Source organism: Simochromis diagramma, unplaced genomic scaffold, assembly GCF_900408965.1.
Source record: "Simochromis diagramma unplaced genomic scaffold, fSimDia1.1 OVJJ01000618.1, whole genome shotgun sequence".
Classification (NCBI taxonomy): domain Eukaryota; kingdom Metazoa; phylum Chordata; class Actinopteri; order Cichliformes; family Cichlidae; genus Simochromis; species Simochromis diagramma.
In genome coordinates, this window is record NW_024387423.1 from 9,971,013 (window position 1) to 10,114,781 (window position 143,769).

The 143,769-nt window shown below is 40.8% G+C and overlaps 5 protein-coding genes across 15 annotated transcripts; 3 read left to right on the forward strand and 2 right to left on the reverse strand.

The window, feature by feature from the left end:
• Window positions 1–5,895: 5,895 nt before the first annotated feature.
• gdf6a (growth differentiation factor 6a) lies at window positions 5,896–11,844 on the reverse strand. The gene is made up of 2 exons (XM_040012654.1): window positions 11,168–11,844; window positions 5,896–7,095 (listed from the first exon to the last, which is right to left on the reverse strand). The coding sequence occupies exons 1-2, from the start codon at window positions 11,526–11,528 to the stop codon at window positions 6,134–6,136; spliced, it is 1,323 nt and encodes a 440-aa protein (XP_039868588.1). The 5' UTR covers window positions 11,529–11,844; the 3' UTR covers window positions 5,896–6,133.
• Window positions 11,845–19,335: 7,491 nt separating this feature from the next.
• sybu (syntabulin (syntaxin-interacting)) lies at window positions 19,336–33,171 on the forward strand. 7 transcript variants are annotated; one of them, XM_040012644.1, is made up of 8 exons: window positions 19,336–19,420; window positions 24,773–24,816; window positions 25,025–25,211; window positions 25,593–25,793; window positions 27,985–28,084; window positions 28,263–28,415; window positions 29,679–29,834; window positions 31,399–33,171. In XM_040012644.1, exons 2-8 carry the CDS (start codon window positions 24,793–24,795, stop codon window positions 32,546–32,548), a joined length of 1,971 nt encoding a protein of 656 aa, XP_039868578.1. In that variant the 5' UTR covers window positions 19,336–19,420; window positions 24,773–24,792; the 3' UTR covers window positions 32,549–33,171. The 7 variants fall into 7 exon arrangements, with proteins under 7 accessions (XP_039868578.1, XP_039868579.1, XP_039868581.1 ...); XM_040012645.1 differs by lacking the exon at window positions 19,336–19,420 and adding an exon at window positions 20,128–20,299; XM_040012647.1 differs by lacking the exon at window positions 19,336–19,420 and adding an exon at window positions 20,128–20,299 and having other exon boundaries at window positions 25,043–25,211.
• Window positions 33,172–35,057: 1,886 nt separating this feature from the next.
• On the reverse strand, window positions 35,058–43,959 carry ebag9 (estrogen receptor binding site associated antigen 9). Its single transcript, XM_040012680.1, has 7 exons — window positions 43,644–43,959; window positions 43,236–43,330; window positions 42,841–42,922; window positions 42,551–42,706; window positions 41,240–41,350; window positions 40,770–40,861; window positions 35,058–36,780 (listed from the first exon to the last, which is right to left on the reverse strand). Exons 2-7 carry the CDS (start codon window positions 43,316–43,318, stop codon window positions 36,663–36,665), a joined length of 642 nt encoding a protein of 213 aa, XP_039868614.1. The 5' UTR covers window positions 43,319–43,330; window positions 43,644–43,959; the 3' UTR covers window positions 35,058–36,662.
• A 493-nt stretch (window positions 43,960–44,452) lies between these two features.
• ttk (ttk protein kinase) lies at window positions 44,453–54,850 on the forward strand. Of its 5 annotated transcripts, none has more exons than XM_040012637.1 (25): window positions 44,453–44,581; window positions 45,163–45,250; window positions 45,333–45,555; window positions 45,639–45,745; window positions 45,837–45,980; window positions 46,134–46,245; window positions 46,328–46,418; window positions 46,524–46,642; window positions 46,826–46,913; window positions 47,112–47,220; window positions 47,324–47,549; window positions 49,304–49,410; window positions 49,968–50,111; window positions 50,232–50,401; window positions 50,634–50,779; window positions 51,039–51,165; window positions 51,462–51,554; window positions 51,668–51,825; window positions 51,961–52,112; window positions 52,232–52,356; window positions 53,290–53,364; window positions 53,461–53,637; window positions 53,819–53,915; window positions 54,000–54,085; window positions 54,168–54,850. In XM_040012637.1, the coding sequence occupies exons 2-25, from the start codon at window positions 45,163–45,165 to the stop codon at window positions 54,234–54,236; spliced, it is 3,033 nt and encodes a 1,010-aa protein (XP_039868571.1). In that variant the 5' UTR covers window positions 44,453–44,581; the 3' UTR covers window positions 54,237–54,850. The 5 variants fall into 5 exon arrangements, with proteins under 5 accessions (XP_039868571.1, XP_039868572.1, XP_039868573.1 ...); XM_040012638.1 differs by having other exon boundaries at window positions 47,327–47,549; XM_040012639.1 differs by having other exon boundaries at window positions 47,115–47,220.
• A 644-nt stretch (window positions 54,851–55,494) lies between these two features.
• bckdhb (branched chain keto acid dehydrogenase E1 subunit beta) lies at window positions 55,495–114,450 on the forward strand. Its single transcript, XM_040012657.1, has 11 exons — window positions 55,495–55,832; window positions 58,145–58,222; window positions 58,416–58,484; window positions 62,867–63,000; window positions 65,570–65,725; window positions 67,453–67,561; window positions 74,193–74,290; window positions 75,623–75,733; window positions 99,881–99,967; window positions 111,952–112,106; window positions 113,980–114,450. Exons 1-10 carry the CDS (start codon window positions 55,655–55,657, stop codon window positions 112,090–112,092), a joined length of 1,161 nt encoding a protein of 386 aa, XP_039868591.1. The 5' UTR covers window positions 55,495–55,654; the 3' UTR covers window positions 112,093–112,106; window positions 113,980–114,450.
• Window positions 114,451–143,769: the final 29,319 nt, after the last annotated feature.

The window sequence follows — 143,769 nt, forward strand, 5'->3', positions numbered from 1 at the left end:
CCCCACAGACCAGGGACTCTTCGAGGAGGTCTTCCCCCAGCAAACCTCCCTCCCGCTCTTCTAACTTGAGCAACAGATTGACGACCAGCCATGAAGTGCACCCTGTCCCGCGAGGCCATCAAACATTTATTCATCTCTTAAGCTCCTCCCAGCAACTTCATTCACAGACCCTGGGCACTGCACTGCGCTGGGTTGGGGCAGAACATGTTAGGTTAACATAAAGACAATGCAGTGAATTTACACATATAAACTCAAGCCCGTGTGTGTGTTTTCATATTAAGAAACGCACTTGTGAGGGTTTTTTTTTTTTTTCTTACCCCTGAATGGAAAACTGTCTTGCACCATAAATCTGTCCCTCACTGGGAAGACAAAATGAAAATGGCCCCCGTCATAAAACATCTGTAATGGCTCCATCTACCACCAACACATAATGGGGCAATTACCAAGAAGGGGGCTGGGACAGCATGAAGCCCTTAGCTCTCTTTGGTAAACCACACAGCGCTTTGGTGTATGTGTTTGTGTCTCACATGCATATGTCTCTGCATATGCTTATGCTTTATCCTGGCTTGAGGCCTCTGCGTGTAGATGTTCGCTTGAGGCCCAGAGAAAACTATGTTGCAATGTTCCATTTTTAACCTGTTCACTGACCCCTGGATGCTTCTCCCCTATGAAGCCTCACTGTCCATTCCCACAGCTAATATAAAAGTGCATTATTGATGCCTGATCTTATGCAAGACCCGGCTCGGGCCTTGCATCTTCCACACCTCGTAATCAAGCGTAATTGAGGTTAACTGTACCACACGGTTGAAACGTTAGACAGGTAAGCCGCAGCCTCTCATGATTAATGTAGTGTGTTAGCGTTCTGGGCTCTGACCTTTTGAGATAGGCCAGGCACCATTTTTAAGTGAAAGCTCTGCCTCTGCCGAGCTGTGGAGTTGTCCATCAAGTCCTCCTGCTGCACCCCCTCCCTCCAAAGTCAGATCCATGTCTTGCTGCCTCATTGCCCCTGACCCATGTTTGTTTGCCTCCATGTCTTGTTTTACAATGCAGAACCAACACCTTTTTCGATACCACCCATTTTCAAATCATTTTTAAACCTATGTAGAGCAGTAAAACAGTTAATCGACACTGAGTCGGTGTCAATCAGGACAGAAAGAATGGCACAGCTGGCACATCAGATTCTTTTCTAAGCCATAAACGATTTTTCCAGCATAATCTGGGGTCACTTTGCTGATTAGTTCTTGTTTTTTTCTTAAAGGTTGCTAGCACAAAACATAAACTTTAGACCTAACACATACTCGAGTGGCCCAAGCATGTAGGCCAGTGAAAGCTATGAGTCAGGCGCCCGCTGGTCAGTGACCTTCCCTCTGCTCTCGAGCCGCTGCACGGATGTAAACTGGCAGCGAGGTTACGTCCTTACCGTGCTCCCAAACATAAGCATTGTCACTGCAAACTGAGTAAATTTACTTTTCACTTGAGCTCATTCAGACACTCACACATGCGCTCTCGTAAAGACAAAAAGATGGACTCTGAGCACACAAGAAGACAAGCTGCCTTTATGCAGAGATCCGCAGGAGAACCTAAAAGGTGCGCTTGTTAATCAAGGATGGCGAAGACCTGGGTCACCATCTGTAACATAGACCAGGGGCAGTGAATGGATGAGGAGGGGTGAAAGGGCACCCTCAGACATTCCTTTAGAAAATAAACAGAACACAAACTGGCTTCTCTGGACAGGTATTCAACGCAGATCCATCAGCCTGAGCTTTTGCTGTTTCTTGAAGGTTCTAAATGTGTTTTAATGTGACGCTACAAAGTAGACTTTCATGCTCGGGAAAACAATGCTCTATTGCTTGAAACATTTAAGTGGCATTCGACTGCAACTGCAATAAGATACACTTCCTTCATCCTCACATTTCAAAAGCCCAGTTGGGAGTGTGTTTAATGCAATTAGCAGGTTATCTGTGGTGAAGCGGAGGTGTCTGCTGTCTTCCTGTTACCGTATGGCCTGGCAGGAGGGAGGGATAGCTTTCTTTTGTACCTTGGAGGAACACAAGGCAGATGCCCTGTTAGAAGAGAGCAGCTCAGTCTCTTTTGTTACATCATAGCTGTTTAGGGTTTGGGGGTGTTTGTCCAGACTTTATTAAATTTCTCTGCTCAGACAATGTCTGCTAACCTGAGCAGTTTGGGTTGTCTTTTTGCAAAAAAAAAAAAAAAGAAAGAAAAGAAAAGAAAAATTAAGAAAGAAGAAGAAGAAGGAAACCTTAAAAATACATTTTTACTTTTTTATGACTCACTGCAAAGACGAAAAAAAAAGTGACCTCTGGCATTAAAGCAGAGGCAAGTGTATTTAATGTTTAGGGGCCAGCCCCCGCCTTTGTGTTTGAGCCAGTGGTTCAATGAAAGGCAGCAGTAGGGGTCACTTCAGGCATCTGCTCCTCTCCTGCACCACTCATCTGCCCATCTGTGTGTGCCGTTGCCCTTCTGTCCACTCAGACGCGCTCACAGATACACAGTAGAGGCTCACACTCGCTGAATAATGTGGGGTAAGTCTGTGAGAGTCAATTTATTCTGCGTCTGTTTGAACCCAGAGAAGCACCACCTTGCACTGCCTTGGAAAGAAATGTCTGGCTTTATTATTGAAGGGACGACACTATCTGGGAAACCGGAAATGGAGGTCAAATAAATAAATGATATGTGAGGAAAGAAAACTGTTAAATAAATTGACTGTGTTCTTACTGGAGTGTATCAGTAGCAGTTTAAAAGTCAGACCTGGGCCAAATCTAAGCATTCTCATCTGTGTTTTCATGTCTCCAGTGAGCAAGTCAAAGCACAGCATCTAAGCCTTCGCAGAGCATTTTCTAATGCTTCTTAATGCCGGTTTAATACATTTCTGTACTCGCTTAGAGGTCCCCTGCTGTCTGGACGATCAGTGTGATTTATGCCTTTCCTGTCGCTGCTGAGGGCATCACTGATAAGAGAGCCGTTAAGTATGAGGAGCATTTATGTCTCCAGAAGAGCCGAGACGTTTTCTAAACTCTTGGAGACGCTCCCGGGCTTTCACTGAGTACAGCACCTTGTAGATCTTCACTTGGGCAGCCTTACAGTTCTCTCAAGAGGAGCCTCAATGCACAGATGTGGGGTGTCAAGACTATTTGTGTTATACATTCTCCACATTTCTGATGAAAAGGACCCCTCTCTTTGCCAGTTTTGGTTTGCTTAGACTAATGTATTAGGACCAAGTTTCAAATAAACACTACTCTGGTTTTGTGCTCTCTCGCTCTCTCTCTGTGTGCTCGGTGCGGATGGAGGGACAATAACGCAGTTGTGATGGAGAACTTTATAGGAACGTTCAACTTAAGAGTGAGGGATTGAAGCGGGGTAAACAAAGCATTCCTTTCCCTTTCATCGCCATTTAACTGTTCCCTTAAAATCCCGTCTCACCTCCAGGCCAGTGCCCACCAGACCGAGGGACTTGTCAAATAAATATAAATCAAACAGCAAAGGTTTACTGCACGAGTTAATACGCAATAGCTTAGAAATTTCATCTTGATTGAGCAACTTTACAGTTTCTCTAATCCACAATCAGCTGCAAAGTCTTCATCTCTGGTGCGGAAAAGAGTCCTGTGGTGGTGCACCGTATCTCTCACAGTTGATGGTTCTCCAGACATGTGGCCTGTTTGGGGTGGGGGGCATTTGGTTATACTCAGGGGAATGCTTGTTGTGTCAGTCATTTGCAGCGGCCGCTAAAGAGTGCACTTAGCATCCTCTGTTTCCGCGTAGCAAACATGTGGGGAGTGACATGATACTGTACAAGAGCCTGGACAACATATATCATTTCAAAGCAATTTCCTAATTGTTTCCAGGCCAAGGTCGATAGCACTCTATGGAAGCTATCCCTTCTTTCAAACGTTTTTATTTTCCTTCTTTTACTTTCTTTTTTTTTCCTGTTTTCATCCACAGATTGGAAAACATTAAAGTATTAAGTAAACTTGACCCAGGCAGGACTAATTCATTGAGAAATAGCTGCATTCAGTGTCATATCAGCGACAGTCAAGTCAGTGGATTCCCCTCGCTGTGGATGGTCACCATGTGGGGCAATTCTGACACATCCAGTCAGTGCACACTTACATTTGTGGTCTGTGATGAGAACGTGTTCACTAAGACCAGATCTGACCTGCCAGGAAACGTGTGTGTGGACCGGATGCACTTTGTACATCTCATTCAGGGAATAAAAGTAAAACTACTCAGAGAGACTCTAATGAAGTAGTATCAGGTGATTCTTTTTTTCTTCAGGTAATGAGAGAAAGGATTTTATTAAGATAAAGGAATATTGCGAGAGTGGGAAAATGAATGAAAATGAAGGGTGGAAAATGCAAGGGATTAAGAATCAGTAATGCAAGCAATTTAGTGTATCAACAGATTAAAAAGACATCTTATTGCCTTCCCATAGCTTCCCCAGAAACTAATCCCCTGCAAAGTTCTTATTGGACTTAAAAACACATCAAATTAATGCAAAAGAATTTTTCTTAAAAGAATAGTTGGCATCAATCATCAGAAGGCCAGACTGGTGGGCTTTCTTTTGAATTTTATTTGTACAGTAATGGTGTGGAATATTAGCCAGTAATATATGTAAATAAATGATCTTATATATCATTGTAAAAGCTCTTTACACTCTAACTGAATGCACCTCCTATATGCAATTTTGAGGTAGACATTAATAATGGTATTTTCCACCCTCTGCAAAATATCAATACACCTTAAATTACTCTTATCCACGTAAGAAATATATGATTATCATGAAAACTCTGTACATCACAAATAATAAAATAATTATAGAATAGAAATTATACCGATTTGAGTGCATTTTTGTACATTTACAAAGAAATGCCGTTTTCTCATTTCTTCATTCGTTGCACTTTGTAGAGTTCTTTTGGGGCGGGGGACTGTACAAGTATTTACAACTCAAACAAACAAAAAGAAAACGAACAGCAGTGCATTCAAAGCTAATGTGCATTTAAATAACGTCTCGTTTGCGAGTCCTTTTTCTTTTTCTTGTCTTTTTTTAATATTTTGTTTTTTCGTCATCAGAGAAGACGAATTCAGCTGACCACATGTCCTTGGCGCAGTCAGTTGTGGAAGTGCATTTTGTAAAGATGCCGACTTTTGAGCTTGAAATTACGCCTCAGTTATGTGTTCTTTCTTTCTTTTTTTTCTTTCATTCACGCATTAAGTCTCATTTTGTGTCCTTTCTGTCCGTAAATGCGCCCTCTCCCAGCGCCTTTCAGATGGTCTCCAGTAAGGAAAAACAAGAAATCTCTTTGAAGGCATTGCCACCACCACCACCACCATCACGACCAACGTCTTATCACCTCTCCTCAGACCAGTCTGTGTTTGTGTTTGGTAGATTAGACATTCACCCCCTTCATTTTTTTTAATTTATTTGTTTGTTTTTTTTACAACGGGCACTTGCTCGGGCCTGTAATGACTCCAGCTGGACAGTTACATTTGAGGCCTGGATGCACATACCCAAAAGAGTCCGGCCAGGCTGCCAGGATCACACGCTACAACAAAGCGCTGCTTAAAGGCAAAGCCCGCTGTCCTCGGCACGCACATGTGCGCAGTCGGACTTAATAGTTCCCCCCATCTCAATCAGAACGCCCATCTCCTCGTGCCATGTGGACCCATCGCACTTTTTGGGAAAAAACAACAAGAAAAATCTATTTTATGATACTTGACGCCTAGTTGGGAAATATTGTGCTTAACACTTTAAGGCAGAGAGTGGAATTTAATGCGACTGAGTCTGAATAAATAAAAGATATGGCCTCGTGTGTGTGTGTGTGTGTGTGTGTGTGTGTGTGTGTGTGTGTGTGTGTGTGTGTGTGTGTGTGCGTGTGTGTGTGTGTGTATGTGTGTGTGTGTGTGTATGTGTGTGCGTGTGTGTGTATGTGTGTGTGCGTGCGTGCGCGTGTGTGTGCGCGCGCATCCCTTTTGAATAAAAACAAGGCGCATCATGCGTCAAAACGCTTTGAGACCCATGAGGGCTTTCTACCTTCAGCCTTGAACCCACTGAGAGTATCTTTAACAATCTTCTGTTGTTGTTGTTTTTTGTTTTGTTTTTTCACAATAATGGCCGCTACCTGCACCCACACTGCTCCACCACCATATCCTCGTACTGTTTGTACACCACGTTATTGCCCGAGTCTATGTACAGGATGCTGATAGGGCTGAGTTTGGTGGGCACGCAGCAGCTGGGCGGGGTGCTGTTGGGGTCCATGGAGTTCATGAGCGTCTGTATGATGGCGTGGTTGGTCGGCTCCAGGTGCGACCTCAGGGGGAAGTCGCACACCCCCTCGCAGTGGTAAGCCTCGTAATCCAGGGGCGCAATGATCCAGTCGTCCCAGCCAAGCTCTTTGAAATTCACGTGCAGAGCCTTTTTGCTGCACCTGGATTTGGATTTCTTCCCGTGCCGCTTCCCGTGCCGGTTGCCCAGCGCCGTCCTCCTCCGCCGCCTGGGCCCTTCTCCTTTGGCCCCAGTCAGCGGAGATACCCCCTCCTCCTTTGCCACCTTCACTTCCTTCTCACTGACCGACCTCCGCGACTTGATCTGCTCCTTCATCTCGTTGAACAGGTTCTCCCTCTTCTTGGAGCGGGTGTAGGCCACCAAGATGGCCTTCTCCTGCTGGGACCGGCCGCTCCTGTCCAGCCCCAGCTGCCTCAGGTCGACCTCGGTGTCCGATTTGCCCAGTGTGACCCTTAGCTGGAGGCAAAGCTGGTTCTCCTGCTGATAGTGACGAGAGCGATGGGGGTGGTGATAATGATGCTGGCGCGCTTTAAACACTTCCCACACGTCCAGCACTTCCCAGCCGGCTTTCGTGGAATCCAGCAGGTCCAGGGACCTGGAGTCCAGCAGCTTGTCTGAGCGACAGGGGTAGAGCTGAATGTCGTAGAGGCCCGTCTTCTGCAGGGAAGTCTGCAAATCCCCGGGCGCTCTCCTAAATATCCTTAATTCCGCCCCGACCAGCTCCTCTTTTTCTGAAAGGGTTGAGACATCAAACAGATACTTTTGTCTTCGCAGAGGAGAGTGCAAAAGATCGTCTGCGGGGATAAAAGGAGAAAATAATTGCAGTCAGATTCACTTAGGGTGTACAGTGTTCAGAGGGAGGACGGGAGGGGTGAGAGGAAGGAGGGGGTCGGGGGGTGGGGGGCTCACATTCTCCCACAGAGGCCTTCTCTCTCTTTCTTGTTGTTCAAATGTCCACCCTGGACCTGACTGAAACAAACTGCAGCTGACAAGTCCCCAGTCTGGAGGGGAATTGAAAAAAGAAAACAACTCATACCATTATATGGAACTTAAAACTATTGTTTTTTCTCGAAATGACGCCTTTTTAAAACTTTTATAAGGCTAAAGGCGGGATGAAGGTTAAGCTCACAGAGTTTATTTGAAAGCTTCCTTATATAAAATTTGCGGTTTCTTAATTTAATTTCCTGCAAAACGTGCGCGTATTTTGAGATGAATTATAAATTCTGTCTTTTTTTTCACTTGATATCACATTTCTCCGAAAATCACGGGAATGACGTGAACACTTTTTATAAATTTTTTTTTTTCGAACAAAACTCCAGAACAACCTGCCAATATTTGCATTCCGTGCCACTTTTAATCAAAGCCAGTCTATTTTCGCAAAAATACCCACGCTTTCGTTCAACATGCTGACAGACCGATCATTAATTTCCACTTCTCTGGCTGAGCAGAAGAAGCCTGAAACTATTCCTTCCCTAAAAGTCTGAGAAGCAGCCAGAGCACCAGCAAAAAATGTATTTAGTTTTCTCTTCTTTTTTTTCTTTTTTGGAGGAGGGGGAGAGAGATTTATTGCTGAGTCTTGTTTGTAAAAAAAAAAAAAAAAAAAACCCAAAAAAAACAAGGGGCTCAATGATGCGAAGGGTCCTCAGCGCTGCCAGACACTAACGGACCAAGCGACATACTGTACACTCAGCTGAACAATACACAATTAATGCATTATTCCCCACTGGAGACCCAGGAGGTCAACAAATATTTCATCAAGGCGAAGCAATGAGACTGGAATTTAACACCGAGACAGGCTGCATGAGAAGGTGTTAGCACGTATTCAATTTCTCATTTAATGGAAACATTTTATTTAATTGTGTGTGTGTGTGTGTGTGTGTGTGTGTGTGTGTGTGTGTGTGTGTGTGTGTGTGTGTGTGTGTGTGTGTGTGTGTTGAAAGGGGGAAAAACTGCATCTATGGCGAATTTTTTCGCCTTCCCCGGTGCTTTTTACTGTTTTCGAATTTTTCCCCAAAGGAGCTTCAACAGTTTCAGTAAAACACAAAAAAGTAATTTTAAAAAAAGACGAAAAAATGAATTTAGATTTAGTATATGAAATGTTAAAGTTTTATTATACAAATATCTCAACATGTTTCAACTGTTTGTGATTTACTGCGCACTTTTTTAGTCAAATCAGTATTTTATCGTGATTCTTTTTATTATTATTATTCATTCATATTATTAAAGTGACTTGGCTAGATCGAAAAGCCCTCGTGGTCTGATTTGTAAAAGTTACTCCGTAGAGATATTTAAATGCGGTTGTCAGTTTCCCCTGTGATCTCAGCCGAGTCAGACAGTAAAAGCAGATTGAAACCTTGTGCTCCTTTCAGTGACTTTGCACGTCTGGTTTGCATTACTTTTTTTTATAAGACCTCAAACAAATCGAATACAAGTTCACCAAATAATTAACAGTTCTCAATTCCCATATTCCTCATTAAAGTACTTTCCCTCTTATATTTAATCTCATCCCTGCCAACGACAACATCCCCCTTAAAACGCAAAAGGGACTGTCAGTGACTGACTGCAGGAATTATTTTGTTATTTTTGTTGACAGTTAAAAAAGAAAGTTACAAAGTTTTCTTCATTTGAGTATTATACACAAAGCCAATTTTTTCCATTATGCGTAACACGCTTGACGGCGGATAATTGGGGGAGAGTGCGGTAGATTTTATTGCGTGGTTAAAGCCTGCATCCTGTGCACTTTTTTGTGACCTTGTTGGTTGTATCTGAGCAAATGCAAAACATGTTTTTGTCATCTATGCCTGTTTAGAGAGAGAGGGGGATAGAGAGAGGGGGGATAGAGAAAGAGAGCGAGAGAGAGAGAGAGGCCAGGCTGCACCATCTGCGCTTTAATGAGTTACCCCAAGTGCCAAAAGTAATTTTCAGAATCGGGTTATTCTTTTCTGATCTTGCCTTTTCTGACCTCCAGGAAACACCGCCTGGTTAATAAGCAAATTTCATCTACCTAAAAAAAAATTAAAAAGTGTGAAAGCAAAAGAAGCTACAGGTCTTTTAAAAAAAAAGCTATCTCTGCACGCATGAGTCATGCGCAAAAGTTACTACTTTCCGCGTCAAAAAGCCTTCCCCCGTGTTTCCTGATGGAGGCGATTCAAATAGGGAAATGTCCCAGCTGAGGTTCATTGTGCAGGTTAATTCAGTGCAACACTTTAGGGATGCTGGGAGGAATCCCAGAAGTAACCGAAGGTACTTGAGCTGAAAGAACGGAAAGAAAAATAATTTTCCGTAATTAAAGTGGCGGTGGCAAAAAAAAAAAAGAATACAAACCACTTCACAGCGACGAAACTTCCCTTTCGATTTTTTCCTCTCTCGTCATTTTTTTGGTGATGTGCCCATTGTGGCCGAGTTGGGTCATTATGGGAGAATAGACAGTGTTTGATATGTTATGACATGAACACTCAATTAGATCACCGAGTTCAAATACTCCAGTCAGCCGTTCGATGCCAAGCAGCTCTCAGAGGGTCCAGCTCGGGGTCACAGCCAGTGACACATCACATCAAAATCACAGGAGAGAGTGAGGCGTTTTTCCTATCAAACCAGCTCACACTGCAAGAAATGGCTGCACGGACGAGCAAAATAAATTTACAATCACCCCAACAAAGTCTCTCTCTTTTTTTGTTTTTTCTGTCTTAAAAAGAACACCAGCGTGAGAGAACCGCTTTTATTTTCATTGGGCATTTTTGGTTGCTTTCTATGAACTTGAAATACATCTATTTAAAAATCAATTTTCTTGACAAGCGAAGAAAAACATTTGATTATTAGTTAAATCATTTCAATTGCGCATCATTGGGGCTGATATGCTTCCACGGAACAGCTCAGGATGGACATTTTTTGCAGCGCGCAGTCTGCGTCCTGGAGCCGAGGCTCGGAGTGTTTCAGACAGGAGGGGACACAAACAAAGATAGCTTTTATTTCTCCCTCAAAGATTAACTCGGCGTATGTCCCCTTGTGTGTGTTGGATGTGTTAGTGTTTATCAGATTGTGTTTGTTCTCGCGGGCCGGTCAAATCACTTGGTTACACACGTTAACTGAGCCAAACACCTGCTTCTCACACCGACCCGCTTCTTCCCCCCGGCCCTCCCAGCCCCTCTTTGTCAGAACAAGTTGGTCAAACTGGGCACCATGAAGGCAACAGATTCCACGCTTTAATATATGTGGGACTGGGGTGCTCGCGTTTGAAACTCGGATAATTATTTAAGGATTCTTGGGTAAAAGAACCGAACACGAAACTCACAGCAAGTGTTTTAAGTTGAGGGGGGGCAAAAGTTCTCTGTGTTCACGTGGAGGTTGGGAGCGGGGATAGCTTTTGCTACAGCCTGCATTGACAGTGATTTACAGCTTTCATCTAGAGAGCGCCTCAATTAGTGTTTTACTGTCGTTTTGCCCAGAGGTTAATTTAAGTGTAATATAATACTCGAAAGAAAAGTTATATGTTTCAGTCAACCGTGGGGAAAACACATCCAAAAATAAATAAATAAATAACCACGAAAATCAGCGCAGTGTTCAGGAGCAATGAATAAACCTGCAACTTTCAAATCTTTGCTTTTGTTCAGCACATTTTTTAAGAATCTCACTGGATACTGTGTGCGTAAAAGTCCGCCTGCACGGTGCTTTAAAGTGTGCGTAAAAGCAGCTTGTTCTTCACTCGTTATGCGTTACTGTCATTTCTTAGCAACATTTTAACAACCTCTACAAGGAGAATATTAAACCCGTCTGAAGGTGGGTGGGGGAGTGGGGGGGGTGGGGGGGACTGTGCCACAAAATTATGCAAGACTGAGCTGATGGAGACAGCAGCTGAAAGAAACCAACCTGTTCCTCTGTCCACAAAACTTGTTATGGTGTTGGCAGATTTAGAAGAGCGGAAAAAGCTGGCGTTTAGTCCGAGTTTCTCTGCAGCAGAGTATGTCCTGTATATGGAGAGCATGTACTCATGCGGAACAATAGCGTCCTTTAGATCTTCTTTGTGGTGTCCCGCGACAGGATGAGAGGACGCGAAGATGTCTTTTAGGAATTTGGAAGAGCTTTGTCCATCCTGGTGAGGGATCCTGGCACCCCTGTTCCTCCTCGGCGCAGAGGGAGAGATGATAGCAGCAGACTGGAAACACGGTATATTCCCAAGGAAAACAAGGAGGAGGCCCAGATATATCGTAATGACTCGAAATGCGTCCATGGCTGGAACATTCACCGGGAGATGTTAATAAACTCAATTTTTTCCCTCCCCCGCGCAGTGAAGTTAAATTCGAGGAGCTGCGTGAGCCAGAGATGGTGTGCGCTTCAGGGTCTGAGAGCAGCTAACTTTTGCGCTCTCCGGCCACACCAGAAGAAGTGCGTTTTTCGCTCTGGACTCCACACAAGAGCGGAGACTGTTGGGCCGAAAAGAAACACGCCCACATGGTGGCTCAGTGCAGGGCTTCCCAAACAATTTTATGTCACAGACGTACTACAAAGCGTGCATGCTAGAGGACAGAGTGAAAGGGGGAAATAACAGTGTGGGAAAGTTTGGAATGTTTTTTGATTTATCAGTGAGTAAAATGCGTGCACGTGAGAAATCTGATTTCTTTTACTGTGAATGGCAAAAACTCGAGTTGTAACATTTTTAACATTTCTGTCTGTAGCTTGGAGTTCTTTTAAGGTAGTGGATTCAAAATGTAATGCAAAGTATTTACACGTCTCTGCTATTAAATAGTGCAGATATTTTCTCTGCAGCACAGTTACTCATTGCATGGTATGGTCTCAAACACAGAGAGTGAAATGTTACAATTAACCCCATAGTCTGGGTTAGTTGTAACATATCCTGGGGTGAAATGTAACGCAATGAAATAAGGGTACTGACAAAATATTAACATGTAATCTTTGTTTATTCAACACCTGAATGCACTTAGATCTAGTTATGTAGCTATGTGTGTGTGACAGAATGCAGAAATCTAGCGTTTGAACATATTCCAACCCCTAAAAAAAGACAAATTATGGAATTTTCAACAACTAAAAATTGCATTAATTGTGGTTGGTCTTCATTGAGTTTGGCCTCATTGGCTCAGTGGGCATTGTAACCTCCAACTCTTGCACCAACCTTTGAACATAACAATGAAGCTGAATTACCTTTTTCATGGCTTACCTTGGTGTGGTTTGCAAAGTGCTTCAGAGAGATGAAGAAGTCTGTTTCTTGCACCCATCCTGATTTATTTCCACTACCAGTACTTCCTACTGGCCCATCTCTGACACAGTGGTCTGCATAACGTATGCGTGGGAACACAAACATCGGAGGAATTGTGTTGCCAATGGCATTAATATACAAAGGTGACCAGTGAACCTCTCTGCTGATGTCATTACCCCCAACTTGTTTAATATAAGTTAAAGTAATAGTGTGGTAAGTTGTAACATTTGCATTATTGTTACAACTAACCCAGACTGTTGCTGTTACAACTGACCCAGACTCCTATAGCCACGAACTAGCTAACATTACAGCCAACGGCTAAAACATTAGCACTAAAGACCTACACAGAATATATCCCCATAGACATACAAATAACATAATTTAAGTTTGATGAGTTTAACTGCAAAGCAGACAATGCTATTAAAAATTGAAATAAACTTACTTTTTGGTATACAAATTACTTTTTTTCTTCTTAAATTGTCCGTGTTTGCCAAAATGTGCTAATTTTTCACATGTGATAGAAGAACTGAATTGGGCATGTACAGGATGAATCACATCATTTGAAACTTAGCCCTGACTGGAGAAATTGAAAGTGTTACAACTGACCGACGTTACAACTATCCCAGGTCTCCCCTATCTAATTTTGTGGATGAGATTATATGAGACATTTCACTGTTTCCTCTTATTAGCCTTGCTTTTTTTCACTGGCAAGTTTGAAAAATTAAGCGTAGGCCTTGTCAAATTTGAGAAACACTGGAAGGGACTAACAGCCCTCCTTATCGGTAAGTCTGACAGCGTGAAAGCTTCCAAGGACGATGACGTTAGATTAGAGTTTAAGCGCAGATACGCTCAAGACACAAACGAAGTGATCGTAAAGTTGCGACATTTTTTAAAGAAATCTTTAAAGATTATTCATATTTTACAAAAAATATACCAAATGTAGGGAAAACTAACTTTCAGGATAAATATCATTTGATGATTTCTTTCTTTTTCCGTTTTTACTTTAATGACTGAGTAGGCGTAGGTTTTCAGAGGCAGAAATAACCAGAGCCGAAAAGGTTCCTGGGTTTAAATGTAACTCAGTGGTGTGAACATTGTAAAGTTAAAACGCTCAGCCTCCGTGTAGAGCCCTTCAAATGATTTCGAGACTCTGCTGACCTCCAATGGCCTCTAGCGTACATTACAAGAGGGAGGGAAGACGTTTCCCACGTCCGTGAAGAGAACAGACACCAACGTGGGAGCAGCTAAGGGTTAAAATGTAATTGATGTTGAAACTTTTATTCGTGATTAGCTTTCACTCAAACCTAGCCACTTGTTTTAAAGCAGAGCAGACTGTGAGACAGAGTTTGGTGATGGAGGGGATTTTTTTTTTCTACTGTGGTCAGTAAGAGTAGATATCCTTACTGTGGTATCTCAGGTGCGCAGTTCTTGTCATGAGCAGCTGCTTTTCAAGATTTTTGTTGGCAATTTGTTATCCTCAAATGAACTTTTAGCAGACAGTGGGAGGACTGCATCATGGTCCAGTTAAAATAAACAAGGATTATTTTGAACTGTGAATCATGCAAAGCTACTCTAGTAGAGTCTGGGAATAAAAATATGTCAGTGGAGATGAGCACAATTGCCCCCCTTTAAAGAGATCATTCCAGATATTTGTGTAAATGTATTTACAACACATAAGGTCAGAAGCATCACAGTTTTGATTCAGATTTTGCATTGAGTTTCCCAGGCCTTATCTTGTCTGTCTCCTTGCATTAATAGCAAACAGAAGAAAATTATCATAATGGCGAAAGACTCCAGTGTTATCCCAAACATCAGAATCAGACAGCTAATGATGATCAGAACAAATAAACGTATCAACAAAGGAAGGAGATGTGTGTTTGGTTAATGATTTCTCTGTTGTAACAATGCTTCTTAGCAATCAGTTCTACACTGTTGGAAAACCTGTTTATTTCCTTAAATGGTGCCACATTTGTAAGTACAATGAATTTGTGGGTTGTGCCCATTAAAAACTTGACAAATCTTCTCTGTCATTGCTAAACAGCTTATTCTGCTGTTGACAACAATCAGGTGATTAGCATCTGATTAGCAACACCTGTGAGTATGGATCCTGCCACAGTATCAGTTGGTGTTTGTTCTGATAAGTGTTGGTTCTGAGCATATTATGTTTGATATGGTCTACACCATGGGGCAACTTCAAGCCAGTGTTTCACAAAACCAAGTTTCAGCATTTTCTGGAGTGAGCCTTGGTACCATCTTGAGACTGAAGGCCGCGTTCCATTTAACAGGGGATGTCAGAGACAGATGGACCAGACGATCTGGAACAGAATGCACACAGTCAATCTCCAGGCTCACAGGCCTGCCAGGAGACCTGCCATGACTGTCCTTCACTGTTAGGTCCATTTGTGGTGGACCTTGTGAAACTTCAGCTTGTGGAGGAATGTTATGTTCAGTGATGAGTCCTAATTCTGTTTACAGCGGTTGGATAATCAGGTAGTATGGAGAAGATCCGGAGAACGCTATGCTGATTGCTGCACTGATAGGGTAACAGCTTTTGGTGGGGCAGCGTGAGGATGTGGAGCAGCATCTCCCTCACTTAAAAAAAAAACAAGGCTTATCATCACTGGAGATGATCTCAATGCCGCGAGATGAGATTCTACAATCAGTGTCAGTCCCATATCTCCACAGTCTGTAAACAAACTCTGTCCTCCAGGATGACAATGCTTACCCCCACAGATTGGGGTTTATGAGAGACTACCTCCAGAATTTTGGAGTGCGCGCCTGCAGTCCTGACCTCAACCTTATTGAACACTTTTGACCAAACACAAATTCCTTTGTTTTGTGCGTAGTTTGTTTAGTCTCGGTTGTCTGGCTTCCATATACATTGATAAACTATGCTAATGGTAGTTACTGTTCTGAAAATACTGAATATTGCCCCCTTAGTCTTGTTGATTTAATGATTTATTGATAGTAACTATTGCAATGGCAGGTCTCTGTAAGGTCACAAGTGTTGTTCGCAGGATCCTATATGCTTCAGTTCAAAATAGATCCTAATAAAAACCTGCCCATATCTGTGCTGCCTTTAAATCATTTTTTTTTATTCTTTTTTTTAAATTTAGAATTTACCACAAACAAAAATATACATTTTTTTTTTTTTGATAAGGAACATAAAGTAAGACACAACCTATAAAAACACAAGTAAACAAACAGGTGTACCATCTAGTTAACACACACACACACATACATATCTAGCTATACAGGGAGTGCAGAATTATTAGGCAAATGAGTATTTTGTCCACATCATCCTCTTCATGCATGTTGTCTCACTCCAAGCTGTATAGGCTCGAAAGCCTACTACCAATTAAGCATATTAGGTGATGTGTAATCTCTGTAATGAGAAGGGGTGTGGTCTAATGACATCAACACCCTATATCAGGTGTGCATAATTATTAGGCAAAGTCCTTTCCTTTGGCAAAATGGGTCAAAAGAAGGACTTGACGGGCACAGAAAAGTCAAAAATAGTGAGATATCTTGCAGAGGGATGCAGCAGTCTCAAAATTGCAAAGCTTCTGAAGCGTGATCATCGAACAATCAAGCGTTTCATTCAAAATAGTCAACAGGGTCGCAAGAAGCGTGTGGAAAAACCAAGGCGCAAAATAACTGCCCATGAACTGAGAAAAGTCAAGCGTGCAGCTGCCAAGATGCCACTTGCCACCAGTTTGGCCATATTTCAGAGCTGCAACATCACTGGAGTGCCCAAAAGCACAAGGTGTGCAATACTCAGAGACATGGCCAAGGTAAGAAAGGCTGAAAGACGACCACCACTGAACAAGACACACAAGCTGAAACGTCAAGACTGGGCCAAGAAATATCTCAAGACTGATTTTTCTAAGGTTTTATGGACTGATGAAATGAGAGTGAGTCTTGATGGCAGATGGATGGGCCCGTGGCTGGATTGGTAAAGGGCAGAGAGCTCCAGTCCGACTCAGACGCCAGCAAGGTGGAGGTGGAGTACTGGTTTGGGCTGGTATCATCAAAGATGAGCTTGTGGGGCCTTTTCGGGTTAAGGATGGAGTCAAGCTCAACTCCCAGTCCTACTGCCAGTTTCTGGAAGACACCTTCTTCAAGCAGTGGTACAGGAAGAAGTCTGCATCCTTCAAGAAAAACATGATTTTCATGCAGGAACAATGCTCCATCACACGCGTCCAAGTACTCCACAGCGTGGCTGGCAAGAAAGGGTGTAAAAGAAGAAAAACTAATGCCATGGCCTCCTTGTTCACCTGATCTGAACCCCATTGAGAACCTGTGGTCCATCATCAAATGTGAGATTTACAAGGAGGGAAAACAGTACACCTCTCTGAACAGTGTCTGGGAGGCTGTGGTTGCTGCTGCACGCAATGTTGATGGTGAACAGATCAAAACACTGACAGAATCCATGGATGGCAGGCTTTTGAGTGTCCTTGCAAAGAAAGGTGGCTATATTGGTCGCTGATTTGTTTTTGTTTTGTTTTTGAATGTCAGAAATGTATATTTGTGAATGTGGAGATGTTATATTGGTTTCACTGGTAAAAATAAATAATTGAAATGGGTATATATTTGTTTTTTGTTAAGTTGCCTAATAATTATGCACAGTAATAGTCACCTGCACACAGAGATATCCCCCTAAAATAGCTAAAACTAAAAACAAACTAAAAACTACTTCCAAAAACATTCAGCTTTGATATTAATGAGTTTTTTTGGTTCATTGAGAACATGGTTGTTGTTCAATAATAAAATTATTCCTCAAAAATACAACTTGCCTAATAATTCTGCACTCCCTGTATTGCAGTTCAAAAATATGACATACAGGATTACAGAGGTTCAAACAAATTCGGGTCGCTTTGACAAAATGTAATGTTTCCATTTGTCCCAAATCTCAACAAATGTGTCATACTGAAATCTGTGAGAGAAGGTAATTTTTTACATTTTAAACAACCCATAGACCGTCTCGTGCCAGTCATTTAGTGATGGAATTTTCACACTTAGCCATTTCTGAGTGATAGTCTTTCGGGCAGCCAGACTCAAAATGCCATATAACAGCTTGGTCACTTTATCCACATTTACTGAGTATAAATATCCAAACAAGAGTTCATCCCAATTAAAGGGAAGTTGCATACTAAGAACAGTCTGTAACTCAGAGTGAATCGTAATTCAAAAAGTGTTGATCAATGGACAAGACCAAAACAAGTGGAAATGTTTTATTCCTTGGGTCCCACAGTTTCTCCAGCAGCTGGAGTAATTAGGATGTTTACTTTGTGCAGGTGTAATAAAAAACCTACAAAGACTCTTCCAGCCAAAACATCTCCATATATTAGAACTAGAGATTCTCCACTGAAAAGCACATTGCTGATACCAAATATCGTTTGCGATTGCCATATTTGTTTCCCTTTCCCATTTTTATTTAATGTAGATTGTATTCAAATTCTTAACCTCTTGTAAACCCTTGTACAGTCTAGAAATCCCTTTGAGACCAGGATCTGCATGGTATGCCTTAACAAATATATTCAGAACAGGAAGAAAGAAAAGATTTGTTCTCTTGGGTATAAAGTTATGTAGATGATGCCGGATTTGAAGAAACCTAAAAAAAAAATCTGTATTGCTTAACTGGTATTGATCTTTTACTGATTGTAAGTCCTTAAGAGTTCCCTTATCATAAAACATACAGTATGCCGTTAAGCCTTGTCCTACCCAGTTTTTATATCTCGCATCTATCTTATTGGGTAAAAAATCGAGATCATAAGAGCACCATCTTAAGATCCTGGTCTCTTCATTCCAATCACTCTTGTTAAGAAATTGTAACCAAAGCTTTAAAGGCAAGTTAATCCATTGGTTTCCTTGATTAATTTGTGTTTTAATAAGTGTCACATCCCCTAAGCTTGCCTGAATTGGAAAATCTCTTGAGGCAACTATTTCTATTTCTTTCCATCTTGCTTGGTAGTCTACATTGCACCAACACACTAGGGTCCTCAGTTGAGCTGAAACATAGTAATCTTTCAAACATGGGAACCCCAGCCCCCCTTTATCTTTAGCCAGCTGGATAGTTTGGTACTTGATTCATGATCTTTTCCCCTGTCATATGAACCTGGAAATTATTTTGTCCCACTCCTGAAATTGTTTATCAGTTATTTCCACTGGGAGTGTTTGGAGATAAATCCTCCTAGGCAAGACGTTCATTTTGACCGTATCAATACGCGACTCGAAATTTAAAATTGGTATTAAGTTCCATCTTTTAATATCCTCATTTATTTTATAGCACAAAGGTTTCAAATTTGCATGATATGTTTTTGAGAGATCTTTAGGGATACTTACTCCAAGATACTTAATTTGCTCCAAATCCCAATTCAAGTTAGCTTTGGACTTAATTTCCTGATTTGACTTATAATTAAAAGTTAAAATCTGAGTCTTCGATATATTAAGTTTATAACCTGATATTGAGCTAAAGGTCTCCAGAAGTGATAACAGCTTGGGAAGGTAACATTTGACCCTTTAAATCATTTTAAATCACATTTATAGCAGGACGGTGAACAAAACGTTAGGACACTGAAACTGCTTCAGCTACATTAACTAGTGCTACTATTACTTTCCCTCCTGTTTCATGTCGAGCTGCTCTTTGTGGAGTAGGCCTGTGAGGGCAAAAATGGTAGTTGATTTTAAACGCGCATAAGCTCAGCTGTTCTGTTTACCATCTTAAAATAAAGCATCACTGCCCACCGAGCTTCAGTGTCTTCTTGTTCCAGCAGAGGTCCTCCGTGATACAAGACAAACTCCTGCTTAGAGGTGGCACGCTGGCATCTTAGTCACTGTGCTGTGTTTCCATTTAGAATCCACTTTAAAACGACTGGAATTAGCTGATGAAAATCCAAATAAATGAGGTAAGACAAAAACATTAACAGTCGAGTTATTTCACCGCGCTCAAAGTTTTATTTTTATGTCTGTCACTCTGATTTCAGCACATTTGCCAGTCAGCGGCGTGACAAAAACACTGTTTTATGTATGTGTGTGTTTGCAGAATCTGTAAACGTTACGGCATGAATGGCATTTAAAGCGCCAGCGTCGTATTTCAATCGGCCTCAGTTTCAGCACCATGGAGAGCCAACAGGCCCTGACAGCAAGTCAGCAGACAGTGTTTACCTTCATGTACATATTCGAGCAAAAAAACAACAACCTTCTGTATGTGTACAGCAGATGACATTTTTATATCTGGTATTTAAACGGTTCTAACTTGTGTCCGTTGGGATGATTTTAAGGAATGCCGCAAATCCGTGCAGGGAATGTAAAATCTTAGATGATATGGTTTCGATCAATGTTAAATCCTGTTAAATCTAGTTTTGCAGTGTCGGGGGGCGTGGTATTATAATATAGCATACTATTGCATCATGTGCATTTCTAAGAATAATGTATAGACTAAGTGTATGTAAAATTGAAACGTGGACAGCGCGCAGTGTACTGCTGTACAAAGTCCATATCGCTACACGGTGGGGGGGCTTCGGTGGTTAAGTAACGCCCCGCTCGTTATGTAACACACTTGGGATGGCGGGCACTTTATTGCGCGCGCACAGTCAGTGGTCTCACTTCTTGCCCAATCGCGTGCGTCGTCAGTCTGCACTCAGCTCTCATCCGCACAACATCCACACAGCAGCGCGCAGGCTGGCACCACCAGCAGAGGAACGACCCTTTGTGCTTCACCCAAACTGACGCGCATCCTTCTGAGAGACATCACCGTTTAACGTCACCGTCCACCATCCAGGCAGGTGTTGTTGTGTTTTTGATCCTCTCATTGAAAACGATGTCGCATCAAACGCGTGTTAGCCTCTAAAAATCTTCCCTTAAAACTATTTTAGGAATGGCAGCAGGTGGGGAGGGGTGGAGCTGTTTACAAGTTCAGGAGCGAGTCGTCTTTAGATTTTTTTTTCCAATCATGATATTTTTGCCTATGCGCATAAATATGACATGTTGGATTAAATCTGTCCACCCCATGCTTGAAGTTGTTTACAGCCAGAGACGTCCTGTAGCTGACTCCGCACATCGTTATCATGGAGACATGTCAGCGCCTAAGGTAAACATTCCCAGAAACTGCGGGGGCGCCACATGAAACAAAACAAAAATCCCACGGCTGGATGCGATAGGATAAAAATGTAAATCGAGCAACTATTAAATGGTTATATGAAAAGAACCGCTTTATTTGTTGGTATGATATTATCTAAATAGGCTTTATAGTACTCAGTTTAAAAAAAAAGAAAAGGAAAAATGGATTTTGAAGGGAGCTGTGGTAAACAAAGGGAGGCATGTAAACACATGGTGCGCTGTCCGAGGGTTTATTAATGATGGTTTAAATGGCTGCCCAAATTCTCTTTTATTTTGGGTGTGTTGACAGCACTGGAAAGACATGCAAACGAAAATGATCGCCACTATATGGAGAATAATTCTGTTGACTGTGGGTTTCTTTTGCATAAACACATCTTCTGTACTGGCTGGAAGCTATTTTACCAAAAGTCACTTTTAGTTTCAGAATGCTTCATGCTGAAAGTGAAAGTCACTTCCAAGCACTGACATCATGCATTTATGATGCAGTCTGTTTAAGGGTTGGTGGGCTTAAAATAAAAGTGGCAGGTATGACATGTGACTCAGCAGAGAGATTGAAATCATTCAATTGAATCTTTCCTTTTTTTATTTCAGCAAAGGGAGGGGGAACAAGAGTCAAACACCAGCTGGTTTTCACAGAAATCAAGCAATTTAATGCCTCAGTAATAAACACAGCAAATGTACCGACTGCATTATGACGTTAATGTCAAAGTGGAATGAGAAGCTTCGCATTAGTTCATGTGTGTCACCACCATTATGAAAAAACACATACTCTGGGATGGATTAAGGGAATTATTATTGACGCCCACTCCATGCTGTTTTAAAACAACACCATCTGGATGAGGGGAGCAGCTCCAGTGGAGGCTTAAAGACTTGTTTACTTGTATCCCACTGACAGTTCTTATAAAACATCCTTTCCCAGTTCATCTTCTTACTAAATCAGCAACCTCCCATGAAGTTTGTTTGGAATACAGTTTTTTAAATTATTATTTATTTATTTTTGGATTGATTATGGTTCATATATGCAGGCAATTTGGCTGTTTGTTGCTTAAAGGGAGTCTTTGCACCTTAGGCAGTTCTTAGCCTCTTACTCAGCAGGTAGCCAATCAACTTTGTCTAGAGACAAGTAAAGGATCGAATGTATGGGTGCGAGTGGAAAGACTTGGCCGCAGTCAAATCATCAAATATGGGTATACCACAGATGGATGGGCAGGAATCAATGTCAACACAATGTAACACAATACTACAAAACCAAGGTGCGTACAGTTCAAATAAAACCACCTCAAGCAAAGCTAAGTAGAAGAAAGGAACCAGCAAATCTCTTTAGTTCATTTAATCAGGAGGCTTCAGTGCATAGGCTTATTCTGACTGAGACGTTTGACACTGTGACTAAGAGCTATATATTTACAATGAAAGTCCTTATAGCTAATCGTAAAGCTAAAACACCCAGCATCATCAGCAGACTGTCAGAATCCACTGAGACCACTCTTTTTCCAGCCAATTGTTATTAAGACACTACATTCAAAACTGAAAACCTCAGCCTCTGAGAGATACTAGAAAGGAAGTCAAAAGATCAATAAACTCATGTCGAGTTATTTTCAGGGAACCATGGATGCCTTTGCTTTGCATAACGTCAGTCCATTCGGTGGCATCACCTCCAAAATTTGTCATCCTGGTAGCGGTGCTTCCTAAAAAGAAAAAAATCATTGGTATTCTCGTGACAGTCTGCCTCATAGTTGTTTAGACACCACATTTCAGTCAGCACCAAAACTGTCAGACAGGCTGACACCACCATCCACATTTCCTCTTGACCACACCCTTTTTGATTGAAAAATCACACATCTCATCTTCTCTGCTCAGCTCTTGTTTCAGTTTATCCACATCCAGGTTTGTCTTTTAGTTGTTTGTTTGTTTTACCTTTAAAACCCATTAATGAGAGCCACAGTTAAAAGAAAATCCATTAAAAATATAAAAATATAAATATTCATTGATCTCATCAAATCAGTGGCACAATGCTCCGTAAACACGCTGGCTAGAGTACACAATGTTCATTCAGTCTGAGGAAAGCATCGAGCAGCTGAATGGTACCTCCCCTTCAACACTTCCAGATATTTCATCAGTGAAGGGCTGAGTAGGATGAGCAGCAGAAGCCTTCACTCTGTGCACATTCATACATAACTGGTTCCTTCTAGCTCGACTCTTTCGCACAGTTTATCCCCTTCAGTTGCTATGACTGTTGCTAGGGCACGGCAGCAGTCGCCCGGCCCTGCTTGGTGCCTATAATCTGATTCTGCCATGCTATTGCACCGGGCTTTTGTGTATTACTACAGCGAAGGATGAAACTGTGGATGCCTGAAAACCAAAAGAATAAAAGTGTAAGATAAAGTGGTGCAGTACAATTCAGAACACGTCAGTCTATTTTTGAAGAAGATGAAAGTGGAGTTTGAGTCCAGAGACTCTGTGTTCTAATTTTGCAGTTCGGTTTGGTCCTTTGTGGGTTGGAAAGGAGGATTTTGCACACTTCTGGGCTACTCATTAATGGATAATAGGTCGTATTGGGTCCTTAGTTTTGCAAAGGCAGGTGATCGAAGTACTTTTCTTTTTAATGTAGGAGGGGGGAAGGTGAGATCAGAGTCAAAGGATGCAACAGCAGCACACAGGCCCTGGGGTCAATGACATAATTCCCAATGCCACCCCCAAAAAAGAATCTGTATGTACTTATGCAACTGACCCCCTTACTCGAGGGTGCTGAGAGGCAATCAACAGGCAAGAGGAACTAAAGTAATTTTATAAAGTTTATTCAAGCGTGAGAGAAGATCTGCATTATTTAGCTATGGAGCATCAATAAAAAATGCTTCTCTCTTGTTTAAATGTGCATGTACAAAAAAAAGTTCAGCGTTAGACCAGAGTTCCCTCTGCTTTGGCTTCTATTTCAAACCCTTTTATAGAAAAAGAAGCCACAGCATCGCTCCAGCATCCATTAGATTTCATTGATTGAAGCACTTTGTGGCATTTGGCAGGCAGCCCTGCACTTTTTGCACAGACAGCTGATAAGAAGAGTTAGCATGACCTCATCTACTGTATTACTGTGCTTTATATCTATCATTTTAATCTGGGATAACTTTGATGAATAATCTGAACATGAAGAGATTGCTCTTTGTATCTGCATCTGCACAAAGACCGAACTGTTCCAAAACCACAAGCAAACTGAGTTAAAGGTCCAGTGTGTAGAATTTAGAGGTATTATCACGTCCAACTACAGATGTAAGTAAGTTTAGAACGAGCCCTTTATAGGCAGCACATCTTCTTATAATAATCCTGCCATGCTGCTGAGCAGAACAAGCAAACCGAATATGGTTTCTAGAAAGGACATTTCACATTTAGACTGAATCAACACGCTTATGAGCTCTCCGTCATGCTTGGAAATGAAAGGATTAATTTTGTTCCATTTTACAATGTGATGCCATTAAATCTCACACAGTGTTCCTTTAATTGATTTAAAATTCATTTCTGCCATATGTTTTTTGGTTGTTTTTTTGTCCAGGGTTAGGGTTAAAACTTAGATTTTCTGAACTTTTGATTAGCATCATTATGTAATAGTTTTCCTGCAAAGGTAAAGACATTTCAGCCCATGCTCTGCATGTCTTTATTGCTCATTGGCAAACTTCAGCATGCTAACACAGTAAACAGAAATGCCAAACCTCTGTACGTTAACATCAGCATGCTTGTACATTGAAGCGCTGCAACTATTAAGAGTCTTACATAGATGTAGACTCATAATTATTTTTACATAATCTCCTTTCATTTGGATTTTCTCTGTAATTCCTTGGCTTCATTTGATTGTTTATAGGCCGACTGATCCTGATATGAAAAGGTAGCCCACTGTTTATTTTTAGCATTTTTTTTATTTATTTCCTGTGTTGGGCCAAGTCTGCCTTCAGGCTTCTAGTGCCATCTGTACCAGACAGCATTTGTCTGTGTGTGTGTGTGGGGGGGGGGTGGATTCAGTGGTGTAACAGGGTTCAGATAGAGGGCTTTTGTTTATTATGAGTTTGACTTCCACATCAAAATTCTTATCTATATATGGTCCACAGGAATGTGACTTAGCTGTTTATCTTTTTTTCTTCTTTCACACTGATCAGAGGAGAAAGCGTGAGGCACGATGGGACCATTCCAAGAATATGAGGTGAGTCTTAACTGAATGCAAAATACTCTTTTTTACCCATAAAAACAAAGATAAAACAAAAATATCTGCAACCTTGCAGTTATTATCATAAGATAATTAATGATAAATATGACCTGAACTAAATCGTTTGGTAATTCAAGAGAAAAAAAAAAGAAAATCATAGTTATCATACATGCACTACATCAGTGCCTCCTGCTCTAATAAACAGGAAAACAAATCACCACAGAAAGGGAGCCCCCGCAGCCGCATCCCACGTCTGGTCCTCCATCCTTTCCGACCAAAAGACAAGGGATCGCCTCTGTCTGATTCCCCTTTCTCAGAGGAGGAGGGCAGGGAGTGTGACATCAGCTCCGAGCACTCCAAGAGGACCATCAGCACCAACAGTTTTTGTTCTGGTAAGAAGCTCAGCTCCAGGGCAAGGGCAGGACATGCCTAATATGAAATGAACGTGACTGGTGGTCAGCTGAAAAATCTTATGACAATACTACAATGCAAACATTTTAAATAATTTAAGCAAAGGTTATGCACGCTCAAAAAGAAAAAGCATCTTTGTTTGGTTTTCTCCCAAACTAGCCTCTATTAAGAAACAGAGCAAAAAATGCAAAGAGTGAATGTGTGTGACCACAGAAACTACTTGACAGCTACTTTCTGGTGGTGATGAGCCATTGTAAAAGCTGTTGTGCTATCTGCCAGAGAGCAAACTTAGGTTGCGATTGACTGCCTGCCCTGCGCTGCCCATTCTTGGCTATTACTGTCTGTGTGCCTGTCTACAATAGATGACACCGGCTGCCCCACTAGTCAGTCTGTGTCCCCCTCCAAAACCCCGTCAGGCTCAGAGCAGAGTGCCCACGGATCGCCGATACTCCCAGAGCGCAAGACCAAAGTGAAGAGGGTGAGGGTGATGGCCGAGTGGAGCGGTGAAGCACGGAGCGCGCCGAGGCACAAGAGGGAGCTGAGGTCGGCCATGAAAGCCAGAGGTACAAAAAAAGAGTACTGAGAAAAATACAAAAACAAAATTTCAGATAAAGCAAGAAATCTCAAAATCTTCAGCTTAGCCCTGCTGTATTATCATCTGATCCTAAGGTTTGATTCTGTTACCACTCATGAGTTTTGTTTTTTTTCTACTCACAGACTTCTGTAGTGCAGCATGGTTATCACATAACAATTTCCCACTCTGGGATGCAGCTGCTTACTAAAAAGAAAATTGTGAATGGGAGAAGAGCCATTTGTGTATCTGTGCATTTTTTTTAATCAGAAAATTAATTTTTTTTTTCTCTTATAATCTGAGGCAAAGGGGGGAAATGCTTGATTAATAATCAGACTGAACAAGGGGCACTGATTGGTGGGGAGAAATGTTTGGGAGCTTAACCAATTAGGCTGATTAGCAGGAGGTCAGCTCACTGAAGGTGCACAGACTCTTAGTTGACTCACAAAGTGGTGGAGGATCACTGAGATTTGAGCAGTTTTAATTGCTGTTGTCACTGGAAACAGTAATATGGTTTTGTTTAATGGAAAAAGACACTACTCAGGTATGACTCTGATTTCAGTTTTGAATCACTGAAACTCTAAAATGATGACCTGCTTTTGTTCTGCTTACATCACTGTGCCCAGGCCTCAAGCCTTTGTCCTGCTGCAACAGGACAACAGCAGAGAGAGATTGCATAAGGCTGGATAGCATTGGCTAATTGTGACGTTCCAGTGATATTTATGATGATATGGTTCATTTTTGGCTAAGCATTAGTATAGATTGCTCATAAATCTTATTGGAAATCCTGTTTAGAGATATAAACACCATAATCCTGCAGTGGTTGCTGAATGAAGGATTGTTTGTGATTTTTAAAAAAGAAAATGGTTTAATGCACAACAAAACTCAATCTAAAGCGGTTTCAGTTTCTAATGTGGCACGTTGGGGAAAATGAATTGCTCTGATGCATTAAACTCAAATTAACTTGGGCTGTGGGTTTAAAGGCAGGAGTCATATGACTAGCTGGTAACTTTTGGCTTCTTTTAGCAGGAATTTTAAGTAGGATTCTTTTTAATTTTTATAAAATTGACCCTCATTAAATTATGTAGAACCCAGAGTGTTGCTGGAGAAGTATAGCGGTGATCAAAAGTTGCACTGTCTTTGTGGATCCAGAGGAAGTATATAACGGTGTACCAAGAGAGGAACTGTGTGACTGCATGAGGAAGTCAGGAGTGGCAGAAAAATATGTAAGAAGACAGAGAGACAGTGGTGAGTTGTGCCGTAGGAGTGACAGATGAGTTCAAGGCAAGGATGGGATTGCGTCAGGATTTGGCTCTGAGCCCCTTCTTGTTTGCACTGGTGAGGCATGGGTTGACAGATGAGGTCAGGCAGGAGTCTCCGTGGACTCTGATGATTGGAGACAACACTGTGCCACGTAGTGAGAGTAGGGAGCAGGTTTGAAGAGAGTCTGGAGAAAAAAGGAATAAAAGTCAGTAGAAGAAAGACGGACTACATGCGTGTGAATGAGAGGGAGGTGGGTGAAACGGCCAAGATGCAAGGAGCAGAGGGAGTAAAGGTGGATGAAGTTAAATACCTGGGGTCAACGAGCCAAAGCAATGGATAGTGCACAGGAGAGGTGAAGAAGAGTGTGGGTGGAGATGAGTGTTTGGGATAATATGTGACAGAATCATGCAGCAACAGTGAAAGGGAAGGTTTACCAGATTGTAATGAGACTTACTATTATGTATGGATTGCAGAGCAGACAGAGCTGGACATGTTAAGATTTTCTCAGTGGGGGTGACCAGAATGGATAAGATTAGAAAGGAGTATGTCAGAGGGGCAGCTTAGGTCATGCAGTTTGGAGACAAAGAAAGAGAGACAAGGCTGAGATAGTTTGGACATACGTAGAGGGGGGATAGTGGATATATTGGACAGAGGGTGTCGAAGATGGAGCAGCCCAGTGGACATGGAGAGGGTTGGTGTGACAGGAAGATGCAAGGGATAAGCTGAGATGGAAGCGGATGATCTGCTGTGCTGACCTCTACAGGGAGCGGCCAAAAGAAGGAGACATAATTTTGTAGAACCCACATTTTTACACTTGCAGGAATCAGTCAGTGTTTCTGCATAACTAAAGATGACGGTTAAACAGTTTGTTTTATCCTGTTGGGACATTGTGCTCTTTTTCCTTTTTTTCCTTCCTTCAGGTAGTGAGGCAGACTTCAGCTCTTCCAGCAGCACAGGCAGCCTAAAGACCAGGGAGGTTCTCAGTTCCAATTCAGTTGGAAAGAAAGCTCCTTCACGCAGGTATGAGGTTTAATATGTGCATCATAAATCACTAACAGATTTGAATTTAAGTTTTCAAGACATGCATTATCCAGCAAGACTGCAGTGTGCATATACACTCTTAAAAATTATTTTTTTATTAATGAACACCCATATTTATTTGTTGTCATTTATTTTTATTTTTTTCTTTCATCTTAAGTCGCAGCACTCACATCAGGCCACTTCCGGTGTTCAAACCAGCCGGGAACCCAGCAGCCAACAGAGATGCAGAACTCTACGCTCCCTACCGAACTCCTCCAAGAGCTGCCTCCTCAACCAACAGCAGCAGCTGCACCTCCAGCCCCACTTCTAGGTAATAAATATAGATTTCATGCTTATTTGCCGTTTTCTCTTTATTTCCTGTTAAATGTGTTTGAAGTGTAACCTTTTTTGTAAGAGAAGCAGGTACATTTTGGAGACTATAGAGGTTTAGGCTGTGGCTCGGGCCATGTGCAGTGACCACTAGTGAGTGGGTGGCTGGATTAGGCTCAGACAGTTATCATTTCCTCTCTTGCAGCTGGCTGGGATTATATTGGTCATGATGTGGCTGTAGCTGGGATTAATGGGGATTTAATATAGCAAATGTCTGAATATGGTACCCAGACAGTGACCTTTCTGACTGGGTCTCATCTGCAACTAGAGCGAAAGCAGTTTGCTTTGGCAAAGAGAACAGGGTCATAAAATTTTTCATACAACAGAATACAGTTGCCTGAGTCTTAAATATTGCTAAAACTGAATTTCTAACATGGTGCTTAAGGCAGCAGATTATTTGAAAGGCTCTGCTAGTTTGCATCTCAGCCCTGCATAAGCCTTCACTTTAAAAATCCACTCTCAGGAGCAGTCCAAACGATAGACACTCAACCCTTTTAGTTTCTGTGCAGACACAGAATCTGCCCTGTTTTCCATGCTCACAGCTTCCATAAGTGCATGATAATCCTCCAGTCCTGTCACTCCAAGACGTGCCGTTTGTCAGCATTCCTCTGCCTGGCTAAGTGTCATGTGACATTGCTTCCCCCTCACATGCTGCTTTCTCCAGGGCTGTATCTATTTCTGGCAGGGATGCAGCATATTTGCATCAAAGCCTAGAGTAACCCAGGTTGCTAGGATATCGTGCTGGTGAAAGAGAGCGTCTTAAATGCTGCTTTGCATATCATCCAAATCCGCTAGCTTTTTTGAGGGTGACAGGAATCCTTTATTAGTTTTCTCTGAGCATGATGACACACCTATTTGAGGACATGTAGGGGACATTTGCCAAGGCTTTTTCCACTAAGGTGATTTCTTTGCTAGCTAACACTGCTTGTATTCAGCATTTTAGGATTTTAAGTCTGTTGCCTGCATGTCAGTAATCCTGTGTCAGACAGTAATTCCAGGCTTCAGGGAGCATCTGCCCTGACAGCACTCTGAATCCGACTAATTACATTCTGTGGGGAGAATTTAGCTGAAGTTTTAAATTGGTTTGTTTTCTGCAGCTGTTTAAAAATGTCTGCTTGATGAATGACAGATAATCACTTCCCGAGGTGTAAACATCCACCGGCAACCTAATTTCCCTTTCTCCCTCTCTTTGTCTGCCCAACAGAAGGGCAGGTCTGGGCCGCTACCATTCATGTGGTGACAACCACGGAATCAGGCCTCCGAACCCTGAGCAGTACCTCACCCCTCTGCAGCAGAAGGAAGTGGCCATCAGACACCTGAAGACCAAACTGCTGGAGTCTGAGAACAGAGTCCATGACAGGTTGGCAGCCTCATGTCCAGCTGTTCAGTTTTAAGACAGGATGACAGCAAAAATGTACTGCTGTGCTGATGTAATGCTTGCATGCTGCAGTTCTGCTCCTCACTAACATCTTGTGAAGTCTAAACCCCCTGGAAAAGGAGTGTTGCATAAGACTGCGCATAGCAAAGCATTTTTTTTTTTAAAGTGTTTCTTTATTCCTATGCTGCGCTTAACAGTGATGGATTAAATAATGTCCTTGTCATTCATTAAATATGGGACTGTGGTTTAGCATGAAGACTCAAACAGGAGCATCTGGGCAAATGGCAAAATATGCCATTTTTATTTTGGGTGAAAATTTGAGTTAATTATTTTACTTTACTACAATTTCTTTAAATGTGTACTAAGACAAAAAGGAGGCATAGTAAGAAATCAATAGGAATGGCATTGCTGGGGCTAGATGGATTAATAGATGGGGCGACCGTGGCTCAGGGGGTTGGGAAGCTCATCTGTAACCGAAAGGTTGCCGGTTCGATCGTTGTGTCCTTGGGCAAGACACTTGTCTCCTCTGGCCTACTGGTGTTGGCCAGTGGGGCCGATGGCGCCTCGCTTCGATATAGCAGCCTCGCTTCTGTCAGTCTGCCCCAGGGCAGCTGTGGCTACAACTGTACAACTTGCCTCCACCAGTGTGTGAATGTGAGAGTGAATGAATAGTGGAATTGTAAAGCGCTTTGGGTGCCTTGAAAAGCGCTATATAAATGCAATCCATTATTAAAAGTGTGGTAGCTAGGTTACACCAGCCATTCGTAGGTGGCCCACTTAAAAACCCGGGAATCCCATGGTGCCCACTCAATTTTAAATTTTCACTCTAATCAAAATACAAGACAAAAGTTTCTTAAATTTTATTCAAAAACCATAAACAACACAGGTTGTTGGCTTTAAATTGATAATGCTACCCAGTCATATGTCAAGTGTTAAGGCCCATGTGTGGCCCACCTGCCACTTCGACACAAAATCCAAGACATGAGCAGTAATTTTAGGTCAGAGTAATATTGCAAACTAATGACCTCCTATTTGATTAATTTTTTTTTTTTACATAAATGTGTAACTGTACATACTTTCATACATTTCAAACTGAATAGTTATTCACTCCCCCCTTTGAATTCAGGCCATGAGCCTTCACAGACATTTGTATTAAAGTGGCAGAAAACACAAAGTTACAAACTCAATAAGTGCAGTGGGTGTGTGTGGGGTTTTTTTTGTTTTGTTTTTTTTTGTTTGTTTTTTTTTTTTTTTTTTTATAAAAACCTCCCAGCATTTGTAAGTGGCCTAGGACTTCTGTCTATATAGTGTATTTCTCTGTTCTAACAGTAAATGTCTAGCCACCTAAACCCACACACAGTGGGTTGTCACAGCCATCCCCCAGAACATCCAGTCTTTAGCTAAACTATGTATAGCTTCAGACTTGGCATATAAGTGGCATTTTTTTTTTTTCCCAAACTTTACAAATTACATGGTAAAGTTCACAAGTGTGTATTCAAAAACTGTTCCTTTAAGTTACTTGGATGTTTTCCTCCCTCTTTATTAGAGAGACAGAGATTGAGGAGCTTAAAGCCCAGCTTAGCAGAATGAGGGAGGACTGGATTGAAGAGGAGTGCCACCGGGTGGAGGCTCAGCTGTCCCTCAAAGAAGCACGCAAAGAGATCAAGCAGCTGCGTCAGGTGGTGGAAACCATGAAGAGCAGTCTGATGGAAAAAGATAAAGGAATTCAGAAATACTTCATTGACATCAACATCCAAAACAGGAAGTTGGAGTCCCTGCTGCAAAGCATGGAGCTCGCCCAGAGTGGTGCCAACCTCCAAGATGAAAACACCCTGGACTTTATGTACGACAGCTCTGATGGCAGCGGGAAGAAGATGGTGGTGGATGAGGAAGGTGCAATGGAGCTGGGATACCAAGGAGCAGAGGCAATGGCAGACAGCGGGCTGCTGGCAAATGATGAGATGGCGAACAGAGCGGACATTTTGGAGAAGGTCTTCATGTCCACTGCAATGGACTTCAGTCAGGACTGTAGCAGCAAGCTGAGGGCCAGTGCAGAGTCTGGGCCCAGAGTGTCTGCACTGTCAGGAGAGAGACAGGCAACCGATTCATCCACTCTACCAGATATGGTTGCCACCTCAGGCACACTTCCACATCAGGACAAAGAAGTCCAGGCCGACATCATGCCCATGCCTCCAGACCTGCAGGCTCTGCTCTTTCAGCTTCTAAAGTTCCATGGGGTTGCAGCAGGAGATGCAGCTCTATCAGCCCCAGTTAATCTTCTAGGGTTCCCAAACCTACCTGACTCCATTTGCACCACCACCAAACAGCCTGACTCAACACCTTCCCAACCCATCACATTTCCAGAGAGCCCCGACACCTCCGCCGATTCCAGCACATGTTGCTCAGAGCCTTCCGAGAACAGACGATTCATGGAGGAGCTGGACTTTACTGTCGGCGAGGAGGATTCTCATCTGTCATCAGGACTGGATGTGGTCAGCAAGCGTTACTGGAGCAACAGCTTCCTGGTGGATCTGGTGGCAGTAGCGGCACCAGTATTGCCTACAGTGGCTTGGCTGTACTCACGGCATGGCTTGGACGGAAGCACTCCGGTGTACAACATTGCTGCCCTGATTAGGGGCTGCTGCATCATGGGATTGCACTCTCTTCGTCACATCACTCATAGGCCTGATGCGTAATGGCTTCCAATCCGCATGCAAAACCCCTGACCTTGAACTAAAGCACTTAAGCATCTTTCCAAGAGTATTTGTGACATTGTTGAACACTTGATATCAATGCAGTCATTTTGGTTTGAGCACTGTTATTTTTTTGCACTGTAGTTACCAAGAGGTGACATGGAAGGGATTATTTATAACAAAGTTTATTTATGTATTTATTTATGATTTACATGTATAAGCAGATCATCTGGGTAGATGGTTGTGTGTTATCATAGTCCTGTGGTGTCCCTAGCTGTTTAAAGCAAAAGTTCTTTGTGTTAAGAGATTTTCAGGAGGTGAAAGACTGACTGCTGCTTTCTGTTTGATGGGTGGTGGGTTCTGGAATGTTTCCTTTCTTCATAAAGTAACCTTAAACCTTCAGCCAAAGCTTTAATGTAAGTTCACCGTTTTGTGAATTTTTTTTTATTTTTATTTTTCCTCCCCTCATTCTGGGTGTAGAGCTTTACTTGGTACTGCCTGTGTATTGTTCATAGAAGCTAATGCTTCAAAGCAACTGACACTTGTTATGTGCCTGAGCAATGTGCAATACTGGTAGTAACATCAATGTCCTTGCATCTTTATTATTAAAGCATGATAATTCTGGCTATGTTGTAGTGTTTTGTTTTTTTTTTTGAAATTTGCTTTTGGGTTTATCAAAATTCATGGAAATCTTTTTCCAAGTTTGACTTGCGTAAGGGTCCTGTTCGAGACACAAACAATGGGAGTTTTTTTTTTTTCGTTTTTTTTTTTTTCTTGCCATAAATAAATAAACGGGGGTGGGGTATCTCATCAAAACCCAAGTTCCAGCAAGCAACATGCTCTCGTGATGGCTCATCTTACGTAAAAGCTTTCTCGACCTGTCTACAGATGTCCCCTGGGTTGTGGTTCCGACTGTGGAGTGCATTCGATCCACTTTACTGGGATCTCTCAGAAGCTGTTAAACCTACCCTTACACCAGTAAAAACTGGGTCAATGCAGCTCTGAGTCTGCCCACATAAGCCTTTAGTGATTGCATAATACCCATCACATTCAGTGAAAATTAAAGCAAAAAGCTGATTAAATCTACATGAGCTAACACTTGCATCTTTGCTACAATGGGTCCATTTCCGCTCCAGCTGTAAGGAGAAATGCTATGTTGACATTGCATAACCATGACTCCTCGGTTCATAAGGCATCTGAGTCATCAGATGCTGTAATCCCCACATCAGTGTAGGGATGCTAGATTAAATGAGTGAGCAAGCATTGGTTTGAGCATGGGTGCACACCAGTTTTTTTTTTTTTTTTTTTAAAGAACACTGGATGTGACTGCACCCACTTAGCTTATCCCCTTTCTGAAGACTGACGTGCACTTTCCCTTTCTGAAAGTGGGTCAGTCTCTGAGAGGTTTGACAGGCAGGCCGGCAGAGTCCCCAGGTAGATGGGACTGACATCATTATGATGGAGGTCAGATGTGTGATAGTCTGTCAGTACCTTCTACAGGCCAGTTTAGCATCAGACTGTGTTTTGATACTGGAATCTTCATGCATGCTGACGCTTGACTCTAATGCTTAAATGATTGATCATGAAAAGAAATGCTTTACAACATGGTAACCATCCTATATTAGCCTATTAGCCACATTGCCAACATTTATGGCCTTGAGAAAGTACGATGATACAATAAATTCTCCACTTCTTTATTTCAATAGCTGGGCCCACGTCCTCATTTTAGGTTTGACAGCGTTTTAGTAGGTAAAAATGAATGCTTTGACATGAATTGAGCTGTGGTTTGGGGAAGGCCTCGAAGGGGACTGGCAACGGCTCCCGGGCCTGGCAGATCTCCATGCACTAAATAGAAGTGAAGAAGTTAAAGAATTGAGAACAAGGAGGGTGGGGCACGTAAACGAGAATGAACAGCTTGCAGAACTGGGGGAACCTATATAGATGACAACCAGAACGAGAGTGTTTGGAGGCGTGGTCCTGCTCCTGAAATTCCGATACATAATCTCCAACTAAGTGCAATCGTTAACACAATCTTTAAGTTTGTGTCACTCCATCAAGGTTTTGTCGCATTTTCTCCCCTTATTCACTTCTGTAGTTTGCAGCATTTTTCATGAGGCTGGTTTGCAGGTAGGAGATTAAAAAATAGAAAGTTCTAGGTCAATTTTATTTTAACATGATGATGTCAAGGGAAGAGTCTATACATATTTCTGTTTTGCGGGAATGTAATGGCAATTCCACCAATAGCTTGACAAATTTCAATAAAAATCAGAGTGAGATATTGGTAAGGTTCATCCTCTGGGGATCATCACTGATGGTAACATTTTACAGAGCTCTTTCCAATAGAGTGAGATTTCACTGTAGAAACAAGTTGTTTGCCAAGTGGCCGACACCTAAAAAACACTCATAGACAGTGAAAAAGCCTGAACCTAAAGGTTGCATTCATGAAAAATTATTACCTTTCCACAATGGTTGCTGGAGTTATTTTACTATTTACATATCAGGCGTAGCCAGATTGTCTTCAGTTGAAGGTATGAATCAAAATTTATTAAAAACCTGTGTAGGTCTAATACAGCAGAGATACAATTTGTCAACTCTGGACTCATTACTTTATATTACTCCTATGTTGTGCTCAACCACTGCTATTTTTACCATTAAGCATGTGTGAAAACAGGATTTTAATGATTAATTTCTGAAAAAAAAGAAATCACGACGTGCAAAATTTAAAAAGGAAAACATGACATGCAGCCTTTCTCAGTGAAAATAACGGGGAAAGGGCATTTCCAAAGAAAATAAATCCACACCTGCTTTTAATTTCATTCTTGAATCTATTCATGCTCTAATTATTTTCGTATTCATTTTATCATTGAAATTTTAACAGAAATTTTGTCAGTAAATCATTGAATAATATTAACCCAGATATGTCTTCTTTGACTTGCTTTGCACCATTTATCACAAGTCATGGATGAACACATGCTGTATCTGCACTTGCCAATGTTTCCATGACAACACTGACTGGGAATTTCATTACAATGATGCATAACAAGATGCTCCGTCAGAAGCACTTACTTAAAATGATGTGCTAGGAAACGTTTATCCATCAGCCCATTATTTGCCAAGATTACTGTATGAGTGTCCATTGTGATGATGACCCATGTTTTTTAAGTACTGGGTCTCTGCAGACAATTCATCAACTATTTAACAGCAGAGCAAGATTTCCTCCCCCAAGATAAAAGGGGAAAAAAAAAAGACGCATCGATCACTGGAAATTCTCCTTCAATATTAAGGGCTGACAAAAATGAGTGAATGGCAGAGAGATGCAGTGAGATTACCATGGGAACCCACAGCTAACATCTGCATTGGCTACGTTCTAGTCTACCATCATGTATCCACACGCACTTTGAAAATTTCCAGCCTTCATTTTAATGCAGATTTCCAGCGAAATAAGGGCCATACAGCACAGGGAGATAATGTGAAATATAAAAGCATCATTCATTAAAAAAAACAAAAGAAAAGAAACAACGAACAGATCAGTTGTCAGACAAAGACATAAATATAAAAAAAAAAAAAAAAAAAAAATCAAGCAAACCAAGGGATTTCACTGGTATTCAATGATGCATAAAATAAATTAGACATCCTTGCCTTTTGAGGTTGTAAAAATTACAAAAAAAAGAGAGAGAAATGTACTCCCTGTGTATGTTTCAACAGGTAGCACAAGTACCGGTTTATTTACAAATGTTCCTGGAAAATCCAAAATGGAAGATTTTCCAACAGATTTAATCATTATCTCAGAAAGCCACTTCTGACCTTTAACCTAAAATGATCTGGATGGTATAAACAAAATCTCCCTTAAATCTCCCTTAAAGACCAAAATGACCCTGCCACATGAAGAGTGAGAATACCCGCTGCCCTCAACATTGCCATGTTTTATGCCGCTGCAGCTGGAAAACACACTAAAATGCTGCTGGTGGAAAAAAGGAGGAGGAGGACAATCTGCTAACATGTGAGTGGTGTACAGTAAGAATCCTGGTAGGTTTGGTGACTTTAAAGACAGAGCTAGCATCTTTGCCCCTCCCCCACCCCCAATTCCTGTTGCTCAAAAGTGAGCCTCTTTAAAATGTTATGAGAGCTTGACGGCAATTTTCTGCTCCTTCTTCATCATTCTCTGAGCTTCTTTCTCCATCTTTTTCCTCTGCTGCTCCATGAAGCGCTTCTCTCTCTCAGCCATCTTCTGTTGTCTGTTTAAAAAACAAAACACAAAATTATAGTATATATAAAAAAAATAAATAAATAAATAAAAAAGGTGACAGGAAGTGATGTCACACCAAAGCATGTCACCAAAAGCTAGGTCAGCTGAGAATGGGGGAAAACAAAACCCTGCTTTTTGTGCCACTGCTGACAAAGTATTATCAAACACTGTCATCTGGTGGCCATGAAATGAACATACACATTTAGAAAAGTGATGACTGCAAGAAGAAATATAATGGGCCCATTATTCTCGCTGTATTGATGTTGTGTGCAAACAGTGATGTCGCCACAGTTCGGTATCATTTTCTACCAGCACTGAGGGTGCAAGTACCGGCTGGCGTATTCTACTCAATGATAGGTCATCACTCAGACAAATCTTCCACATCAGTGCAAGCATAGGAAGAGAAGTCAAAACCAGAAGCAAAGAAGTAGTTTTTTTTTGTTTGGGGTTTCCCACAAAGTCATCTGTATCTGTATAATCTGTGAATACCTGAACATCTGTAGTGATCATCAAATAGCAGTACAAAAACAAAAAACTAACTAACAACAATAACCCCCTGCCCCTCCCAAAAGAACAAAACAAAAAAACCCCAACATTGTACACTCGTGTTCTAACTACAAAGACGTGAGGTGCACAAACAACCAAAATGCCAAAGTGCAGCTTTCGGCAGCGGATGTAAGACCACTGTTGACGTGCAGTGCCGTTCACGAGGACAAGAGACGGCGAGCATAATGGGCTCACGAGACTTCTTTGAGTTGTGTGAGATAAAAACAAATGAATTAAAATACTTTTATAGAGCTATGTTGTTGTGCAGATAGAATAATTCAAGTTTTTTTTGTTTGTTTTTTTAATCTGAACAAATAACACCATCTATTAGAGCAGGGCCCTATTTCAGGAAGCCGGTTTAGAAAACTCAGAGTGAAAAACGATACTCAGGGTTGAGTAACCCCGAACTGTCCAACTCGGAATATTCGGTTTCAGAAAGGCTGATAACAATTAGTTCAGTCAACGCGGAGTTGCTTTAACCCCAAGTTAAGCGCGCGCACGAGGATACATAAAGCCCTGATTAGTGGAGCACAGATTAAGCGAGTCACCATGGAGACGGAGGGAAAGAAGGCGCGGTCAATGTATTTTACAGCGCTTGAGGCCGAAATTCTGATGGCAGCATATGCCGATAACATGCAAATTCCGCGGAAAAAAAGTAACACAGCCTCAGCTGCAAAAGAAAGGGAGCATGCATGGCAAAACATAGCCGACAGAGTCAATGCGTGAGTGTTAATTTAAACATTGATCTAGGGATTTCCACCCATTTAACACGTTATTTTATTATATTTTATTTTATTTTTTATTTTATACATTTTATTTTGTGATGTGATGTGAGCGCAGGTGCAACCCAACAGGCCCCAAACGTTCCTGGCAGCAAGTAAAAATGAAATATAAAAATATAGTCCAAACAGGTAAGGTGTAATTGTATTATGAGCCATAGTGCTTGGTCTGTTTGTCCCATGTAAATCAATTGCAGTTAGAGGCTACATTAATTTTCTTTCTGTAAGCACTCATTGAAATCATCTGAGCACATTACAAGTACATATTTGTTTACTCTGTATGCTCAAATGTGACCCGTTATAGCCAACAGAAAAAAAAGCGGAGGCCCGAAAAACAGGTGGGGGTCCTCCACCACCACCACTCACAGAGGCTGAGCAGTTGGCTTCCACATTTGTGATAATGTTGGCAGCATCACATATGATCTTCACAGTGCAGACAACACAAATTAGCATCCATTACTATAATGAAATAATTTGTTAGTTTGAAATGCTACAGGGAGCTATGTACCTGTACATTAATGCTGTGGAAAGACTTCCTGTTCACATAGTCTCCTTCATTTACTGAAGGAGCAATGATTGGAATGTGAGTGCCATCTATATAGCCAATCACGCCTGGGAACCGTGAAAATAAATGTAAAATTTAAGTAGTAGTTCAAGTATCACCACATCATGAATTAAGTTTTGGTCATCCTGATACCTGCAATTTTGTGGAATCCCTCTTTGATAAATCTTGTGGGTCTATGACCGGGGAACACCACCAACGAGTACACGAGACGTTTCAGTGCAACTGTAACATTCCTGACTGCCCGACAGACGGTAGCCTTGGAAACCAATATTATACAGAAAGCTCCCGTTTGCAAAAAACCGAAGTGCAATACAAATAATATGTACAGAACTGAGAGAATGTCCGCGATGTGTCACATGAGCAATATTAGGCCTGAGGATGTTATTCAAATGAATTATAGATTGTGCTGAAAAACGGTAACGTTCACACAGAAAATCATCAGGAAATGATAAAATGTCCGAACGCGCTCTAATCACTCTCTCCCGGCAGAGAGCTCTGCGGAGAATTTGGGCTTCAACATCTACTGGCTCTTCAAGGAAGGGGCAGGCCGTGTCTGACACTTCCTACAGTCAGGTTTCTGACAAAGAGGCGGAGAAAGTCAGGGTTAGTTGAAGTAAACCTGCTAGGGGGCAGGTTAGCTTCACGGAGTGTGTCGTCATAGTAACTCGCTCAGAATTAATCTAAACTCGCTTTGTGAAACCGAAAACCCAGAGTTTTCGTTAACTCAGGGTATACTTACTCAGAGTTTGCACTAAACCGGCTTCCTGAAATAGGGCCCTGGGGTGTCAAACTTATATGAGCTGTGGGCCACTGCTGGCACTGTCATCTCATTGGCAATCCACTTTAGTGTTCAAGTAGTACAAAAAACCCCAAACAAACAAGAAAACACCCAAAAATATTTCTGAAAATACAGTGGTGTTTTTTTTTCCCTTTTAATATATTGTATAACAAGACAAAATTGCAAACGTGAACGCAATTCTTTTTCCTCACTCTTAACTAACTGAAGCCATTCATTGAACTACCACATAATGGTACTCTGGTACTCTCTTTCTGGCCACACACATGAAAGGTCTTCTGCTATAATTTTATTCATATTTAACAAAATAAAAATGCAGGCATAAGTTTACACATTAGTTTTTGACTGCTAGCGAAAATTTTTCTCTTTACAAATAACTCTCTTACTGAACTAACACATGTTTGTACTCTCTGCCCATATTGCCTTCATATTAGATAATTTTCTGCTTATAAAAGAACTTATTTTAACATTGCACTCAGCAACAAACAAATCCTCGCCAACAAAAAAAAGTAACTTCAAGGACCAAACTGTCTTATATTTCTAAGTCAATATAAGGGCCGCAAGCACCGGTGACGTGTGCCGCAAGTGGTCCCCGGGCCGCGAGTTTGAGACCCCTGTAATAGAGGATAAGCTAAAGGAAACTAGAGGAACTAAATATGAATTAACTGCTAATAACCAGCTATGTTAACAATCTATGTTTTTTTACACCAAGATTAAGAAATTCTGTTGTAAGACTGGAAGCAAAGATTTCTTATTTTTCAGTTTAGACACCTCTGTCCGCACTGGTAGGTGTGAGGAAGAGATGCAGGGAACCCATGTGTTTGCATAATAAAAGGTTTGATCACTCTCTTGTTTTACATAATTTCCCCCTAGTCTGCAAAAAATTACAATTAAAAAAATAAAATAAAAACAAAAAAAAACAGCATTTCACAGGAGGCATCTACTTGGGGTCATTTAGATGACAGCTAAGAAATCCAACTATAACCTGGTGTGCATTAACACAAGGATTGTGAATAATAATCTTTTACAACTGTGTTGTGTTGTAAAAAATGTTTTTCTGTGTAAATACAGACAGATTGTTGTATGTGGCCATGAAACCTGTTGTTGTGCATTCCTCAGTCTTTACTGCAATCAAATCTGGGTTCAATGACAATGTGTTGGAATTGTATCTTAACATGGTTAATAACATAAAAAACACTCCTTGTTCCTGTTGTTGTGTCATAACTGGTTAGTTAAGGTAGCAAACTGGTATTTGCTGTATATAGAAGCAGATGAACTCTTGACCCATTTACCTGAGCACCTCCTCTGCCTCCCAGGCAGCATCAGACTCATCCTCCCAGGCATTTGTGTCCTCCTGCCAGGTGTCCATTTCACCCAGTTCAGCCTGTGGAAATTGACAGTTTGCAGTCTTATATACAGAGATAACACTATGATAACATTTTAGTCGGGAGCCTTTGATGTCTAATACATCATAAACGTCAGTTCACACAAGAGTGTTGCAAACTGCATCAAAATTTACTGAACCAGTGGAATAAGAGAAGGGGATTGGTGCATTCTTTTGAAGGCTTACTGAGTCATTCTGACATTTGGATGTTCTAAGATTCAAGTCCTGCAGCTTTAATAATTTTTTTCACAAGCCTATTTACTGATAAAACAAGTTTTTCTTTCCTTTGATGGCCAACAACTTCTCCTGCATAATTATAAAATTATTAGCATACAGAGTGTAAAACATAAACAGTCTTCCAACAATAGTGTAACTTACTGAGGGGGGAATGAAAGTCATCATATCCTGAGAGGCTGCCAACCTGCTGGAGAAGCCTGCTGAGCCATCAGGCACCAGATAGTTCAAAGGTTCCCTTTTCTTCAACACAATCTTCAATATGAAAACCAGAAAAAAAGAAGAGGAGCTTAGAGTCAAAGTAAAAGGAGTTAATGTTGAATCGCTGCTCAACTATTAATAGGAAGGACAAGCTGAGATTTTCAAGCAATCACACTGTTACACTACAAAAATTGTATGTCTAGAAATGACAAACCCAACATTTTAAAAGCACTTTACTTCTGCACTAAAACAACTTCTAATCAGTGGCTGCAGGAATTATCAGGCTATGTATCAAAAGAAGATGTTTTAATCAAAAGCCATGGGTTTGGATCACAAGAAACATTTAATCGCATTCAAAGCATTAATAGCAAAACCTTTACTCTTTACTGTATCTGGATGCCTACAGAATATTTATGTCATGCTTCTTGGTTTAGACACCAGTTAAGAATTTGCTAAAAATAAACAAATAGAGTTATATATTAGATGCCATTTCTTGTTATTACAGGAAATCAAAGCTAAAGTTTTAATATTGCAATGGAATACATAAATGAAACTCTGCACTGCGTGTCTCTTGTTTTACATCTGCCCATTTCTAAACTGAGTAAAAAACAAAAACTAAGATCGACACTGTTTGTGCAAATTACTTCTAGATGCTACTCTTAAGTTTCTAATAGAATATACATTTTATTAACAGCCCCTCGTAAGTAGCCTGACACCAGCTACAGTTATAATATTATTCTTAGAATTTTCTGTGGCATGGATCCATTTAAAACAGTTGGAAAACAAATAGTAGCCTTTCCCTTTGAAGCGGCAACTTTTTTTCCGCATCTTCATTGTATTTTGTATCATGTTTGCTTAAGTCAAACACAATAGTCACGGCTTCTTCTTTTTTTTTGCTATTACAGTTTTTCCTCATTTACAAAAATAACCGCTTTTCCATCTCATTGTAATGACACCTTGTAATGTCACATTGTAATGACACCTACGACTCTTCAGTTAAAAAAGAAAAAAAAGCCAACCACATAAACAAACTATAAATTCCATGACGTAGAGTGGCCCTATTACACTTCACCTTATTTTCTGTCATATTTACACTGGTATAATTGTGTATACTCAGCAAACATTGTCAAAGTGTTCACCACAATTAAGGAGCTGAGCCTCACAGGTGAAGTTTACTTAATAAAAGACAAATTTAAAGGGGTTATACACTTTCATAGACACAGCACAAACTGCTTTGACTTGTTGCAGACATACCTTCTGTGTTTTCCTGATGGTGGGAGCCATGTCTTTGAAGTAGTCCGGCTCTTCATCTACATCGTTGGGTGGAGGGGAGACATTGCCGTTGCCACCTTCAATCTTAATACTTGTAGGAGCCTCTTCATCCCAAGAGCTCCATTCCTCAATCTCTGGCTGTGCAGACAAAAATAAACTAATAAAAACACAATAGTGCCTGAAAGTTATTTGTTTATGAAAACAAGAAAATTGTGTCTCCTGTATGGCAGCCTCTTCTCAAAGCAGCTGCTGATGACTACTGCAGTACATGCCTGTTTTGGTACAGATGATGAAAAATCCACTGTTGTTGGGAGAGTTATTTGATCACCACTGAGTTTGCGGCCCCTTCCAGTCCTGTGTTACACAATGAAATTAAACTCTCCATTATTATAAAAAGCAGAAACTGCACATTACAGAACACCACAATCAAATCTCTTTACTGTGCATTGTGACAACCTTGCATCCAGCACATGCACAAAAAAGGATCTCTAGTTGTGGAGCTGATGCATGCAAAAATCGTGGTAAATGCTGTGAGTTGCTGTGAGTTTCATAAAGCTAGAACAATATTTTTTAAATCCATATCTCCTATTTTATTTTCAAAAATATCGTAGTAGTGTAAAGATAAATGTCTCATACATGCTGTAATGGACAATGTATTTGTGCTTACCTGCATATTAACCTTTTAAAGAAAGAAAGAAAGCTGGCTAGGCATGTGCAGATCTTAAATAGACGGAACTGAGAGATGGCCATGATGAAATTGAGCTGGTGGGAAAGAAAAGGAAAGATTTCTGCATCTGATTTTGCAAGTACGGACATGACTTGTATGCTCCACTTGCAGCAAAGCAGACGAATATTTACACAGGACTGCGCGAAAACAAAATCTGTAAGAGTTTATAAACGCTTAATCTCGAGAGCCGTGCCACGAGCACCTCACTGAAATACGAACCCGTATTTATTCACCATAGAATAAGACCGAGCTTAAGGCTAACGTTAACAATGCAAGTTCTTTACTCATGAAAACAACCGAGCTAATAAAATATGCGTCTCTACAATCATAAAAAAGATACAAACTCACCTTATAAGATGTCAATAGACTGTATGAAAGGCAACTGCTTCCTTCTTGTGTGGCAGAAGAGACAAGTTCATTTATTTGCTAACCTCTGCTTGCTAGCTTAGCCCACAGGAAAACATATTTCTGAACCCTTTTAAACTATTCCTACGACGACACATTGGCGGTGACAGTTTAATTCACTGTTATGTCAAAACAATGGAGGTATCAGCTCCGCAACCCAGTTTTGTTTCATGACAAAAGTCCTAAATTTGTGTCGTCTCTCGTCTCTGTCCCATGGCTGCCATCTTTGAACTGGGAGGAGCAGAAACACAGGAAGCGTGATTGTGCTGTATTCAAGTGCTGTTGGAAAAAAAAGGGAGAGTATGGCTTTATACTTTATGGCGAAAAACGTGCACTACAGATTTTGGCTTTGAGAGTGTTGATGGTCACATATAGAGAAGGTCAGTGTCTTTGTGGACCTACAGAAAGCATATACAGCATCATAGGGTGCCAAGAGAGGAACTGTGGTATTGCACGAGGAAGTCAAAAGTGGTAGACAAGTATTTGAGGGTGATACAGGACACGTATGAGGACAGCGAGATTACATCAGACATCGGCTCTGAGCCCCTTCTTGAAAAATATTTGCATATTTCAATTTATACACGTTCAAAATACAAACTAGAAGTAATTATAAAAATTACAACGCGCTGGTAAATATCTATAGATACTTCTCAAAAACGTTTAGAGAGACACGCGTCTCCCTTATATTTATCCTTTATTATTGTCGTCTTGCTTGTTTGTAAACTGAACGCATCGTGACGTCATCACAAAGACCCAATCAATACACAACGCCAACGGAAGTGGCATATTTGAAATCTGGCAGTTGAAGTCGAGCCTTTTTCCCCGTGTATTGTGCTGTAATTCCCGTCGCAAGAGACTTTTTTGTGGCAGGCCTAAACACGGTGAGATGGTTTTCGCTTTACTGCACTTTAACGTCATGTTTTTAAAAATGTTCTAATGCGTGTTTAACTTCACTTGAGTGCGCGAGTCTTCGGCACAGTGGGGAGATTTGATGAGCAAGTTATCTTGAGCAAAATTGCTACATGCTACCTAGCCGGAAAATAAGCTAGCCCCGATTGTAAACACGAAGCTATCCAGGTTTATAAGGAAAGCATTTGTTCAGTAACTTGTCTTCAACTTGTTATCTAGGTTATTTCTTGCTGCTCACCAAGTCAGCATATAGTACCTTCTAGGTATTCCTCACCTTAGAATGAGAAATCACACAAAACTGGTAACTTAATGTTAATTAAATACTGAGAATTGTCTCAGTGTTGGTTACTCCTTTAACAACAGCTCTGGATTTTTTTTTTTTTTGAATGTCTGCAGTCCTAGCTCCCCATTATTAATAACTGTTAATAAACGCGTCATATTAACATTAAATTGCATTTTCTGTGCTGGATTTTGTGTTCTTGTTATTCAAGCAAAATGCTTATATTCATTTGGGCTCATTTGTTATTTGTGTTGACTGAACTCATCATTTCAGATGGAGGAAGAGGAGCACACAGACAGAAAGCAGAAACTTGCCATGCTTTATCAAAAGCTTAACAAAATTAAAAAGTATCTCAATGAAGGTAACAAAGGATTAACAAGTAGTCATGTATGCCAGATGTCTGCATTGCCGTGCATAACTGTGACACTTTGTGCTTGTTACAGATGACACAGACAATATTAACCAGGTCATTGGCTCAAACTCACCCGAATCATGCCTTTCATATTTGATGGACTTGGAGAAAAAAGGAGACCCTCACTTGGGTAGTAATCACCTCACCAGGCTCATTGACTTTTATACCAGGGTGTTCTCCAATATGCCACTGGGAAAACACTGTCATAATGAGAGCTACGCAAGGATGTTGGTCAGATTTGCAGAGCTGAAAGCGTGAGTAGAAATCCTGTTCTTGGTTTAATTATATTTTCATCTGTGCATTCACTGGGTCATTTATTTTTTTTTTTTTCTATTAGAATTCAAGATGTCAGTGAGGCAGAGCCTAACTTCAACGTGGCAAGGTCCCACAGCCAGAATTTTGCATTTGTCCACATTGCACATGCACAGTTTGAGATTTCTCAAGGTAGACATGTGATGTTTGTCCTTCAAAACATGTGCCAGTTCTCAAGAAATGCTATGTAGAATATTTCATTTAATCTCTAACACTTTACCAGGCAACGCAAAGAGAGGCATCTACATATTGCAGAATGCTGTTCAGGTGGGTGCCCAACCGAAAGAACAGCTGGAGGCTGCTTTGCGAAGAATTCAGAATGGAAAAGCACAACTATGGAGTTCAGAGGATAAGGAAAATTTACCAGGTGAGCATTCATGTCTATCTTGTGTCATTATATACATGTTGCTGTTTGACTTGACTGTCCAGCAGTAGAAGGTCACAATAGAGCTCAAATGTAATAATGCCCTTTTCCCAATCATGCTTTTCTCTTCTAAATATTTTGTTTTCTTTCTGTCAGTACCAAACAGTGATGCACAGGACTCTGTCAAAAAAGGCTCAGAGTTACAAAAAGTAAGCAGAACGTCAGATGGGACAGGTGACTTGCAGCTCTCAAGTATTTTTAGTTCAGGGTAAGAATAAAGTGGTTCTCAACCTCCCAGAAGGCTTTTTCTAAGGGGGAACATCTGACATTTTTTGTTCTCTGTCCTTCAGGAGGGACTCCCTTGGTGGAGCACCAGATGACCAACTACCAGGCTGGAGGACAGGATCTCAGCGCAAGAGAGCAGTTGGAATGGTCTGTGGGGTTTGTTTTTGTTTTGTTTTTTTCCACTTGAAACTGTTCCGTGTTACCCATTACCAAAAGGTCTTTGAGGATCCCAAGTTCTGCTCTTACATTTTTGCTTTGTAGCCAGCAAGAGTTCCCATAGTACCTTTCTCTATCCCAGAAAAGGATGATGATGATGATGACTACAATAATAGCAGGGTCTCCAAAGGAAGCGATGCATCAATCCCCACAAGTTTGTCCAGGTATGTTTATGTTTATTTATTTTGGTTAAAATGTAGTGAATGTAGGCAGGGGGTGGGATGATCTGAGAAATACAATTGAAATATATGTAATTAAGTGAATTTACTTTGCGTGTAATGTCCTGCAGTGTCAATGAAACCTATATCAGAGTTTTTGTTCATGCTTAATTTGTGTCACTGTCTTAGGCAAACATCTGGTTCAAATATGAACCCAATATTTGGGCTATCCTCCTCAAAGAACAGTGCTGTGGATCGGGATATAGTGTGTGTTCAAGTGAGTACAAATAAACGTATTTGTACCTCTCAAATTCCACACTTGGTGGCTTTCGTTTCTAATGATCTGTTGTGTGAAGAACCTTAGCTTGAGCCAAAGAAAGAAACGTTGAATCCTTTTTTGTGTGTGTGTGTGTGTGTGTGTGTGTGTGTGTGTGTGTGTGTGTGTGTGTGTGTGTGTGTGTGTGTGTGTTCTCAGCAGGCAGCTCTTAGTCCAGAGAAATCCACCTGGGAGGACCAGGCAGCCATAGACTCAACCACAACTCTCCTTCACACATGTTACACAAAGAACGCCTCAAGAATGGAAGGTACTACATTACATATTTCCATGTGGAATCTTATTTTCTATAGTTGTGAGAATGAAAGACACTGTGTCCCCTTCTCTGTTTTCATGACTGTTTTCCTTTCTAGCAGATGTAACTTACAATTTCGATCAGGTCGTCAATTCCAACTCTCCTGAGTCATGTTGGGCATACCTGACTAACCTGGAGAAGAGAGGGAACCCTCACACAGACATCAACCTTCTGAATAAGCTCAAGGACTGTTACTCTAAAGTCTTCTTCAAGCTGCCAGTCAGACAATACAGCAAAAATGCCACCTACGCCAGAATACTAGTCCGATATGCAGAACTAAAAGGGTGAGTGCCCCATCATATCATTCACAATAATACCAATATAAATTTTTATAAAAGTGTTAAATCATGATATCAATGATTCGTTGGAGCCATGCGTTTATGTTTCTCAGTGGGCAAAACAATGAGACAAAGCCAAGCATGTCTCAGCCACATGCCAGCCTCCTAATTTAACAGCTTTCAACAAAGCACAGTACTCTGCTAAATTTCTGCTAAAGGTGGGAACAAGATTTTTAGATTTGAATCTTTTTATGTGGCTCCTAAAGAGTTGCAAGGTTGTTTTTTTTTTTTTTTTTTTTTTTTTTATGTTAAATTAAAAATTGTTAAGTTATACTTGGAGTTACAAGGAATACACTACCTGGGCTGCTTTTGCACTTACATTTGACTTATCCTTTGGATATAATGCTGTCGTTATGGTTGCATTGGTACTGCTAGCACCTTGTGGCAATAAATTCACACTTTGAATTAGGTTGTCACTGGAAAAACAAAGATGGAAAATGCAATGCATTTTGTTTTAACTAATAAATCTTCTGCCTGCAAGCTGCAATCACTGATAAAACATTTTTTCTATAATATAATTTATATCTTTATTGCAAATTTCCTTGAAATGTTGTGAAATGATCGGTAGTCACCTGAAATGGTTTTCCAACAGTCTTGAAGGAGTTCCCAGAGATGCTGAACATGTGTTGGCCCTTTTGCCTTCAGTCTGCGGTCCATTTCATCCCAAACCATCTTAATTGGTTTAGATCAGCTGGTCCTACCAAATGTAAACCAGATGGGATGGAATGTCGCTGCAGGATGCTGTGGTGGCCAAGTTGGTTCAGTGTGCCTTCATTTTGGAGTAAATCCCCAACAGTGTCACCAGCAAAGCACCCACACACCATCACACCACCTCCTCCGTACTTCACGATGGAAACCATGCATGTGGAGACGATCTGTTCACCTTTTCTGCGTCACCCAAAGATGGAACCAAAGATCTCGAATTTGGATCTCAAATTTGGACTCACCAGACCAAGCACAGATTTCCACTAGTCTAATGTCCATTCCCTATGTTTCTTGGCCCAAACAAATCTCTTTTCTTTTCTTAGTAGCTGTTTGACCCTAAAGGCCTGATTCAGTCTTGCCTGAACAGTTGACGTAGAAATGTGTCTAGTAGAACTCTATGTGGCATTTATCTGCTCTAATCTGTTGTGCTGTTAACTTGTGGTTTCTGAGGCTAGTGACTCGAATGACTTTATCCTCAGCAGCAGAGGTGAATCTTGGTCTTCCTTTCCTGGGGCGGTCCTTGTGTGAGCCAGTTTCATCATAGCGCTTGATAGTTTTTGCGACTGTACTTGAGGACACAGTCAAAGTTTAAGCAATTTTCCGGACTGACTGACCTTCAGTTCTTAAAGTAATGATGGACTGTCATTTCTCTTTACTTAGCTGATTTGTCCTTGCCATAATATGAATTCTAACAGTTGTCAAATAGAGCTGTCAGCTGTGTACCGACCTGACTTCTGCACAGCACAACAGATGGTCCCAACCCCATTAAGAGGGAAAGAAATTACATAGTGAAATGCTGACAAGGCACAACTGTGAAGTGAAAACCATTTCAGGTGACTATATCATGAAACCCACTGACAGAAGACCAAGGTTTTGCAGTGCTGTCAACTGTCCACATAGCCTTTCAGTCCCTCCAAAAAAAACATTGGCACAACCAAATGATAGCTATCAGTACTGCTCTTTAAGTGTATCATTGTTTCCTTTTTCTTCTGGAGGATCGAGGATCCAGATGAAGCACAGGACCACTTCATAGTTGCAAGATCCAACTGCAAAGCCTTTGCCTTTGTCCACATAGCACATGCCCAGTTTGAGGTCTCTCAAGGTATGTAATTTTCTGGAACCACATTCTCAAAACAAAAAGCTGAAAATAAGGAGCAACTCATACAAATAAGGACATTGTTTTGCACAACTTCAAGACTCCTCCTTGAAGAATTTAAATTTAAAGGTGGCACCACTTTAGAAAAATAATAGGTAGTTCAGAGCTGCAATGTACTGCTGTAAAAGCAACTAATTAAGTCGGTGCTTTAGAAAAACAGTATTGCCATAACTGAAGCCAGTTGCAGTAGTGTAACTTTATTACAGAAAGATCATTGTAATCAGTAATCACAATGTCTTTAATGAATGTCTATCTCAGTGTAATCTGTTACAATAAGGTCCCATATACACCTGGAAGGAACATCATTTTTGTCTAGATCTGATCGATGGATCACTATGTCTGCATAGTTTATTCAAAATGCATGCCAAACATTTGTTAGCGAGTGAAAAGTTTTGTCTGTATTTTGTGTTGTTTAGCCATAAGAATGTCTACTAATCAATCAATCGTTCATTAAAACATAATTGAAGTGCCATTTATTTATGCCCCTACTATCCTCTTTTTAGGTAATGTCAACAAAGCAACTTCAATTCTGCACAAAGCCCACACTTTAAATGCGAAGCCAGCCGAGCTCCTGGACATGGCCATACATAACCTTAAAGCTGGAGAGAAACAGCTACTGCCCACCAGTGAGGAGGACCCTCCCACAGGTAGAGATCTAAGTCAGTTCATTGTATGGGTCAAAACTTGAACATGCTTTTAAATTTAAATTAAATTTAAATACATTGTTATTTTTTAAATGCATTATATATTTTCCAAATTTCTTTTAGATTTGCAAGCAAGTGCTCCCGTAATGTCTGCATGTGGTGGAATCCAGGAAGTACAGCTTCCTGCTCGGGTCCCTGTCAGACGTTCAGTAGAGCAGCCTAAACCTGCGAGCAGGGAGCCTTTATCGGAGTGGAAGATCCCAACTTCCATCAACCGGCATGTTTCTCCTGAGGTCTGATGGCCCTTTTTAAATCTACTGCTAAATTTTTAGATACACAGATTTTAGCTTGTTTTTTTTCTACATGCAAGCTGGTGTTAGCTTATGTCTTCCCTGTGAAATATCCAAAGACTTGGTGGGTGTTTATTATCTTCATTCAGAACATGTATGTAAACATTTATTTTGGTTATGTCTCAAAACCTTAAACGTTTTTTTTGTTGTTGGGTTTTTTTCCCCCCCTTATAAGGTTAAACAGACAACGCCCCCTGAACCTAGACCCATTCCTCGTCTGGCAGAGTCTTTCCTTACGCCATCCCTCCAACTTCCATCCAAAGTTAACTCACAAACAGTCTGCGAAACACCTAACAGCAATAGATATCCAGCTGCTAACAGGTAATACTCTGACTTGGGTATTTGTGAAATCTCTCTTTAAATATGCAGCATAAGCAAAAGTGTTTTTTCATATCTGTAATTCTGCTCTTTAGTTTCCATTGGGAACGGTGTTTAAATATATGCTTTATTGTAGGGTTCTAAAAAGTTGCGCTAAAAGTCAATTCTACTTCAAATCAATAAGCTAATACATTTGTATTCTAGAATATTTCTATCGAAATAAAATGTCACACTCTGCATACCTGTATTTGTCTCCTCTCAGCTTCATTACTCCTGTTGTAAAGAGAGGCCCTGAAGTGTCTTCCTCTGCAGCAGCGGCACACAGAGCTGGGCCTGCTCAGCAGCCATGCACACCTCTAAATCAAACGTTGTGTGCCCAGACACCACAGGTATATGTTCATGCCCTCCTTTTGGTTTTGTCTTATACATTTAAAAAAAACCCAACAACATACTGTGGAGTTTTTTGTTTTTGTTTTGTTTGTTTGTTTTTAATTAAAGATTTTAGATGTGTGTGGGGAAAAGCACTTGATAGTATAAACATTTTTTTTTCCAGCTTGACTGAACAGTAAACAGTCATTTGAATGCCAAGTAGACAGAGTTCAGTCAGTTGGAAATATCAGCAGTAATTTAAATACTACTCTCAACTTTAATGAGAAACTGTATCTTTGTTTGGATCTCATTTTAGGCTTCCCTCAGTGCGTTGTCCAATGAATCCATTACGATTAAGGGGAAGCAGTTCTTCATTCTGAAGATGATTGGACGCGGGGGATCGAGTAAGGTAACAACAGTGTTAAGGAGTTCCCATAATGCCAAAAACATTTCACCACAGTCTGACAGTCCAGTCGGCCTCTGATCTTGTATTTTAAACAACTGCTTGTTTTCCCCCTCCAGGTTTACCAGGTGCTCGATCATAAAAAGCAGCTGTATGCAGTGAAATATGTGAACCTCGAGGAGGCCGATGCCCAGACTATAGAGAGTTACAAAAATGAAATTGAACATCTGAACCACCTGCAGCAGTACAGCGACCAGATTATAAAGCTCTATGACTAGTGAGTGCACAGCCTATCCAGAAATTATTTTTAAATTAGGCAGCCTTTTTTTCTATTGTTTACCTGAAGTATACATCTCTGCCTCAATAAATGTCCTGATGGTTGTGTTTTTTGTGGGTTGTTTGTTTCTTTCAGTGAAATAACCAACAGCTACATCTACATGCTGATGGAGTGTGGAAACTTGGATCTGAACACGTGGTTGCGAAACCGCAAAACTGTGAACCCTCTAGAGAGGAAGTTCTACTGGAAGAACATGCTGGAGGCCGTCCACACCATCCACAAACACGGTTCATTTCTCTTGTGCCTCCCACTATCAGTTGACTACCACTTTCATTGTTGTTCAAATGTCATAAATGTCATAGTAACTGATGGTCACTTCTAACCACTGCATGTGTGTTCTGTATAGGAATTATCCACAGCGACTTGAAACCAGCTAACTTTGTCATAGTGAATGCTTCGCTGAAACTGATCGACTTTGGCATCGCAAACAGAATCCAACCAGATGTAACGAGCATCATGAAGGATTCACAAGTAAGTCATACTAATTAATACACTGAACCTCTCGTGTGTCATGTCAGCTTGGGTCCCAAGCAATCAAACTACAAAGGAATGAAATTGCTGGAAAACAATCTGGTGGACTCTAGAGGGGTGATGATATCTGTGCTAGACTGTCCAATATAGCCTGATAGTCAGACATTTTCTGGTTAGCATGGTCAATGTCTGCATACCTCCAGTCCCAGGCTACAAATGGTATCTGTTCCAGAGTCTTTCAGATAAGATGGATGGAGGGCCACGGTCATTTCTTCCAATAGACCAGCAGATGTTTTGACATCGCAGGAAAAAGCACAGATGAATTAATAACACAGATGTATGAATGAGTGCATTCCACTAAGGTGCGGCCCAGATGCTTGTCGGCCTGTGATCATGGCCTACTGGGAAAGTTACAGCAACAGAGCCATTGTTAAAGAAATTTATTTCACCTGTGTGGGTTTTTTTTTTTTTTTTTTTTTTTTTTTTTTGGAGGATTTTTTTCTTCTTCTTTTGCTTTAATAAATCAAAATCTCTGCAGGGGTGGTGTCCTAAGTATATTGTAGCATCTTTGAAACGACCTGCTGAAGTTCAAAAAACAGAATGGTCTTTAAAGGAAAGAGAGAGAGAATATCTAGCGAGCGGCTTTTCACTGGGTAAAAATGCCAATCAGAGGAAGGCTGAAGCAGAGCTAAAACGGCAACTCTTCAGACACTGGATGAAGTCAGGGATTGCACCAAGATACAGAAGAATGATTTTGAACTTCAAACCATGCAAAGCAACTCTAAATGAGCATACTGTGAGGGACAACAGAAAATGACAGTTTTCTAATTTAAGTTCTGTTAAATAAGTTGAAGCTGCAGCTCAGCTTAAGGATGTCAATCAGTTGGGAAAAATGGCTTAACATGTGTAACACGTAATCATTTGTCAACACAGGTAGGAACTCTGAACTATATGCCCCCTGAAGCCATCAAAGACACGTCATCCCAGACAGGAAAAGCACGCTCAAAGGTGTGTTACTTTCGTTTTTACTGATTTGACAGAGTCACTAACCAAACCGAGAATGCAACAGTAGGTAAGACACCTTCTGCTAATTTTGTTCAACAGATCAGCCCCAAAGGTGACGTGTGGTCCCTCGGATGTATTCTGTACTGTATGACTTACGGGAAGACTCCGTTCCAAAGCATCACCAACCAGATCAGCAAGCTGCACGCCATCATCGATCCCTCCCATAAAATAGAGTTTCCTGACATCTCGGAGAAGGATTTGCTCGATGTGTTGAAGGTGAAACGATGCCATAGATGGGACTTCTGTGTTACAGTTTTACACACATTAAAATGAGAATCTGTCCAATCAATTGTTGATGAGTGTTTATTAGAAGTGTTACTGAGGTCATGTAAAATAAAAATATTCAGCTTTTGTTTTGTTTTGTTTTTTTTGTTGTTGTTTTTTTTCCTTTTACCAGAGATGCTTGGTACGAAACCCCAGAGAGAGAATTGCCATTGCAGAACTGCTGGAGCATCCGTATCTGCAGCTCAAACCACAAGCATCACCTGAACCAGGTACATGTACATCAATCAGTAACAAGTTTGTGTACTAAGAAGATGCCAGGTTAACGTTAGAAATTCACCTGTACTCTGTTCCAGAATATCCTTCTAACAACGATCTTAAGAAGATCCTGACAGACCTCGCAGCCCTCCAGTCTCCAAACAGCATCATTCGAGCTGCTAATGTAAGAATAACTTCCCAAAATTTCTTCTCAGACTTCTTAGACAAGTTTCTGAAGCGCTAACTTTGCTCTCTCATCGTCACAGAATTTGGCAAGAATGTGCAGCAGTGGCAGGAAGCTGGATGTTGCAGAGTGTGCAAAGTCATCATCTTAACTGCCCTGGAAAATGTGTTGTGGCTGATTTGGTTCTTTTAAACCACTCATAACCACTAAAGTTTCCCTTTTTTGTGAGATAAACAAAGCAATATCTTTGTTTTTCTTGAAACAAAATAGCACATTGTTTCATTTTTACTCATTAGTAAATATAAGCACAAGCCATTTAGCCATCATTAAAACTACTTGTTTAGTATTGTGTGGTTTAAATCACCAAAAGAACCCCCCAAAAGCTGTGACCTGTAGTCAGAGATGCCAGACATTTGGCAGTGGCTCATTTGGATCCTGTCGGTTGCAGGATGGACTTTCAGTCTCATGGGAATTGACTGGCTTGTTTCAGTGCATCCTGTGAATGCTGTTTCAGATTCTGGGGAGATCAGGAAAAAACTTTGTGTCTGTGTGTTCTTGAACCCTTCCTGAGCAGTTTCAGGGAGTGCTGTTGCCATTACAGGATGTGCTTGGTCTGCAACAGAATTTATGTGGGTAGTACCTTTCAGAAATCCACACGAATGGTAGAATCTCTAAGTGTTACTCACTTAAGTTTGTTTTAATGTTTTGGCTTATCAGTTTGTGCAGTATAGTATAATCCAATAAACATACTGTATTGTACCATAAGAGTTTGTGCTTTGTTTTTTTTCCATTGACATGTAGAAACTTTTTTTTTTCTTGAACCTGAAGCTTCTTCCTGTGAGGGCAGTAATACTATCGAGTTGTAATACCAATGCTTTACACACAAATGTAGAAATTTTCATATACTAATGTAAAAAATACTTATACATTTGTACTGTGAGTTGATAAATAAAATATAAAATAATATATGAAATACATATGAATATATATAAATGAATTACATCACAGGGAACTGTACGGAAGAGGATTAGGGCCACTGGGGGAAAAAAATCTGAGAAAAAAGTAAGAATTGAATTCTGAGATTAAAGTCAGAATTCTGACTTTTTTTCTCAGAATTCAGGAAAAGAAGAAAAAAAAAGAAGACGTGCCCACTTTTTTTTTTTTTTTTCCAGTGGCCCTAATCCTCTTCCGTAAAACTGAAACTCTGCGTCTAGTGAACGATTTTAGACACCTGTACGTACTGCGCACACCACCCTCCCTTTTGACCAATCACGGCCTCACTCGCTGAGGCTGAGGCAGGAAGAAAAGAAGAGCTCTCACTCCGCCACTATTCCCAGAAATCACAAAGAGTGGGGTCTCTCCTACTCGTATTCTAATGAGTATAGCAATATTTGTTTTAAACAAGCTAGCATGAAATCTCTCAGCGTCGTTTACTGAAGCTTTTGGGAAAGTCCCGGAAGTTGATCGGGAGCGAAACAATTCCCTCCGCTAGAACTGGGAGCTTGCTCTAATAGACGATCTTTAGTCGTAGGTTCATCTTGCCCTCCCTGTTCAGTCATAACAACAGTGATGGCGGCTGCTGCTCGGCTCTTCCTTCGAGGTGCAAACTCGAAACTTTCCATCGCTCCCGGCTCCCTGGGGACCACGCTGCTAAAACTGTCGCCGAACTGCAGCTCCCGCACAAAAACACAACGAAGGCATGCGGCACACTTTACCTTTCAGCCTGACCCCGTCCCGTCTCAGTACGGTGAGTGTTTGGCTAACCGGCTAACATGGGGGAGCGGGTCGTGTTGATACCGCTGGAATGTCCTCAGTTCAACCGAGAAATAAGCTGTCACCGTGAATTACACCGTGTATGGTTAAAGGGCGTGAAACAGCTGCACGTGGGGTTTTCTGTTTACTTGTTAAGTCAGAGCAAAAACATTTCTGGCACAACTTCACCTACTTCCAAGGTGCATGGAGAGAATGAAAGAATTCACAATGCAGGAACTCCAGCAACACTTAAGGGAAGACTTTAAGTCTTGTGGCCTTCATCTGGGTCTTGTGACATACTGTCATGCTGTTCATCTTCCCGTAAGTGTTGCTGGAGTTCCACCTTCATCTTCCTTTTGTGAAGCTGTCCTCATCATGGGAAGGATCCTACAGTATTATCCTCAACTCTGTTGACGGCAAGGCTCACCAGTGTGTTGTTGGTGGTGTTTTTTAAATTATTATTATTATCATTATTTTATTCTAGAATTAACCAAAATGGGGATTTGGACATTTTATGTTTAACCTCCTAAGACCCGAACTCTTCCACAACATACATTTTAATTTCTCTTTGATATTTGGGCATATTGGGGCCCGATGAATGTAAAAACAAAGAATTACCAGATTTTCTTTTTTACCTTATTTTTGTTTTTAAGGAAAATAAGAGCCACGTATGAGGATATTCGTTTAAATTTTTTGATAGAACAGTAGCAGTATAATGTCCTCGTAAGTGGATATCAGGCCCTTGTAGAGCAAAATTGAGTATTTTGGTCTAAATAACCCAAAATGTGATGTCCACATATGTGGACGCCAGGTCCTAGGAGGTTAATGCAGTGTCTTTGTTTAGGCCCCCCAAAGGATGCTCTGTTTCACTTACATGAAAAGCTCGTGCATCTTGTGGGTTCATAGCCACAGCGTTCATACGACTTCTTGCAAATGGGTCCAGTCTTTTTACCTGGTTAATGAATGCTGAAATAACAAAGCAATAGCACACACCATTGCAGAAAACAGCCCTCGACTTACTTGTTGCCAGACAAGTGAAAGATTTCTGGTTTGATGCTGGGAGGAGACACTGTCTCTTTTCTCAGGAAGGGCACCTGGTGTAAAACTGAGAAAATAAAACATTCAAAGCTACCTGCTGCTACTAAGGAAGTAACTAAAAATGTATTTAATTTTTCCTTGTAGTGTGATCTAGTCCCAGGCTCTAAGCTGATTGCTTATTCTATAATATACTTTTACTTGATCCAGAATGACAACATGGTACTGAAAATTGTAGGTGGGAATCACCTGACACCCCACAATACAATATTATCACAATACTTTAATCCAAATTTTTAACATTTTGCAATAAGCTGAGTATTTCAAAACATAAAGTTCAATTTCAAATTGTTTCAACTGCAAATTATGTACTCAGAGTTAAACTTTTTCAATATCTGTCTTATCCAATAAAATAATGTTATCAGATTTTAGTTATTTTGTTTTTTGTTGTTGGAAAAAAAAGATGGTGTCAGTCTACTATCAGTCTGCAATTCAGTGAAGTCAAGTTGCCAACTCTTGAACATGTTTTTAATAATACAGCAATTAACTGCTATAAATCCTCATAAATCACATATCTGTTGTTGTCTGTATGGACAGAAAGTCACATTTCACTACTCCATTTGTGCTCATCAGCCTTCCTGTTCTGTAGGAATATAACCAGAATACAACCAGCTGGTAGCCAGTTGGCTCAGGTCCTGTCGAGTTGTGCTCATTGATAAATATTCATCCAGATTGATGGCAACATGGTGGCAATCTGTATGCGTTTATAAATTAAACAGCAGTTATTTGCAAACCTTCGACAACCTGTCTAAGAATGATTGCAGCTGGTTTGAGTCAGACCGCAACTATTTGCAGAAAGGTTGCCTTCTTTCAAGCGAGTTGAGCCCTCTTTTTTGTTGTGCTTTAATTTATTTATTAAAATATCCATATTTGGCATGCATGCGTCAATACAATATTGCAATGTTGTAATATATAATATACAATAAATTGCAAAAATATATTGTAATCAAATATTGTAAAACAATGCTGTATCATTTTTTCTTTGCTTTTTTTCCCTTTCCTGCCCTTGTTGAAAACATGCTATTCTTTTGTGTTCTTTAATTTGTAACACAGTGTGTACGCCATTGAAAACAGGAAATCAAATCACAGTTGATGTGTTTTTCCTGCAGTACCTGTTCTGTTGAGGCCTAGTTGTGTAAAACCATTAAGACATACGTATTTTTTTATGTGTGAATTTCTTCATTTTTTTTAAATTAAGTGTTTCACCTTAAGGTCCTACCCAGAAGATGAACTTGTTCCAGTCCATTACGAGTGCCTTGGACAACACTCTGGCCAGCGATCCTACCGCAGGTAAAAGGCACGCAGACACACTCTGTAAACCTCCAGGCTGCCTAACAATCATGAAAGTATGAATCAAGCTGTCCAAGTTATTGAAATCTAAAACATTCAAAGTGGCTTAATCTAAGGAGCTTTCAGTATTTTTCACTCGTGCATACTTGAGCACTAACGGTGCTGACTGTACTGTAATCTTGTTTCTCTGCAGTCATCTTTGGGGAAGATGTCGCCTTTGGTGGAGTGTTCCGATGCACAGTGGGGCTGAGGGACAAATATGGTAAGATGCTGCTTTCTAGTTTAACGCTGACCTTAAAACAAACGAGGTTTACCTGATTTCAGCGATGCGTACCAATGCACGGCATCACAAAAAATCATAACATTTTTTTTCCCCCCAAAGTTGTTCTTGGTTGGTATATTGGTGGTAAGGAACATAATTTTGAGCTGTCTTAAGTCAGCCTTTTTCCTCATTGACGTTTGCTTGTTTTGGCTCATGGAAGGTGAAGTTCAGGCAGCTGAACAATGGGTGCTCTGTCAGCATTGTGAAGTATTGAGTAACCATTCTGTTTCCCTCTGTTTCTTTTCCATTGTTTAAAGGTTTTTCACTTTGACTATTACAATTACAAGCATCATGGAAAATAATCTCAAAAAGAGCCCCGTAGTAGTCTTGGAAATAGTGCAAAGTCCGCTAAATCTTACACTGTGACCAAAGACTGACTTGTCTTTAGGTTCTTCAAATGCACGGTAGACATTAAGAATCCCTCTCAAAAGTGACACCTGAATAGTTGAAAGGAAAAAAAATGTTAGTAACCTGTTGTTGGTGTGATTTTTCGCCACTAGATGGCAGCAAAACACTGCTGAGAATCTCACCACCCACTGCTCTGGGAAGGGCCTGTTACTTCCTAGCCTTCACCCAGAGGACCAGCATGAGCTACTGGCACACGTGTCAGTCGTTGTAGGGGAAGCCTTACAACGAGCTGATATTAGTATAGTATGAAGCTCACTGTTATAAGTTTTGTTTTTGGGGCTCATTATTTTCTCTGAAGTTTTCTGATATTCTTAAATAGCACACTCAGAATCCTGCAGGTCGTTCAGACAGATCTTGGTGAAGAGGATCTGGCCTGTATGCAGCCTCAGTGACAGCCGGAGAAGCACAGGTGTAATGTATAATGCAGTCAGTGGACAAGATATACTGAGACTTTTGGCACTGAAATGCAGAGCTCCACAGACATAAATACTGTTTTGTGACATCCACTATTATATTTGTTTAAGCAGTTAAAAATAGTTTTTATCACAACTATTGAATTCATTAACAGTATATTGTTAGAAGTTTTAAAAATTGTAATTTTAATCTTGCCTGATCGTTGAGATCCAAATCCTTAAAGAGTGTAATGCTGCAGCTGCTGCTCTACAGCTCTGACAGTCAACATTTTAACTTGTAATAGTCAGAAAATAACGGGTGTCAATAATAATGTTAATGATGCCTCTGTTCCATTTCTAATCAAGTGTCCATATAACCTGTGACAGACTGCCAGGCAATGTGAGGACTGGGTTTTTTTTGTTTTTGTTTCCACACTTGTTGTCTGTTCAGCTTTAATCCTGCAACTTCTCTGGTAACAGTGTGCTCACACTGGACTTTTGTCATGACCTGACTCCTCACTTTGAATAGGATCGACTCACCTTTATATTGATTTCCAGCAGACTATGAGCTGTGGCTTTTATATCAGCTCAGCGTATTAGGGACCTGATAGGGACCTTATTGATGTCATAGAAAGCCAAGAGTAGGAAACAAAAATACTAAAATAGAGCATTTACAGCAGAGCTAAGCCTAAGCTTCCAGCAGTCAAGGGTTACTTGCACAGATGCTGACCTCTTGATTTGAAATTTTGGCCATATTTACAAACACCACTGCAACATAATATACAGTATGTGACGGAAAATGAGCAATAGCTTAATAAGTCTGCTGTAATACTCATAATTCATAGATGCCTTGTGGCACATTGCTGTCTAAAACGAGGGTCAGAACAGGTCCGTTCATTGAGATCAATCTGATTCACAAGAATTTACATCAGTAACTGTCTCAAAGTACTGTATTAAAGAGACAGTCAGGTTCCTCTGGTTCTGCCGGAGGTCTCTTCCTTGAAAAAGAAGAGACTTCCGGCGGAACCACTCTTAGGGGACGGTGAGTATAACCTTGATGCATCCCACTGATGTTATTACAGCTCATTAGGGTTAATTAATGCTGAATTGTGGGAAAACTGAGGTAGGGAGCCCCCTGCAGACTGTGTTGAATGACAAATCGAATTTGAGCATGCAGAGTCTAAGTTCTGTGACTAATTCGTGGTTAAAATGAGGCAATGTCTGCCTGGCCTTAAACTGAAGAAGCTGCTGAGCTTGTTTTTTGTTTTGTTTTGTTTTTTATTCTTGTGCTTTTCAGGCTGTGGTCAAGTTTCCAACCAAAAGCAGTACATATTTTAATTAAATGTCAAGAAAATCTTCAAAGGCCAACACTAATTAATATGTCTTCCCTGAATTTGAGTTGAATGACTATTAAGAGTTGGCCACACAGAGAAACAGTTGGTGGAGCTAATTCTCCACACAGATGCTGTTCGTGGGCCACCGCAGAACAAGACATGACTTAATTAAAAGAGTGCCAATCAAACCTCAAGCAAATAAATTGAAGCAATGTGGGAAACTTGGCGTTTCTGTTTTGTTTAAAGCACTGATTTTAGGAAGGTTAGAATCACCTCGCAGGCCCCCTTTGACTCTTTTTTTTTTTTTTTTTTTTTTTTTTTCCCCCCCTGCCATTACGTTTTGCGACTCCACTGGAGCAGTTCGAGTTTCAGTGGACAGTTAGGCCACATGCTTCGTGACTTAGCATGTTTGCATTTGTTTCTGGTTTTGATGACAGATGGAATTTACGTTAAAGCCAAGTATTAAAATTATTTACTTGTGTTCTAGAATAAAAGGCACATTAATAAAAAACAGCTTGGTGGAAATGCTCTGCATTTGGCTGTCCTGCATGGTAAAGTTAAATTAAAATTTTCAGTTTCAACCTGTGGAGAAAAATGTAGTTTGGCATTTAAAAAGGAGGGAAAAAAGGTTGTTTTTTTTTTTTTTTTTTTTGTCTCCACAGTGTCATTCAGTTATGACGTATTATTTAAAAGAAGATGACCACTTTGGTTTGGTTGTATCATTGACCACCATAGTAGTAAATCTGTTTGGGTACACAAATGTCTAATGACATGGCAACAGCACCCAAATAGCAACTCACACTGTCTTCCATTAAACTCTGCCACTCCATAACACAAGCGTGGAGACTGACCGTGTGTGTGCAGCAACAGAATTTAATTGTTTTCCTCGTTTCTCACAAGGCTGATTGGCTAATTGGATGTCAATAGATTTCCTTTCTTGTTTACATTTTCGGTGGATATTTGTATGCAGCCTGGAAATGGCGAGAAGTCTCAAACGCACCCTACAGTAGCGGGCGCTGCCTTTTTGTTTTCATTGACGTCAGAAGTGTTGACCTTTTGGAAAGGGATCATTATTTTCCATTTCATCCTTGTGTACAGTGACGAGAGCAAAGCTGTTTTTATTCCTCTCTGTACTGAAAAGGATGGCACACACCTCTGCCCCGCTGCCATTACACACAACAGAGGGGTAATGCAGGGCGGACTCCATATGAATGGCTTTTTACGAGACCGATGCATTCACCTCAGTGATCACTCCTTCCACCTCTGGCTGCCTGTGCTTGATTGCTGTGAGAGCTACGGCGCACTAGCTCTCCTCTCACTCCCGTTTAGCCCGTTGCACTGAATGCAGTGTGGGTGTCAGACAGCTGACTATAAAAGTTCCATGTCGTCTATTTAAAATTGCATTCTAGACTCACGAAGCACAAACAGCAACACAACAGAGTTATTTTGGCATCACTTGATGTGTGTTTGTGTGTGTGTGGAGGTTTTTTTGTGTTATTACTTACTACTGATTGCTTTGATGACACAGAAGCTCACACACGTTATTTACTGTCGCTTTCACATGAGGCTGCTTTTTTTTTTTTTCATTTTTGAGGTCGGCCTCAGTCTGAGCAGCGAGGCACTAAATTTTGATCACTTAATTGTGTGTTCCTCCGAGGGGTGGGGGTTTGGTTGTGGTGCCGCAGTTGCTAATTGAACTTTGTGAGTCCAGAGGGCACATAAGGGCAGAGTTTCGCTGCTGAGAAGCACACTTCCCAGAGAAACAGAAAAAGCACTGGGCTGGCAAATACACAAAGATGAGAGCAAAAAATAACATTCTCAGCCCAAATTTAGTGCAACACTCTTGCGGTTCTTTCTCAGATTATAGGGTGGAGATTGGAAAATAGTATTTTTTTTTCTTTCCTGTTTTTACTCCATGGGGGTTGTGTGTTTGTTGCAGGTTTGGTTAGTTACAGCTCAGGAGAAGTCATCAGCTTCTCAGTTCATTTATTTTAGGACCACATGGCATTGTAATGGTGGGTTTCTCTGGGATCTCCTCAGTCAGGTGTGAAAAGTCTGAGAAATTTCTCTGAATCAATGCATTATCCAGCAATCCTGAAACCTTAAAAGCTCAGTGAGAACTTATTTTTTTTCTGTGTGTGTGTGTGTGTGTGTGTGTGTTACCTTCCTAATTTTTTCCTGTCACCAGGTAAGGACCGAGTCTTCAACACTCCTCTTTGTGAGCAGGGGATTGTGGGATTTGGCATCGGTGTAGCTGTCGCTGGTGCCACAGCCATCGCTGAGATCCAGTTTGCTGACTACATCTTTCCTGCTTTTGACCAGGTATGGCGCTGCCTTGCTCTGTGACAAAGTAATGTGAGTATTCGCACAGGTCCAGAAATATCAACATGTTCATGAAGGAACTGTCTGTTTTTTAAAAATCTGCTGTATTTTTTTTTTTTTTTTTTTTTTTTTTCTCAGTATTTTTTAAGCTCTCGTGATTTCGTACGTACTGGGGGGAAAAAAAGCACATGAAATTTTTAGACTGCTACCAAAATAATTTTAAACCCATTCCAATGGTTACAGTCTGAAGCCTGAGTTGTTTTTGGCTTAGCATGAATTTTTAAAAAGTATATATTTCCAAGTGTAAGTGATGTCTGTGATGCTGAGCAGAAATCTCGCATTCATTTTACATTGTGGCCTGCATGCAGTCTGTAGTGTGAAAAAAATAGTTTACATTTAAATTAAAAAAGTTTTTGCTAAATCATGACAAATGGACCCACTGTAAATAAATATATAGATTATATAGAAATTAGACCTTTTTTAGAGTAGATGGTGGAAAATAAGAACTTTTCTGTCATTTCCATGTACAGTATTGGATTGTTTGCAATTCTGTAAGTAACCAAAATAAGTTTTCTGTATTTTATTTACTGCCATAACAGTCAAGACAATGTTTGTATATGTGTTCCTGTTGTTTGCATATAGGTGTTTTTTTAATGACTTTTTTGTAGTTGTTTTTATTACTGTTTTTTTTTTTTTAAACTACATTAATCCACCAACAAATGTCATTAAATCTTTCTACAAGGACAAATGAAGAATCTTAATTGTTAATTTATAACCTAATTAGTATTTAGTATGAATGGCAATGAGGAGCTCTTTATCTGTCGGAAAAGCTGTGAAACTTCAATATCAAAAAGTTGAAAAACTATGCACTTCTTCACAATTTCCCAAGCCATCCAGTGGGCTGGATTGGAGTCTTTACCAGACCAATTCTGGCCCCCGTGCCTTATGTTCGACACCCGTGATGTAGAGTAACAGAAACAAGTACCTGCTTGTTTGATCTGTTTTCTGGTGTTCAGATGTTCTGTATAGTAGTTTGGATGTACAATAGATCCTGAAGAAGCTTTTTTTTTTTTTCTTTTAAATCCTTGTAACACAAGAGAAACCTGGGTTACAGGAGGTCTCTGAATCAAGCCTGTAACTTGTTCAGGTTAGAAAACCTGTTAATGGGTAAATATCCATGTGCTGAATTTGATGTGAGGTTTAAATTTTTATGTATCTTGGCAGCTAAAATTTGAAATTAGAAGGCTGTTTACAGATAAGCAGTTGGTATACCTTCTTGTGGTACGGGTACATGCTGTGTTTACCTTTTGCAGGTCTCAGCTCTGCTGTTGTCACAGACAAAGTGTTGCTGAATCTTCAAATTGATGCCTAAAAGTCTTGGATGTGATCATGTTTGCATTTGCATTTGCATTCCTAGTGCTATTCTCAGTGTTCCTAGTGGCACCCATATTTCTCCCATATTAACTTCCCTTCTTTAGCTCTGAATCCAGAACATAATTTAAAGTCCTTCTCATCACATGTAAGGTCTTGAATAACGAGGCCTCATCTTAACTTAAAGAATTCATATAAATCAAATAGAGCACCTTACTTACTTTACTTTCTTTGTTTTACTTTAGGTCTTTACTTTACAATATAAAACACCTCGAAGTGACTGTTGTTGTAATTGTGATTGACAGTCAGCATCCTCGCATACGTCTCTCACTCAATATCTTTAGAAGCTTCAAGCAAAGACAGACAGAATGGGGGGAAAAATGAACCTTTTACTCCTTGCTTTTCATATTTGGCTTCTATCTCCTTTGTTCTGCATATTTCTTGCAGCAGACCTTGAATGTCTGTTATTTAATATTTCTACAGCCTTGTACAGAAACATCAGCAGAACAAAAGAAGCCCTTTAAACAACCCCCTGCTTCAAAACTTTGCTACAGAAGATTAATGTGACGTTAACACACTTAGCAGCACATTGGGCAGTGCTGCTGTTTAACCATGCATATATGTTGACACCAGTGTCATCCTGTGTATTCTTGCCCTCCACAAGATAAATGCGAGTCTCGCTGCTATGTCAAGGCGACATGAAACAAAATATGCAATTGTGGAGCCAGTTTTTAAGAGCCTCCTATTGTGACGCACACAAACAGTAGATTAAATCTGGTGTCAGGCCTTGACTGGGATCCCTCTCGCCTTCTGCGCTCTCACTTAACACGTTGGAGTCCAAACTGACCTTAGAGAGTCATAAAAGGTGAATTAACAGTCCACCTGAGCTTCGGGGAGGGAAAATTTGGGACACCTTTTTGGTGGAAGCCCAGTGTCTGAAACTGTAGATGTAAAAGAAACCAAAGACACTTGAGGTGATGGCGCTCGTTAAAAATTAAGTGGCGTTTTGATATCTTTAAGGGGAATAGCAGAGAGAATGCCTCCGCACATAAAGCCAGGTCTTTATTCACAGAAACCAAAGAAAGTGCTCTGTTTTTGTTGGGATGTTTTTGCAAAGTAGTTTCCCTTATATTTACATGACTATGTTCTGGACTAATTTGCTGGTGCATTAATCTAAATTATTATTATCGCTTTCCAGATAGTCAACGAAGCAGCCAAGTACCGCTACCGTTCAGGGAACATGTTCGACTGCGGCAACCTCACTATTCGGGCTCCGTGGGGGTGCGTCGGCCATGGATCCCTTTACCACTCTCAAAGTCCCGAAGCCTTCTTTGCTCACTGCCCGGGCCTCAAGGTCAGTCCACTGCTTCACTGTATATGCATTTCCTTTAGACATTTGTGGGTGTTTAATCTGAATTTCATCTCTCACCTGAAAGCAGAATTTGAAAGTCTACTAGCAAAACCATATAGAAGTTGTAAATAGGCTGATCATTACTCTTTGTATTTTTATTTATTTCATTATTTTATAACTTTTCCTGCACCATCATCAGTGGTGATGCAATTAAAAATTATTTCCAAATTTTTCACAACAGTCAAAACAGTAGAAGTTAAACTGTCCAGTTTAGATCACTTAAACTTACACCCACATTTTTGCTTTGAATTGCACCTCTTCTTCACCCTCTCTACTAGTGTTTTTAAGTTTCTGCTGCCATTTTTGAACTGTTTGAATTTGGCATATCTGATGCAGGTAGTGACGCAGTTTTCAGTAGAACCTTTAGTTCATCTCAGCTCTGCCACCTCCTAACTCCACTTGAAAACATTTGCACACATCACTTTTTTGGGTTTCTTTCTTCTTCAGTCAGCTAAATGAAAGTAAGCAGCATAAGAGGCAAGGCTCATCACTGAGGCTGGCATCTCTGCCGTTCAGAATTATATGACTGGCAGCTATGGGCATTTAAAGAAAGCAAAAACTACAGAAACAGATCACTGCAACAGTGGAGGAGTAGAACAAAGGGGATGTCTTACAGTGGATCCGGAAAGTATTCACAATGCTGCATTTGTTCCACATTTTGTCATGTTAAAGCCTTATTCCAAAATGGATTAAATTCATTTTTCACCTCAAACTATAACACGCCATAATGACAAAGGGAAACAAGTTTACTTGAAATTCTTGTGTGTTTTAGTCTTGTAGAGAACAAAGCATCTGTATGTGTGTGTGAAAAGGGCCTGAGGAATGAAATTATTCATCAGTCCTGTGATACTGTCAGTGCAACTACTTTTAATCCAGGAGTTTTCTCATATACTTCCATCTGAGGTCTGTAAAGTTTACAGCTGCAGTTCATCCCCTGTGAGTAATAAATGGGTCTTCCAGTATAAGGTCACAAACTGATAAATCCTTGTGCATAATCAGCCCGGTTCCCTCCCTCTGAGGGTCGGTCTCAATACACAGAAATGATTTAGCTCTGGTAAATACACAGTGCTGCAGTTAAACCTGGATTTTGCCTTAAGTACAGCAGAACCACTGTAGTGTGCAGTAGCATGCATTGGGCGGCATGGCTTGGTTGTGGGATGCAACTACACTTTCAAGCACACGTGTAGAATGCATACAGTGGGTTGAGCATACTTGCCTGCGAGCCAGAGGCAGCAAGAACAGCAAGACCCAACCCAGAACAGAACAAAGCAGATGTCAATATCAGCAGATGTGATACTGATTAAATCAGATCCAGAATGAAAAAGTTGCAAAGTGGCTTGTCGATACAGGGCGTCAGTAGGCAGGCTAAAGCAGCACGCCTGAAATAAAAGTGAGACAATTGGATCTTTTAGTATAAAACATCTGGAACCTTACAATTCTCGATTAGAGAATGGGCAAAACACTGCAATTCATTTGAAACCACTTTTTGTAAGCGTTTAAGTTTGTATAGTTGGGTATCAGTTTAAAGCATGTTGGACTATATGATGATATTTTGTGCAGTCGAAATGTGAAACAGTTTTAAACGTTTAAATATTCCATTCTGTTTAATAGGGAACATTAAGGTCAGTTCATTATATTCTTTGGCCTAACAGATGTCATTTATTTCTCAGGTTGTAATACCTCGTAGTCCAATTCAGGCCAAAGGGCTGCTCCTCTCCTGCATTGCTGACAAGAACCCATGCATTTTCTTTGAGCCGAAGATTCTGTACAGAGCAGCAGGTAAGCTGGTTTGTGTGTAAATGTTACTGTAAAATCAACACACGACTGAAGCTTTGTTGATGTTTGTTCAGTTGTCCTCTCAGCTTTTTTTTTTTTTTTCCCCCTCAACCTTCTGCTTGGATTCTTTATGAAAAGCAAATGTTCTCCCTCTTTAGAGGTGCGAAGCTAGACAAACAAACAATGTGCCTGACTACAAACAATGTGACTGAGATCAGCTGGGCCACAAGTGTGAAGCAGGCCGTCTAAATGGTCTGTGAAGTGTTGACAGTGGCGAGCTGAACTCGCTCCCCCCTCCGCTCCTTGGGTGCAGTGTTTAGGGGTAGCATGAAAAAGCCCCAAGGCCAGCGTGGCCTTGGGAACACTGCCGGGGTAAACGGTGTCCAGCATTACCAGCAATACCATAATAAACTGTTAACAGTTGTTGAAAGCTGCTGTAAAACAGCACTGCCTCGTCCACATGTTGGTCATTTGATTTCCAAGAATTAAGACAGATGAATTTTTAAAGACTTGACTTGTACCGACAGACTTTAAGAAAATGTTTTTATTTTTTTTAAGTGTTTTCTGCTTTGACAGGAATCAGGTCATATTATTAAAAAAAGTATGCTTTTTTCTTCTTCTGAGTAGTTCATACTGTAACGAAGGGCATTAGTAAAAACGGCTGTCGCAACACAGATAAGGCATTTTAATAGCTTCCATTCTATTTGATCTATGTTTGCTTACACAGTCTGACATGTACTTCTCCAAAAATGTAAGTCCGTGAGGCGGCAACGCAGACCACAACAGTTGTGATTGGTCCATATGGTAGCAATCGCACATACACAATTTGGACAAGGATTTCCTACACGATTTTAAAATGGAATATTTAATGGACTGTCATTTTATTTAGCTTCGTTATTAGGCTAACACAATGGCCAATATATTTCTTTCGTTTCTCTGTCCATGTATAAACTCAATCAGTTCTAAAGTTTTCTCTCATAATATTCTCTCATAAAACTTCAGTGTGATCTGCTGAGCTCAGTCATCACTGTTTAGAGTATACAAAGCATCTCAGCAGAGTGGTGTAGAACCACCGACACCAACTAGTGCAGAACCAGCCTGCCGAAGAGTCCAGTTGGGGCTTGATGGCTTTGTTAAGTGTGGCGGTGGGAGAAATTGAATGGCTCACTGGTTGTCTAAAGGGTTTTGTTTCATTCGACGTGCAGACCAGAATTATTGTTAGTCTCACAGCCTTCTTAATGACAAAGACATCACCCACAGCTGCCATACCACACTGAAGTAAGGAGTCATGTCGTTGAGTTATGACAGCAGTGTTTCTTTGTAATGAGCGTAAACCGAGTGAATGTGGAAAAACTGAAACATACTGTTGAAACTGCACTCTTTCTCTTCAAGGAAAAAAAGGGGGTAAATTAGTTACTAGATCTTCAATAACATGTGATTTATTTCAACAATGTACTTGTATGGGCAGTTTTATTGGCCTTGTCCACTTGTGATAGAGCTGATTGTTGTCTGTGAGCGTCAGCTGTGGTGGCATGTCAATTTTTCATAAATTAGGATTTACTGTTACTAGTTTAAGTTGTGTTTAAAAGTATACATACATTTTCTTTAAAGCAGTGCAGTTTTTTATTACAAAGTCAGTGGCCTATTATGACCATGAGATAAATTATCAGTCTGTCTATTTGTAACTGCTTATCCAGTTCAGGGTCATGGGGAGCTGAAGCTCGTCCCAACTATTACAGAGAATAAAGCAGGATACACCCTGGACAGGTCACTAGTCCATCACAGAGTTAACGCAGAGTGAAAGATAACAACTAACACGTTTATTCAAACATACAGACAATTTAAAATAATCAGTTAATCTAAGGAGAACAAATGATAAGAACTTACAACATGATTATGCCCTTAAAGTAAAATACAGAGTTGTGGTGGACTTGAAATCTTTTGCCCTAGTAAACTCTGTTTCTTAATTTATGTTTATCCTTGCTTTTATACGAAATGCACAAAACAAAATGTATAAAAGCAGATTCAAGCTTACTTTCATCATTATTGATGGCTTTAATACCTCAGAGCTATAGCTACTCACTGACAAATGACTGATAAGGGATATAAGAGTGTAATACATGTGTCATGTTTCAGATTTATGTAGTTAATAAAATCAGTTATCATCAATAACTGTAGCCAGGAAGAAGGCAGGTATTTTTGTTTGCATTATTTCACTGTTGATGCTGTCTGCCTCTTGTGGGATTGACGAAATAGTAGATCGGTGAGATAGTGTATGGAAAAAGAGAGATATTGCTGAGCCTTCCGCAGATCATTTTTACAAGAGCGATTTATTTATTTATGTGCCCATGAGTAATTTTGCTAATAATGTTGGTTGAAGCTAAGAGAAGCGTTGTGTTAACGGCACCCTCTTCCAGCTGCGAGCAAATGGACCCTCCCCAGACTGTGCCCAAATGAAGCCATTCATTTACTCAAACTCATAACAGAAACAAAGACAGTAGCCCCCCCCCCCAAAAGAAACCCCACCCCATTTTGTTTAAATAAAAAAAAAAACCCATAATGGGTGGGGCGGAAAACAAAGAGAAACTGGCTTCTTTTTTTCCATTATAACCATGTTTAAAGGCCTGTCCAGTGTTTATCTGTCTTATACATTCGACCAAACAACAAATACAAAATTAAACAAAAAGTTAAAAATCAAAATGTCTCTTCCAGCCAACATTTAAAAAAATTTCAGATATAAAGTTAAGTCTTTGTGCGATTTGGCGCATCTCAAATAAATAAATAAATTAATTAATATTCCAAAAAGTAGCTATTTTAATACTGAAACAAACAAGAAAAGAAGGTAAAATATTCCCTCCAAACAAAACGTATAAATTCTAAATGCGCAAATCAGTCCATGCATGATCACATTGCTCCGCCCATCAAAAAGTCTGCGCCTGCGCGAATAATATCGCCTATCATTGGTTATTGGACTGTAGTGATGGGATTTCCGGCTCTTTTTAGAGAACCGGCTCTTTCGGTTCGGCTCACTAAAAAGAGCCGGCTCTTTTGGCTCCGAACCGGCTCTTCAGGTTGTTTTGTTGCTTTAATTAATTTATTATTAACAATAATATAAAATTATGCACAAAAGGAATTACCAATGTAAAAAAAAATTAGCGGTTTTATTTATATATGTTTATATATAAATAAATATATGCGGTGGCCCCTAGAGACAAAACACGTACAAATTCCAAAAAACACATACAAACTCCAAAACACATTTCTAGCATGAACTGAACTTCCAAAACAGAGCTACCTAGATCACTTAAATTACACAATTGAAAGCATGAAAGCATATGTGTATTGTTTGTGTATTTATACACAAGCATTCATATCTAGTCAAATAATTAAAAAAAAAAAAAATAAAAGTTCATTTACCTGTTATTACCACACACCAAATCCGGTCGTTGGTACTTGCTGGCTAGCACTTCTGTTGTCTTTTGTACGTGTTTTGGAGTTTGTACGTGCTTCGGAGTTTGTACGTGCTTCGGAGTTTTTACATGTTTTGGAGTTTGTAGGTGTTTTTACGTGTTTTGGAGTTTGTACGTGCTTCGGAGTTTGTACGTGCTTCAGAGTTCGTACGTGCTTTGTCTGTAGGGGCCATAGTAAATATACTTTTATTTATTCACTCCACATAAAATGTAAAAAATCATATAATACAAAAAAATCAACTATTCACATTTCAACTTTTAACTATTTAAATTTTCAGCTTTTTCCTTTTACAAATTTAAAATGAAACGACACAAAACACTGCAAACCACAACACAATTAAATATAAATTATAATATGAAAACAAAAAGAACATGCATATTCTCTGTCATATGGGCCTGCATGAATAAACTTTCTGCATCCTTTATCATCTGCATGTAAGAGGCACTTAAAAATCAGCTGTACCATCATTTAGGGCTGGGCGATATATCGAGTTTTTAAAAAAAAAAAAAATCCATATGTTTTTATACGCGATATAAGATGTGGCAATAGCCTTTATATCGATATAGTCTATGTTACGTTATAATTATAGTTGTGGGGCCACAAGTTTGCCCCTCTTTCGTCCACTTTTGTCTTTGCGCAACGTTACTCGACCTCGCCTCTCTCCTTAACTGAACACAACTCCCCCATCGCTTCACCTGCAGCCACAAGATGGACACGGCAAATCTCCGTTAACGAGTTACTGCGCATTGCCCCGTGCGTGGGGCTGGACGGCGTCAACGTGCTAACGAGCTAACCACGCTAACGCCATGCACGGCCTAAAATCCTTTCATTCTCTCAAAAGTTGACAGCGCGCCTTTTGTATGAATTCTGGTTGTGCTTGATGACCGCGAACCGATTTAATGTGGTACACGGCGCTCAGCAATTTGTCAAAAAATGTTTTAGTACGACTTTGGTAAGCTACGGAGCTGCACCACTTGATGGATTGTCGGAGCATTGCGGGTACCGAGGAGCCTCGCGTAGTAATACGTACTGTGCTTCAACGTAATATTACCGTATTGTGTGTGTATAAGGACCATAAATGGCACCTGTTAAGAGACATGTCAGTCACGCAGTAGAAGTTGGGAACAGCATGCACAATTGTGAGCTCTTTGTTATGCACAAAAACAACATAGTTTTCTTTTATTTATGGAGCATTATTATTTAATAAATGCTCATAATTTATTTTTGAGTATTTTTTTTTTTCATGTACATCTATGCTGTATGTTAATAGAAGTGCCTGTGTGACATCTGGGACACAGATTTGACTAAGAACTCTCTATTTGTTCTTACTTTATGGCTTTAAAAAAAATATTGAGATATATATCTTATATCGCCATCCAGCTAAAAAATATTGAGATATGAATTTTGGGTCATATCGCCCAGCCCTACCATCATTGCATGCACGATAGTTTTAGCTAATAGTTTTCTACCCCTTCTCTGTCCTGAATGCAGGACATTGCTGCTGTCAAAGTGATCTTACTCAGACGTGGGTGGCCTTTACTTTAATATTATTTACAGCTGTTTTCAGACATGCCTAGGCCATTATACATGAAGCCATAGTGCATGTGGGTATTTGGAATTCATCGTGCAGGAGTGTAGACAGTGTATCAAGCTGCATATAGCAAATCAGACCTTTTTTTTTTTTTTACATTCACATTGAGATGCCTGGTTATTGCATCCCAGAGTTGAGGTTAAACATGCAGGAAAAACTCTGGGGTGTTGCACTAGGAGTGACCTAGTAAAGCCGCTGTTGTGACTGACACATCAAACCACCTCATGTTACATTGTGACAAATCCATTGTCGGCTTCACACTGAGGGGTATTTTAGCTGTAGCATGTGCAGGGTTATTTTCATTTCCTACAGGAGCAGAGCAAACCAGCTTCTCGTGCCACATGCCTCTAATGATCTCTGCTCGATTATGAAGTCATGTTTTTTGATTGCTGGGGCCTCTAATTTTTTGCTTCCAATAGGACAAAAACCACTCATATGCCCCATTGAGGTTATACTGGTTTGCAAGGACCTAAGATTCCACTTGTTAAACCGTAACCCAGTTTTCATAATTCAGGTTTAACTTTCTGAAAAAGGCTATTTTTCCACTCAATTGGCCAATTTTCTGTCTCGTCTGGAAGCCTAAACAGGAGAGTCGCACATAATTCATCAAAGTCGTTGGGATGGGCAGCCTTTCTTTCCTTTAACAACTCGTAGGCTCTAAAGGATCATGGAAGCCATTCAAGGTTTCCAGAAAGGTCTCAAACTCAGCATCTCCTTAGAGCACAATTACTCCGCCTAATTGCAATTTTAACTTTTTGTGTTGCCTTTGAGGAACGCTTTTTAGTAGTTCACGTTCTCCAAGATCCACTCACACTTTAAGATCCTGTACGCTGTGCAAACTTTGGAGCCAAAACCAAGATGGTGAATGAGATTCAAAGACAGTAAATGCTACATTTAGAGGTTAAATGTTTGCATCTGTGCAGTATAAATACTGCTAATAAGCCGCTTGTTTGAAAGTGATGGCAGTTCTGAGTTTATGATAAGTTTTTGCGTTATAATAAATTCCATGACTGTGCTAATGTTTTCCACGACTTTAATAGCTTTTATTCAAACCATATACTTACATGCACTTTGTCTTGGACTTGAGTTCAAAGAGGGCCTGGCTGCGAGGCTCCCTCTTTTGGGCTGATATTCCGTTTGTGGCCCCTTTTCTGATTGATACCCCATCCCAATGTGTTGTTGTCAAGATTAATCAGAGTTACAAGCCCATAGCTGGCAGAGGATCTCATTAGCTCATGCATTAGATTGTGCTGATAAAAGCACACTGGCTGTGGGGAGAGATGAGGTTCTGGAAAAAGCCTAAAGAAGCATTTGGAGTGAGCCAGATAAAATGTTCAAGAGCAGGGATCTTTTTTTGTTTTGTTTTGTTTTTGAAGGTCTGTTATTTGATCAGTTTGTCATCTGGTCTGTCATTTAGAGGCACGCTTAGTTCGAGTTCGAGTATTTTAGCTAAAAATCTCAGACTTCATAGTGAAATGATGAATTAATGTTTTTTTGTTTTGTTTTTTTGTTGCTCATTTTACATTTTGTAAAGGTTTTGAATGTGTATGTTTTGTTTTTGTTTTTTCTCAGTGGAGCAGGTTCCCGAGGACCCTTACACCATCCCTCTCTCACAGGCTGAGGTCCTACAGGAAGGAAGTGATGTCACTCTGGTTGCCTGGGGAACGCAGGTAGGCAATCACACTCATCATTGACACACTCTCAGCAGGTTACCCAAGCAGTTTCAGTGTTATAGTCTATCTTTGACTCATTTTCCATGGCCACAGGAATATAGGAGGGTCCAAGTTTCATTTTCACTAAATGACATTTAAACCCAGGGAGGGTAGCAGTGGATTAACTCTTAAGTCTCTCCCTAGCCCCCCTTTGTGTCCCAGCAAGGTCTCTCAGCAGGCAGCCTGAGAGACCATATCTGCCCAGACTTCTCCACGACATCAAGGCTGTTGATGACTCTCTATTAACACTACATGTCTGCTGGCCTTTTTCTTTTCACATGTGAGATTTTATGTTCCTCAGCTTGATATAAAGATGCCTGTAACTCACCAGGAGTCATCCCTGACTTCGATTGTACCCAGCCACTTTAACAGGCTTATCCAGGGCATCATGTACTTTCAAGCGTGGCAGGGGGAGGGTCGGACAGTGCTGAAGGAAACTGTCTAACTATTAATACTGAAGGGTGGATAGGGAGGAAAGAGGATCTAGTAAAGTAGAGGAAAACATGATTCTCCTTTCTCTAAACAGCATCCTTTACCACCCTCATTCATCCGTCTCGCTTATTTAAATGATAATAAGCAAACAATGTAACTTTTTATTCTTTAGAATTGCAGAATTGCATTATTGAGTATTATGCTTGTTTATAAGTTTGAAGTTGTGTTTTTGTTTTTATTTTTTCAAACTGGCACATCTGCTGACAACTATTGTAGTTGCGATCATTCAGATTTATCACAGCAATTCTTGTTTGGAAGCAATCGGGGAAAAAAATGGCTGCCAGTAAACACAGACTCAGTGAACCCAGACACTACAGTGATGAATTGATGAGGCAGGACGATTTCTACGCCTATTTTTCTTTTTCTTGTGACTTTTCACATTCAGCTTTCTTTTTGTTAGTCTGTTCTGAATCGGGTGCAATATTTGTTTAGCTGAAAGTAAAATAAAAGGCAATTCTTAAATTATTGTCATTATTATGAAATTGCATTTTTACCACCTGTAAACCAGCATAGTAGCACTTACAAAGATGTGAATATGAATGTTAAGTTACAAACTATTAGTCAAGCGCTGGCTTTTAGTTGGGATGGGTCAAAAGAGCGGTAAACAAGTTCCTAAACATTCCGAATTGTGGTGGGAAAGGAACAAGCTTTTGTTTTTCCATTCAGAAACCAACAGTGTTTTCAGCATCTGGAGATGATATAAAAATATGCCTTTTTATTGTCACATTATTTTAAGTGTAAGACTTAGTGTTAGCAAATTTAAGGCAGACTGAAAAGTCTTTTTCGTTTCTTGTTTAGATTCATGTGCTGAAGGAGGTGGCGTCCATGGCTCAAGAAAAACTGGGAGTATCCTGCGAGGTCATTGATCTACAGACCATCCTACCCTGGGATATCGAAACCGTTTGCAAGGTAACAGAGATGCATGCACACAGCACAAACAGAGCAAACTGAAAAAAAGTACCACAAACATTTATTTTGGTGCCACTTGTTTTTTGTAAGTAAGTGAATAAATGCATTATATATAATAGTGGAGCAATAGATGTGAAACACAGTCCACAGTCCTGCACAAAGAATGCCAGTTGAATGAAAGCTGTAATGTTTAAAGTTGTTGAATAACAGGAAATAATCAGATTTGAAGAATCATATCGTTTGAGTTTCAAGCTGAATACTTTGACATCTGTTATTCATTTAGATGGTCATTTGCCATAAATACTGCTGGTCAGAGGAACCTTCTTCCTACTGGATCTTTGTTTATTGTGGTACAAAGTTGGGCAACGTTCATCTGGGCAGTGTGGTTCTCTTTGGTTCCTGATAAACAGGATCCCTTCTACCGCTGGAAAGACGCGACTGCTAGTTTATGTTGCCTCAGCCTTACACAGGCTATGGCACTCACTAAAATAAAATATTTAATTTGGGAGGGCTTTGAGAAGGGAGCTTTCTTTCCAGTGGGTATTCCATCCTTATTTACTTTGAAATACAGGAAGGAGCATGACACAAGACAGTTTGGAGAATTGTGGCCTAGAAAGATTCTTTCCTGCTCACCAAGGGCAAAGCGCCTGTAGACTAAACCAGCAGGAGACCAGCTGGGGAGGGTCTGATGTTATGAAGAGACAAAAAGGCATGTCTGTCAAGTCAAACCTTAAGGAGCCTTGCAGTGAGACGCGACTCATAATCATGCATCCTCTTGACACTCGGATTGCTGCCTTTTGCAGTGGTCCTTGAATACATCACAAACCATCTTTGTTTGTCACCAGCTGTTTAATTTCGCATGTTTATTATCCAAGTTTCATGCTCCTCTGCTGAAAGATACACCTTCATCAGCAAGCACCAGGCTGCGCCTGCTGCCAAGCATATCTTATAACCAGCATTTAAAAGGCAGGAAGAAACTGTGGTAGGAGGGTAGTAATTTAATAGGGAGTCAATTTGAACTGATGGCAGAGACTGCAGCATTGTGTTGGCACGGAAATACTCGGAGTGAGCTGCAGTCAGTTACAGTTTGTTCAAGGGGGCTTCTCAAGTCCATGCAATCTTTCTTTCATTTTTCTTTTTTTCCTTTTTTTTTGTTGTAATTTGTGCCCCATTAAAACAAGTGCCATGAAATTGAATAGTGTGTTTATGTGCTGCTTAACAGGCCTGATGCCAAGCCTGCCACCTCGAGCTTGTCAACAACATCTCTGCTTGTCATTTCCTCCAACCCAATATTCCTTAAACATCTGTCAAACCCATAAACCAATTTCCCCAAACACACACACTCACTCACTCACATACAATCAAAAACACACACACACACACACACACACACACACACACACACACACACACACACACACACACACACACACACACACACACACACACACACACACAGGGCCTGTTCCTTCTTTCATATTTGGCAGTAAAGTCACTGTTACATTACACTAATCACTCTAGGGATACAAGTCTCTTTTTCAAGCCTCTTCTGCTGGATGAGCAGTGAAACAGCCTTTTAATCAGGCTATTATCAAATTTCAGCGAAGGCACAGAATTAATTTCAGTGCAAATCACGATTATTATCACCCAGACTAATGCACAGGAATACGCATTAACGGCTTTTATTTTATCTTTTAATTAATCAGAAACAAGCAAGCAAATAGCCAGATGTACATTATTCACAACGAAAACAAATGGAAGTAGCTTACGCAACACCTGCCATCACAAATAAAAGGTGGCAGATGCAACGCTGCGGAGACATCCAAATGCTACAGCTTGTTCATTTCAAGCATAAAAGGAGCCAAAGGCACAATGCTGAGATGACCTTTGGCTGTCCAGAGGTAGACATGTCTGCCATTATTTTTGTTTGGAATGGGAGACGTGTTAACAGATAGATTTTAGCATTTAAATTAAAGCTGTGTTTGTCTGCCTTTTCTGCATATATTTAAAATGCTTTACATTTCATTGGACTGGCTAGAGCTGAAAAAATTAGCCGACTCATTAGTGCGCTAACGGAACAAATGATCTTTTGATATTACAAAAGATTACTTAGCTTTATTTTAAAGCCTTTAGCTTTCAATCAACTTTTAAAGGCAAAGTATCTTTAGCATTAAAATTAAGCTAAAGTTACTTTCAGCATCTGCTTTACCACAAGGGGTCACCACAGCTGGTAGTTCTGCATGTTTGATTTGGCAGATTTCCTGATACCAACCTCAGAGGGAATTTGGATGCAAACCAGTGACTTTTTTACTCACCAAGAAAATGTGAGCTTATGTGGAAAATAATTAGCATTATATACAGAATAATGAAATTTTCAGCTTTCCTAAAACTGTTTTATGAAAAATCAACTAACTTCAGCAGTCTTGAGGCAATACTACAAAGCCGAGTGACACTATAGATAGAAATCTTCAAAGTTTCATACACTTTGCTGCTTATTTATGTTATAAAATGCACAAAAAGAAACACACCCCACAGTTGAAAGCTTTCACTTTTGTGGCAGTGACAGCAGGCAGTAGTACAGTGCCCTGAGTGTCCTCAGTAACCCCTCACAAGTGGTGCCCTAAAACTGGGCGCTGTGCAGCTGCTCTGGGCTGGCAGGAGTTTAAATGCCTGAGAATCAGCAGAGCTGCAATCCACACAACCATCTAAGTTTCGTCACACTGCAACCCACCCATGCAGAACTAGTTTAAGTATAATATCTATAAATGGCTCTTTGATGCTGAATCTTTGATCAGTCCATTTGTTGTTGACTCCAATTTTTTTTTAAAGAAAGTCACATTGGTTAAAAACCTGTTTTGTCTATGTGAGTTTAAATCCCAGAAATGCACTATATGAACAAAAGTAGTGGGCCTATATATGACACCTACAGTAGCTACTTAGCCATGGAAACATGTCCTATGAAGCTGCTGGTGCACAGTTTCTGTGCTGATGTTAATACTGAGGAGGTTTGAAACTGTGTAGTTATTGAGTCGGTAGAGCATCGAAGACATTTGTGCACTCTACAACCCTGCTGTGGTTCCTAAATGCTTCCACTTTGCAGTAATATAACTTGCAGTCAATCGTGAAATATCTTGGAGGAAAGAAATTTGACCAACTGACAGCATTATGCTGTTGCTGTTACAGCACTATGCTCAAATTCAATGACAATTTTAGAATATCCTATTCTTTCATTATTATGTTTAAAGGCAAACTCCATGGATAGGTGCTTGGTTTTATACATACAGTGGCTTGCAAAAGTATTCGGCCCCCTTGAACTTTTCCACATTTTGTCACATTACAGCCACAAACATGAATCAATTTTATTGGAATTCCACGTGAAAGACCAACACAAAGTGGTGTACACGTGAGAAGTGGAATGAAAATCATACATGATTCTAAACATTTTTTACAAATAAATAACTGAAAAGTGGGGTGTGCGTAATTATTCAGCCCCCTGAGTCACTACTTTGTAGAACCACCTTTTGCTGCAATTCCAGCTGCCAGTCTTTTGGGGTCTGTCTCTACCAGCTTTGCACATCTACAGACTGAAATCTTTGCCCATTCTTCTTTGCAAAACAGCTCCAGCTCAGTCAGATTAGATGGACAGCTTTTTGTGAACAGCAGTTTTCAGATCTTGCCACAGATTCTCGATTGGATTTAGATCTGGACTTTGACTGGGCCATTCTAACACATGGATATGTTTTGTTTTAAACCATCCCATTGTTGCCCTGGCTTTATGTTTAGGGTCGTTGTCCTGCTGGAAGGTGAACCTCCGCCCCAGTCTCAAGTCTTTTGCAGACTCCAAGAGGTTTTCTTCCAAGATTGCCCTGTATTTGGCTCCATCCATCTTCCCATCAACTCTGACCAGCTTCCCTGTCCCTGCTGAAGAGAAGAACCCCCAGAGCATGATGCTGCCACCACCATATTTGACAGTGGGGATGGTGTGTTCAGAGTGATGTGCAGTGTTAGTTTTCCACCACACATAGCATTTTGCATTTTGGCCAAAAAGTTCCATTTTGGTCTCATCTGACCAGAGCACCTTCTTCCACATGTTTGCTGTGTCCCCCACATGGCTTGTGGCAAACTGCAAACGGGACTTCTTATGGTTTTCTGTTAACAATGGCTTTCTTCTTGCCACTCTTTCATAAAGGCCAACTTTGTGCAGTGCACGACTAATAGTTGTCCTGTGGACAGATTCCCCCACCTGAGCTGTAGATCTCTGCAGCCATGTCACCATGGGCCTCTTGGCTGCATTTCTGATCAGCGCTCTCCTTGTTCGGCCTGTGAGTTTAGGTGGACAGCCTTGTCTTGGTAGGTTTGGTAGGTAACTTGAAACGGTCTCCTCCTGACTTAGCTTGGCTGGCCATCAGTGACCCAGGTGGGAGGCCTTTGACTGACCTCCCCTGCACCCTCTCAGTAAAAGCATAAAAAAACTGATTGAGCCACACACTAGACAGCACTCCTATAAGAACTCTATTGTCTGCGTAGCTTTTTTGGAAAAGGTGAGTTACACAAAAGTAATACAAAAAGAGATACCCCCACAATAATTTGCACTCCATAAAGGACATAATTTGGGCTGAGTAGCTATCATATATGCTACCCATTAGAGGTTTCTCTCCCTAATTATGTAGAGTTGTAAGTTGAAAAAGTAATATATACGATATACGTTAAATAGTAAAGCATGGAGAACAGTGTGTTCTGTATATGATATGCAACTAGGCTTTTAGTTGTTATTTCTTACGAGATTCACATTTCTCAACACATTTGAGAAACCCCCACGGGTAAATCACACTAACAAAACATGACTCTAAAAGATAAACTCTACTACACAAGGGATGTCTTAAAATACATTTTTATCATTTCATTGACCGAGGCACTGTGAGATGGAACCGTTTTCAGTTCAGTAAATAAACAGTTAAGATTCGTTGGAGCCTTTTGAAACTGGTGTTCTCTTCTGATAAATAGATTTTCAGGACAAGTTGTGTTCTTCAGTTTAGAGAGGAAGTAGCCAAGACATTGTTAATTCAAAAGATTGTACACCTGGTGTCCAGCTTTTCCGGCAGGCTCGTGTCTCCGTAAAGCCAGCCCTTTTGTGCTGCTTATTAACTGGACGTGAGAAGCGGCGAGTGTGCAGGCAGTGAGATAGGCTGCAGACACACATCCAGCTGTTGGCAGCCAATTAAAATTTCTCATGTCCGATGAGTCACATTTCCCCCCTGTATCCTTTGAGTGGAGGATTTGTGCATGCATGTGCAGTCTGTGGTTAGCTGGTTTATATATATATATAGCCCGTGAGTCGTTTTTTGAGTGTGCACGTATATAGTGAAGCACGATGTGTCTTCAAAGTAGAAATTTTTAAAGCTGTACTATAAGAGAAACATGCCTTTTTCTTCCCGAGGGATCTGTTGAGGCAGCCACCAGCTACACTCAGATATAAATATATTCACGCCTCTTGTTGACAAAAGGAATCATGGGTAGAAATTACTATGAAAATACAGAAAAAGTGAGTGTATTTAATTTTGTCCCAGTGTCTCAAGCGTTCCAGTAAATGTAATAGTCGTTCTTTAAGGGATAAACAAAATGGCTGGTTTATGTCTGCCAGACCCACGGCTCAGATGATACTCTGTGGAAAGTCTTCCTGCCGTGCTTGGGCAGCGCACGTGTGGAGTTGTGTAAAGATGCTACATAAGAGCTTGCTGATTCCTTGCTAAGTGGACCGCTTTACTCCCTACTGATTAACAGCTTTTCTTGTTGAGCTGATGAGCATTTTGCCAACATTTTCATCTGTTCTTACACGGGCCTACATTTGTTTGAATTGGCCACTCGGGAGGCTTACAAAATATCTCTGCTACTCCCATTATTCCTTTGGTCCGCCGTTGGTGATTCAGCCTCATTCTCAGGTTTTCCAGACTCAGAATCCGGCCAGTGAAGAACTGACCGAGGCCAGTTTATAATTCAGTCTTCGGTTCACGCACAGGTCCTTATAGGAAGCGGCCTGTACACCCAGGATGCCCCAAGGACCTCCACAAGGGGCTTTTTTCCCTCGCTCTCTTCTGTTTTCCAGTGGCTCTTCCTTAACTTCCCAATCTTTAGGACTGCCAGAATGTCAGAGTTTTAAGACATGATTATGGCGAAAAGAATTCAGAATAGCAATAATCGATAGAGGTTCAGGAAATGCTTTTCGTTAAAATCATAGTTAACCTGTGATGTGAACAAATCTCGACACGGTGGAAGCAGGGTGAGAGTGAAAGAAGAATTTGGGTGGGGAAAAAACAACAAAAAAGAAAACAGTACCAACTATATTGTCCCCAGTGAGGCAAAAAGGAAAACTAAAATACACAGTACCCAGTTTGCACAGCTAATGAAGAGCATCAAACTGCAAAGACTATCAGGCTATCCACAAACTGCAAATGCATCAGTGAGGCAAGATGCTGGGGACAGTAGCACCTTTTACAGAGCGCCTAGCTTTAGCTTCAAGTTGGAAAAGCAGAGAGGAGCAAGGGCAAGTGCAGACAACGAAACGGTAATTAAACAAAGAATTCAGTCCTTATTAGTTCACCCCCATCTCCAGTGCTGCCGTCAACATGTACCATAGCCTGAGGATAACACCAAGTAATTCTGTTGCCTTGTGAGAACCCAGTCTCTCCTGGTTTGTGAGAGGAGTATCTGCAGCAACAGCCAGTCAGCCATAAAATGTGTAGACAAACTGAGGCTGCGGTGCAGTAGTTACTTATTAATAGTCTACTACTAAAATGGAAGCGAGCTATGAACTGGAAAGTGGGTCTCTAACTGTGATTGTATTGGTGCTGGGTTGTTTGCAATATTATCTATGCTATTCATTTTTCATTTTTTAAAGTTTTGTAGTTATCGGCGCAGCATGTATAAAATGCTTAGATTTAGCACCAGCAAAAACACAAAATCCACTGATATTAATGTCCTGCTTTTAGCCAAAATGAAGTTTCGTTTCATAGGAAACCCCCACAGAAGAGTTCTACACTTGTCATCAATAAAACTCTTAAGTCATGTGAAAGTATGCTTCTTCTGTTTAAATGGGCTCTTGAGAAGAGAGAGCTTTCTTTCCCCTTTTATTCCTCCCGATCAGTGTTTAACAACGCTGAAAGCAAGCTGTAAATGCTAAACTTGTGCATTATCATACATAAAACTATCAGCAGACAGTCGGAGTGCTTGTTGCATTTCTTCATAACTTTTACATCACTTCTTAACAAAATTAACATTTTGCAAATGGCAAACTGCAGAAATACGTTGGGCCAAAAAGCTGTCTGTGCAATATCACCTCGGGAAGAAAGTTGTTGTTTTTTTTTTTTTATTATAGCCTGTGTTGTGTTGGTATCTCTTAGTTACTTGCAGTGCATAACACAATCTGTCATCTTCCTGTCTTTATCTCTTGTATGTTGTAGTGTTATTAGATTGACCCCTTGTTCTTTTTTTTTGTTGTCTTTTTTCTTTTTGTCTTTTTCGCATTGTGCCAGTAAACAATTGCAGTTTGGCGGTCACAGTTTCAGTCATTTCCACTGAGTGCTCATCATCATATGCTTCAAAGTGTTGTAGTTGAAACACTGTACTGACTTCTCTATCCTGTTTACACGAAAAACCATACACACAGAAGAAACATGCAAAGCCAAAGACTTGATCTGTGTGACACTTCCAAAAAATACCACGCTGGTAGCGGTCCTTTAAGGGGTCTTCTCAGATGTAGGAAGAATATATCAGGTATAATTTTTTTTTTTATGTTGAGAATCCCAAACCTTTTATGATCACGGTTTTATTTTCATTGGCAACAGGTTTTTACAGCTGGTTAAAATATCAAACAACTTTGTGTGCGGCCTTGTTTATGCAGCGTGGATCTATCTGGCCGGTGAAGGAGGTCAGCATTTAGTTTTGTGATTTAGAGACCATTGAGGAAGAATTGGATGGGCTGTGGTAAAACTGTCTTACAATTGGGTCTATCTTCAATGACATGGCATTAAAGACAACAGTGAGGAGTCGTAAGCGGTGAGCAGGGTGAAAGCGCAGCCTGACTCTATGTTAGGAACTGTAGGACTACGTGACTTCAAGCGAGTGTCCCTACACCACAGTACAGCTATAAACATGTGGTCTGAAAACACAAGCGGAGGCTTAGGTTAAGTGAAGAATTTGAATCCTCTACTACAGACAACAGAGGGATATTATAATAGCTTAGCACAGCCTATTAAAGAACTTAACAGGCACTGTTCTGCATCGTGTGTTGCTCAAACCTGTCGCGGCTGTGACTTGTCAAAGCAGGTTTTATGTCAAAAGACAAGTTATTTAAAGTAATTCACATTTTCTGGCATGAAACCTTTGATAAAAGACATGTTAAGTTGCTGGACTGACTGCAGTTTGTGTATGTCTGGCAGCCGTGCTGCCTGTGTTGCTTTTCTTTTGGGACGTGAGATAACTTGTAGGTCTCTGGCATACCTGGTAACTGCTTTCTCCAGCTCACGATCCTCTCTATAATGTGCATATCTTTCTTCCTTAATAGATGTCTCTTGGCCTGCTCTCCAGTTGAAGTCTCTGTGACTGTAGCGCTGCCTGGATCTCAACCCTTGTAGTGATGCAACCAGTTTGGCTGAACCTGTTAAACCCTCTCTAACACATGCAGGAGGAGTCACTTAGGGATACACAGTGCACGAATGCACCAGTATCTCAGGTCTTATAAAATATAAATAACATTATGTCAGAGTCCCAAACAAAGGCAGAATTTACTGGATGCTTAATAGAGGAGGAAGATTTGTAGCGAGCCGTACTTGGGGAGCGATGTGCATCAGCATCTGTTCTGATTCTTGGAACTGATGCGGGTTATGATGAGTGCTCTGAGTGCGTTGGAGTCTGTTGACTCACTGTAGCAGATAAGACCTTCTTATCACATCTACGCTCAACTTGCACTCTCTCTTAATGGCTTCAGGCTGTAAATGTATGTCCTAAGGCAAAGACTGCAGGTAAACACAGTGTGTGTGTGTGGAAGCAGCCGGGGAGCCAGCCGGTACGCTGACATCAGTTTGTTTGCCATTCACTCAAGTGGAAAGAGATGCAAGCAAATAGAAGCCACCGCCAAGCTCTGCTTGGCTTCAAGTTCAGCGTGTTGTCCCCATCTCTGCAGCTGTGGTTGCTATTGTTTTTAATACTACCTACCATAATTACAAAGGGGGAAAATGTGTCGTTTGAGGTCGACTTCAGACTTCAGCTAAGCAGAACACAATTGGACTGATGGAAAATTTTCAAAAATTTTGACCACACATTAAAGACATGTTGCTTCAAAAAATATTTTAATGTCCGGCCGTGGAAAAGTGATCACGGCTTTCTCAGATGGAAGCAGTTTTCTGATAATGAATAAAAACACGATTAAGGACGTGAAACCAAAACTTTTAGAACATTTATGGTAAATAAAGGAGCGTGATGTGTGTTTCCAGTGGGGGGGGTGGGGGTGAGAGTCAATATCAGTGCATTGATTTTTTTCCCGCCATACTCCTCAACTTCTTCTAAACATGTTTTGGAAAACCTGATTGAAATGCGTGAGTGCTAGAACTGTTGTGGTTAAGTGAGCTTGTGATTGAATGATTATTTTTCCTCATGGAGCAAAACCTTTAAATTGAGGCTCTCCATGTTTGAGTCAGTTGGTCTGCCACATCTGGCTGCAGCTTTTTTTTTAATAACCCCATGACAAACATCAAGAGTTGTTCTCCATTCACCCTGATCTCAGTTACGGAGGTAAATAAATAAATAAATGATGATGATGTCAGTTTATAAATGATTCCACATTGCCAAGCATTGATTTGAGGTCAGGTGGTCAGTTTAAAGAAAGGCCTCGAGTCTGTCAGCAAAAGCCTATTCAGAGCATTCATACTTGGTTTTAATTTTCCTGTTGCATGTGTTTGATTTTAGGTTGTCACTCCAGTAATGCAGATGAAACCCAACCTTAAATCATGTTCACGGCCCTCCAGTTATTCCCAGCTAAGTCTCTTCTTCTTGGTGTAGATATGGAAACGGCTCACTTCTAACAAACTGAAGAAAGTCCCCATCTAAGCCAGAGACATCTCTTTTCATTTGAAGTAATTTGACGTGGCCTTGTTCCAGCCGCACCCACTGCCACCTACGCGCTTTGAATTTCAATGAAACTTCCAGTAGAAATGACCCATCCATGCTTAATTTTAAAATATGATCATACTTAGCTAAAGACTCATTATGATAATCATGTGAACAGACAACTGTGGATAGAAACAGTTGGCCTCCAGATACAGAGATGGAGAGCCAGGATGAGTATGTTCAGTGCATGCGTGTATGTGTGTGTGTGTGTGTACGGGTTCTTACTATCTTGGTGGGGACCAAAATCTGAAATTTACTATACTGGTGGGGACCAACAGCCCCCGCAGGGACCAAAATCCAGGTCCCTATGAGGTTGAATGCATTTATCACACTCAAAATGTGGTTTTGGTATCAGGGTTGCAATTAGTTTATGGTTAGGTTTAGTGTTGGGCATTCATTTTTGAGGGTTAGGGTAAGCAGCATTATGTCAATGGCAAGTCCCCACGAGGATAGATGGATGGATAGATTGGAGAGCTGGACAGGGCCATAGAAAGTCCTGAACCCATCAGCAGGACTGGTATCTGCTCCTTTGTCCAAGGAGGAACAGGTTAAGTATTGCCAGAGCTGCAAAATGACCTCCAGCAGGACACTGGTGTGAATGTTTCTGACTAGAAAATCAGAAACAGACATCATAATTGTGGCCTGATGTCCCAACATCCTTTTGTGGACCCTGTGCTCACCCTGCAGCCCGATTGGCATTTGCCATAAAATACCAGAATTGACAGCTCCACCACTGGCAGCCTGTGCTTTTCACACAGTGCTGCCTGTAACATCGTTCAGCATGACAGGGTTGATGGTGGGTCAATCCTTGGACCCATTGTCAGAACCTATGCTGGTGCAGTGGGTCCTCTGTTCCACCTGGTGCACAACAATGGCCAGCCTCAATTGGCAAGAGGATGTATGTAGTTCCTGGAGGATGAAGGACTTGATACCAATGACTGTCCTTCATGCTCTCCTGACTGCTAAATACAGTAGAACACCACTGGGACATTGTTTCAGTCTGTTCGACGCTGCTAGGTTGCACCTCAGATTGTCCAGGACCTCACTGATACTGTTATCCAGATCTGGTAGGATATTCCTCCGGACACCATCCGTAGTCTCATTAGGAGCATGCTATGTAGTTTAAGTATTTTCCTTAGGCTGCAGCTAAAATCGGTCTTGAGTGCACCAACAATTTTTATATGCAGGAAAAATATAGCTGCCAGCTAATTTGAATCTTGAATATATGAGGTAAAATCACCATATCAATAATGTGTTTTTAATAACGCGTGTAAATGGAGAGGCCCATTGGTTTAGTCATTAATCAGATACATTAAATTCATTCATATATTACGCTACATTACATGAGATTCATGTCAATCTGGTTCTTTTAATATACCATCCTTTTTTCTTTTTTCTTTTTTTAATTGAAAATAATTGTAAGCCCCAATTTTCTGTCAAAGGAAAAAACCTTTCAGCTGGCTGTGTATTCAGCCACTATTGTATAATCCAAGATACATTTTGACTTTAAAGAAGTTCAAATCTAGATATATTTGGATTCACGTCTGGATCTGTTGTAGTGTCTTGGTGCCCACTTTCAGCACTCATCTCAGTGAGCAAGCAGAGCCTGCTTTTATCTGACTGTGGTCTGGAGCTGGGCCAGAGAAGGGGCAAGCAGCCTGCTGGCGATTAGCTCACAGACAAGCCGGGGCTCATGCCTCTGTTTCCCTTTCAGGCGAGGGGTTTTCTGCCAGTATCTGCTTACTGGCCCACCACAGCATCCCTAATGTCTTTGGCCCGCTGTCACACATGCACTGGAATCAATCAAACGAGAAGAAAAATGGCGCATGAAGAAAGTGGACAGAAGTTTGGGCCCCACGTTCTTATTATTGTACCCTGTGTCTATAATTACAATGTTAACACTGAGCTCTGTAGACCCAAGCAAGCAGGACTGCTACACCAGTGTTTCGGTGGTTATATCAGTGGAAAACTACTCATGCTAGTTTTTCGGTGATGGATCCAGCTCCTTCCTCGTTTTCTCCACCGACGGTGATGCTCAAAATATTGCGTAATGCAGTGGAACAGAAGAAACCAGCACTTAACTTCATAGCAGTCGGATAATTTTATCTGGATTAGACGTGTAAATCACAAAATTTGTGATTAATTTGTGGTTTACCAGACTATTCAAGGTATAGTAATCTCCCCTGGTTGTCTCCTCCAACGTCTCCCCCTCTCCACTTTCGTCTGTCTGCTACTGACCACTTTTCCAGCCTTCCTCCTGGCAGTACCGAGCAGTCACATTCCACAGCTAGGCACTGGAGATTTCTCAAATTCTTCCCAGTGTCACTCACTGGAGAAATGTGGCCTTTAAATTTGGCAAATGCACATCAAGGCACATTGGAAAGTCATATACACTCACAGTCCTGAAAATTGAAAACCTTGAAAATTAGACATAGTTGTTCTGTAGCCAATGATTACGACAATTCAGCCCCACACACCCTCCTCCAAATTGTACTGTAACAGGTTAATTGTCTTATTGTGTTGACGGCAGATGCAAATATCCAAATCGGGTATGGGAATCGGCTGCTGAAGGAAAATGATAAATGAAGTGGCCCTTTTCATTACGAAATAAGTCCTCTAAAATCAGTCTGCACTATAAATTGGACTGCCTGTTGCTTCTTTGGGCCAGGTTGTAGGCTTTCCACTGGAGAGGACGGTTCAGTTAAGTAGCTTTGGCCTGAGGTGTGGGCAGATTGAGATCATCGAGGTCAGCCTGCAGGCCGATAACAAGACAGAGCGGAAAACGCAGAACGTCTGAAGTCACAAGGACAGAAAGACATCCAAGAGGTCTGCTCAGATACAACACACACTACTATATTGTCCTTTGCCGAGTGATTTTCCAGCTCCTTTTAAAAGTCAGCTGTAAATCATCAAGTCAGTTACATAAACCGAAACCAAAAAGTAATAATAATTTGTCATTAATCTTAACTGTTTTTATGTTTTGCTTTTCACATCAGCTCTCTTCTAACTATTAAATATGTTCATGTTTTTCTTTTCTTTTTTACTTTTATCTTTTCAGAACTTTTATCGGCTTTGTTAACTTTTGAAGTCTTGGCAACTTTTTTTTGACTGCACGTCATGGAGTTCAGTCAGAATTGTTATGTCCTCCTTCATACTGAAGCTAGAAATTTTTTTATTTTTTATTTTTAATTATTTATTTATTTGTTTTTCATAGTCTGACGGCAACTTGGATTCTCAGAACGTTTTGTGGCAGGAAGCAAACTCCAAAGATAGATTTGTTTGGTTGAAACGCACATTTTTGAGATGTGCTATTAGCCTCTTGTGCAGAAAAATATACAAGTCTTTGCTCCTTTTTTAAGCATTGTTACCATTTAAGCCATCCAAAGACAGAAGGATAGTTCCTTTTTGCTGAGCTATTATTGGCTGTAGACACTGTGGTGCTTGTCTTGCATTATGCTGACAGCTCATGACCCAAACTTTGAATCTCCACGGAAAAGGAAGCTCTATAACCTGTTTTGTGTATAAATAATATTAAGCGTAACTTTTTTTCAAGGCTCTCAGCCAGTAGGTGGTTTTAAGCATTTTGTGTAAATTTCCACGGTTGATCTCAGTGGATTTAGCCTGTCTCTTTGTGTTGTGTGTTTTAATATAATCCCAGACTCTGACTACTTGTTGCTGCTAAAGATGATTCTTTTTGACTGTGGCTGGATGCTTGGACTTGTTGTTAGGCTATAAAACAAAGAGAGTACATTTAAGACTAATCAGCTGCCTCTTCAGTGGTATTGTGTATCTCATATAAAAGATGTCAGAACATATTAGAACATGCTTGTTCTGTGGCATGCAGTGAAGCATTATTATATGATAAAAAGATTATGTTTAAAAGAAAAAGCTGCTAAAGTTTAAAAAAAAGATGAAACCATTGCTGTCATGTAAATGCTACACATCTTTGAGGAAGGCTGCACGTTTGAAAAACATCTTCAGACCATTTCTGCAGTTTTTATGTCCAGTAGCAGTTGACAAAAAATAAATTCTTTAAAGAAATTGATGATGAGGCTCACATTGTCTACAACACAACAAAAAGAGAGGATAGATTTAGGGCAGATTTTTTTTTTCTTTGTGTGTAGAGTGTTGATGTGAGCCAGATGTCATGGCCACTGAGATGCTCTTGTGCTCCTGTAGGAATGTCACTGGGACACATTAAGCCAACATCCTGTTGTGGAAGTGTGTGAAGCACTGAAGCAGGAGTTCTTTTTGTTGATTAATCCTGTTTTATTTTTGCCTTGTAGCGGCTTTCAAGGTTTCTGCCATCACCAGGTTTGCAGAGTATTTTTTTAATTGCTTTTTATTGTTGTCTATGTATCTGTTCAATTTTATGGAAAAAATGGAATGAGGCATCTTTCCCTCCATTATTCAGTGATGTGTCTGGAAGTTTCTTTGGTCACATTATTTGTTAAGAAGGTCTGACTCTTGATAACATTATACTCATTTAGTCCTGAAGGTATTTTGTTGTAGTAGTAGTACCAGTAGTAATTGTAGTAGTAAGTTACAAGCTAAAAGTGGCAGTTTTTCTTTAGAGCACAATAAAAGTTGAATGTCTCTGCTGGGCTGTTTCCTTGGCAAACTATAGTCTAACACAAACTTGCACTGCAGCATATCCTATACTGCCCCAATGAAAAAAGAAAGATTGACACTATGATTTTTTTAAACTGCTTAAAGCACATTAGTGTATGGGATACGTGACAGTCTGCCTTTTAGTTGGACTTTTGGTATAAACTGTTTTGATTTAGCAGGGTTTTTTTACGCTTTGATAAGAACTGGGGTATGAAATCAAAATAATACAATTTGTTAATCATCTTATTAGCATTATTTCTCTGAAATGAGTCTCCCTCAGTACTCGGCTATTGCCATTGCAAACCTTGCAGCTCTGATGTCTCACAGCAAGATGGTTGTGGGTTTGAACCTTGTTGTTGGCTTTGATGTTTCTCTGTGGACTTTTCTCCTTGTGCATTTATGTCCGTACACTTGCATATTAGGTTCATCAGTGATTCTAAATGTACCCTATCTGTGGTTGTAAGTGTGAATGGTTCTCTGTCTTTGTGTTAACCACCATGATGGTGGTATACCAGCATATCATCTTGGATATGCTCCAGCACACGATTTAACCCTCCACACTACTATAAACGGGATAAAATGGACGGATGCTTTAAACTGCTTTAAAGGAAACCCATTTTAAAGGACAACATGCACAACATCTCTACTTACTGCAGTTAGCAGACTTTCATTTATAGTTTTTAACCCTCATCCTACCAACATATTTAACATAAATGGATTATCAAGAATAATTTCCTTAAAGAAGCAATCATAAAATTTGAATGTTTTGTAAAATTAAAATCTGTACTTTTCTGTGATACAGCTTGCAGCTATTATTGACAGTACAATCCATATTATAATTATTATTACTTTCTTCTCGGCTTGGGGCCTGCAGCGTAGGAGCATCAGTTCTCCTTCTTATGAATGACATGACTCGGGCATGCCCCAGCTGCCTCGGATAGATCTGGTGACATCAGTCCAAAGTTCTGATAACTTTAATTCTGGGAAGCTCCCCTTATAGAAGATGAATGCAGCAATTGAATCGTTCTCATTTAAAATTAATGATATGACATTTTCATTTAGAACCCATGGCAAACATTAACTGGATAAACGGCTCCATTTAGTAGTAAAATTGCATATTGGGAAATTCCCCTCGGAACCTCAAAACATTTGTATTCTTAAGAGTAGAAATGGAAAACAACAATGTGACATCATTTGGAACAAATTCTTTGACAAAGAAAAAATATTGGAATGAAAAAGGAAAAAAATCCCTCTGAGGTATGACTAAAAATATATCTCCTGGGTATAATCTGTAACTAATCATCCAATAGTCTTCAGTGTCACCACATCAGTTGTTTGGTTTATAATTTTTTTTTTTTACTGATTTATTTTCCTTTTTTAAGCCTTTATTTGACAGCGCAGAAAGTAGACAGGAAAGCAGGAAGAGAGTGGCGTGCACATCCAGGGCCAACTCAAACCTGGGTCCCTGCAGTGGCCTTTGATACATGGGTTGCCCGCTCAACAAGGAGATGTGTAGCAGTGCCCCTGGTCTACTACACAGCACAGAAGATTTGCATTAAAACATTATAGAGCCCAAAGTTATGCTTTCAAAGTGCTTGTTTTGTCCTAACATTTCCATCCCAATTTGTAATATTGTAAAAACAGAGAAGTGTACTACATCCTTGTGTTGGAGAAGCTCCAATCTGAGAGCATTTGTGGTCTTGGCTCGAAACAGATTGGTTCCCTTTCCAGGTTACTTTTCTTTCAAAAGATTCTTGACTAATCACTTTTAATAAAATAGCTGTTGTATGAGCCTTGACAGACCCAAGCATTGTGAGCTTTGAACTGGTAGTGTTTATTTCCTTTGGGGCCACATTATGCTTCACTGTTTGGTACCATTGTTCTGTCCACCACCTGCAGTATCGGTTGTAGTCTTAATGCCGAACAAGCTGCCTTGTGTAGTGTTGTCACTGCAGACTACAGCGTTGTCCTGGCTCTGACTTTGCGTTAAACATGCTTTCCTGCCCAAGTCAAAAATTTCAGCCAGTTTGCCTCAAATTCTATATAATTTCAGTTTATACAGGTTATCCTGCTGAGAAAGAACCCTGCTTACAAGACGTTGTTGAGATGTTACATCCACAGAAAACCACCCCTTTGTTATGTTATACATTACTTTATAGGGCCTTTAACAATGGTTGATTGATTTTTTACTACCATACTGTCTGCTTATACACGCGTCAGCCTGTGGGATGCTCACAGAGAGCTGTCATCAAGTTGAAGTGTGCGCAGTCATGGACGTGTGTGTGTGTGTGTGTGTGTGTGTGTGTGTGTGTGAACACTGACACACACAGTCAGCGGTACAGCGTGGTTACAGGGCAGAAAGGTAGAGTGAGTATGTGTGTCTGTGTGTGCACGTCAGGGAGTAATTGAGTTGAATTGGTTTTAATGGGTCTTTATGGGATGTTTGGAGTTATTTCTGTCTGAGGTCTCCTCTGGCGTCCTGGCTCCTCTGAAGGATGGCTTGGCCCTCTGCCCAACATCGAGGCAGTTCTACACGTTCTCCTCTGTTGTTTCGTTCTTGCGCTCCCTCGCCCTCTCTCTTTCTTCCTCTCTTCTTCTCCCCTGGTGCTCACTTTCCCTCTCTCGGACATGACAGAGAGCGAGTGATTTTGCGGCACCAGAAAGCGAACGAGTGTTTGTGTTTTCCTCCCGCCCTGCCTCCTCCCCCTCAGCGTTGCGATTTTTAACGGTGGCCCCCTTTTCGCCGAGCACTCACCCCTCTCCGCTAATCGCTGAGCGCCACTTTAAAGGCCCCAGCGAGCAGTCGAGCCTCGTCCCGACTCTCATTTGTCACAGAGATCACATGGTGACGCATGAGTTAGGACCCTGTGGTGGCGGCGCAATTACAGGGTCGGCGGAAGGGAGCAAAGCCAGCGGATCCAGTGGCAAGGACGACTCCTCGGTGGCGGCACCGAACTAAACTTTCTGTTCCTGTCTTTTTGATGGACGGCCTGAGGAAAGAGGAGGCACATTATATGGGGAGACGGGGAGTTACTTATAGTGTGTGTGTGTGTGTAGGCATACAGTGAAAGCACAGCACATTTTGTTTTTGTCATCGCCACTCTTTTTAAATTATTCTCAGCCAATTTAGTGGCGCAAAAAAAAAATAAAGATCCAACAAATAAGTGTTGGCAACGACTTCTGGAAACATTCTCACATGTGTTTTGAGAACTTTGAAGGCACATTATGTGATTCTGCATCAGTCAAACCACATCCCAGTTTAGCTCCAAGTATGGACTGTTTTTATTCACTTCTGCCTGAACACTCTCCTTTTAGAATGAGTTACTGCTCTGTGATAACTACATACTGTATAAATATGCTACTGTCTTTTTAGATGTCTTCTTTCTGCTTAATGTAAATGTAAATGAATCAAATCTGATTAAGTAGTGTGTGGTACATAAATTATAATTATGTGTGTGTATTTGTTCACGTCTTTGTGGCCCCCACCGTGTGTGTGTGTGTGTGTGTTTCAGTTTATGTGCCATGGGAGAGTGACAGTTCTGACCTTAGCCTCTGAGGCCATGCCAGGTCATTGGCCGCCAGCCTCAGAGTGGTGAGGCCACATACTGGGGTGAGCGCTGCGACTGAGAAAACAGGCTTCATGAAAACAGAGTAGGATAAATAGATGGTTTGAAGGCTGGATCGTGGGAGGAATGAAGAAAAAAAAAAAGATGGGTGACGAGGATGAGACAGACCGACCACAGCACAGAGGAGCAAGAGTCAGGAAGGAGCCTGGTGGAGGAAAAGGCAAATCCTTGTAGCGAGGATGGAGAAAATGCTGAAGATGGGCTCCATGCTGCTCATTAGGTTTGGGTGTGTATGGGAATGGCAGCAAACATGACATTTCCTCTGCAGCCAGCGGAACGACTCCGGCATCAAATAACAGCCCTGCTGCACAATGAGTAGTAAAGCTGTAGCCACCAGAGCTGTCGCCCAGCCCAACTACCACCAGCCACCATGAGCCAGGAGCCTTCACTTTGACTCAGAGCCAGGGCAGGGAGCAGGATGTAACAAACAAGCTTCATACAGATTTGAGACTCTGGCTTGGTAGCTGCATCAAGCATCCAGTTAACTAGACAGAGATACCTGAGCACTGCATTTATTTATTTATTTAATTTTTTCCAAATTGAGTCTTTAACCTAAAGGGAAACTGCTGTCAGTGACCAAGCTGGCACTTAAATCAAGCATGGCCCTGGGTGTGTATCCTTGTTTGGACGTGTAATTATTGTCTGGGAAAATTCTCATAGTAAATGACAAGTTTACTGATTTATAGCACAACTTAAAGTTTGTTGGTTTTTCTCAGAAGCTAGACTGTTTAAGGACAGATTCAGAGTTTAATCAGTCCGAGAATGTTGTGCAATAGAACAAATTAAAGATGAAGCAGATCAACATTTTTAAAAAGACTAATACATTAAAACAACTGCACATAATCATTTGAATGTATTCCATTTGTTGTTGTTTTTTCATCATTCACTACCCTATAAAATAGATTTTCACAATTAAGTTTTGCTTTGAATGCACTCTTCTTCACCAGAACAAGATCTCCTCTAAACACAAATGTGCTTAAAACAACAGGTTTAAGAACATTTTCGGTCTCCGTTCCAAACTCATGTTTTCAACTTGCCTTTTCTCACTTCCACTCTCATCCTCCCAATTAATATTGCCGCAGTCTTCTGTTCTTCTGCTTTTATTTTGGTAAGTAAAGGCTCTTTGATTCAGTAGACACGAGCCACAGAGTAATAAACCCATCAGGCACGTGTCCATGATGTAACCATAACAAAGGGATCCCCCTGCCAGAATGTCTTCCTGAGGTTATATTGAAAGATTCATGACATGTTTAACAGTCTTTTGCACACTGAAGACATATAATTTCTCGCATTGGACACATCTAACTGGTCATCTTCTTACAGTGTCTGATGTACTTCCCCTGGCTCCACAGCTGTCTTGAAAGTAGCAGCTTTGCTCCCAGTTTTACCGACATGGAAGGTGGCTGTTATGGGCAAATAAGAGGACAGGACGAGTTTAGAGAAAAGGGTCAAACCGCATGATGAGAGCGGATGGTTCTGTCTCCTGAAAGCCCTTCCAGCAACCGGAAGCAACCAAGTTAAAGGCCACAGCCACAATTACTGTGTTGGTGCGCTGCAACAGGGTCCTGTCAGAGATGTAAAAAAAACAGCTGAGTTTGTGTGTGTGTCCTCCTTTTTTTATTTTATTTTAAATGTAATATAATTGAACCTCTGGCGGTGAGGTGAGGTGAATGACTCTGACAGCTGAGGTGTAAATCCAGCCATGGATAGGCTGGAATAAGACTACCAAACCAATTACATTTGGCCTTCTGTAGATGCTGAATAGAGTATATTGAAAGGCAGAGGGGAAAATTTGTTAATAGTAGGTCCTTATAGACATGAGTAAAATGGTTCTTGTGTTTTATTTTTCCTTCTTTAACAGACGTTGGTGGATGACTGGATGGGCTATCTTTGTCCCAGATTGAAATGTATATAATGGATTATCTTAAAATCTTGTCCATGGTCCCCTGACGATAAATCCTGAGGACTGGAAACTAAGTTTGAATTTGACTATGTTTTAGTCACTAACAGGGTGGCTCAAGGAACATTGTCAGTCTAAAAGACACGTCTGTGTCCAGACTGGAAAAAAAACATAAAGGGAGCAGGTCACTGTTAAATTTCGTACGGATGATGTGATCGTCTGTTTTTTCTCCACTGACACAGTGAAGCTGGTTTAGATTCAAATCTATAGACAGTTATTAAATGGAGTAATTCCTAAAAGACTTTGCTGATTCCCTTTCTTTTTCTGTAGCAAAATTATCCATCTTGTTTGACCTGGAATTGGTTTACTACCAAAGTACTTGTAAAACTAATGACATTCCCAGCATGGGCTGCTTGTGTTTTCTCCTACAAGTTTCTTTTGCCAGTACAGTAAAATGCAAGAGTAAGACAACAGGAAGCCTTTTACTGCCACCCTTGCTCTGCACCAAAGGAAACAACTTAAATACAGCAAATGCAAAGCCAAGTCTCATATTCAGGAACTAACCCAAGGCAAGGTTGCAGTTTGAACAAGATATAGCCTGATCATATCCAGCATAGGCATGTATCAATTCAAACTCATACATCCTAAGTTCATTTAGCATTGCAGTCAGCAACAGGGTACCAAAACGTTTCTTGGTTTTAATCTGTCGGTGCAGCTTTGACTGTTTCTCTTAAATGCAGTAACTTCAACCCATCTTATAAATTGCATTAACTACTGTAGCAGCACACCGGCTGCCACTTAGCTGCCCCAGACATTACTGCATTTTGCCATTTTCCAAACATATTGTCATATTATGCGCTGGCATCCAGCACAGCTTCTAAAGTAGCTCTAACTAACTTAGCTTATGCCAGCTAGCTGACACACTGCCAGTAACTGTCTCTGTGCATTTAAGCTGCATGGGTTTTGTACACGTCTATTAAATAGGTCACAAGTTTTTTGGGTTTTTTGGGTTTTTTTCCCTGAGCCTCTAGTGTCTGAAATTCTATCCCACGATATTGTATAAACAGTGGCAGGCTCCTTTTGTGTCATAAGCATCTGAAGAATGCACTGGTGCAGCGAGTACTATGAGGGGTGTTCCCTCGGGGACATGGCCAACAAGAGGGGATCGATCAAGGCGATGCTGGCGTCACAGTGTAAATTGGAACTTATGTTAGCATTGTCTTCGTGGGTGTGTGTTTGCATAAGCTGAGCAATGGGTTCACCATCGGGGCGGGGAAGAAGATTGGACAGCGGCTCTGTTTATTCACCAGACCTGGATGAGTCATTTCGCTAAGGCAGTGCTGACAGCAACATGTCACATCAAGACATCGCCCAGCTCTCAGCTCCTCGCTTGATTCCTCCTTCTAGTGTAGATCGCCAACTGTTGTTATTGTCTTCCAGTGCTGTTATTAACTTCCACATTCCTGAGCATAGTGTCATATCATCAGTGAATTTTGCACACTGAACTCATTTACCTCAGCTGGTTATGGATTGCTAAAAACAGCATTCAGCCTCAGTGAATTGACTTGAAATTAGGTTTCTACTGTGTTAAGTTTAACTTCTATAAGCGCAGCCTGCAACACAATGTTTCCAGTGTACCCTGTGGCATGTTGACATTAGTGACACAGCCCTGACTCATTTAGCCTCCAATAAGTGAGTGATAGTGGCACAAGTTTGCCACAGTTATTTAGTCCTTCACAGCCAAAACCCCGGACCTCAGCAATGTAAACATTGCCTCTGTGCGCGTATGTGTATGTGGATCCCAGGCTTAACTTACAGTGCCGTATGGACATGTGATGCTTATTTTCAGCAGGTTATTTGGTTACAACGGCTGTTTGGTTTGTGGTTTTTAAGGATGGAAAAGTATGTGATGTTCTCCCAGCCATGCCTAAATGAAGAGCGGATTGTGCGGTACAGTTATTTCAGTGGAAAACACATGCACAGAGCCCATGACCAGCGTTTCCACTCATATACACTGCTCAAAAGCACTAAAGGAACACTTTGAAAAAACATCAGATCTTAGTGTTGGGAGCAAAAAAATCATGCTAAATATCTATACTGATACGGACTGGGTAATGTGTTAAGAATGAAAGCTTGCCACATCACATTGGTTGATCAATTACATTTCTATCAATCAACAGTGCTAAATTCAACGACACCCCAAAAATCAAAGTGACACAGGAGGTCAGTCTTTTTTGCCAAAATTTAATTGCAGGATCTCCAAATGGTACTCAGAAGTTTGTAAGGCCCCCCACATGCTTGTATGCATGCCTGACAATGTCGTAGGTGCAACCTAGCAGCGAAACATAATGTTCCAGAGGTGTGCCGTTAGATTTGGTTCAGTGGAGTTCAGGGGCCAGTCAATGGTATCAGTTCCTTCATCCTTCAGGAACTGCCTGCATACTCCTAACATGAGGCCGGGCATTGTGGTGCACTAGTGAGAAATCGGGACCCATGGCACCAGAGTAGGGTGTGACAATAAGTTCAAATATTTCATCTCAACACCTAATGATTGTCAGGGTGCAGTTTTCTGTGCATTGCTCTATGGATATGCCTCCCCAGATCATCACTGACCCAGCACCAAATCAGTCTTGCTGAATGGTCTTACAGGCAGTACATCTGTCACATGTGCTCAGAGTGAACCTGCTTTTATCTGTGAGAGCATGGGGCACCAGTGGTGGCGATGCCAGTTCTGGTATTTTATTGCAAATGCCAATCGAGCTGCACAGTAAGGACAGGGCCCACATTCACACCACTGTCCTGCTATAGATCATTTTGTATTTCTGGCAGTGCTCATTCTGTACCTCCTTGCAGAAAGGAGCAGATACCGCTCCTGCTGATGGGTTCAGGACCTTCCTCGGCCCTGTCCAGCTCTCCTAGAGTAACTGCCCCGTCTCCTGGAATCTCCTCCATGCTCTTGAGATTGTGTGTCTTAACACCAAAGCAGCTGAAACTGAATAATAGCCCCCTCTGCTACTTCACTGACCAGATCAATATCCCACAAGTTGAATTGACTTGATAATATACTATTATTAAAAAGTGTTCTAATTTTTTTGATTACTCTTCTTGTAACTCCATGAAAGTTGCACATCTTAAAACAATGGTGGCAAAAATATGCTCAACACTGGTATCAGAGGTGTTTTTCTTAACTTTATTGATGGAAACAAACTTGTGAGGGTAAAAGAAAAGGCTTGCTGAAGTTGCAGAGAACAGACATAGCTTTGGTCTGGACAAGTGGCAAGTGGATAAGATTATAGTATAGTACTGGTTTTATGTTGTGGTAGATAACGGGTGGAGCAGAGGCATCCTTGTGCAGTAATGTCAGGTTTCAGAAAACCCAAATGCAAATGCCTGGGAGGCTGAGACCTCTAATGTCCATGATTGTCCCATTGGCCCAGTGTACCAGCCTAAATCAGCCCTCCAGCTCGTACGGTTGTGTCATATCCATTTTATAAATGCACTCACACACATGCACTGTGAGGGAAGGAAGCAGATATAGCTGACCACAGCAGGCCGCATGTGAATCGTTCTGACTCTGTAACACCAGTCTCCCTGCCCACATACAGCTGAAGGAGTAGCACCTCCAGTAGTTAAGCTTTCACCTCTACACAGTGTCTCACACATCCAAAAATCACACAGTTATTAAACTGCCTGCATGAGTTTAACTCTTCATTTAGTGTTGCAGATTTTCGATGGAACTTTTCATTTTGGAAGTGTTCTCAGTCATAATCCTACATATCTGCCATCTATAAGGCTTGTTCAAGTTTAGAGATGGCTCACTGATTTATTTATGTGTTTTTTGTTTTTCAGTCGGTGGTCAAAACAGGACGCTTGCTTATCAGTCATGAGGCACCGGTAACAGGAGGCTTTGCTTCTGAAATCAGCTCTACAGTACAGGTGAGTGGAGGCCATGAGTGTATGCATTCATGCATGTCATCGATTGTGTGTCCATGCTGATAGTGTGCTATAGTTGACTTTTATTTGACAATCTGTCTCCCAGGGGTAGATATAAAACTCCTAAAAACTTCTAACTGATTTCCCCAGAGCTGTGGTTTTGAAAACTGAGAGGCCTGCCTCCGAGCTGGGTTTACAGTAGAGCTGAGAAGAGGCACCGATCTTTGCACCATGAAGCAAAGATTATGAGTAAGGTCAAAGGAGAGGTGCTTGCCAGCTAATTTGGCTGCTAACCAGCACGCTCAGCAGCTGGAGCTGCAGCAGTGGCTTTGACACACAGCTCACAGAGGCAATCAATTAAGGCACTTTAGAAACCTCTAGTGCTTCACCACTGCAGTTTGCATCAGAAATGATATTCCTTCTATGAGTCAACAGAAACTCAGACAATGAGGAAATCATATTCTCTAGCCCGAGTGAAAATTAATCTCCATAAAATAGCTTAGAATGGATAAAGAGACATTTCCTATGTCGAAGAGATTCACTGATAAATGTGGACTGCTAATAGTTGACTCTGTATTTCTAGAGGAACTATGCTGCCAGTCATTGTGCGGTAAAATATAATCATGGTTGGCTTGAATGTTGAATGTGCAGTTGTGTTGATGTGGTTTCCCGAAAAATGAGCATATATAGAATTAATTCAAAATCAATTTTGTCAGATGATGTGCATAAATATATTTTATAGTTTATAGTAGGGCTGCACGATTTTGCATAAAATAAGAATCACGATTTTTTTGGCTTAGAATTGAGATCACGATTCTCTCACGATTTTCTTTCCAGTATAAATATTTATTGCACTTATTAACTGCACATCAACTTTGTAACAGTTGAGACTGAACATAAAAACAATAAATAAACATAAAAACAACAAATGTCTCACGTTTTGTCGTTGCCGCAAAATGTTGTACTGCTTGAAATTCCTTCTCCACCGTTGCTCGACGCTGCGTGTATAGAGCAGGTAGTGCAACAATAGAAAAATAGTTGCGGGACGGCACTGTGTAGCGTTTGTCTAGGGTGTTGATCATTTTCCTAAATCCCTCGTTTTGCACAGTGTTGATGGGAGCCATATCTTTGGTCAGGTGATAAGTGATAGCCTCCGTAATTTCTTTGTGCCTGCGGGAGTTCGACGGGTATAGGGAAGCGCTGTATAAGGTTCCCGTTATTGATGTTTGGGTGGTTGACCGGGACGGATTTTCTCCAGTCACTTTCTCGTCATCCCTGACGTGCTCTCCGTTGTTTTTTTCCCTGCCAATTTTAGCAGCAAGCTTCTGTATCACGTGGTATAAGGCTCCGCCCTTGTCATTTGTTGAGCAGGAAGAGTGAGCGCTTGTTTTCATGCAGATTACGTCCCGGATCAAAATGCGGTACAATCGTTGTCGTATTTTTTTTTTTTTTAATCGTTGTCATTTGGAAATGAGATCGCACATAAGTATGAATTGAGATCGCGATTTTCTAACGATTAATCGTGCAGCCCTAGTTTATAGTGCCAATGGCAGTATGATTTTTTTTTTTAAACTTATAAACCACTATAACGTACACCAGAAAAATTGTTCCACCAACCTGGCTAGGAGAGATTCGTGAACTACACACCCAGGCATGGTTTCACAACTGTTCAAGAACAGCTCAACGTAGTCAGAGGTACACTCTTGGCTCAATATTCAAACTGATCAATCACACACTCTGTGTTTATACATCACTTTTTATTTGATTATTAGTTATTAATCTCTGGCACTCTTCCACAGTGTGTCTTTGTCCTGTCTTCCTCCCCTCACCTAAAGATTGTGCCATTGTATTAACACACCTGAATGTTCCAGACTACCAAAACATTATAGAGGTGGTCACACTTGCTGATCTTCACTTAGTCAAATTAATTTGGTCAGCTGTTTTCATTTTTAATTCTTATAAAACACTTTAAATGCTAACTAGTGTTAGTGTTTGTCCTCTCTTCCTACCCAGCCATGTGCCACATGGCCGCCCCTCCCTGAGCCTAGTTCTGCCAGAGGTTTCTTCCTGTTAAAAGGGAGGTTTTCCTTCCCACTGTCACCAAATGCTTGCTCATAGGGGAGTAGTTTGATTATTGGGGTTTTCTCTCTAGTATTGTTGGGTCTTTACCTGATAATATAAAGCTATAGTTCTTGTTATTTGGTACTATATAAATAACTTTCAACTGATTTCAATGAAGCTTGATTCATATATCCACCCCTACTCCAAAAAAGTTCCAGACTCTTAAAGATATCCTCAGGGATCCCATGTGGATCCTCCAGCAAACAGAGCTAACTGATTACTTAAAATTCCTGATAATGTGGGATTTCACAAAATAATAAAGCAAACTTCCAGCTCTGGCATATAGTCAGCTCATTTGGAACTTTCTTCTGTCACTGTCACAAGTGATTCAGTTGCTTCAGTAACATTTAATGCGTCTTTTAAAATCTAGCCCACAGCTAACTCACAGACTGAGCGGCATGATTATATTTCTTGCTGGCATCCACTTTAGTACTATATCAACTACAGTTCCCAAACTTGGAGCATTATCAGCTTAGATAGCAGTAGAAATGTAGGAGTAAGATGGGCAGAATCTATTAATATTAACTTTTTGTTTGACATTGTTTGGTTCTCCTTAAGTATATTGGAATTTCCCTTTTTGCTTGGAACCTGTGGGCATACAGGCCAAGACATCAAACTGTTCAATCAAATTTTAATAAACACTGTTCACTGAACATATAAATTAACCACTGATATGACATGATAGCATATACAACATTTTTAACCTGATTTCTAATTTGGCCCATCTCCCATTTCATGTTCTCAGGTATGCCCAGACAGCTTCCAGCACAGCTGCTGTTCTAACTACTTGCACTGGTGCCCTTTGTGGGCTGTTTCCTGGAACATTATCACGCCTCCTATACAGTAATAACAATTTTGGCACAAGAGTGTAAACAAAATAGACTAAAACCCAGCAAAAATACTGAGGAGCTGCACAGATAATACGATGCTACTCATCTAAGGGTTGTGAATCCAGCTGAGCTGTCTGCTCGTATTGGATTTCTGAAATATTGCTTGCTGCTGGTAATGCAAAAGGTCTGCACACTGTAACCACAACATGCCAGAGACAGTCGATGCCAAATTCTGAGCTAAGTACGATGCATGACTAAATGAAAAGCCCTCCCTTTCCCTTCATCCTAATTGCATCTACTCTTGTGTTCTGGGGTAATTATCTTCAGTGTGTGGGGTGTTTTCTCTCTCTGAGCCACTCACTGTAGCAGCGACTAGCACTCCCATCTAGATGAGCAATTAGTGTCTTAACAAATGACACATCTCCCCTTTTATGACCACCTCCTCAAAAGTCATCAGCCTAATTGTATGCATGACACACTATGCATTACCTGGAGCAGTTTCCTTGTTAATTCTCGTGAGTTGGAGCTGTCAAATGAAAAAATCGATCCCATGCTCATTTACTGTCAATCAGATGTTGCCTTCTCCCCCTCCCCTGTTTGCTAGGGCTTAAATGGCCAGTGAGTCATCCACCTCATTCCCATGTTTTCACATTGTGTACAGATGATGTAAGCTGTTGGTGTATTCACTGATTGCATCGATCTGCAGTTTTCGCCTGGCCTCGGGAGATTTGGATGCTCTTGTCGGAAAATAAATCTTTACAGTTGCTGATTGTTGTACTTCAACAGGATGCAACTTGACCTACTGGCATCTGTTGCACTCTTAAAACCATGAATTATATCAAAGATATCCCTTCATCAGAGAGAACGTAATGGGCTCGTTGAAGATCTTCTAAAAGGCAGTCTCACTAAAAAAAAAAGTGTGATGGCTTTACAACAAGCCATTCCGCTTAAAACTAAATGAGCACAGCGCCATTGACACGTTAAAGACTGCAGCCAGTTACAAGCCCGTGGCGTGACAGCATAATAAACGATCAGCATTACCTAGCGCAGCATGTCAAACTTTGCCTTGTGCGGAGTGATCCAGATGTACTTGCCTGGCTACATGACAGCACCTTTCTCAGCTCTGCTTGACAGTTTTGACCAAAAACATGCTTGTATGTTGCCTAAAAGGGCTGTGAGTCATGATTCGAGCTGAACTCATGTGTTCAGCAGATTTGTAAAGGAAAAGGTGACACACTTTCAGATTTAGCTTGGTCAGGTAGAAGAATCAAAACTGCAATTATATCAGATTAGTCACTAGTTGTAGGGATGTTGTGCCACGTTAAGCATGGTCCTTTTTTTTGCCAGAACATTGAGTTTGTTTTCCTTCCACTCGCTCACCACTGAGGTTTCCTCAGTTCTAATGTGTTTTTATTAGAAATATTTGTTCTTCGCACACAGTGGTAATCCGTCTTTGTTTGACGCAGCTTGAAAAGTCACAAAGCGATTGGTTTGTTGTAACTTTTGTTTCTCACTTGAATGCAGAGTAAATGCTGTCATGTGTGTTCCCTTTGAGTTGTAAAATAAAATGGCCATTTAAATGTGATTGTGCAGTCCCACTCAGCTTTGATAATAATAAAAATAATAAATAAAGCTTCTAAAAATACAGCTTTTAGGGAGATTGTGAGTCAGAGGTCCCCGTCAACAACAATAACATCCTGGAGAGTTTCTGAATATCGGAGACAGATTAGTGGTATTGTGGAAAATCGAAGTCCTAACATATACCACACTTCTTTGTTTACTTGTGTGGTCTCGCAACTGTGAAATCAAGTGAAGAAAAAGATACGCTGGTTGTCAGTAAAGCTTGTATAGTCTGGACTTAGTTGGGAGCACTGTTTAAACTAAAGTCTGTTATTTTGAAGACAGCGTGGATTCAACTACTATCTACTTCAGACTTTTGGGCTCTTACAGAAAGATCCTCAGATGGAGTCGATCTTCTGTTTTGTGTTATGAACAGAAGAGTGTTTGGTAGGACTTGGCAAGTTTCCTTTATCAGGCTTTGGATCTCACCGCCATGATTTAATGATGTGTCATTTTGGCCCTTTTCGAAGTGTTTTACTGATGTCTGGATCAGACGCAGTAGGGCAGAAAGATGAGGCTCAGGACAATGCTTTTGTGGACCTCAGGGATGCACAGAGAGAAATGGTGAATCATCCTACAAAAGCGTTGCAGACATGACTAAAGTAGCTTCAGGTTCCAAAAAAGTACTTGCTTTGGCTGATCATTTGAAAATAATAAAATGCTGCATAATTGTGACCACGCTGGACGACAATAGCTCTTGGCAGCTTCAAGCAATTAGACTGGAGTGTACTTAACATAACCTATGTAGGGTATCAAATATAGTAGTTTTCTAACTTATGCTTGGTGTTCTCCAGTTTCTGCTTCACTCTCTAACCACAAATGACATTGCACTGAATCATGTGGCACTGTCATGGTGGGGGTTTAACAGTTATTCACTGGCCCCTTTGATTCCCTGCTTATTGTTCCACTGGTAGTGGTTTCGATTATTCTTGTGTAATTAAACCTAACAGAATCAAACATCCAGCTTAGGATGTCCTGTTGAGTTGTGGTCCTCTGCTATGATACAATTCAAAAGCTGGCGTCTCCACTCTGGCCCACTTGTTGTTAGCCGAGGATGAAGGCCTTGCCATCTCCTGCCATAAATGCCTTCTAAATCAGAATCAGGTTCCTGGTTGCCGGTCAGACGCATCTGAATGAGAAGCAGCCCAAGGCCCTGGGCGCTGTTCTCCACAGTGGTAGGCCCCCCGCCTCCGACTTGTCGTTCTCCATCAGGGGATACACTAAACTGCCTTTAAAGTTCAATGTGTAAACAAGAAAGCTCCTTCAGGAGATTTGATTGGATACATGTAGTGCACTGGCCAAGAAGGTCTCCTTCCACTCATTATCATCACTTGCTTAACAGCAGGAAGCCCACACCAGGCCAGTAATGTAAGTTAATGGCTTACCTATATGAAATAAAACCAGAAGTCTAAAGCAACAGCAGCCGCAACGATTCTCAGATAAAGCAGCTGACTGATGACAGATGAAATCTTTTTTTCTTCTTCTTCTTTTTTTTTTTTTTTTTTTTTTTAAATGTTATTTATAGTTGGCATTTTCATGATCCAATCTATTTATTTTCTCTAGCGGCCTCACTGTATAGTTGTTCTTATTGTTAGAAGAACTGCAATTCCCACACATATTGTTCTCACACCCACTAAACTTTAGTAAGAGGCCTCCGTTTTTTTTCTTTACAGTGGATCCTTTTTGAGCTCAATGGTTTTTCCACAGGTCTAATATCAACAGTACAACAACAAAACAATGCCACATTCACAGCTCTGACACTCAAGCCTTTCTGTTGTATTTCTTAGTTTTATTTCATTTCTTCTTTGCTGCACATCCGATAAGTAGCAACTTGCCTTATCATTAACTCAGCATAACACGATGAACTATCTGTGCTTTACTTTGCAAACTTATTCAAAACATTAAATTTACTTTGCATAGCATCAGCTTACAATTACTATGTGAGTAAAGATCAGAACAGAGACGTTGCATACATGCTGTATCTGTCCTTCAATCTCATTATCATTGGGAGAGCTTTAAAAACACGTTTAGAAGTCATGAACTTAACACTAACTGAAATCTAGCTGGTTTGGCTTGGGACTTTCTTAACTGATATAGCATGTGATACTGGCTCTTTTCTACCCCTGTCTGACTGCAACCTCCAATCTGCGGGTGTTTCTGACAATCTAAATATCATCATTTTGATTCTAAGCCCCCGCTGTGTAGTATTTTTAAATCCTGCACCACTGCAGGACTCGAGCTTTTTTGCAACTGCCCTGTTGACATATTTTTATTCTGACATTTAAGTATATTACATATAATGATGCACCTCTCATAAGATAAACACAGATTTAAATGAAATCTGAGATGCATGGCCGTCCCCCATCCAGCTGGGATGGCAGGCAGTCAAACTGCTGTACTTTTCTCCCACTTCCAGTAGATGTATTTAAAGGAGATTACAGCTCTGATCCAGACAAAAAGACCAAACTCCCTGGTACCGTCTGACTAGTTTTCTGTAGTCGGATAGAGAATAGATCTCAATGTTGTAATCTCAGTGGACAAGGGTCATCACATTGTTGCTTCCACTAATACCCTGAGATGAAGAGAAAGCATCATGTGGTGTGGTATTTTTCCCCTCTTCAGTCTTCAACAGAAATTCATCATTTCATAAATACCTTGGACAAAAGCTCATTCACTGCATATCCTGCTGTCAAATGAATACTGTAAAAAAGCAGGGCTTTTCAGTCAAGGCTGCACAGGAGCAAAAAGACTGATCCAGACCCAACAAGATACAATCTTATTATGAGTGCCAGAGCTTTGCTCCAGGCTGTCTATTCAAGCACACTCCTGTTCAACACTGAGATTTGACATTACAAAGTTTACAGGTTTTTCAGTAAATGAGTATGAGAGCCACAGTTACCTGCTAATAAAAGCCATTAATGGTGTTTAAATTCTATGTGCAAGGCTAAAGAACTAGTCTTTTAATTCATCTGCATCTCCAAAGAAACAGCCCAGATTCCAAGAAGCTGGTATATTTTGTAAAATGTAGATTAAAACTAGAACAAAAAAATGAACAAATCACTGAAACTATTCATTTATTTATTTATTTTAAAAAGTAGCAGCACAAAAAGAACATATCAGATGCCATCCTTGCAAAATTTTACACACCTTGAAAGCATTTTGGAACTGAGGAGACCAGCTGCTGAACTTTGAAAAGCCAATGTCTGCCCTTTTTTGTCTGATATACAATTTCAGCTGCTCAGCAATTCAAGATCTCTTTTGTTAACCAAATTTTTTAAATTGGTGATAAGTCAGTGCCCTTTGACGGTCTTGGATTGCATACAGAATGTGGATTGGCACTGTCCTGCTTAAATAAGACGTTGTCTGTTTGACAGCACATGTTGCTCCAAAAGTTGTAGTCTGTCTTCAAGCATCAGTGATGCCTTCACAGATACGGACATTGCATTTCAACGTCATGTCAACAAAATCTAGTTTTTAAATGGTTTACAAATCATCTCATTCTGTGTTAGCAGAGGTAAAACATGTCTGCCGTCTGCAGCAGTTGTACAGTAGCATCACTGTTCAGTGAAAGCTTCAGACTTTACAAAACGGTTCAGAACAAGTGTGTTTTTTCTTCTTTTTTTCCCCTCCTACTTCTCACGTTCTCTTTTCAATCTCCTACATAGACCCTAAGGCCATGGACATTTGTCAGCACATGAAAGTAGTGCGCTCAAGCAAACTTGTAAAGAAATGGAAAAATATCTGCCACAGCCTGTTGAAGCAAATCAGTCACAGGTTATTCTGGAGTTCACAAGAAAAGGAGGAAACAGAACAGTGAAGTGGAAAGGAAGGTTTGTTGAACTAGTTGTCTCCATTCAGTGTACATTCATTAAAGCTAATCACAGTAAATTAGCTGGGTGGAGCAGATTGCCAGTTGTAGAGCACTGTGTCCAGATGTTGGACAAATAATGGTGCCAGCAGCAGGGAAAGAAAATACTTTATGGTAAATCAGGTGGAGCTCCCTGTGGGGTTTAGGTTTTAATTTTTACTGGAACCAAAATGAGAGGCCACAGTGACCACTAAACAGGTCTTCATTTGCCGATCCAGTCTTCTGATTTTAGGTCTCAGAATAAATGGTCCTTTCTAAACCTATTTCCATGCAAATAGTGATGTTAGAACAAATTTCCAGTAGTTGCATAACTTGTTTGAAGTACAAAAATAAGCAAATATACACTTTTGCAGTCTGTTGGTTTAAAATTTGAAGCCCCAGTTCAAATGGTGAATAAATAAGGTGATAGTCCCCATTCTTTACATTGACCAGGACTGCATGACCCTGCAGTTAAATGAGACTTCTCTGTTGTGATGTACCGCTTCTCTAAATGGAAATAGTTTTAGTAGCTTTGAGAAAGCTTCATGAGTACTTTAGTGGTTTTTTGAGGTTTCTAAAAAGTGTGGTGAAGTTGCAGAGCACAGTAGTGCAGAGCAGCAGTTGGCCTTCACTTGCAGCTCTTGTCTTGTCAAATTAGGAGGAGGAGGAGGGAGAAATACATAAACTAACACAACCGCATGCTTTTTGAAATGTAAACAAACAGAAAAGTGTTTGAAGCTCTGGAATGGGGGCCGTTGAATATGACGGGAAAATTAGTTTGTTGGTGTAAATATCATATGATTGGATATTTCTTAGTATTTCATGGTTTATGTGAATCCAGACCATTTGAATAATGTGAAACAGCAATCATCCATCACCACCACAGTCACACTGCTTTTCTGTATGTTCATTAAGAAGTGATGAGAGTACACTCCTCTTTTTTAACTCTTTAAAGTTTGCTGAAACGTGACAATTTGTTTTGTTAATAAATATTAATTTGCCTACATGAGTTTTACTTTGTATCATATCTGCCACATCCAGTTTAAAAAAATATGGCTTAAAAAAGCATTGTGCAATTTAATGGTAATGTGGAAGTGTCAAACTCACAAAAACATATACAAATACACTATATTTTCAAAAGGGTTCACTCGTCTGCCTTCACATTCATATGAACTTGACATCCCATTCCATTTTGATGTCAGCCCTATGCAGCTTTAATAGCTTACACTCTTTTGAGAAGGCCTTCCACAAGGTTTAGGAGTACCAGTCCAGACTTGTTCATTGGATTGCCTAATGGAGAAGCTTGATACATGTCCACTGCGGTGTTGCTATCAGTGTGTGAAGAGTGGGAGAATTGTTGCATTGACAATCCAACACAATGGGCAGCACATTGAACACATTTTATAAGTGGTCAGAAACTTGTAAATAACTCATGAAAGAATAAAGTTACGTTGAAACCGAGCACACCATTGTTTTTCTTGTGACATTACCAATAAGTTTGATGTGTCACATGGCCCTCTTCCTATTAAAAAAACAAAGGTTGTATCTAAGATGGCCGACTTCTAAATGGTCACCACCCATCTAGAGGAGTTTTCCCCCTCACATATACTAATGTGCCACAAACAGGACTTTAATATCACCAACCATTCCCATGTTATTGCGGTGTATCCATATAAATGGCCCACCCTGTAGTAATTAAGGGGACTTTTGACACCCCTGGTATCAAAGTCCTATTTGATGGTCGCAGACGTGGATTGGAAACCTCCACTGTACTAACAGGGTGTTCGTGGCTCAAGAGTTGGGAGTTCGCCTTGTAATCAGAAGGTTGCCGGTTCGAGCCCCGGCTTGGACAGTCTCGGTTGTTGTGTCCTTGGGCAAGACACTTCACCCGTTGCCTACTGGTGGTGGTGGTCAGAGGGCCCAACGGCGCCAGTGTCCAGCAGCCTCGCCTCTGTCAGTGCGCCCCAGGGTGGCTGTGGCTACAATGTAGCTTGCCATCACCAGTGTGTGAATGTGTGTGTGAATGGGGCGATGACTGGATGTGTAAAGCGCTTTGGGGTCCTTAGGGACTAGTAAAGCTCTATACAAATACAGGCCATTTAACATCAGCTCCACACACATCAGCAATCTACTGCTGCTGGAGTCGTCTTTCTTTTGTCTTAGTTTCTCTTGTTGCACTTTTACAGGCTGCAAAATCACTGTAGTATAAAACATCTCCTCATCAAGTCTGACATTCCTCATTCCATAAGAAATGAAGAACATAGTGTGAAACATTAAAGTCCTGCCTTGCCGACTGTCAGAGTGCTCCATGGCAGCCAGTTGATGGGTTCGTAATGCAGAATTACATGCATGGCTAGGTTACTGATGGTGTTGGTGACATAAGACAAACAGCAAAGACAACGGCATTCATTCGGTATCAGACTGTAACTTCAGATAATGTTTTGTTGTTGTTTTGTTTTTTTCTTTGAGTTGTTCGCAGCTCAGTTTAATCTGAAAGGTTAATCGGAAAGAGTGCACTTCAGGTCTGTTTCTGCAAATCTGCGCACAGGCTTCCTAGTGTGGTCGTGTAACTCATCAGGGGGTTTGTCCCATTCAGTGTGTTTTGGTCAGCTTCATTCTGCTTTGTCTCCACAGGAAGAGGTCAAAAGCCACTATGGAGACACGAGTCATGGCTTGTTTTGTACTCTGTCCAAATTGTCCCAGTAATACTTTGCTCTGAGCAGTCTGAATGAGCCATGTTAGATCATATTATACATATTAATCAAAGTAAAGTTTGTTTAACTCTCAAATACCATTTTGCTGTTGCCCTAAATTTCTTTATTACAACGTGTAGTTTGTTTCTCTGCTGTCAGTAGTTCTGTGAATATAAATTTGAAGGCGAGAACAAATCGCCAAGGTCAAAGTGCTGAGTTGAGGAAGTACCAGTGATGATGATCTTGCTTTGGTGGAAAAGTCTGAAAGAGATCCATGCCCTCTCAACTGTCAAAAAACCCTTCGAATCAAACACACGCTGTCCATTTCTGAATTTTAGAAATAGTGTTTCTGTCAAATAAAATCATTTTTATTTTACCCACATCTGTTTTATCTGTACTACATGATCAGGAGGAGCACACAATTCATAGCAAAAGTTTTGACGCTATTGCACAGTTAGCTAAAAATGCGCATGTCATGCTCTAGCCTTGATAACAAACTGTGGGTCTGCAGAAGAAGATTTGTCGATGTTTTGGTCATTTATCTATACAGCTCATTAAGAAAAGCTGGGGTCTTTGCCTTACTGAACATTTTCATTTACGCCATTTAATCTCTTTATATTTGAATCAATAACAGGTTGGCCTCAGTCACATTGCACATCATTTATAAGACTACTGGATTATCGTGGCTTTAAGGTTTCTGCTGGCCTAACCTTTGTCAATCCGTAATTTGACTCAGTGTATGTGTGACACGCAGGAGTAAGACTGTTTTCCATAGTTGTTGCAGTCTGAACATGTTAGCGTTCCTGTCTGAATGAATGATGAATTGCAATAAGAATAATAATAATAACGATGGTGGCTTTTGTTCTAATCATGCAGGAGGAGTGCTTTCTTAACCTGGAGGCTCCAATCAGCAGGGTCTGCGGTTACGACACCCCCTTCCCGCACATCTTTGAGCCCTTCTACATCCCAGACAAGTGGAAGTGCTTTGAAGCAATCAAGAAGATGATCAACTACTGAACCACCCCCATCAGGTAGGAGAGAGCTGACAGCTTCTTTTTGAAGCAAATTTATGATGGGACATTATGTAATTTTCTAACTCTTATTCTATATTAAAGCCTGCCAACAGCTACCCTGTAATATGTATTATTTATATCAGTAATGCAAACATGAGAAGGTGACTTAACTACGACCTGCCTTCAGGAGCAAGAAGCATCATTATAGGAAATCTGATTGCCTCTTCTCTTAAACACTCAGATTGTGTTTCATATAAGCCGTCACTGCACATGTAGAGGATTTTTATCAAGACTTACAAATGTTGTTGCCATGCAAAACTGCATTTTATTTTTCTGTTGGTAGTTGCCACTGTTGGATATATTGTGCATTTGAACGGTTTTGTGCAAATTCTGGTAATTACAAACATTACAGGTTACTAGATGTAACTACAATGACTAATACAGTCTTAGTTTCTGGGAGTCATACAACGTACAGTATTGTTTTTAAACCAACACCAAATTTTTCAATTTATTTAAGAGGGAACAATTTAACAGTGTTTTATAAGTAAGAAAAAAAATGAAGGCATCTGGTTTTCATGTAACTGTGTAATACAGCGCTCCAACTATTAAATAGTGTTCGCCCATAAAGTTAATGGAGTTGAGATGAGAAAAATAAAGTTGACCTCTTGCATGGGTAAGCTTCAGTAGAGCTAGAGTGTTCATGGTCCATCTTTGTTGTATCTGTTTTTAGAGCTTAGCTGAGCGTGCGTGATCGTATCTAGTCCTACTTTGTTACTGTGTATCTAATATTGTCTAGTAACATTTAACAGGTTCTCCAAATGTTCTGCATGGTACAGAATACAGATGTTTGAAGTCATCTTATGTGAGGTATTGGGATGATGACATCATCTTATTACTTCCAGTGAAGACAGGGTTTTTCCTGGCTCATGCCGGGCTGTTAGGGGGTAATTGCACACGTGTCTGCATACAGTAAGGACGATCATTCTCTATAGCTTAGTTTGTGAGAAATACTTTTCTTTTTTCAACCATTTCTTAACAGAAATCATCCTTTAGTAAAAAAACAAAACATTTAAAAATAAATCGTTTTTTAATGATACGTCTGATTTTCTTGTGACTTTGTATTTTTTAGAGGGTTTTGTAAGATTCAGTATGGGTGGTATGGTAGTGTAGTGCTTCTGAGCACTGTTTTCTCACCCGCCCCTGAATTTAATAAGCAGTTAAGAAAATGGCTGGACAGGAGAGCCAGTATGTAAAAATTACATTTGACAAACTGTAAACGTTGTAACCCTGATTGGAAGCAAATACCAAAAAATTTTGTAAATGTTGTAGTAACACCTGTCTGGATTTGCTAATCTAACTGTAAATTAATCAAAATAAATTGCCATAGATTTGTCATTGTAGTTGAGGACGTGCATGTGGTCACTCTGCATACAGTGTATGTACCTGATGTGAAGCTGGAGAGTTCTGAAAATGCCATAGTATTTATTATGTGTGTTTAAATACCTACCACCTTGTAATCAGACCACCCAAGGCTCATTTTAATGCCAAGCGTTAACAGGACATAGATGACAGGGGTATGCCCCTGGATTTGTGGAATCTAATACTAACAGTTTGATTCTGGTCCTTTGATTGTTTCCAGAAAGGTTGAATAATGTATTGAGGGCTCTTTTGCAATTCCTTTTTAATTATTACTGTCACCTTGAGATATAGCCTTTAAAATGTTGGCCTGTAAGTCTGAAGGAGGCATTTATTACATCTCTAATCGCATCCAACACATGTCACCTCTCATCCTCACTCTTCACTATCTCCATCCAGATCTGTTTTCCTCCTCATCTGCCATCTACAGCACACTGCCAAGTTCTTCACTTATTGAATCTTTCTCCTTTTCCAGAGCCAACTCCTGGTAGCCCTGAACTTGATCGCCTCTCCTTCTTCCTCTTCTTTCATCCAGACACTGGAGAGCAGCCAGGAAAAGACACTTTGTTGACCATCCAATCAGAAAGCAGTAACCAGATGGGTTCCATGTTGTTCTGTGTCCTCAAACTAAAAGACTGTTACCATATCTCTGAATTAGAGAGCCTTGTTCTTCTGCAAGACATAAGTGACTTCATTTGCTCGATGAACCTCCATGTAAAACTGATGTGATTTAGTTATCTCTTAGGTCAAAGTTGGATACTGTGGGGAAAAGTGTATTTGGTTTCATTTGTGACTGTCTGCCTCTCTGTGTTGTTACTTTTGATTTGAATGTGTCCAACCGTGCTCTAATCTTAATTTAGTTTGACATGAACTGAACCTTGTTGTACTAATAAAGGTGGATCTGTGGATTTTAAGGAAAATAAAAGATGCTGATTTGGTGAAAGCATTTGGTTTTGGTGTTTTGGATTTGTAGGGATTTACTTTGTCATGTTGGAAACAGAAAACAATTTCTGCTCAAGAGGTCTGGTAAAATATGTTACAGCTATATTTTACTGCTCATTCAATATATTTTGTTGTATTTATTGCACCACTTTTGATTTTTCAGCCATCTGCTCATCTTGTTCAGCCTGCAAGGAGTCTAAAGATGAGCTGATTGGTTTTCTGTTATCACAGCTTTGATTTAAAGATGTAAAATTGTGAAAGAATGGAAAAAGTTGTAGAGTTTTATCACATGGCCATTACTGGGATGTTTTAAGGCTTTTCCATCTTATCAGCGCTTCCATAAGGAAATCAGTTTTCTTGTTAAACCTCTTGTCCATGTTTGCCATTTTAGATTTCAACATGGAATCAATCATGATCGTGAGTGGGAGCCTTTGCCCATTTACTGCATGTTTCTGTCCATTGAGTTATGGTTTCTCAATGGACAATAAAAGCAGTAGTTGAAAACTTGCCCTCAATTCCATTAATAAACACTGACAAGAAGCAATCGTGCCCTCAACTAGTGCTTAATGTGCCACATGTATGTGCTGATCATTTAAGTATCTGGGTATGACTGTAAAGTTTTGGTCAGGCAATCATTAGGTCAAAAAAAACAAATCGTTCAAAAGTGCTCGGCAAATATCTTTGTATGTCTGTTAGACACTTCAAACCCTTTATACAAGTGGAAATGGGTACAGTTTCTCTTTAGGATTATACAGTAGACTGTAAATCATTCAGTATTGTGCAAAAGTCGCCCCTCCTGTCTTGACATTTCATCATCATCACCATCATTTATTTATATAGCACTTTGGTAAGCCTGGTGCGTTTTTGTTTTTTTGTTTGTTTGTTTTTTTTAATTTATTTATTTTTTGCCTTTCCCGTTTGGTTCTTTTGCCATCAGAATTATTGTCTAAAGGCAAGGAAAGATGCCCAACGAATTTACTTTACCAAATTGACCATCCCAGCCTTGCCGTAATGGTCTATTTGATTCACCTTTTATTGTTTATTTTATTTATTTATGTTACTTTCACTTGCTAGATACGGGACAGACTTAAATGAGGAAAAGAAAAGGGAGAAAGGAAGAGGGGGGGGAAAAAACAGCGGAGAAGAGGGACGGGGATAAAGGGAAAAAAAACAAAAACCAACTAAATAAGCAGACACACAAAAAATACATATATCAATCACCTGGATCACCTGTTGAGAAAGAAAACAAGCAGAAGAAAACGAGAGCAATACAATAAACAACATCACAATGATCTATGGGAATATAACTGTAAATACTAAATATTAAACATTATTGTGCAGCACGTAAGATCGACAGCGCACAGTGTGCTTTGAGGTAGGAGCCAAAAAGGGTGTAGTTTGTGTGTGTGAGCACCCGTGTGTACACCTGTGAGCATGAACGCGCTTGTTTTTAAAAGGTTCTTTCATGTAATGATCTGCTAGAGGGTGTGGGGGGGCCACAGTCCCGTCCTCCAGGGCATGAAGCAGGTATGGAGGAGATCAAAACTCCAGACATCCAGAGGCCCCCAGAACACAAGAGACCAAGGAAGACCAACAGAGGGGCAGCTGTGCCACTATCCCAGAAGGAGCTGAGGAGAGTCCCAGATGAGGGGTCACCCAGCAGCCGCGGAGCAGAAGCCAGGAGGGGTTGCAGTGACGTGCCCGTGAGCTCCGCTGGCAGCCAGCTGCGCCAGAGTGACCGAGCCCCAGGCCGAGAGGCCGAGGGCACCCCACCCCCGAAGTGGCCCGTGTGAGCCCCAGGCTCCAGGCCCCGATAAGCAGCCACCAAGGAGTGAGCTGGTGTGTACCTGGGCACCCACCCCCGGACACAAAGAACCACCAACGCACCGATGTCTGAGGGCATCTGCCACTGGCAGGAGAAGTGGTGGGGGAGATAGGCCTCCATACCTTAGAGCAGCGGTACCCAACCTTTTTTGCGCCATGGACCGGTTTATGCCCGACAATATTTTCACGGACCGGCCTTTAAGGTGTCGCGGATAAATACAGCAAAATAAAACTAGTACCGGTACCGAAAAAAAGAAAATTTATTCATAACACACGTGAAAAGACCCAGGAAAACCGAGTAAACGATAAAAATGATAACAAAATAACGCTGAAAACCGATAAAACCCCTGAAAACTATACATTTCACACCTGAGCCTCAACTCTCGCAGCCCGGTACCAAACGACTCACGGACCGGTACCGGTCCGAGGCCCGGGGGTTGGGGACCGCTGCCTTAGAGGGCCTGAGATGTCCCCAGAGAGGTGGCGTCTGATACCCAACCTGACATATAGACACAGACATACAGGCACACACAGATACAAACATCCATTCCCACATTCCCATTCATGCTCTCATATGCAATTACTCAACATTCAACCAACATGGAGACAGACATAGAGAGACACACAATCACACTCCCCAGGCGTACTCTAAGCCCCGGGTCTAGGTACCCTTGCCCCTGGAGGGGGAAACTGCACCCAGACCCAGGTGGTGTTACCCTTTTTCCCTGCGGTGGGGAGGAGCAGACCGCCCAGACTCCACAGCAGCAGGGAGGCCCCACACCCCAGACCCCAGTCAGACGGCCAACTCCTCCTCCCGGCCCCCCGCTCCAGCAGGTCGCAGAGAACGGGGGTGTGAGAAGACTCCAAAACCTCCCTCCGCCCTGGTGCGTTTTTAAAGTGCTGAACAACACAAAAACAAAGAGAAACAAAATATAGTATAAAATAATAGGAGGGATGTCAGTTTCCCGACAACATTTTGCTAAGAAAATGGGAAATAAGTGCATTGATTTACTGAAACTTGCAAACATAAATAGAAATGTAGTATATACTGTAAGGCAAAAACAATTCTGACTAGCATGAAAGTCGATATCGAGTGTGTGAACAGTCTTGGGTAAGCTTTGCTTTAAGTAGTCTTCGTGAATAGTTCTAGCCTGAACCCTGCTTCCCAGTTTGTTCGTTCTTGTAAATATAACTGAATGATTTGACCACTCAGTGGGCTCAGCAGACTCAGCTGCTGTTCATATGATGATATTCAGCCAGCAGGTGTTAGGAAAGCATGAGCAAGTCTTGCACTTCCTAGTAAAAAAGCAGCAGGCAAACAATATATCCTTAGATCTGCTGAGTAATGCAATTCAAAAGATAAATGCCAGACTCCTTCAGTCCTCACCCTTTCATTCCTCCTCACTTGCCAGAGGCTTCAGTAAGTGTGATCCCTCCCACTCAGGCTTTTCCAATTCCTGATATCTTTGAAGACAGGCAAACCTCTGTCAAAGCTTTCTTCTCCAGTGTTCTTTAGCCTTTAGTCATACTCCTTATTAATTTACTTCAGTCTAAGATTTCGTACATTTTCAGTTTACTCAAGAGCAGAATTTAAGAAAGTGTTAGACCATCTACTGCCACCACGACAAACTGCATATTAGATATGCTAGAGGAATTAGTAACGAAGTAGAGGAACAGATTAACGAATTCTGCATCCCAGTTGCTGAAACCAGTTGGAATGATGGAGCTCATAAGGGATTATTCTTTAACATTCTTCACATGAGCTGTGACAAAATGAGCTGCTCTCTTCTGAGGACTCCACAATTGGCTCGAAAGAAGTGCAAACCCATCATAGTAGTAGTCTGCTCAGCACCATCTTCCATTTTCCGTACCCCTGCTCCGAATACTTCCAACATACCTGGAATGGTATCAGGACCTGTGAAAATTCACCAAAACTTTCACGCCAGATACACCTTGGGATTTCCAGTCCTCCTTGGCAGGGTCAGGGCCTATGATCCTGAGGGGCGGTCTTTGGTTCATTGGGCTTACATCCTGGTTCCCCTTCTGATCTCTGACTTTTACAAGACAAACCCTGACCAAGCTTGCAGGCCACCTAGAAGCATTTGTTTCTATCTTGTTCTCAGGTAGAGTGTACCCTGGGTCACTGTTCGGCCCTACTTTCTGGTCCACTGCACACCTGCTTCGCATTTCCTCAACACTCCTCTGGAACAAATGCCTAGCTGAAACCTCCACTCTTGGCCAGATCATTGCTTCAAACATTGTGATTTACCTAGTTTCCTGACCTTGTTTTGTCATCTCTGTTCCTAATTCCTACTACTGTGTATTTTGGCTGGCCCCTGCAACCCGATGGAATGGCTTGATGTGTCCTTGGCTCCAGTTGAACTTGCAAACCAAGATCTGGCAATTCCTCAACAATACTCACCCTAGAATAGTTATCTGCTTGCTCACCCTCTACCACTTCTTACCTCTAGAGCTGTCATCTGCCTTCCCCACCTGCAACTCAGAAAAGAGACCCAAGTTAGGTGTCCATTCACAGTTCATTCCTTAGATTCATTGGAAACACTTCTAACCTGTTCTTTCTTCTCTAGCAATCATCTGGCACAACAGTGTTTGGACCCTTCAAGCAAAACTTTTACCTGAAAGTATTGACCTGAATCCTGAGTGCATCTTTGCTTGTCTAAATGAATGTGTAATGCATGCACTGGTCTCTTTGGGTCTTGCTTATTCTTGAAATAATAACACTCATTAACAGCCACCCATCCACCCTTGGTAGAAAAACTGGATTTAAAATCGATTGAGCCATTGTCCAACAATGAAAGCCTGGCTCCTTGGAAGTAAGATAAAAAGACATGTAACAAAACTGGACTATTACCAAACCCTTTATCTTCAAGAAAGCATGACAATGAATAATAATAATACTCATTTTTAACCTTCCCAATAAGCTTTTGTCTAAACTGTGAAAAATGTGTAAGCAGATAGTCTCTACATTTTTGTCTTATGAGGTCTACAAATACCCAAGAAAAAAAAGCTGCTAAAATGCTTCATAGAGCTTAGGGCATCTGCAATTGCGTGGCTTCCTGTGACCTTTTCAATACAAGTGACTCACATTCACATTACACTTCGTGTTACACTAAATCATTTGATGCAATAACGCTGTAAAAATATAACTGGGTGCAGCTTATACAGATCTAAATTGACATCAAATGATAACTAAATTTGCTAGATTCTCATCCTATGATTTGTTTTAAGAATACAGGTGCTTTCATTGTTTACAGATCATCATTTCAGAGGCATGTCTGAATTACATCAACACAAATGGAATTTATAGTGTTGATGTATAAATTTACATTTTTTATGGTATTGTATGAATGGGTGAAAGACACTATGAAAGCAATTTTTGGCACTTACATACACTTTACTTTATTCCAAAGCAAATTAAACAAACAAACAAACAAACAAAAAAAAAACATTTAGCCTTTGTAGTATGTTAAAACATAGCACTTTGATCTTCAAATCATTCTTTTGTCTTCTCATTCCTTGCAGTTGCTTGTGAAAACTGCAATTTAGTCAGATTCTTCCCCATATGCTCAGTTCAGAAACAGTCATGCTAAGTGATGTAAAAATGTCTTACTGCTTCTTGCCCTCAGTACGTACTGTTTCACCAGGTCTCATGCTGTGGGGAAAGAAAAATCAGCCTGCTAATGAAATGTACAGCCGAGGCATACGAAGGACCAGATGGCCCCATGCCTCAAGGCCTTTGCTTTTAATTTGTGCCTTAAATGCTGAGCTGAGTGGAGTTTAGGAGAAAGGTGAGAAGGACTTCAAAGTGTGAATAATAACTTAATAGAGTGATGTTTTCCCTGTGGCGCTGCCTGCCTGGGACTTTTAAAGGAAGGGGTATAAGGCCCAGAATTCTCAACAGGATGGCTTAAATTCAAATCTACACCCCCAGCGAAAGTCCCAACGCTTTAATGTAAAACAGCCATCTGGAAAATCTTCTGAATGTTACTCACTTTGCAGATTTGGCTATTTCTTTCAGTTGTTTTTAATTTTAATTTTTTCTTGTTAGGAGCATAGAAATCAAGATGTGTGTCACAGTGTGCGCCACTTGCCCATTTTCTTTTAATATTTTGGGAGCAAATGTACTCAATGTGTCACTTTGTAAACGATTTGTAAAACTAACATGAACAGCCTTGTGAACTGTACAAGAAACTCCATCAGTGATGTTTGCTGAGCTTCCAAGAAATCGACTCTGTTGCAAACAAAAAGACAAGAAAAACATTTGAAAGCATGTAGCTCTGATCCTGGCTTGCAAAAACCATAAATTTAGGACAGCTGTATTAGAAGTGTACTGGTAGATTTCAGGGTTTTGTGTTTTTGTTTTTTAAAAGGTGCATGTTCAGTGCACAAAATCTTCAGTGCATTCAAAGTCTATCACCATGTGTACTTTCAAAGGCAAAAAGAGAGAGGTTTGTGTGTCCAAGGGTACCGGGAGCTTTGTTGTTAGGGAGCTTTTGCCCCCTGGCAGGGTCTCCCATGGCAAATTGGTCTTGGGTGAGGGACTAGACAAAAAGTGATTCAAAACCCCCTATGAGTGGAAGATCTAGGAAACAGTTTACCCTACCTGGCATAGGGTTACTGAGGCCCTGCCCTGGAGCCAAGCCCAGAGAAGGTGCCCATGGGTGAGTGCCTGGTGGCCAGGCCTTAGTCCATGGGGCCCAACCGAGCCTGAAAAAGGGATATGGGCCCACCTTCCGGTAAGCCCGCCAACCACAGGAGGAGTCGTAGGGGTCATGTACAGTGTGAGCTGGGTGGTGGCCAGGGACGGAGACCCTGGCTGATCTATTCTTGGTACTGAGACTACCAACTGGGACATCTGAACATCACTTCTCAGGTGGGGAAGGAGCCTGAGCTAGTGCGTTAGGGTTAACAGGTGCCGGCTAGGTATAGTCAGGCTCACCTCAATGCACAGCTTTTGCTTCTGGAACCAGTCTCCTGGTTCCAGGCTGGACTCTGTCTCAGTCTGGAGATGCTCTTGGTGAAAGGCGGCAGGCCGGGGTGGGTATCTTAGTATCCCCTCGACTTGCTGCCTGCACATTGAGTTTTTTCCCAGTAGATGAGAGGGGTTGTTCCCTGGGCCTTCGGGTCGGGAATGTTGTCTGCGCCATGACAGTTCAGAGTTACCAGCCTTCCTGGAGTCCCTGGGTGGGGTTTTTGAAGGAGGGTAGTCTCACTGGGAGACTTCTACGTTCATGAGAGATCTGCAACAGAGAGATCTGCAGGGGGTGTGATTTGGAGGAATGGGCTGCCAGATCTGAACCCAAGCAGTGCTCTATTACTAGATTTCTGTGCAAATCAAAGTTTGTCCATAACAAACATCATGTTTGAACATAAGGATGTCCCTAAGAGCATGTGGCACCAGGACACCCCAGGCCGCGGCCCAATGATCAATTTTGTTATTGTATCATCAGATCTATATGTCCATATGTTCTGGATGAACCCAGGTGAAGAGTGGTGCTGAGCTGTCAACTGATCACCATCTGGTATTGAGTTGGATCAGGTGGCAGGGGAGGATGCTGGACTGACCTGGGGTGCCTAAATGAATAGTGAGGGTGCGCTGAGAACGCGCCCCCTGTCCGTAAGACCTTCAACTCCCACCTCTGGCAGAGCTTCGACAGCAGCAGAGACTGGGGGCATTGAGTCCAAATGGACCATGTTCAGCACCTCTATTATTGACGCTGCTGCTGCACTAAGCTGCAGCCACAAAGTGGTTGATAACCACTGAACCAGATGTCGAACACCAGAGGTGAAGGGAGCCATCAGGCTGAAGGAGGGAGTCCTATTGGGCTTGGCTAGCCTGTGATACTTTGGAGGCAGTCGATAGGTACTGACAAGCCAAGCAGAAAGCAGCTCGGGCAGTGGCTGAAGCAAAAACTCGGGTGTTGGAGGACTTTGAAGAGCCCATGGAAAACCCTCATAGTGTTCTGTGGGAGGTGCTTCAGGAGTATGGGGTGTGGCCTGCTGCTACAAGCCATTTGATCCTTATACAATTAGATAGTTACTGCCCCAAGTGGAGGAGTTTAAGTATCTTGGGGTCTTGTTCACAAGTGAGGGGAGCGAGAGATTGACAGATGGATTGGTGCTTCAGTTGCAGTCATGCAGACACTATACCAGTCCATTATTTTGAAGAGAGAGCTAAGCGTAAAGCTGAGCTCTTAATTTACCACTTGATCTATGTCCCTCATCTATGTTCACAAGCTTTGGATAGTGACCAAAAGAACAAGATCATGGACACAAGCGGTAAAAATTAGCTTTCTTCGTGGGGTGGATAGCATGTCCCTTAGAGATAAGGTGAGTAGTTCAGCCATCCGGGAAGGGCTCAGAGTAGAGCAGCTCCACATCTCCATACTCCACATTGAAAGTGGAGTATGGAGGTAGTGCAGACATCTGACAAGGATGCCTCCTGGGTGCCTCATGGGTGAGGTGTTCCGGGCATGTCACACCAGGAGGAGGCCCCGGCCGTAGACCCAGGACATGCTGGAGAGGTTTTACCTCTCAGCTGGCCTGGGAACACCTTGGTCTTCCCCTGGACAAGCTGGAGGAGATGACTGGACACCAGGACACCCCAGGTGTACTTAGGCTGCTGCACCCAGTCCTGGATAAACAGATGAAAATGGATGGATGGGTGGATGCATGGATGGATGCATGGATGGATGGACTTGTCTGCATGCCAAATGCTCTCTTCCCTGTTTCTCATAATCTTAGAGACTTGGCTGGAGTACCTCCTACGTTTCCACTGTCCCAACCAAGAAACTGACCTCACAGCCGTTGTTCGTAAGTGGTGCTAGTTTCAGTCATTATGCAAATGCACTGTTTATAAGGTTGAGGAAAAGTGCATTTAGCTGAGCCTGAAAAATTCACTTGAATGAGTGACAAAATGTTTCTCCCATTGTCCCATACGTCCAGATGAAGAGAATAAACTTTTGGGGGGGCACTTGTAATAGTGTTTCCCCAGTTTAAAGTCTCTTGACTCTAAATGAATCAAAAGAGAACAAAGAAATCTAAATTTTAGCACATATAAAAACCTGTAAAGAAAACTTCACTTAAGTATCTGTTTGGCTTGTACAGTTTCAGATAGGATTCTCAGCACTCTGCACCACAAACTCTTGCCAATATATAGATAAAATCATATGTCATTTTGGTCTGGGTGAAAGCAGGGCCTTTAACCATGTTGGCGCAGCGATCCCTCCTTTGGGTGGGGTGGCAAAAGATGACCTCTGCTTGGTAGGGATACCATAATAGCATCTGTGCGCTTGACAGTGTGTCATTACACACTAAATTTACATGAAACTCAAAAACCCAGGGTGGCAGGTCACGACGCAAAGCAACGGGGGGTGAAGATCCTCCGGTGCATGTCCAACTGTACAACCACAGATGAGTGGAGATTATAGAACTGCTCAGCCTGTAATGTGGCCCTTTGTACATTTCAGCGGTTGTAGAGGCATGTTTTACAACATTGGTACAAATTCATGAGATTGCTTTGTATTTATTCAACGTGATATTTAATTATAACACAAACAGCCTGGGATAGTTTTCTGTGATTAACGCGGACAAAAAATGAAGATAGTGATAAAGTAAATGATCTGTTGTGGACAGAAAAAAGGAACAAATAACTTCATTTGTTGTTAACTTCATTGTTTCTTGCAGTGCTACATAAACTCTATAAATCGAATTAGAAACTAATTTCTGAGAAGCACGTTAATTTTTACTGATAAGAAAAACACTGCTGGTTTTATTAAAAACGTCAAATGAGCAGTACAGCATGTCATGACCGCTCACATCTGTGCAACAGAGTTGTGTTGAACATGCCTTCAGTAATGAGTGGTGGCAAGGCCTCTGTCAGTCAAATCAAAAGCCTCCAAGTGTTACCTTTGCATGAAAGTCCTTTAAAACATTATGGTCAGCAAAAAAGTAAATCTTAGCTGAGCTGTAACATTCTTGTTGGGAAAACTGTGATTTATGCATCACATAAAGGTCATAGATTGGAATAAAAGATTTACACAAAATATGCAAGCCCAGCTGACTCAAACCAGTTCAGTTCAGTTTCATTTATACAGAGCCAGTTCACAACAGCTGTTGTCTCAAGTCGCTTCATAAAGATCCTACAATGTTAAAGAGAGAACCAAAGGATTTGGCGAGCAAAGAGGAACTGTTTAAACTGGCGACTGTCAGTTTATACCGGAGGTGTCAAGCACAAGGCCCAAGGGCCAGAATTGGCCTGGCAAAGACTCCAATCCACCCCACAGGACAACTTTGGAAAGTGTGACGAAGTGCATGTAGCATGTCGTTTTCAGGGTTAGCTTTTGCTATTCATACTGCACCAAAGTAATTAAGCAATAGATAAACAAGAAAATGACAGAAAAGTCCCTGTTTTTCCACTGTCTGCTATAGAAATGTCGTTCCACATTTAAAATGATTTTTTTTAAATTGGCATTTTCTGTAAATTGAAACAAAAGGGATTGTTTGCAAAGAGATATATGTTGCTGCACTTGTGATTGATTTGCACACAATCATTAGTTGTTATTAAAATTTAGCTCTATTCCACAGTATGTCTTGTGTCCTGTCTTCCTCCCCTTATCCCCCAACCAACTGCAGCACATGTCTGCCCCAAACTTACTGTCTGGTTCTGCCAAAGGTTTCTTCCTGTTAAAAGGGAGTTTTTCCTTCCCCACTGTCACTAAGTACTTGCTCATAGGGTGTTGTCTGTTTCTTGAGGTTTTCTCTGTATTATTGTAAAGTCTTTACCTTACAAATAGCAACTGGTTGTGATTTGGCACTATATAAATAAAATTGAGTTGAAGCTTAGTAATGGGTTTACTAACAGCTGCACAGCACAATAACTACACAGCGCAACCTTTTTGACACTGTAATTATGCCATCTGTCTGTTCTCAAGCTAAAAGTAAGCTATTGTGTTTTTGTTTTATAGTCTGTTTTATTTATAGAACAGGCTGTGTTATCTATCTTTGCCGGGATACTTTCCAATTGCTCTTTAGATCTGAAAGGATCCCTGACTTCAGAGGTTCATGGAGTTAGGGCACACTAATGCAGAACAGGACATAGCCTACATTTTATTACCTGTTGGTAATGGAGAGATAAAAAGCTAAGCCTTTGCTGAACTTTGACAGAGAGGCACGTGAATGCTGTTCCTTATAGGTCAGTCCTTCATATAGTGTTTGACAGGAAAGAAAATAACGAGGTGTTAGAAATTCTACCCTTTAAAGCAGAACTGAAATCTCTCTCAACTCTGTGGATTATATTATGTTCGATAATCACTCAGAGGATAAAATTACTGCCTATAAACTACTGTCCTTATGAGATAAGTGTATTTGCCTGTAAAAACCCAGACCATAGTGTTTACCTCCTAGAATAACACGGGACTGATGGAGAACACCAGCTGTTTTTGTTCCATTTATTCAAAGCTTCATTACCTAGTCAAACATTTACCTGCAAGCAGTGTGCTGTCACAAGTGCACACACAGACACAAAGCATGCACTGTACATTAGTTCACTACTGCCATAAGACCTAAGAATTGACTCCACAGCAAATACTGTTCGGGTTTTCAAGTGTTGTCCACATGTCTCTTTAAAACCAAACAGGGCACTCTGAACGACTCTAAAACACAAAACACATGCACGTTTGCCTGTCTGACGATCAGAGCTTCCCCTCTCATGCAGAACTGCTGGATATCATGAATGAGTCTTTCTTCATCATCACAGAGTTACAAAAGTTCTGGCCATTTTGTCTGACAGTTGGTTGCAATGGAGTTATTGGAAAGTGGTGGGGGGGATACTAAACACTCTTGGTTGAATGGATGTAATTTTGCCTGGCTGTTGGCTTGACAGTGTGTTTTAATGTGCCGGTGACGTCCTGTTAGAGACAGAGGGCAGTTCAGTGTCACCTGACGTAAGGGGCGCTAATTTGTTTAGCAATGAAATAATTTCCAGCCTAACTGCAGGAGTGTTGCATGTAAGGCTCTCTGTGGAAAGTTCTGTTTCTATCTGTTGCCCATTCGAGAAGGGCAGCGTTTTTGCACTTCACCTTGGTGGTAACAACACATTATTATGTCTGAAAACTGATACTGTATAAATGCATCCCATCTGCGCGAGTCTGACCGGTGGGGGAGCATGATGTTTGCAAAGAGAGAAGGTGAATTTAACAGACCCGAACGGCTTTTGGTTAAGGTAACATCCTGATTATTGGTGAGATTATGTCATTGCTGTTGTCTTCACAGTGGAAACAGATCAGGTCTCTATTTGGACTGGGTTATTTGGGACAGAAAATTGAAATCCCAATTGGTGAATTAGCATAAACTGTTTGTACTGTGCCTACAAATGGAAACTCCAAGGGCCTTGGCATACTTCTCGAAAGTTATGTTTTCAGACAAAGTCAGCTTCCACCTCAATAGAGTTTCAGTCATTTTACTTGAAATTTTGTTAGAGCAGCCTTTGAGGTTTGTGCATTAGAAACAGAGAAGGAAAATGCTTGTCTAATATTTGTTCTAGGAAAAGTCATTATAAGAAAGTTGAAAAATTCTTCAACGGGAAAGCTGTTCTTGCCTATCAGTCTTCACATTGTGAAGAGGAATAATGAATAAAGCCTTGGTCTGGAGTTTAAAGAAGATTCTTTAAAACTGACCTCCCATTATTATTTTTTTCTTAGCTTAACCATTTGACAAGCTTTTACACTTAAAGTGCTTAGAAAAAATTAAAAGAGCCACATGAGAAATTATCCAAACCTTATATACTATTTCATCTCTCACATGGCCTTTCTGCATTGTTATCCTTACTGAAAATGTTGTGTAAGCAGCATATTTAGCAGCAGCCTCGAATACTCTCAATGCAGTTACACAGAAGAGAAGTAAGAGTGTAGGTGATACCTGCATTTTGAAAGTGCCTAACATATAACAGTGATACAAGTATCAGCGTTACACAGTATGTTAGGCAGATGGATTAGAGTCGACACTGTTACAGTGCGCCACATGTAGACAATCTGTTTGATTAGAGATGAGGCAGACATCTAGAAAAACATCTTTTTTTGTAGGCACAGCATTCTTCTTCTTTTTGTGTCTGCAAAGAACACACATGATAGCCACTTTTCCACCACACTCCTTTGCCTCCATGACATGTGTTTAGCAAATTCTGACCTCAACTCAGGACACAGTCTGTCATTTTTTCGACTGTGTGGCATAGTTTTTACCACCTATGGAAGTATGAGTGTAACATGAAATCGACTGGACTGGCCATATGTGTGTGTGTGTGTGTGTGTGTGTGTGTGTGTGTGTGTGTGTGTGTGGCTAACAGTTTTCACTTAACATTTAAAGGCAAAGGTTTTCACTTAACAGGTTCAGCAGCCAGTTTGTCACAATTTAGAAAACTCCATCATACCCCTTTGAATTTGAATAAAAATTCATTTGGTTACCACTAAAAAGCATTTCCACCACTTATTTGCAAATGTTGCAAATGAAATAAAAATATATTTGATTAGGTGTGAGTAAGTGTTCTCATAAGCATACACCAAATTGTGATATAAAAAATGCCATCAACCTGTGACTCTAGGGAAGTATTTCTAATATGCTGCCTGAGCAACTCTGGTTTCTGCTTTTATCAGAATATACTGATTGATTTCTGTTGACACAAAGATGTGATAATGCATTAAAATGATTTGCAGTCTTCTTGTATGTGAGAGTATCTGTGTTCTCCCTGTGACTGTATGGAGTTTCTCAGGGTGCTTTGGTTTCCCTCCAAATTCCAAAGACATTCCTGTGAGGTTATTTGTTGAATTTTAATCCAGTAGGTGTGCATGTGAGAGTATGTGGTTGTGTGTGTGTCGCTTAGCTCTGTGTTGGACTGGTGGACTTTCGAGTGTGTACCCCATCTCTCATCCTATGATAGCTGGGACAGGATCCAGCCCCCTCCCCTGACCCTAAGTTGGATGAGCGGTTAAGAGAATGGATGGATGAATTTCAGCGTTGTTTTGTTTTTTTAATACTGCCTCTGAACTCATCCAGAGGGGGATTTCTTTCCAAATTCTCTGTATGGTGCCTTTAAATCTCGAAACTGTCACAAGAGTTTTTACTTTTCCATTGTGCTGGCGACATCCTCAGTTTTTCATGGCTACATAACTGCACCAGACTATTAAGTGCAGACGTTCATTGCATTTCAGTTCTAAGCGATTGATGAGCTAAACTGCTAGAGAAGCGATATCTCCGCATTAAAGCCGATTATTGTTAAATTTTGGGTTTGTGGCATCTGAGGTAAATGTTGCCTGTTTTTAAGTATGCTATCTCACATTCTGTGAATATGCTTACATCCAGTATCCTTTCAGCTGTATGTGGTCAGATAGGGTCTGCTCAGCAGCTGGTCAGCAGGAATGTTAAAAATAGGTAAAAATGTCTGGGCATGCTTCATCAACAGCATCTGCCATGCAGCATTTCTGTCCAACACTTTGATGTCCCTCTGTACTGAAGCTCCCATCAAGAAGGACAAGTGTAAACCACTTGTATTGCTTATCACAAAATTATCTATTGATATCAGCTGCTTGTCCAAGAGTTGTATAGGGTTAGGGCTAGGCTGCATCTTCCTGCATTCCACGAGATAAATAGCTTCCTCTGGGATGTTTATAAGTATGCAGTTAATCAGCTCATACGATATCTACAAATCGGAAAGGCACCAAAGGAAAGTCCAGTTAACATTTGCATCAAGCCATTTGTGTTATCTTACACTGTCTCATATATATTGTGTGTACAGTTGTAGCAGTTTCAGACAGCAGTGGTCTGGAAATTGAGCTTTTCCTCCATGAAGAGTTTTTATGAGAGAATTTATTACAGTAACAGTTTGCTATGATATTAGCCAGTCAGTAGCTAGAAACTGCAGCTTTACCAAACCATTAGCACAGCATGATATCGGCACGACTCTCCGTCGGTCTTTGCATCAAGACCATCTGCTAGACACATATTTCCACAGTTTGAACATGCCAGCCTTCGTGCAGAGCTCGAAAATACACTATCGTGCCTTAAAATGTAATGTTTTCACAGACTGAACATACCAGTCAGGGCTTGTGGCATGACTTCTATTGTTCCACTCTTTAAGGAACTCGCACTTTTCAGAGAAACAGAGCGCTTCGCTCCTCTCTCGGTTCCCAGCTGTGTCAGATGTGCCGTTGAGCAGCGGTGCTGAAGGATCTCAAGGAACAGTTATTTTGCAGGGAGGGAGAAGAGGAGTCATTTGAGGTCAGCAAAAGGGAAATGTGCGAGCAGTAAAACATTTCACCTTCCTGGAAGCTGAGTCAGAGCACTTCTATCTGAGCTGGGAGTGAGTCAGGGGTGGGGGGGGGGGGGGGGGGGGGCAGTGAAGTGATGGTGAAAAGTGATGAGAACTGACTGACCTGCGACACCCCTGAGACTGGAAAGGAGGGATAAATGTGATTATTACCGTTCCTATTACTCAAAGCAAAAGTAATCTGAACAAGATTTTGGTGAAGAAAAACACTACAGGCTATCTGAGCGTCTGGACTCTCACACAATTTCACTGACTCCAAGTATTACTGGTCTACCTCACACATCTTTTATGTATATTTATGCATGTACGTACATGTATGTACTTAAATATTTTTAAACAGATATTTTTAAACACCTCATTGCTATTCGGGTAAAAAGACAAATATTTGCAGAGATATTGTAGAGGTTTGAAGCACAGCCAGAACTTTGCGTTTCTACATAGACTTTGGTATGCTCCTGCTAAGAATGTCTTTATCAGGGAGCGCCAACTTTCCTCAGATGGATGTCATACGAACTTGAACCTAGAGCTGGTTTGCAAGGATACATCCAATATGAGGGAATTTAACAAAATAAACAACAGTTACAGAACCTCCAAAAGTTGATTCTGTTCATCTGGACGTAGCGTTTTCAGTGGAAGAAACGTTTCGTCACCAAGTGACTTCTTCAGTCTCAGCTGACTGCAGGTTTCCTCAATCTTATAAACAGAACATTTGGATAATGACTGAAACCAGCCCACTGAAGGAACAATAGGCTGGGAGGTCGGTTCCTTCATCATGGCCATTGATCAACAACCACTGTGAGAACACAACAGTGACAGAAATGTGAGAAAATGATAAGTTTACCTACTCCAATCTTTAATAGTTTAAACTGGCACTAATTTTTATGCGTAACGTGAACAACACCCAACACTCCCTACACCTGGTTCTTCAAGCATTTTCTTCCTGTTAAAACAGAGTTTTTCATTCCCACTGTCACCAAGTGCTTGCTCGAAGGGGCGCGTTTGATTGTTGGGGTTTTCTCTGTATTACTGAATTGAGCAGAAGTATGGAAACAATAAGAGTGTACTTAGTTTTTCACACAGTCCTGTAAAAGCTTTCTTTTTCACATGACTGAATACTCGTCAAATTACATAAAAATAAAACTAGATAACTGTTTGCTGTTTTTTTCATTGTAGCAAACGTGGCTACAACGTTTTTAAAGTTGCCCGAAGAACCTAAAGATAATCACCATTATGTATATGATAATATCTGATATTTTTTCCAGCTAAAGTCACACTTTATTACACTAGTGGAATCACAGAACACTTTTTGCAGTGGCTCATCTAAATTGAACCACTTTAAAATAGAAGGAAGAACATTTTCTGTCTGAAATTTCTGCAAACTGCCTCAGTGACACTGTGACCCTTCCTGCCTTTTTAAAATCTCTCAGAGCTCCTGCTTCATAGTCACAGTCTCAAAACTTGTGACCAAACCACAGACTTCTGTCGCTGCTGCACTTCTCCTTCAGTTAAGTAAATACACATAAAGTCACCTTACCACTTATATTTTTCAATTTTGACCTTGATTTTTCTGTCTAAATGTTTATAATTTTCCATTTGGAAGCTTTGTTTTTGTTTTGGTATATTTAGCCATCCCTCATCCTGGGCTCAGTGCCCGCTTGACAGACAGTCTCTAATTAGCACAGCAGAAATACATATTTAGAGCGGTGTGGCTTTGGAGACTCTCTTTATTTAAGTCGCTACGGAGAACAATGGAGGAAACAATAGCTGCCTGCTGCATGCAAGGTCTTCAGAGCACTGACTCGGAGTAGATCTTTTCAGTATGAAGGTTCTGCTCAAATTTGAATGCTGTCATACCCACTCACTGAAGAAGCTGAAAGCTAGTTTATTTTCTCCAGTGACATGGAGTTGATTGTTGTGTAGCATGTTTTTACACACAGTGTGAATAGCTGCGGTACCATGTCTGGTAAAGATTTAGTTGCAAATGTTTTTGGCTGATTTTTTTTTCATGAATAATAATGAATCATCGCTTAAAAGATGGATATTGTGGCTGCTTGTAATTAAGACAAGTGTTTGTTCGCACTATTCATGGGTGACACGGGTGATTTAAGACATAATAGACATTTTGGAAACAAACTGTGTAAATCTCCCTGTGGCAGAGCTGATAAGAGGAAGCTGTCTTAATACTGATAGCTGTTTTGGGTTTTTGTCCTCTATGGAGGCAGGCTTTGAACAGGAAGTGTGGGTGAGGCAGGAAGACATTTCCCTCGACTCCCCTGCTGAGACTCTTTTAAAAGTGAAACGTGAATCAGAGTCTCTCGCCTGTCTCTGGTTCACAAATGAGTAAGCAGCTAGGGATTGCTCTTCTAGTGTGCTATAATTTTGGAAATTATTTCACATTAATTTTAATTTTCTTGAAAACTGTAAGGCAGCCGCGCAGTAAATGATACCCTCGGAGGGAGCTTAGATTTCACTGTGAAATAGAAGGGTGTCAAAATAATGGTTCAGTGTGTAGGTAGCAAAACCATTCTTCATTGAGACCATGAGTTTCTGCCAGCTTTGGCTTCAGATACAAAAGACGTCTCACCATATATCACTGCTCTTTTTAGTTTTTCTCCTGGAGTTTGATGAAAATGGACTGTATTAAGATAAAAGTTCTGCCTTGACTGCCAAGCTGTATTAATTCTCTCTATAGAGAGTGTCTAGTTTTAGTTAGTAGTTAGTCTCTTTTGGCTGGCATAATTTTTGCCTTTTTTAGAGTTCTGGACAACAATGCTAAGAAAAGACTAAATCTGGAAAGGACTTAGGTCAATCAAGATATTTTCATAACAAAAGCTGTGGCATTTCCTTGTTGAATTCAGTAACAGTACTCCCCCCCGGCCAGCTGTTTAGTTTTCTCAGTTTCTTTTAGTCACTCAGCAGATTCTGCCATGGCTTACACGTCTAGGTGAAAACATGTTAGTAATTAGACAAAAACTTGCTCTGATCCCCTTTCAAAGGCACCGACTGGCTCGAGGCACACCCTCCCTCCTCTCTTCATGGGTCTCCCAACTCCCAGCCACTGACCAGTCCTACACCCAAGGCAAATATTTGGCTAAATGGCATGCACGTAGCACGCGCGCGCACGCACACACACACACACACACACACACACACACACACACACACACACACACACACACACACACACACACACACACACACACATTTGTATAACTACAGTTTAGTTTGTGTGTGTGTGTGTTTTAGTAGGTGTGACTAAATGGTTGCAAAGAGAGACTAAAGGGGTGTAGGCGCAATAGCAGATATACAGGACAGCTACAAGTACCTGGGTATCCCACAGGCCATCATGAAGATGCATGAAGGTCAGCCAGAGCCAAATACTGCCAGAAGGTAAAACAGGTGCTGACAAGCCAACTCAGTGGTAGAATGAGATCTAAGCCATCAATACATGCTCCCCTACTGGCCATCAGATACCCAGCTGGAATAATAAGTTGCAATAAGTTGGCCATAGGAGGAAATAGATGACACTAATGTTAATACACAAAAACTTCTCGCTCGAAGTCTAGTACACTAAGGCTCTATGAACAAGCGAAAGAGAGAAGGCAAAGATTACCGAGTGTGAACCCCAGAATCCAGTATGAAAAATGGAGCATCTGCAAATGTATTAGGAAGATGGCATCCCAAGATGAGCTGCTCCAAGAATGCTGTAGGCACCTGAAGACTGTGATGAGGATGGAGATCTATGATGGAAAACCAGGCCCCTCATGTGATATACCATCAACAGATGGAAGAAGTGGCTGACATCAAGAAATCCTACCAGTGGATGGAAAAGAATGGCTTAAAGGACTGCACAGAGGCTCTGATCATGGGAGCTCAAGAACAAGCCCAAAGTACCAGCTGGCAGAGCCCAATTTGCAGCCTGTGCCCCAGAGACTATTCAACATATAGTAATAGGGTGTAGGAAGCAAGTTGGGACAGAATAAACTTAAAGGCACAACCAAGTGGCTGTGATAGTGTACAGGAACATCTGTGCTGCATATGGATTAGAAGTCCCCAAGTCCTCAACCACAAAAGGTGGTTGAGAACAACAGGACTAAGGTCCTTTGGGACTTCCACTTCCAGACAGACAAACAGCTGCTGGCCAACCAACCAGACATAATGTAGTGGTTGTTGACAAGGAACAGAAGACCACAGTTGTGATAGATGTGGCAATCCTAGCGGACAGCAACATCGGGAAGAAGGAGCTCAAGAAAATGTAGAAGAACCAGGTGCTGAACAAACATCTGGAGCAGATATGAAAGGTAAAGTCCAAAGTAGTCCTAGTGGTAATAGAAGCATTAGGAGCTGGACCCCAAAACTGGAAAATTAGCTTGAGCAGATTTGAGGCACAACATTAAAGGTCTCTGTTTTTTTAATTAATATTTTGCATTATCTCTCTGTGACTGAGAATAGCAAATATACTAGCCCAACACTTAGCCAAGTGTGGACAGAGGTAGAGCAACTCATACTGCACATTCAAGCATCTTCCTGTGACTATCTCCTAACCATGAGAAATATTCATGGATTTCAGATATGCCTCGGGGCATTTCCCATAACCAGCATGCCATAGAAGTCTACAGTCAACTGTCTGGACTGATGAACTTAAAACAACTTGTTTGGAAGATGAAGAATTGGCTCTGTCAGAAAAACTGGAATTTGCCTGTTCAAATCCTCAGCTGCTGAAGGATTGAGAGAAGGAGCAGAGAATCTCTTCATGCGAGCTCATGAACCTAATCCAGGATAGGGCTCTGAAAGTTTCCTGGCCCCTATTTATTTATTTATAGCATTAACAAAGTGGTTATAATGGGCTTATAGTAACTTAAAAAGCCTTCTAAGTCCTGCTGGCACCGGTTCCCCCAGAGCAACAAAGCCAACCCTCATCATTAGATTATCAATTGAGCAATAATCTGGCATGGACATACACATTTGTAATCATAAAATTTCAAACATGTAGCAGTTATTTTTATTGACAGTGACAGCCCAGATTTGAAGTTCTCAGGTTTCCTGCATTTGGACAGTGACAGCTTTGACAAATATTGGCTGGATGGAATAAGATGATTTGAATTGCATTACATTAATTCTGTCGAGGGGGATGTTCATCTTGGACTCCTCGCACATGTGATGGGTGATATTTTTATGCTAACAAAAATCTTTTATTTTTCTGTTGCCTGATAAAAGATCCTGACAAAGATCCTTAAATTTTAAAGTCAGTATACACACAAGTAGTTGGAAAATAGGTAATAAAAACGTTTAATTTATGGTGAACAGTTTTTAAAAGATGTTTTGAAATTTAACGCACATTTTTTGGTTATTTCATGCACGTCACACTGTAGAGATTACAAATGGACAATCTAAATCTAAAAACATGTTTTTTTCAGAACTGTTATTAAACAGATGCTTATCACTCCAGTATATCTACAGTTTCCCTTCAGCCTTTCATTTATGATACCTGCTTGAAAAAGAAGGTAGAAAAAATATTGTCAATGTAACAAATTACCAGTGTGATTCAGTATGAATTTACAGTGCTTCTGGAAACTATTCATGGTGCTTCACTTGTTCCACATTTATCATGTTACGGGATTACTCAAAAATAAATTACATTTATTTTCACCACCAAATAGCTGCATAGAATACCTCAGGTGAAAAAAATGTTTGCTTGAACTTTATTAAACATCAAAAACAAAAATACAACATGTATTCACGGCCTTTGCAGTGACACTCTACTTGTGTTTCTACAACTTGACAGGAGTCCACTTGTTGTAAACTCACTTGAATGGAAAGGCACACATCTACCAACAGGACAACAACCCTAAGGACACAGACAAGATAACAAAATGGAACAAGTGAAGTGGTGTGAATACTTTCTGCATGCACTGTACTATATTAGACTAGGAGACATGTGATCCATATTCTGTCCAAATGCCTGGAAGTGGCCAGAGCTTCAGTTCAGTGACTTTCATATGTATCTTGTAGAGAATCGCTCACCTTACACTGCTGCCAGGATGAAAGATTTCAAATGCAGCTGATTCATCCGGAGGGATTTTCGAGATTGATGAAAATGTCCAGGTTTTTCTATAGGCCTACAGGGGACCCATATGCATGATGTCATCCCAAGCTGCTGCTTCGTGAGTGGTTGTTCTGCGCTCACAGACGGGACAGAGCGCGCTGCAGTGCGCCTGATGATGTTTAAAAGATGCCAAAGCGCAAGCGCAGCTTTTCAGATGAATTGCAAAAGAAATTTCCCTTGTACTGTCCCGGTACGGGTAATTTTTTTTATATATATACAAATGAGGCCTTATTTGCTAAATTCGAGTTAAATAGATCATCAAAGGATGGCTGGAGGGCAAAGCACTGCTTTTGCTCACCAGATAGGCATGTCCCCGTAGCTCTGACATCACATGAAAACTGGATAGGTCCACACAAAATAAAGGCAATGTTTAGCTATTTAGAACATTTTAAATGAGAACAATACCAGCTTAATTGATTTTCTTTAATCTTCTTAGAGGCTGAAACATCAACAACCCACATGAAAGAAAGTTGAAGACATACATCTGCTCTCTGCAACATTAAAAACACCTGCTTAATACTTTATATGAACTTCTTGTTCTGCCAAAGCAAGACTTAGCCTTCAAGGCATACATTCAGCAATACCTCTGAAGGTGTTCCTTGTATCAGCCATCAAGACATAAACAGCATATCTCCCAAGCCCTCCAAGCTGCAAGGTGGTGCCTCAGTGGCTCGGACTTGCACATCCTAGACATGCTTGTTTGGATTGAGTGAATTTGGAGCTTAAGTAAATATCTTGAACCTTTTTTTCATGTTCCTCGAATTATTCCCAAATCATTTCTGCAGTGCAACAGGGTGCATTAATCTGCCAGAAGGCATCGCTGCGATCGGGGAATACTTTTGCCATGAAGTGATGTATGTGATCTGCAAAAATGTTTTGATAGGTGGTACATGTCATTGTAACATAACATAAAGCTTTTCCAGCAGAAAATCTTTCCCCTAGCCCCATACTGCCTCAGGCAGCTTGTGTTCTTCCCATAAATAACCCTGCTGCCATCGCTTCACCAGGGAGCAGGCATGCATCTGTCTTTGATGTGAAAGAAAACATCACAGCTGAGGATTTCTAACTGCAGAATGACACTGGTCAGCGATGTGGACCAAATAAAACTTTCTCTCATGTGTACACACACCTGTGTCATAATGGCACTGCTTGGTCAGAAGTCAGCCATATCATTTGATCAACATCCCAGGTGTAATATATGTAATATATATACGAAGTATAGAAATAAATATATTATTCCTTTTTTGCCCCTTCCCATTCTCTTCGTACCCAACTGATTAAGGCAGATGGCTGCCATTCCCAAGCCTGGTTCTGCTGGAAGTCTTTCTCTCTCACACTGAAGCATTTTTATCCTAATATTGCAGTGATTTGGTGTTATATGAAGGAAGCGGAATTGAATTAAAAGTTAATTAAACATTGAATTATTTTCAATTATTTTCAGTTGTTTGTTTTAAGCTTAATGTTTATTTTAGGCTAGAATGGTCAACTGGCTGAAATCCTAAAAACTCTAAATGGTTAAAATGACAGATCATTTTAGACATGTTCAAATGTCTTGTGTCTGGCTCAAAACCTAGACTTGCTTTGTTGTCATGTGTGGCAATGAAAAGCATCACATACTGTGTTGTAGGGATAATTATACTAAAATAAATCGATTTTATACTATTATGTGCATTTATTATTTCTTTATAAAATAAAAAAGCAAAGAAAAAAGGAAAAACAAAACAAAAATATTTTCTCGTTTTAGTTTTATTTTTAATTACTGTAGGTCTTAAAAAGCGTTGTTTCTGAATTTTAAAGTGGTGCCGAAACCCTGTATGTAAAAATTTACAGAGGAAATGCAAATCATCTGTAGGGGGCACAGGGTGAAAGAGCTCAGTGCCCCTCTTAAACACTTTATGGAAAACATCAGTTTGCCTAGAAGAGTTTAGGAGGCAAAAAAAATCCTAGTACTATCAGTGAGGTTGGATCACTGAATGACTTTATACATTAATATAATTTGCATAGTAGTAGTGAGTATGTGGGGTATGTTGCTTTTGTAGTGTAGTCTCCAGTTACAGGATTTGCAAGCTGGCTAGCTCTGTTCATCACTTCCTTTGTGTGTCAGTCAATAAAGTTCCCCTTTGCTTGATGGTTTCTAATAGTTTCTGAAGTGATTTCGTAATGTTTACTCGTTGTAATTAACACCCCTTCAAACACAGTACTTTCACTGTACCCCTCTATTATTCTGTGTAAGATTTGTCTTCATATTCACGTGTTTACCCTGCCTCTCATCAGAGTTACACCAATGGCTGCTTCTCATCTCTACACACATCCTGTTTGACACATTGTTAAATACAGCTGCATTTTTAACACTGTTCTCCTATCAGACCTCATTTGCTTACTTTAGAACTTCCTCTAAGGGTGTATTTGATCCTACAGGACTGACATGATCAAAGGGAGATCGGATTAAAGGAAATTGAAATTTTTAACTTTTTCATTTCAGATTGTTGTGTGTGACACACTGTACATACTGTGCTGTACAGTCTGAAACCTCATATACAAATATGAGGTTTCAAAGGCACTTTGCATGACCTCATATCCCAAAACACTTTATTCTTTAACACAGATAAAGAAAAATAAAGCTCATATATTCTCATAATGTCTTTTGTACTGAGGGGATAATGTGAAAATGTGTTTTAAGATACTGTATGATTTAGTTTTATAGCCTATTTCCACTTGAAGTCCCCGTATATATGAGTGTGTGTATCTCCTTTGCTGAAACCTCTCCAAGTTTCACTTAACTGATTCTCGCTACGATTCAGTGAACTGCAGGCGACCTGATTAAAACAGGTAGAAGCCAGGAAATAATCCATCACTGCAGGTGCTGAGATTTGGCCCAGGATACTGATTCTTCCAGCTGGAGCTGCAGCCGAGCATGTCACCTCAAGAAAACGTCACCTATAACATAGTTTAACTTAAAATCTTGGCAAGACGATCGAGCTGCAAAGTCGTAAATTACAAACAGAGGTAAATGAAAGGGGAAGGAAAATGTTACACTGCAGGTGCTAATTTACTGATTTATGTATTGTCTCTCATTGGCATGTTTGTTTTCGAGCGATCAAAGCTGCTTTCGTAGATTGGCAGCAACTTGTATTTGATTTCTCTCGTCTGCAGTATTTTATGAAAGTGGAAGCATTTTTATTACCCCGATCAATTGGTTTTTTTTGGAATTAGCACAACATAAAAAGAAGTGAACACAACAGCATCAGTTATTCTGATGCTCTGCCATTTCAGTTGGCCTGTGACGCAAGGTATCACTATCCCACAGGAGCTTACTTTTTGCCCCGAGATCATTTGAAGGAAGATATGAAAACGGTATTTTATGTTTCTCGGATTTTACTGAATGCTGCGCTGTAGCTCATGGTTGTTAATTCACAGATGTTGGGAGATGAATAGCAGTCATTATCTCCCCATTGTTTTTCCTGTGGGCTCTGTCAATTGATAAATTGTGTTTTTCTGTTAGAAAGCTCTCAATAGCTGTGCACCATACTGTTCTTTTATGACTTCAGCTTTACCTGACCACGGCACTAGTGTAATTATACATCTTTCATCATTAATTCCCATTTTTACCATATAAAATATTTACTCAGGTCAGTCATAATCACAGCGTCGCTTGATGTGGACACTCGCGCACACACATCTTATCACACCCACAAACTCTTGTGTAATGTATTTACCACATTGAAGAGCAAAGATACACAGAAGTATTCACTCGTCTGTCTTCACACGCATATGAACTTGAGTGACAACCTATTCTTAATCCACGGGGAAAGGATAATATGATGTCAGCCCAGCCTTTGGCATTACATTGGCCTCCAGTAACACTGTGAGGAATGTTAGAGTCATTTCTCACCAGTATATATTCAGTGCACATATTAAACAAATATGTTGTGCAATATCTCTAAAATTAGAAACACCCTGTCTCAGAGTAAGACTGAAAAACTAGTTCATGTATTTATTACTTCTATGCTGAACTACTGTAATTCATCATTAGGATGTCTTAAAAACTCCCTGAAAAGCTTCAGTTGCTCCAAAATGCTGCAGCAAGAGTACTGACAGGGGCTAGAAAGAGAGAACATATTTCTCCTTTTCTTCACTGCTTCCTATTCAATATAGACTCAAATTTAAAATCCTGATCCTCACATACAAGGTCTTGAATATTCAGGCACCATCTTATCTTAAAGACCTCATGGTACCATATCACCCCATTAGAGTACTTCTCTCTCAGACCGCAGGCTTACTTGTTGTTCCTACAGTATTTAAAAGTAGAATGGGAGGGAGAGCCTTCAGCTTTCTGTGGAATCGGCTCCCAGGTTGAATTCAGGAGACAGACACCCTCTCTGCTTTTAAGATTAGGCTTAAAACTTTCCTTTTTGATAAAGCATATAGTTAGGGCTGGATCAGATGACCCCAAATCCTCACTTAGTTATGCTGCAATGGACTTAGACTGCTGGGGGCTTCCCATGATGCTCTGAGTGTTTCTGCTTCTCTCATCCCTTTTCACTCACTTTGTCTTTATACAACACTTTGCATTTAATTATGAGATATTGTTAATCTCTGGCTCTGTTCGACAGCATCTATTGTCCTGTCTCCCTCCCCTCTCCCCCAAATGGTTGTGGCACATGGCTGTCTCTCCTTGAGCCTGGTTCTGCCGGCGGTTTCGTCCTAGCTGAGTTTTTCTTTCCCACTGTCACCAAAGTGCTTGCTCATAGGGTTTTGTCTGATTGCTGAGGTTCTTTATATTATGATAGGGTCTTTACCTTACAATATTAAGTGCATTAAGGGAATAAAACTGAATTTAATAACAACTTCAGCTCTTCTAGGAAGGCTTTTAACAAGGTTTAGGAGTGTGTTTAAGTGACCATTCGTGAGATCAGTCTCTGATGTTCGATGGGAAGGCCTGGCTCACAGTCTCCACTCTAATTCATCCCAAAGGTGTTCTTTAAAGTTGAAATCAGGACTCTGTGCAGGCCAGTCAAGTTCTTCCACACCAAACTCACTCATCCATGTCTTTATGCACCTTGCTTTGTGCACTGGTGTGCAGTCATGTTGGAACAGGAAGGGGCCATCCCCTTACTTGCTGATTATATACACATGTGAGCATGAAAGTGATTGGGACACCTGTATTCAATAATTTGGATGGGGATACTTTTGACAATATGATGTACAATGAAGTGTTGCATTTGGCTCACCGCTTTAAGATAGTTGGTTGAAGCATACTCGGTAGCAAAGTGCACCCTGTCATTTAACCCCATTCCAAAGATCCCAAAGATTATATCATGTGAATCCTAGCTTTCTTTCCTGTTTTGCATTTTACTATATGTAACAACTACATGCTGCATCCTTTGTATATTATGCTTGTGCTATGAAGCATGTAGGACTCAGAAAGTGTAAAGCCCCTGTTTGAGATAATAACCTGTCCTGAACTGACATCAACACGGCCTTCAGCTCCACACATGGTTCAAGGTGGACCTCAAACTGCCGGCCCTTGGCGTTGGTCAGCACTCCGGGATCACGCTATAGCAAAACCTCATGTGCCGTTACCATCCTGTGTGTTCCTTGCTCTACCCATGTCATTCCAACTAACCGAGACTGACAGCTGTTCTCTTACTTTCTCTGTAATTTCAACCTCAGAATTTGACCATAAATTGGGCTTCCATGTGAGCAGGAAAAAATATCTCCCCTGTGCTGAAGTAAACCCTAATTACAATTGATGTTTTTCCATGGACACTGACCAAAAAGCTTCAAAAAGCCTTCAGACTGTATGGATGGACAACGTGTGGAAGGTTGTGTCAATTTCATCACCATAAAAGTAAATTAATCTTCTGATGTTATTTTCATCCTAAATGCAGTGCATGGTTGGTTATAATTTGTGTCATGTTCTGTTTAAATTTTCATTTTTCATTTTTAGCACGTGTCCTCGGTGCATTTGTTTTGTTTGATTTTGTTTTCCTCGGCCTTTACCTTATATTCATAGTTTAAGTATTTCTATATAATTTAGAAACACGTCACTTATCAAAAGTGTATGTACACTATGTATCAAACAGCTACAACGTGAAGCTGTCACTCATTGGCTGACTATGTCATTACTGTCAGATCTACATGGTTTTAATATCTTTTGGCTCTTATCAACTTAAGTTTCCTGTCACAGCTGTTTTATTTAAAAAAAAAAAAGGGTAACATAAAGCTGCTTAATGCTGGATGCTCATCAACAAATGACAAAGGATGCAAGCAGGTGAACAAATTCATGCATTTAGCAGCCAAAGAGAGAGAGACAAATGGAGATGAACAGGAGAACTGATATGGGATTCACATTCACTGAAAGATACATGTTTGTGTTGGGTATTTTTAAGGCACGCAATTTTTTTTTTTTATCATTTCTTATCTTATCTGCAAAATTGTCTATATCTCTCCCTCCATATGATGCCATAAATCAAATGTAAATAAATTGAAAATTGAAACTATAATGGTCTTTTTGACTTTACACTGCCTCAGAGACTGAACTTTATCTTCATCCAGCACTGCTCTTCCCCTGATTTTACCAAATTTCTTTATTCTAACCAATTACCCAATAACTGGCAGCCTTTACAGCACACTGGAGCAAAACTAGACCCTTTAATATATCTTTTGCCTCAAATACTCTCTTCAAATTTCTGGCACTGCAGCTTCATAATCCTGTAAGCGTTGGCTCTCCCAGGCTCCCAGGTATGACTGATCTGTTCTCTGAATGTTCCCAGAAATAGGGAGGAATCTCAGAGTCTTCAGCAGGTACAGTTTCGAGCATGATATGCCACTGCATGATGATTCATGCTCATAAACAGACGTCATAAGTGGAGATCTTTGGCTGATAGTGATGACCCATGTTATGTTTGTCTCTGCTACCAGCTTGCACTAATTAATTCCTGTCCCTTGACCTTTGACTCCCCAAGCGGCAGGTTGTGTCTCCGGCTGTGCCCGGGTGTTGACTCATGTCATCAGTGAGTCACAGGCACGGGGACATTTAGCCACTTGTGATGTGCGGTGACAAGCACTCTGGATTCATATGGAACCAGATGCTGCTTTTTGCTTAAAGGCAAAAACGGAGGGATGATTCATGATTCAAATAATGATTAAGGTTAAATTGTTTTGATGTTAAAGCTATGCCTAAAAATATCTTTCTTTGTTAATTTGTGTTTGTCAGGCCTTATCTTTAGCCTTTCCTTTTAGTTCTCTTATTATTAGACACTAAATGTAAAAGTATGATTTTGAGGTTATCCTCTCATTAAAGAAAAACACATTAGCACAAAATTTCCACTGCAGTGCACCTTCACATGGTCTTGGTTTTGCCCACATGGATCTCATACTCCAGACTAAATGAAACAATCCCTCGATCCTTACGTCCCTCTGTTGTTGTAACCACTTCACCCTGCTTCACAGCAGAAAATGTTCCTCTGATGCAAACCAATGTGCAGCCCTTATGCCTTCAAGGTTACGCCATTTTTTTTATTCTTGTCTGCGCTTTGATGCTTTATTATGTTTAGTTAAGTGAATAAGAAAGCTCCCACAGAGCACAGATATTAAATTCTGTTTGCTCAGAACTGCTTCTCAAATCAGTTTAGCACACGTTTCACGTATTCTAGATAAGACTTAACTATCACACTTTGATTCACAGGCATGTAGCTGTAAAAATCACTGATTGCAGTGACTGCATAAAAGCGACTGTAGTATTTTATTATTCATACACCTAATAACCCTCTTTGTGTAACGGGTGCACTTCATTACTACTAACAAACTCGCTTTCTGCAAGGGAAAAATAAAAGTAGCTACAGCAGAGATTTGACATCCAGCCAGAGAGTGTGACACACATGTGACAGGGCTACCATCCAAACAAAATAATGATGTGCTGGCCTGGGCAGAGGCGATGGAAAACAGCTTGTTCTGGTTAGATGCTGACCGCTATGTGTCCCCCATTGACAGCACTCACACCGCTCATGGTAGAACAAAAAAACTGCCTGTCTATCACTCCCAAAGTTCCA

What these genes read in the sequence shown, in the direction of transcription:
- gdf6a (XM_040012654.1), bottom strand. Translation starts at nt 11,528, where the DNA reads ATGGACGCATTTCGAGTCATTACGATATATCTGGGCCTCCTCCTTGTT. An exon ending in TTTTGTGGACAGAGGAACAG is followed by an intron (nt 7,096 to 11,167) that starts GTTGGTTTCTTT and finishes TTATCCCCGCAG; the next exon opens with ACGATCTTTTGCACTCTCCT.
- sybu (XM_040012644.1), top strand. Translation starts at nt 24,793, where the DNA reads ATGGGACCATTCCAAGAATATGAG. An exon ending in GACCATTCCAAGAATATGAG is followed by an intron (nt 24,817 to 25,024) that starts GTGAGTCTTAAC and finishes TCTAATAAACAG; the next exon opens with GAAAACAAATCACCACAGAA. An exon ending in GTCGGCCATGAAAGCCAGAG is followed by an intron (nt 25,794 to 27,984) that starts GTACAAAAAAAG and finishes TCCTTCCTTCAG; the next exon opens with GTAGTGAGGCAGACTTCAGC.
- ebag9 (XM_040012680.1), bottom strand. Translation starts at nt 43,318, where the DNA reads ATGGCCATCTCTCAGTTCCGTCTATTTAAGATCTGCACATGCCTAGCC. An exon ending in TTTAAAAGGTTAATATGCAG is followed by an intron (nt 42,923 to 43,235) that starts GTAAGCACAAAT and finishes TGTGTAACACAG; the next exon opens with GACTGGAAGGGGCCGCAAAC. An exon ending in GAGGCAGAGGAGGTGCTCAG is followed by an intron (nt 36,781 to 40,769) that starts GTAAATGGGTCA and finishes TTTTTTAAACAG; the next exon opens with ACAACAGAAGATGGCTGAGA.
- ttk (XM_040012637.1), top strand. Translation starts at nt 45,163, where the DNA reads ATGGAGGAAGAGGAGCACACAGACAGAAAGCAGAAACTTGCCATGCTT. An exon ending in TAAAAAGTATCTCAATGAAG is followed by an intron (nt 45,251 to 45,332) that starts GTAACAAAGGAT and finishes TGCTTGTTACAG; the next exon opens with ATGACACAGACAATATTAAC. An exon ending in TGAGGAGGACCCTCCCACAG is followed by an intron (nt 50,112 to 50,231) that starts GTAGAGATCTAA and finishes AATTTCTTTTAG; the next exon opens with ATTTGCAAGCAAGTGCTCCC.
- bckdhb (XM_040012657.1), top strand. Translation starts at nt 55,655, where the DNA reads ATGGCGGCTGCTGCTCGGCTCTTCCTTCGAGGTGCAAACTCGAAACTT. An exon ending in CTCACTGCCCGGGCCTCAAG is followed by an intron (nt 65,726 to 67,452) that starts GTCAGTCCACTG and finishes TTTATTTCTCAG; the next exon opens with GTTGTAATACCTCGTAGTCC. An exon ending in GATTCTGTACAGAGCAGCAG is followed by an intron (nt 67,562 to 74,192) that starts GTAAGCTGGTTT and finishes GTTTTTTCTCAG; the next exon opens with TGGAGCAGGTTCCCGAGGAC.